This window comes from Eucyclogobius newberryi, unplaced genomic scaffold (genome assembly GCF_026437365.1).
Source record: "Eucyclogobius newberryi isolate DKJ021-1_F unplaced genomic scaffold, fEucNew1.0.hap1 SCAF_11, whole genome shotgun sequence".
NCBI lineage: Eukaryota > Metazoa > Chordata > Actinopteri > Gobiiformes > Gobiidae > Eucyclogobius > Eucyclogobius newberryi.
In genome coordinates this window covers 35,627,220-35,760,740 of record NW_027315735.1, presented here as the reverse complement: position 1 = coordinate 35,760,740, position 133,521 = coordinate 35,627,220, and the positions used below count along the sequence as shown (strand labels likewise).

General features: G+C 46.0%; 3 protein-coding genes and 1 non-coding gene across 4 annotated transcripts; 3 read left to right on the top strand and 1 right to left on the bottom strand.

Moving 5' to 3' along the window:
- Positions 1 to 28,091: 28,091 nt before the first annotated feature.
- Positions 28,092 to 48,921, bottom strand: ptcd3 (pentatricopeptide repeat domain 3). The gene is made up of 23 exons (XM_072440037.1): positions 48,810 to 48,921; positions 48,076 to 48,128; positions 47,953 to 47,992; positions 47,820 to 47,865; positions 47,109 to 47,177; positions 46,938 to 47,042; positions 45,721 to 45,844; positions 44,558 to 44,661; positions 43,309 to 43,473; positions 37,397 to 37,457; positions 36,920 to 37,002; positions 36,489 to 36,633; positions 36,339 to 36,389; positions 36,183 to 36,272; positions 36,005 to 36,033; positions 35,820 to 35,926; positions 35,671 to 35,749; positions 34,004 to 34,094; positions 33,839 to 33,924; positions 32,577 to 32,722; positions 32,095 to 32,136; positions 30,802 to 30,960; positions 28,092 to 28,236 (listed from the first exon to the last, which is right to left on the bottom strand). The coding sequence occupies exons 1-23, from the start codon at positions 48,896 to 48,898 to the stop codon at positions 28,191 to 28,193; spliced, it is 2,010 nt and encodes a 669-aa protein (XP_072296138.1). The 5' UTR covers positions 48,899 to 48,921; the 3' UTR covers positions 28,092 to 28,190.
- Positions 48,922 to 49,157: 236 nt separating this feature from the next.
- On the top strand, positions 49,158 to 89,449 carry polr1a (RNA polymerase I subunit A). Its single transcript, XM_072440033.1, has 37 exons — positions 49,158 to 49,324; positions 50,549 to 50,657; positions 51,735 to 51,830; positions 53,652 to 53,801; positions 54,202 to 54,303; positions 54,569 to 54,654; positions 57,501 to 57,574; positions 58,225 to 58,305; positions 59,243 to 59,348; positions 59,457 to 59,595; positions 60,096 to 60,356; positions 60,617 to 60,739; positions 61,706 to 61,933; positions 62,756 to 62,863; positions 63,584 to 63,730; positions 64,300 to 64,491; positions 66,835 to 66,984; positions 67,192 to 67,375; positions 68,353 to 68,435; positions 69,552 to 69,710; positions 70,047 to 70,145; positions 71,168 to 71,320; positions 71,693 to 71,775; positions 72,427 to 72,592; positions 73,533 to 73,656; positions 73,751 to 73,848; positions 75,437 to 75,633; positions 76,598 to 76,765; positions 77,900 to 78,035; positions 81,396 to 81,553; positions 81,625 to 81,754; positions 81,831 to 81,935; positions 82,924 to 83,184; positions 83,262 to 83,462; positions 83,720 to 83,837; positions 84,415 to 84,579; positions 89,207 to 89,449. The coding sequence occupies exons 1-37, from the start codon at positions 49,248 to 49,250 to the stop codon at positions 89,305 to 89,307; spliced, it is 5,118 nt and encodes a 1,705-aa protein (XP_072296134.1). The 5' UTR covers positions 49,158 to 49,247; the 3' UTR covers positions 89,308 to 89,449.
- Positions 72,688 to 72,821, top strand: LOC140354858 (small nucleolar RNA SNORA5). The gene has a single exon (XR_011926003.1). It is a non-coding gene; the product is annotated as a small nucleolar RNA SNORA5 (small nucleolar RNA).
- A 13,663-nt stretch (positions 89,450 to 103,112) lies between the features above and the next one.
- Positions 103,113 to 115,841, top strand: st3gal5 (ST3 beta-galactoside alpha-2,3-sialyltransferase 5; the record flags this gene model as incomplete). The annotated part of the gene is made up of 6 exons (XM_072432594.1): positions 103,113 to 103,235; positions 107,716 to 107,925; positions 108,866 to 108,990; positions 110,076 to 110,262; positions 113,488 to 113,646; positions 115,569 to 115,841. Coding segments are annotated over 6 exons (1,062 nt in total), but the record flags the coding sequence as incomplete, so codon positions are not given.
- Positions 115,842 to 133,521: the final 17,680 nt, after the last annotated feature.

The following is a 133,521-nucleotide window of genomic DNA, read 5'->3' as shown; positions in this document are numbered from 1 at the left end:
GCGACCACCAGAGCGACCGCCAGAGCGACCGCCTGAGCGAACACCAGAGCGACCGCCTGAGCGACCGCCTGAGCGACCACCAGAGCGACCGCCAGGGCGAACGCCAGGGCGAACACCAGAGCGACCGCCAGAGTGACCACGAGAGTGACCACCAGAGTGACCACCAGCGCCACCGCCAGAGCGACCGCCAGAGCCACCGCCAGAGCGACCGCCAGAGCCACCGCCAGAGCGACCGCCAGAGCCACCGCCAGAGCGACCGCCAGAGCCACCGCCAGAGCGACCGCCAGAGCCACCGCCTGAGCGAACACCAGAGCGACCGCCTGAGCGACCGCCTGAGCGACCACCAGGGCGACCGCCAGGGCGAACACCAGAGCGACCGCCAGAGTGACCACCAGAGTGACCATCAAAATGACCACCAGTGACCACCAGAGTGACCGCCAGAGCCATCGCCAGAGCCACCGCCAGAGCCACCGCCAGAGCGACCGCCAGAGCGACCGCCAGAGTGACCGCCAGAGTGACCGCCAGAGCGAACACCAGAGCCACCGCCAGAGCGACCGCCAGAGCGACCACCAGAGCGACCGCCAGAGCGACCACCAGAGCGACCGCCAGAGCGACCGCCAGAGCGACCGCCAGAGCGACCGCCAGAGCGACCGCCAGAGCGACCGCCAGAGCGACCGCCAGAGCCACCGCCAGAGCGACCGCCAGAGCGACCGCCAGAGCGACCGCCAGAGTAACCGCCAGAGCCACCGCCAGAGCCACCGCCAGAGCCACCGCCAGAGCCACCGCCAGAGCGACCGCCAGAGTGACCGCCAGAGCCACCGCCAGAGCGACCGCCTGAGCGAACACCAGAGCGACCGCCTGAGCGACCGCCTGAGCGACCGCCAGGGCGAACGCCAGGGCGAACACCAGAGCGATAACCAGAGTGACCATCAAAATGACCACCAGTGACCACCAGAGTGACCGCCAGAGGGACCACCAGAGCCACCGCCAGAGTGACCACCAGAGTGACCACCAGAGCGACCACCAGAGCGACAACCAGAGTGACCACCAGAGCGACCGCCAGAGCCATCGCCAGAGCCATCGCCAGAGCCATCGCCAGAGCCATCGCCAGAGCCACCACCAAAGTGACCACCAAAGTGACCGCCAGAGCCATCGCCAGAGCCATCGCCAGAGCCACCGCCAGAGTGACCGCCAGAGCGACCGCCAGAGCGACCGCCAGAGTGACCGCCAGAGCGACCACCAGAGTGACCGCCAGAGCGAACACCAGAGCCACCGCCCGAGCGACCGCCAGAGCGACCACCAGAGTAACCGCCAGAGCCACCGCCAGAGCGACCGCCAGAGCGACCGCCAGAGCGACCACCAGAGCGACCGCCAGAGCGACCGCCAGAGCGACCGCCAGAGTGACCGCCAGAGCCACCGCCAGAGCCACCGCCAGAGCGACCGCCAGAGCGACCGCCTGAGCGAACACCAGAGCGACCGCCTGAGCGACCGCCTGAGCGACCGCCAGAGCGACCGCCAGGGCGAACGCCAGGGCGAACACCAGAGCGACCGCCAGAGTGACCACGAGAGTGACCACCAGAGCCATCGCCAGAGCGACCGCCAGAGCGACCGCCAGAGCCATCGCCAGAGCCACCGCCAGAGCGACCGCCAGAGCGACCGCCAGAGTGACCGCCAGAGCGACCACCAGAGCGACCGCCAGAGCGACCGCCTGAGCGAACACCAGAGCGACCGCCTGAGCGACCGCCTGAGCGACCGCCAGAGCGACCGCCAGGGCGAACGCCAGGGCGAACGCCAGAGCGACCGCCAGAGTGACCACGAGAGTGACCACCAGAGTGACCACCAGCGCCACCGCCAGAGCGACCGCCAGAGCCACCGCCAGAGCGACCGCCAGAGCCACCGCCAGAGCGACCGCCAGAGCCACCGCCAGAGCGACCGCCAGAGCCACCGCCTGAGCGAACACCAGAGCGACCGCCTGAGCGACCGCCTGAGCGACCACCAGGGCGACCGCCAGGGCGAACGCCAGGGCGAACACCAGAGCGACCGCCAGAGTGACCACCAGAGTGACCATCAAAATGACCACCAGTGACCACCAGAGTGACCGCCAGAGCCATCGCCAGAGCCACCGCCAGAGCCACCGCCAGAGCGACCGCCAGAGCGACCGCCAGAGCGACCGCCAGAGTGACCGCCAGAGCGACCGCCAGAGTGACCGCCAGAGCGAACACCAGAGCCACCGCCAGAGTGACCGCCAGAGCGAACACCAGAGCCACCGCCAGAGCCACCGCCAGAGTGACCGCCAGAGCGACCACCAGAGCGACCGCCAGAGCGACCACCAGAGCGACCGCCAGAGCGACCACCAGAGTAACCGCCAGAGCGACCGCCAGAGCGACCGCCAGAGCGACCACCAGAGCGACCGCCAGAGCGACCGCCAGAGTAACCGCCAGAGCGACCGCCAGAGCCACCGCCAGAGCGACCGCCAGAGCGACCGCCAGAGCGACCGCCAGAGTAACCGCCAGAGCCACCGCCAGAGCCACCGCCAGAGCCACCGCCAGAGCGACCGCCAGAGTGACCGCCAGAGCCACCGCCAGAGCGACCGCCTGAGCGAACACCAGAGCGACCGCCTGAGCGACCGCCTGAGCGACCACCAGAGCGACCGCCAGGGCGAACGCCAGGGCGAACACCAGAGCGATAACCAGAGTGACCATCAAAATGACCACCAGTGACCACCAGAGTGACCGCCAGAGGGACCACCAGAGCCACCGCCAGAGTGACCACCAGAGTGACCACCAGAGCGACCACCAGAGCGACCACCAGAGCGACAACCAGAGTGACCACCAGAGCGACCGCCAGAGCCATCGCCAGAGCCATCGCCAGAGCCATCGCCAGAGCCACCACCAAAGTGACCACCAAAGTGACCGCCAGAGCCATCGCCAGAGCCATCGCCAGAGCCACCGCCAGAGTGACCGCCAGAGTGACCGCCAGAGCGACCGCCAGAGTGACCGCCAGAGCGACCACCAGAGTGACCGCCAGAGCGAACACCAGAGCCACCGCCCGAGCGACCGCCAGAGCGACCACCAGAGTAACCGCCAGAGCCACCGCCAGAGCGACCGCCAGAGCGACCGCCAGAGCGACCGCCAGAGCGACCGCCAGAGCGACCGCCAGAGCGACCGCCAGAGCGACCGCCAGAGCGACCGCCAGAGTGACCGCCAGAGCCACCGCCAGAGCCACCGCCAGAGCGACCGCCTGAGCGAACACCAGAGCGACCGCCTGAGCGACCGCCTGAGCGACCACCAGAGCGACCGCCAGGGCGAACGCCAGGGCGAACACCAGAGCGATAACCAGAGTGACCATCAAAATGACCACCAGTGACCACCAGAGTGACCGCCAAAGTGACCGCCAGAGCCACCGCCAGAGCCACCGCCAGAGCGGTGACCAGAGGGACCACCAGAGCCACCGCCAGAGTGACCACCAGAGTGACCACCAGAGCGACCACCAAAGTGACCGCCTGAGCGACCGCCAGAGCGACAACCAGAGTGACCATCAAAATGACCACCAGTGACCACCAAAGTGACCACCAGAGTGACCGCCAAAGTGACCACCAAAGTGACCGCCAGAGCGACCGCCAGAGCGACCGCGACCGCCAGAGCGACGGCCAGAGTGACCTCCAGAGTGACCGCCAGAGTGACCGCCAGAGTGACCTCCAGAGTGACCGCCAGAGTGACCGCCAGAGTGACCGCCAGAGTGACCGCCAGAGTGACCAGATCAACATATTTGACTTGTATGTAGGACATGCTTAAATTATTTAGTGTTCAATAAATAATCAAATTTTAGCCAAATTGGTGTTTAATTCAGCCGTTTTTGGTACAAATAATGTTAATATAAAGATTAAAAAGTGATAAGTCATTTCTTCATGTCTGAAATGAAACAAGCGCTAAAGCAAAAGGATCTTCTACAATATCATTATATTTGAGTTACAGTTTGACATGTTTCATAACGGCTGAAGGCAGCGCGTGTGGGCAGATATGCAAATGTGGCATTTGGGTTTTTTATGTACATATGTTTTAGTCAAATGCAGCTGGACCAATAAAAACACAGCCATTGTAATATTTTATAACCATTAAATTACATATTTGAATTTTCTAACTTAACGAGTACACGCATTGTGAATACAGAGTAAACGAGTACACGCACGTGAGAAAAACACAAACAATCCCACATTCACGTTAACTTGTGTCAGGCGTATAATTGTGTAGCATCTACATAAGTTGATGTTTAATAATTGTCATTCTTTTTCTGCCGTCCGCCAAAGTGAGAGGTCAAAGGTTACTTCATCTCGGGCACCAAAATGTTCCAGTTTTATATTAGAAATTATGACAAAATTCATGTGCAATTTCCCAGTGGTAAAGTGGAATTCACCGTGATTCACATGAAGGCAGCTCTGAGGGTCAAAATGAGACTACTGTGTGTGTTCTGCATCCAATTATAAGTAGGGCTGGGTAAAAAAATTGATTTAATCGATTTTGGATCAATATAATTAAAATTTTGCAATATCGATTCATAAGGCATGAGATCGATTTTTCCCCATGAAGTTAACCCCAGTCGTCTTGTGCAGGTGCAGCAGTGGTGCGTTTACGTGCGCCTGTCAAGCTGCAAGACGCAGGTAAATCTGATAGAAAGTTCTCCCGTGTGTGTGAAATACGCCATCCTAACGACAATGTCGAATCTGCAGAGAGAGTCGACATATCATGTGACACCTGGACATCACGGTCAACGCAGTCGTACCTGACAGTGACCTGACCAGCCACACCGCTAATAATATAGCTAATATGTTGACGGGGCCATACAGGAGGCTGACCAGCAAAAGCACTTAAAACCTGTCTATGGTGAAAAAACAAAGTACATCTGTATTTTATAACACAGCTGAGCGATTTTCATTATTTAAGAGCAGATTCAATTGAATCGAATCGTGATTAATCAATCAACGTTATGAATCGAAATCAAATCGATTTAGGAAATTGGCCATGAAACCCAGCCCTAATTATAAGGCCTTTTATTGGCCGTGAACCAGAAAGTAACGTTAATGCGCCGCTAGCATGCTAGTTATTGTTAGCACGAGGGCTAAGCACGGCTCTGAACACGGTGAAACGAGCTTATAAACTCATCACTGTGAATAATTAGGATGCTAGGAATTATTATTACGATTATTTTAGAAGTCAACGAGTCAAACTACTATATTTATTTGTACATTGAGGTTTTTAAATACATTACCAACCAAATAAAGGTTGAAATATGTTGACTGAAGCCTTCTAGACGGAGAATATTTACGAATAAAGTGTGTTATTGGTGAAAATTGATCAAATTACGCAGCTGTACATTTTTTTTTTTTTTTAATTATTACGTCACAATTAGTTAATAGTTTGGACCGTTGCTAAGAGTTTAGAATTGTAAAAATCATGTACAGCGCCTTTTTAAAAACATAGGGTTGAAGTAATTTGAACAAAGACGATGAATATACGTCTGAAGATTTGTCGGGAGCCAGAATTTAAGTAAATGTCCCTCGTACTGGAAATGAAAGACATATTATAAGATGAAACAGGGCCAAGTTTCATAAATCGAAAGTGCCGTCAAATGAACCCGCCTTAAATACGTTAGAGGGCTTTTTAGAGCGACGCAGAGCGGTTTTATAGATCCGAGATAGAAGACGGAGAGGAGTTTAGTCCCTAAAAGCTCCAGAGCAAGAACAGACTCAAGAAAGATGAGAAAACGTGAGCGACAAGGTTTCATGTTTTTTTTTAATTATGACGCTTTCGTTTGGTGGGATTTATCAAAGTCAAGTGAAGAAAAGTGGAAAGGAAGTTGACAATTACAGGCAGTAAAGCGTCCAAATTAAAACGGAGAACGCACAAGGAACACGGTTTACTGACAGTTTTAACGTAGAAAAGAAAGGAATTATCGTTATAGTTTAGTTTATGCTTTCCATCGGCAATAAACATTACATTACAGTTGCACTCCTTCTAGCCCTAACCATTATTAAAATCAATTTCTCAGTAAAAAACAAAATAAAAAGTCGCAATCTTAGATATATTATGTTTGCTAAAAGAGAACAGCGTTTAATAGAGATCACCAGGAAGTTGTCTTGTTGTTAGCAAAGCGTTAGCTAGTTGCTAGCTTGGCAAATGTCCTCTTTTTTACTTTAGCTAGCTAACGGTACAGCCTAGTCAAACAATAGAACCGACAGTGAACCTCTAAATAGGATTGTGTTCAAAATATTGATACGGCGATATATTGTCACGGACTCCGTGTCAATACACAGTATTTATTTATTTTTAAAGATTTGTGTGGCCCGTAGGCTTTAAACGAGGTGGAATAGTACTTTTGATATGTTTGTGCTGCTCCTCTGGGTCGAGGACCTGAAGCTGATCTGTGCAGAAGATGCTGCTGCAGCTGTTCAGACCATGAAACATGCAATACTTTACTAGAATGTGTTCCTTATATTTCTATTTGGATCAGTTGGTTGGATGTATGAAGTTATTAGAGCAGAATGGATTCATAAAGAAGTGCTTTGTGGATAAACATGAAATTTCATACATTTTATTATCCAGAGTAAAATCATTATCCATTTGGTACATTTTTAAGACCTTTTTTTCAAAAATATATCGGGATTCGTATCGTAATGAGGGAATTGTATCGGAATATACATGTATTGTGATAAGTATCGTATCGTGACCCCTGTATCGGGATATGTACCGTATCGCGAGGGTCTAGGCAATAGCCCAGCCCTCCCTCTAAATGTGGTAATGTTTGTTGAGGGACCCATAAATACCAGAGAAATATCAGGATAAATCTTGGATAAGCCACTACAGCCGTTAAACGTTTGATGATCTGCGAGTCCACAAAAGTCTAACACTACAAATCCCATCCTTCGTTATTAAAGCCACTGTTGCGTTGAGCCCATTATCTGCCGTGTTTACAGTACTGACCTGTTTGTGCGCCGGGCGAGCTCAGGTTTCAGGAAGCGTAGGCAAATGCGCCGCCTCCATGTAAATGCCTTTGTATAACATGTCAGGCGAGCAGACTCTTATACAAGTCAGAAGTACACTCTAAAGACCGTGACCATTTACGGTTTGGACAAGGCCCAAGCTTAAAGAGACTGCAGCTGTTTCAAGTGTCCAGGGCATCAGGTTTAATTATTTATGAAAAACAAAAGCAAGTGAAAGCAGCGATCTAGAGGAGAACATTAGGGACAAGTAGCTTTGTCCTGCACAATCCGGTGCTACAACGGCCATTATCTTTGTTGGCGATTACCTTATTTATACTCCAGAGCGACTTATGTGATATTATTCATTATTTTCACAACCACTAGAGGGCGCTCTAAGCGACGCAGAAGAAGAATCTGCACTTCCTCTTCCTCTGGAGTTTGTGGAGTTGTTTAGAAGTGACACAGAGGAAGAAGAATTCAGTGGATTTAGTGATTTGGGGTAAAACTGATGCTTTGCTAAACTTGTTAGCATGTTCTTGATGCTATAGTTATCTGAATAACTGTTCATATGTTACGTTAACATACCAGACACTTACCACAGTTCTGTCTGTGCCTCATGTAGCTGAAGGTGTTAGCGCTAGCATACGTCATGTAGCTGAAGGTGTTAGCGTTAGCATACGTCATGTAGCTGAAGGTGTTAGCGTTAGCATACGTCATGTAGCTGAAGGTGTTAGCGTTAGCATACGTCATGTAGCCGAAGGTGTTAGCGTTAGCATACGTCATGTAGCCGAAGGTGTTAGCGTTAGCATACGTCATGTAGCCGAAGGTGTTAGCGTTAGCATACGTCATGTAGCCGAAGGTGTTAGCGTTAGCATACGTCATGTAGCCGAAGGTGTTAGGGTTAGCATACGTCATGTAGCCGAAGGTGTTAGGGTTAGCATACGTCATGTAGCTGAAGGTGTTAGCGTTAGCATACGTCATGTAGCTGAAGGTGTTAGCGTTAACATACGTCATGTAGCTGAAGGTGTTAGCGTTAGCATACGTCATGTAGCTGAAGGTGTTAGCGTTAGCATACGTCATGTAGCTGAAGGTGTTAGCGTTAGCATACGTACATCTATTCACCATGTTCTCTCATCTGTTATTATTTTAAACTGTATTTCCAGATTAAATGTGTTCTTGGTCTTGGATTTGATCAAATAAATGTCCCCAAAAATGCGAATTATACTTCAGTGCGACTTATATATGATTTTTTCTTCTTTATTATAAATATTTTTGCTGGTGTGACTTGTTGTTTAAAATGTACCACAAACGATTATTGTCCACCCATTCATTGTTTATTGTCTCATCCGTACTATCCAAGTTGAAACAAAAACTGGCAGCATAAATAAGTAAAATTAGTTAATTAGTTAGTTAATTATTCACAGTAGCTTATTCAACGTTGTGATTGTACTTGATTTTTTGCGTTTTGAAATGAGAAAAACAGAACTAGTTCATGTAATAAAGTAAAAGTATCTCAAAAGTTTCTATTTGGCTGAAAATGAGACCTCGGCACTGTACTTTGCATCTAATGTAAAGCGTTTTATTCTCAGAGAAGCAGGACGCGCGCTGTTAGCATGCTAATGTTTTGCTCAGCAAAACTCTCTCTGCTTCGAGAGAAAGTGCTGATAAACTCATCACTGTGAATATTAAAGGAGCTGGTGATGATTAAAATGACGTTTATCTCATACAATGACGGCTTTGGTTTAGTGAGGCTTGTGGCGTCGCTGAAATGCTAATATTTCACGCTAATGTATGTGTCAAACTGGTCCAGAATCCGGTTTAAGAATAGAATTGTCATAGTACTAAAAGTTTGATTGATTAATAAATATACCAAACTCATAATTACCAATGGGTCTGTGTTTTGGGGTCTGTGTTTTAGACAAATAACCTTTGAATTTCAACGCAAAATAATAAACTTTCTTTATTAAAAACTGTGGTCTTACACGTGGTTCGGGTAATTTTAAAACATTTCACAATTTGTCTTTATAAATACTAGCTTACATTAATAACTAGAATATAGTATTAGATATAGATATAGATATAGTATTGCTCAGTATCTGATTTGCGATACTTTTCACAACCCTAAGTATGGACAGGGGGCCGTCAGGGGCCGAAGCAGAAGGCCCTGGACTCGCAGCAGTTTGAACAGTTCTGACCGAGCCGCCACATCTTTATTCACGTCTGGGACCTTTATGTCTCGTCTGTTTCACATCCAAATGTTGGATATTAAAAGGTTAAGATGGCAGAGAATTGTCAAACTTACAGCTAAAAGTACGATTGATGGTAATCTGGACCAATTAAACAGGATTGTTTGCCACATTTGGCCCAAAGCTTTGACATCGCTGTGTTAAACTTAAGGATAAGGCTAAGGATAAGGATAAGGATAAGGCTAAGGATAAGGCTAAGGATAAGGATAAGGATAAGGCTAAGGATAAGGCTAAGGATAAGGCTAAGGCTAAGGCTAAGGCTAAGGCTAAGGATAAGGATAAGGCTAAGGATAAGGCTAAGGCTAAGGATAAGGCTAAGGATAAGGCTAAGGATAAGGATAAGGCTAAGGAACATGCTGTGTTATAGTTCAGCGTTAGGAAACCGTTCAGGCTTTTTGACACAAAAACTTTGCTAAAACAAGAATAAAAAAAAAAAATTAGGTGCGTTTCATAACAACAAAAGTTCAGTTTGGATCATAAATTAGGAAATTTCTACAAAAACAGCGGATCTCCCATCGCGCTACAGTATACAAGCCCCGCCCTCCAGCTACAGTATACAAGCCCCGCCCTCCAGCTACAGTATACAAGCCCCGCCCTCCAGCTACAGTATACAAGCCCCGCCCTCCAGCTACAGTATACAAGCCCCGCCCTCCAGCTACAGTATACAAGCCCCGCCCTCCAGCTACAGTATACAAGCCCCGCCCTCCAGCTACAGTATACAAGCCCCGCCCTCCAGCTACAGTATACAAGCCCCGCCCTCCAGCTACAGTATACAAGCCCCGCCCTCCAGCTACTGTATACAAGCCCCGCCCTCCAGCTACTGTATACAAGCCCCGCCCTCCAGCTACTGTATACAAGCCCCGCCCTCCAGCTACTGTATACAAGCCCCGCCCTCCAGCTACTGTATACAAGCCCCGCCCTCCATTTGAAATTACGACAAGTCAACAACGTGAACGCAGCCAATAGAAACATTGAACAATAAATGTGGCCACAAAACGCCACTTATGAAAAAGTGTTGATTTGAGCTCGTTATTCATATTTAGAATGTAAATATCGTCTGTCCAGCACAATAGAGTTTATTATCATGTTGCAATTATGTTCATTCTGACTGTTATCTCTGCACTTTCCTTTAAAAATACAACCGTAATAGAGTATGTATATTTAATAAGAGGGCGCAAATCTCGACAAAGACTACAAAATATGCCCCCTCATTCATAATAATTGGCTTGCCTAACGCGAGGGACGATCCAAATTTGACATAAACACCAAACGCCTGTCGAAATATGCGCCCTTTATGATTTAATATAACATAATAATCTATTACCGTCAAGAGGCACATTCAAAGACACAGACAATTTCCTGTTTGCCAACGATCATAAACGAGTTTCAGTTGTACATTTGAGAAACTTTACCACGAGGGGAAAAGGCAGGATTAAAAACAGGATTCGTTTTACCTCGGGTCAATTGTAATCAGTGCGAACATCGCCGGCGTTTCTCGTCCCGCACGAATCGTCCACGTCTGGGAAACAGTCCGCAAAACCGTCGTCCGCAAAACCGTCGTCCGCAAAACCGTCGTCCGCAAAACCGTCGTCCGCAAAACCGGCGTCCGCAAAACCGGCGTCCGCAAAACCGTTTTTTTACCCAGTGTATTTCAGCAAACTCAGGTGATTCTAGTCCCGTGTGAGTCTGCGATTTAGGCCGTTTTAGTCCACGCCTTGAAGCTAAAGTCTATTTTACGCCCCAAATCTGAACTGGATTAATGTCATTCATTCGCCACAGGAAACTTAGCCGATCGCACAACAAACCGAGCAGCGCGGAGAAAGAATGGACGCTTTCGGAGGAAAGTTTGTATCGAGAGGCAGCGTCGGCGTGAACGGATTTACAAAAAAGCTAAAAACAAATGGAAAATAGATGAAAATAAAAAAAACACGGTCAACACGGATGAATTAAAAGGTTTAGCTTTGGGGCCATCACTTCATTTCCGAAATAAAGTCGCTTAAAATGAGTGAATTAGTGACGTCGCTGGTCCTGCGCGGATGCTCAGGCGTCGTGAGGTCGTTTACATTTTACAGTCGTCCCGAGGTCACATTAAACATTTACTTACTGGTAGCATATAATTAATTTACTGCGTGTTATACTCATTTGTTTGTTCCCGTATTATCTCAAGAGGAAATGCTTCATAAAATGAGTCATTGCTGATAACGAGAGATTTACATTTACGGCGCAATAAAAAGAACAGTAGCATAATCAGAGAAGAAAAACTATTAAATATATGTTATAGTGAATAATGACATTATTCAAGTCACAATATATTTATACTGTAAAACGGTAAAAGTGTGGTTTATGTCACATTAAGATTACGTCTTTGTGATCTGCGTAACTCTGCGTAACTCTGCGTAACTCTGCGTAACTCTGCGTAACTCTGCGTAATGCTGATAAAACTCTGCGTAACGCTGATAAAACTCTGCGTAACGCTGATAAAACTCTGCGTAACGCTGATAAAACTCTGCGTAACGCTGATAAAACTCTGCGTAACGCTGATAAAACTCTGCGTAACGCTGATAAAACTCTGCGTAACGCTGATAAAACTCTGCGTAACGCTGATAAAACTCTGCGTAACGCTGATAAAACTCTGCGTAACGCTGATAAAACTCTGCGTAACGCTGATAAAACTCTGCGTAACTCTAATAAAACTCAGCACTGGAATGGACAGAACAGCGTCTTGACTTAAAAACAGTTGGGTTGAAATTCTGATGCATTCTCAGACATTAGAACGATGAAAATAATATTTATTTTATTTATTTTTTTAAATCTTATTGTGACTTAGTGTAGACACAGTTTTACTTCCGTTAAGTCGCAGTTTGTGAAGACATGTTGAAAAATAAGAGTTTAAAATGACAGGAAGACGAGCTGAATCCCTCTGTGATGTCATCAGTGTGCGACACAGCGAAAGTATAAACCATGGTTGGACTAAATAAAGGTGGTTTATGGTGTTATTGTGTGTCAGACCAGAACTGTTGTCATTTATGTGGAGTTTGGCTCTTGTTTACAGTCTGGTTGCTATGGTAACAGCTGTGGAATCACCTCTGCCTGTGTCATATCTGTGCTCACGTCCAACCAGGAAGTGACATTATAAACTTTACACAAACGGTCAAACTGGGGACAAATGTTGAGTCAAATGTGAAATATAAGTGTTTTAGTGACATGTGCAGTTTAATCCGTCGTATGCACAGTTTTACTCTTGTACACCGTCTGCTGAGGCCGCGTTTAGCGTCGATCTGGAGGGACTTCCATCCCAAACACAACTCTCCACAGGCTTCACTCCGTCTGGTAAACGCCGTATCCGAGGCAACGGAAGGCAGGTCTCCAGACGTGGCAAAGATCGATGCAGAGACTGGACGACTCGGAGGTAATTGTGTTAGAAGAGGATTGTTGATAACGAGTCACTGCATTTATGCGACAGCGTGCAGGTCATAGAAAAGCATAATTATCTATAAATAACTATTTCTGCCGGACGGTTATCTGATTATGCCTGCACGATATTGGGAAAGATTGTGATACGGCTGTTAAGTGCGGCGATATCGATATTATTGCGATATCTGGGTGTACTTTTTGACACAATCATTTCATTTACCAGTCAGACCCTTTCAAAACAAAAGCTTAACATTCACAAAACTAACATTAAAGTAATTTAGGGAGAAAAAAATCAAACCTTTCGGGAAATAATATATCAAATCTGACTTTTTTTCATTTAATTTAAAAACACATTTTTACAAAAAATGAAAATAGAAAGTCTGTCAAATGGAGAACCTTGGTGTTGCTATGATACATGTAGTTTTGTTTGGGCGTTAAAGGGGAAATAATATGCAAATTCAACCTGGATTCCTCGACATTGGTTTACTAAAAGTTGTATTTAGATTGGTTCCTGCATGTTTGAGCTAATCCCGTTTTGTCCTGCAGCTGAGGCTCCAGTGTCTTCACCTACCCCCTAGCCCCGCCCACATCCCTGTACTTTGTTGCGATTGTTTTTATTCAAAATTAAGACTATAAAAAAAATTAAGATATAGTTTTAGAATGTTTTCAATTAATTGCTTTTTATGGTGAAGTGCCACTATGAAGAGGCGGGACTTATCACTACAAAGAGGCGGGGCTTATCACTATGAAGAGGCGGGGCTTATCAGTTCTGTAGTTTTGATAAAGGAACTCAATGAAACTCAATATTAATTTAAAAACGGCTCAAAACGCAATGAACAAACTAAAATGATCTCATGTCATCGTTCAACACGTGAAAGAAGCACCCTATGTCTCCTTTAATAACAGTTTATTTAAATTTATTTTAATATTAATTTTAATTTTATAATAACTTAAAATTTTTGTTGTTTTGAAGATGTGCGCAGTTTGAATATCAAGTACATTGTTCATCATAAAGGATTTGCTGCAAAAAGAGCTGATTACAAATAACAAAACAATGAAAAAAGTTGTTTGGAGCTTTCAAATAGTGGTACAAAGTGATTTTTAAGCATTTCTGTGGTTAATTTTACAGTAGTTTGGAATAATCTGACGCTTCATCAGCTAATGCATTTAAAGACATGTTTCAGTCGGATTTACACAATAAAGTCTGATTATTGTCATCAGGATACTCAAAAAAACATATGAAGAGACTGTTTTTACCTCATTTTACATTTTTAACCCTGAAAGTTAGAATCTAAAGATGTGTGTTATGTACAGAAATCAGAAATAATGTTTGAAATGTCAAATGTAGACGCGTTTCAAAAGTATTTACACATTTTAAAGCTTAAACAATGGAACATCTCTGTTTTTATGAGTTTAATGTCCCTTCAAATTTTCTTTACGATGAAATTCTCCCTAAATAAAGTTTGAGAAAATAATAATTAAAGTAAAGGTTGGGAAAAAGGAGGTTGTTTTGTTATGACAGATTATGACGAATGGGAACATATATTTATACAGGACGAGCCCAAAATCTAATGTTTGGAACAAATTCTGCTGTGAAAATGTATAAATATATGTGTTATATGTGTGTCGCTCTGTTTTGGGTATGTCTGATGTGTCTTGAATTCCGATTAATAAAGTGAGTTATTTCAAAATTTGTCTGGGAGACAAAGCTCCTAAAATGGAAACGAGCGATGGATACCTGCAGAATGTGCTTTTGGCAGCAGGGAGAAAGACTATCACAAAGAAAGGGATGAAACAGAACAAACTGTCAAAGATTGAGCTGCAACTCATGATTATTTCTGCTGTTCTTCTGATTAAAAAGTGCAAAAACATGAGATTTTCACATTTTGCCGCGTCAACAATCGTGAATAATCCTTATTTTTGAGACGTTTCTTCTCAAATTAATCGCAACGCAATATATTCCATTCCTATTCCCTGATGAAATAACTTATTGTTCAAAAGAATGCTTCAAAATGTTCTTGTGTTGGGCGTTTTTCAAGTTTAAATCGAAATAAAATGCACTTGATCTGCACTCTTGTCTTCTAAAGTACATTTCATAACAATGTTTTTGTGTGATTTAAAAGGCACATTTTCCTGTTCCGTAAAGCACTTTTAACGACTTTACGTTGCGAATCGCGGTCTACACATAACCGTGCCTCGCGTTACCGCTCGGTCTCTACAGATGGCGCCATTATTCGCTCCACAACGTCCTTATGAATGACAGATAACATCATTATTCTGGTACAATGCAGCAGCTTGTCCTTCCGTCACCTCAGCCGACTCCCTGACAACACTCCTGCCGACCCAAGCAAACTGCACCTCCACAAGCAATAAAACCAAGAAAAGAACAGAAAACTAGACATTTTTATGCACAAATTGGAGCCTAGAAGCTGATACGACCTTTTGCAGACTCATTTCAGCCAAATAACCAACAAATATCGATGACAGAAAGACATAAACAGTCTTTAGTGCGGCTGCAACTAACATTTATTATAGTAGTGGACAATTCAGATGATTATTTCTGTTGAATATTAAGATTTTTGTTGGTTTTGCCTACATTTTTAACCAAATAAAAGGTGTAACTATGGCAACTACAGCCTTCTAGATAGACAATATTTACGAATAAAGTGAATTATTGATGAATATTACAAATAATTGTTGTAGTTTTTTGCCATTTTGATTCAATTTTGCCACTGTCTTTGTTATAAAAAGGTCTTTCCGTGTGTTTTAGAGTCTGTAAAGTCCAGATAACAATTAAGACGATGACAATACGATTACGGTTATTTCATTAGTCGACTAGTCACAATTATTTAGATTAGTGGTTTGATTTGAGGTCATTTACAAATCAAGTACTCAATCTGACAATAAACTACTGACCTAAATGCAAATAATTCAATAATATGTGTCATTTGAGCAACAAAACTCACACAAATTGAACCACAAATAGCAAAATAATACTAGAATTCAGAGTTAAAATGGTAAATAAATGAAACACTGGGCTTGACACGGACTTTAAGACGCATGGGGTCATTCAAAAATCATGCAAAAATACAAAAAGCTGCTAAAACAGCCTCAAAATGACGCAGTCGCGCGTGATTGGCAGCGGTCTCCAGCTGCGGGGGCAGAAACATGTGCAAAGTGCGTTTCAGAAGCGCATTTGGACTCAAACAGACTCAAACAGACTCAAACAGACTCAAACAGACTCAAACAGACTCAAACAAACGCCCTTCTCACCTGGAGCTGCGGCGCGCGGTGCTGAGCTGAGTCTTCCCCGGGAGAAAGTGTCTCTGCGGCGGATGGAGCCGGAGTCTGCACCGCGCAGCGCTGACCGGAAGTCACCGCCCCCGTCTGCAGCGAAGCCCCGCCTCCCCGCCCCGCCTCCCCGCCCCGCCCCGCCCCTTTCTGTCAACAAACTCCTCACAAATGTATGTAGCCAATAGCTGTATACTTATGGTCAGTACTAGAGTATACAGCTATTGTACTTGAGTATACAGCTATTGTACTTAATTATATGGCTATTGTACTTGAGTATACAGCTATTGTACTTAATTATATGGCTATTGTACTTAAGTATACAGCTATTGTACTTGAGTATCCAGCTATTGTACTTAATTATACGCTATTGTACTTAATTATACGGCTATTGTACTTAAGTATGCGGCTATTGTACTTAATTATACGCTATTGTACTTAAGTATACCGCTATTGTACTTGAATATACAGCTATTGTACTTGAGTATACCGCTATTGTACTTAATTATACGCTATTGTACTTAATTATACGGCTATTGTACTTAAGTATGCGGCTATTGTACTTAATTATACGCTATTGTACTTAAGTATACCGCTATTGTACTTGAATATACAGCTATTGTACTTGAGTATACAGCTATTGTACTTAATTATACGCTATTGTACTTAATTATACGGCTATTGTACTTAAGTATGCGGCTATTGTACTTAATTATACGCTATTGTACTTAAGTATACCGCTATTGTACTTGAATATACAGCTATTGTACTTGAGTATACCGCTATTGTACTTAAAGGCGGTATGGACGATTTTTCGGCTATTTGAGAACGCAGGCGGAAGTGCTCATGCCCCTCCCCCGTGTGGACCGATACAACACACACGTGCGTTTGTTTATTAGCGCAACGGATCGCATCGCATCTCTCGTCTCCCGTAGATTTCTGTCCACTTCTGCGTCAGCTCGAACTGTCTTTCTCCGTCTTCATTTTGCCCCGTACACTGAAGGAACTATATTATGATAGATCCATGCGCTTAGGCACGCGGAAACGTGGGGAGGAACCTCACGAGGCTGCAGGTGAGCGGTAGGTGCGTTTTATGATTGATACGTGGCAGGACAAATGATTTATCCACGCCACGAGGAAATATGATAAAAAATTGCTGGAAAAAATCGTCCATACCACTCGTCTATACAGCTATTGTACTTGAGTATACAGCTATTGCACTTAAGTACACGGCTATTGTACTTGAGTATACAGCTATTGCACTTAAGTATACGGCTATTGTACTTGAGTATACGGCTATTGTACTTAAGTATACGGCTATTGTACTTAATTATACGGCTATTGTACTTAATTATACGGCTATTGTACTTAATTATACGCTATTGTACTTAAGTATACGGCTATTGTACTTAATTATACGGCTATTGTACTTAAGTATACGGCTATTGTACTTAATTATACGGCTATTGTACTTAAGTATGCGGCTATTGTACTTAATTATACGGCTATTGTACTTAAGTATACGGCTATTGTACTTAATTATACGGCTATTGTACTTAAGTATACGGCTATTGTACTTAATTATACGGCTATTGTACTTAATTATACGCTATTGTACTTAATTATACGGCTATTGTACTTAATTATACGGCTATTGTACTTAATTATACGGCTATTGTACTTAATTATTCTAGATCTATATTGCTGTTTTGCTGTTTACAAAGAGAAAACTTTCATCGTTATTTTGTTTTTCAGAAGGTGACGTGGTGATGGTCTCACGCTGACTCATGCGCTGCAGATAAAACATGTGTCGTTTCCATGGAGATGAGTCATCCACTGATCAGATCCTCACATAACTGTGTTTCCCAACCTCGGGTGCGCGGGCCCCTGGGGAAGGCTTTAGCTTTGGAAAAGACGGTTAAATTGTGAAGTATCGGAAGAGAAAATACTGTGGCAGCAGCATTTGGCTAATGCTAACTCTTTCTCACTGCTAATGCTAATGTTTATTAAAATGTGAAATATAAAATAAACAATCAATAACATTTTAAAGTAAATATTGTTTTTATGTGAAGATTATATCAGTTTGAGTTTTTTAAAGTATGCCTCAACAATAGCATTAGCATTAGCGTTAGCATCTAGACACAAACACGTCCCTTTATAAACCGTACTCAGTAAAGTCTTTAACATGAGACATGTTCACGGCCTGATTCACCCGATTCTGCCCCGCCCACTTTCACCTCTTTTTCCCATGGCACTTGTAACGTTGTAACGTTGTAACAGCACTTCCGTTGTCATGGCACTTCCGTTGTCATGGCACTTCCGTTGTCATGGCACTTTGTCACAGTCTATTATTTTGAGTGATATTTTACACATTTTATGGCAGTAATATTAACCATGTAACTATATGACTTTTACTGAAATACATGGCGTTTTTTGCCTGACCAGCCGTTCCCAACTCGTTTTGACAGACGACTTCACAAAACCTGAGGCTCTGGGGCTCGACCGCAGCATTTCAATTTCGAGGGCGGAGTTTAGAGAGAGACAGAACCAATCACATAAACCCAGAAGTGACGCAAAAGACGCCACAGGCTTAACCGGATATGACGTAGCCCGTGTCAACAAGGCGTGTTCCGCGTTATCCGTCCTGAACGCAGAAAATGTCTCCTGAATCGCGATGACGCCCTTCGTATAACCGCATCTAATGCACGTTCATCACGGCGAGTAGAGCGGATCACGGGTCACGGGCCGGGTCACGAGCCGGGTCACGGGCCGGGTCACGGGCCGCGTCACGGGCCGCGTCACGGGCCGGGTCACGGGCCGCGTGACGGGCCGGGTCACGGGGCGCGTCACGGGCCGGGTCACGGGGCGCGTCACGGGCCGGGTCACGGGCCGCGTGACGGGCCGGGTCACGGGGCGCGTCACGGGCCGGGTCACGGGGCGCGTCACGGGCCGCGTCACGGGCCGGGTCACGGGGCGCGTCACGGGCCGGGTCACGGGGCGCGTCACGGGCCGGGTCACGGGCCGCGTCACGGGCCGGGTCACGGGCCGCGTCACGGGCCGGGTCACGGACCGCGTCACGGGCCGCGTCACGGGCCGGGTCACGGGCCGCGTCACGGGCCGGGTCACGGGCCGCGTCACGGGCCGCGTCACGGGCCGGGTCACGGGCCGGGTCACGGGCCGGGTCACTTCCGTATCATCAGTGTGAGGCGTTAAAACCTCCGCCTGGGATTGGATCGGACGATTATGGTTACGATTATTATACGACTTCATTGGCTCTGACTCGGGTTCCAGACCCTTCCGCATTTGAACAGAATGTGGGCGGGGCTGGCGGGTCAGGCAATGGCTTTTTAACGTGACAAATGTTGATACCTGAGCTCGGGACAAAGCCCTTCTCTATCGCACAATCTGCACTTTCAGATTAGACATTTTTATCAGTGTTTCTCACGTTGTGTAAACTTAAACCTGAAGCCAGTTTCTACACGCCGCTGAATTCCTCTCTCACTCCTACTCTCAACGCCCCTCCGCGCGGGTCGACGCCCCTCCGCGCGGGTCGACGCCCCTCCGCGCGGGTCGACGCCCCTCCGCGCGGGGCGGAGCTTCTCGTGGTGTTCCTCACACTCTGATGCGCTGGGTCTTGTCACAGTGAATTCCTGAAAGCTGCAAATCTGAGAGTTTATTCAAAAAGAACGTTTCACAACAGTTTGAACACGAGAGGCTTTTGTGATTAATGAACTTTGATGCAGTGATATTCTCTGTTAAAACAAATGGGTTTAAAATACTCTTAAAGGTGCACGGTGTCACGTTTCCATGGAGATATAACTGCTTTGCCGTGAATGTTCCACAGTGAAGCATTTCAAGTATCTATGTCCATCAGAAGAGCAGGTCACACCAAAGGAACAGGTCCACCTGAAGACACGAGACAGACTTAAGAGCTTTTAAGAGCTTTTAAGAGCTTTTAAGAGCCGTGTTATCATTGTTTTCTTTCTTTTCACTCACTCAGTTTGTGTGCAGAGTCATTCTTGCCTGTTCGAGTCCTCTTCATTCTCCAGTACTATGAGAAACTGCAATACTGCAATACTTTCCCTGAATGAATTAAAATAGAAGTCCCAAAGTTAGTTATGTCACTGTAAAACTGCTGCCTCTTCATGACACTGTATGTCACAGGTGAGATCAGGGAAAGAGAAAAACCTGTAGAGAATTGTGACCCTTTTCCTACTTTGCCTGTTTTTTCATAAGTATTTAGGGAAATTTAAGAATCTGACAAAGAACCATTTCTTTGGATGCAAATGCACAAGAACGATTTGTTTATTACATTTAAAATAACATTATAAATGTGGTGTAGAAGCCCATTACCAGCAGGAGGCCAGTCCTGACTCTGGCACCAGCAGGAGGCCAGTCCTGACTCTGGCACCAGCAGGAGGCCAGTCCTGACTCTGGCACCAGCAGGAGGCCAGTCCTGACTCTGGCACCAGCAGGAGGCCAGTCCTGACTCTGGCACCAGCAGGAGGCCAGTCCTGACTCTGGCACCAGCAGGAGGCCAGTCCTGACTCTGGCACCAGCAGGAGGCCAGTCCTGACTCTGGCACCAGCAGGAGGCCGGTCCATGTTTAGTCCTGACTCTGGCACCAGCAGGAGGCCGGTCCATGTTTAGTCCTGACTCTGGCACCAGCAGGAGGCCGGTCCATGTTTAGTCCTGACTCTGGCACCAGCAGGAGGCCAGTCCATGTTTAGTCCTGACTCTGGCACCAGCAGGAGGCCGCTCCATGTTTAGTCCTTACTCTGGCACCAGCAGGAGGCCGGTCCATGTTTAGTCCTGACTCTGGCACCAGCAGGAGGCCAGTCCATGTTTAGTCCTGACTCTGGCACCAGCAGGAGGCCAGTCCATGTTTAGTCCCGACTGGCACCAGCAGGAGGCCAGTCCATGTTTAGTCCTGACTCTGGCACCAGCAGGAGGCCGGTCCATGTTTAGTCCTGACTCTGGCACCAGCAGGAGGCCAGTCCATGTTTAGTCCTGACTCTGGCACCAGCAGGAGGCCAGTCCATGTTTAGTCCCGACTGGCACCAGCAGGAGGCCAGTCCATGTTTAGTCCTGACTCTGGCACCAGCAGGAGGCCGCTCCATGTTTAGTCCTTACTCTGGCACCAGCAGGAGGCCGGTCCATGTTTAGTCCTGACTCTGGCACCAGCAGGAGGCCAGTCCATGTTTAGTCCTGACTCTGGCACCAGCAGGAGGCCAGTCCATGTTTAGTCCCGACTGGCACCAGCAGGAGGCCAGTCCATGTTTAGTCCTGACTCTGGCACCAGCAGGAGGCTGGTCCATGTTTAGTCCTGACTCTGGCACCAGCAGGAGGCCGGTCCATGTTTAGTCCTGACTCTGGCACCAGCAGGAGGCCGGTCCATGTTTAGTCCTGACTCTGGCACCAGCAGGAGGCCGGTCCATGTTTAGTCCTGACTCTGGCACCAGCAGGAGGCCGGTCCATGTTTAGTCCTGACTCTGGCACCAGCAGGAGGCCGGTCCATGTTCAGTCCTGACTCTGGCACCAGCAGGAGGCTGGTCCATGGTGCCCGTAGTGACCAGAGCACTTGGGGGAGTGACCCCCAAATTGGAGGAGGAGCTTGAGCAGATCCAGGAAAAACATCTCGGTCCAGAAAAGTGCAGGAAGAGCAAAGATACTGAAGAGCCCTCATGTTACTGAAGGGACCCGAGCTATAATATACATATATATGTATATATATATACGTATATATATATATATATATATATATATATATATATATATGTATATATATGTATATATATATATATACATACATATATATACATATGTATATGGACCGAGCTTGAAGGGGAGGAATAGAGACGACCCACGGAGGGTGTGTCCTGTGTCCTCTACAGGATCTACCGTCTGCGGGTGACATAATGTATGAAACACACATATAATTAATGGCCAATTGAGGGGGTGAGACATGAGGGGTGAGACATGAGGGGGTGAGACATGAGGGGTGAGACATGAGGGGGTGAGACATGAGGGGTGAGACATGAGGGGGTGAGACATGAGGGGTGAGACATGAGGGGGTGAGACATGAGGGGTGAGACATGAGGGGGTGAGACATGAGGGGTGAGACATGAGGGGGTGAGACATGAGGGGATGAGACATGAGGGGTGAGACATGAGGGGATGAGACATGAGGGAGTGAGACATGAGGGGTGAGACATGAGGGGTGAGACATGAGGGGGTGAGACATGAGGGAGTGAGACATGAGGGGTGAGACATGAGGGGGTGAGACATGAGGGGTGAGACATGAGGGGGTGAGACATGAGGGGGTGAGACATGAGGGGTGAGACATGAGGGGGTGAGACATGAGGGGTGAGACATGAGGGGGTGAGACATGAGGGGTGAGACATGAGGGGGTGAGACATGAGGGGATGAGACATGAGGGGTGAGACATGAGGGGATGAGACATGAGGGAGTGAGACATGAGGGGTGAGACATGAGGGGTGAGACATGAGGGGGTGAGACATGAGGAAGTGAGACATGAGGGGTGAGACATGAGAGGGTGAGACATGAGGGAGTGAGACATGAGGGGTGAGACATGAGGGGGTGAGACATGAGGGGTGAGACATGAGGGGGTGAGACATGAGGGGGTGAGACATGAGGGGGTGAGACATGAGTAGTGAGACATGAGGGGGTGAGACATGAGGGGGTGAGACATGAGGGAGTGAGACATGAGGGGTGAGACAAGAGGAGTGAGACATGAGGGGTGAGACATGAGGGAGTGAGACATGAGGGGTGAGACAAGAGGGGTGAGACATGAGGGGTGAGACATGAGGGGTGAGACATGAGGGGTGAGACAAGAGGGAGTGAGACATGAGGGAGTGAGACATGAGGGGTGAGACAAGAGGGGTGAGACATGAGGGAGTGAGACATGAGGGAGTGAGACATGAGGGGTGAGACAAGAGGGGTGAGACATGAGGGAGTGAGACATGAGGGAGTGAGACATGAGGGGTGAGACAAGAGGGAGTGAGATATGAGGGAGTGAGACATGAGGGAGTGAGACATGAGGGGTGAGACAAGAGGGGTGAGACATGAGGGGTGAGACATGAGGGGATGAGACATGAGGGAGTGAGACATGAGGGGTGAGACATGAGGGGATGAGACATGAGGGGATGAGACATGAGGGAGTGAGATATGAGGGAGTGAGACATGAGGGAGTGAGACATGAGGGGTGAGACAAGAGGGGTGAGACATGAGGGGTGAGACATGAGGGGATGAGACATGAGGGAGTGAGACATGAGGGGGTGAGACATGAGGGGTGAGACATGAGGGGGTGAGACATGAGGGGGTGAGACATGAGGGGATGAGACATGAGGGGTGAGACATGAGGGGTGAGACATGAGGGGATGAGACATGAGGGGTGAGACATGAGGGGATGAGACATGAGGGAGTGAGACATGAGGGGTGAGACAAGAGGGGTGAGACATGAGGGGTGAGACATGAGGGGATGAGACATGAGGGAGTGAGACATGAGGGGTGAGACAAGAGGGGTGAGACATGAGGGGTGAGACATGAGGGAGTGAGACATGAGGGGTGAGACATGAGGGGGTGAGACATGAGGGGGTGAGACATGAGGGAGTGAGACATGAGGGGTGAGACAAGAGGGGTGAGACATGAGGGGTGAGACATGAGGGGATGAGACATGAGGGAGTGAGACATGAGGGGTGAGACAAGAGGGGTGAGACATGAGGGGTGAGACATGAGGGAGTGAGACATGAGGGAGTGAGACATGAGGGGTGAGACATGAGGGAGTGAGACAGGGGAGACAAAAAATGTTGAGTGTAACGTTGTGCCGGGGATTCCTGTGCAGGCTTCACTGAAACAGAAGCAGGAAAAAGCAGAGAATCCATGGGTCAAATCAAAGCTCACGACATGGAACAAGCCAATTCAAACATATCAATTAAATAAAGATGATTCAATGTTGAACTGTCTGGCTCTGATAAGAACAACCAAAGGCAAGAGTTTATTACGACACTTGACTGTAAAACCAAGAGTCATCGGTCAGCGCCGAGGGCTGATCTCTGTAAACAAATGAGCAGAAGAGCATTTGGACATTTGACTTTTCAAATCAGGAACGTCTCCTGCACGGTCCAATTAGGACTGTCCCGCACACGGGTCAGAACCGGGACACATCGAAGATACAGGATCAACCCCCCACGCAGTACACAACCCCCCACGCAGTACACAACCCCACGCAGTACACAACCCCACGCAGTACACAACCCCCCACGCAGTACACAACCCCATGCAGTACACAACCCCCACGCAGTACACAACCCCCCACGCAGTACACAACCCCCCACGCAGTACACAACCCCACGCAGTACACAACCCCCCACAGTACGCAACCCCACGCAGTACGCAACCCCATGCAGTACACAACCCCCCATGCAGTACGCAACCCCCCATGCAGTACACAACCCCCCACAGTACGCAACCCCACGCAGTACGCAACCCCATGCAGTACGCAACCCCCCATGCAGTACACAACCCCCCACGCAGTACACAACCCCACGCAGTACGCAACCCCCCACAGTACGCAACCCCCCACAGTACGCAACCAACCAACGCAGTACACAACCCCCCACGCAGTACACAACCCCACGCAGTACACAACCCCACGCAGTACGCAACCCCCCACAGTACGCAACCCCACGCAGTACGCAACCCCCCACAGTACGCAACCCCACGCAGTACGCAACCCCCCACAGTACGCAACCCCACGCAGTACGCAACCCCCCACAGTACGCAACCCCACGCAGTACGCAACCCCATGCAGTACACAACCCCCCATGCAGTACGCAACCCCCCATGCAGTACACAACCCCCCACAGTACGCAACCCCACGCAGTACGCAACCCCATGCAGTACGCAACCCCCCATGCAGTACACAACCCCCCACGCAGTACACAACCCCACGCAGTACGCAACCCCCCACAGTACGCAACCCCCCACAGTACGCAACCAACCAACGCAGTACACAACCCCCCACGCAGTACACAACCCCACGCAGTACACAACCCCACGCAGTACGCAACCCCCCACAGTACGCAACCCCACGCAGTACGCAACCCCCCACAGTACGCAACCCCACGCAGTACACAACCCCCCACAGTACGCAACCCCACGCAGTACACAACCCCCCACAGTACGCAACCCCACGCAGTACGCAACCCCATGCAGTACACAACCCCCCATGCAGTACGCAACCCCCCACAGTACGCAACCCCACGCAGTACACAACCCCCCACAGTACGCAACCCCACGCAGTACACAACCCCCCACAGTACGCAACCCCACGCAGTACGCAACCCCATGCAGTACACAACCCCCCACGCAGTACACAACCCCCCCCCCGCTTTAAAAAGAGGTTTTGATCCCTTACCAGGATGAACTAAGGTAAGTAAGTGAGCAAGTACGCAAGTAAGTAAATACATAAGTAAGTAAATACGTACGTAAGTAAATACGTAAGTAAGTAAATACGTAAGTAAGTAAATACATAAGTAAGTAAATACGTAAGTAAGTAAATACGTACGTAAGTAAATACGTAAGTAAGTAAATACGTAAGTAAGTAAATACGTAAGTAAGTAAATACGTACGTAAGTAGAGATGTAAGTAAGTAAATACATAAGTAAGTAAATACGTAAGTAAGTAAATACGTAAGTAAGTAAATACGTAAGTAAGTAAATACGTACGTAAGTAAATACGTAAGTAAGTAAATACATAAGTAAGTAAATACATAAGTAAGTAAATACGTAAGTAAGTAAATACGTACGTAAGTAAATACGTAAGTAAGTAAATACATAAGTAAGTAAATACGTAAGTAAATACGTAAGTAAGTAAATACATAAGTAAGTAAATATTCAAGACCAAAGGTACTCTGGTGATCTGAAACACGTCCATGTGAGTGTGCGACGGCCTCTGGACATTCTGAGGATCTAAAGTTAAATACACAGAGCGAGACAGCCTCAGGCACACGTCTACTTCAAATACCTTCAGCACAAACACACTCACACACATGATTAAACATCACTCCAAATGCACTTTTCGTGTAAAAGTTCAAAGCGACAGCAGCGAGGACGAGAGCGACGAGCCACCGAGTCGTTTTCTGCCTCTGAACGACGAAACGATGAAACGTCTCGAATGATTGAACACAAAACGCTCTTGTATTTGAATAAACGCCACGTAGACGAGTTGAATTGCCACCGAAGAACATTATCGAGGACAAAAGAGAGTATCGTTCTAAACCGTCTGTGGCGTTGGTTTGCTTTGGTGAATCTTGCGTTCGCTCGTAAAGTGACGCCGTCGTTAATCGCCGTAAAAGCTTTAACTATCGACAAGTCTGGACGTTTGACCCAGGAACAAGCGCCGGCGTTTGCAAATCATTTTCTATCTTTTGCCACGCGTATATTTTGTATCCATCGAATCTGAATCCGAGCGTGTCCAGCAGTCGATCACGAACAAACAAAAATACTACTAGTACTACAAACTACGAATACTACTATAGTGCATCCTTAATTAGTGTTTCACCTCTGAACGTTATTTTGAGTTGTACAAGCTAAAATGCATAAAACATTATTTATCTTGTTTTGAGGCAATATCTGCAACATGTGTTAGATTTTTAGGCTTATTTCATTTTCTATATTTATTTAGGATGTTTTTAAAATGTAAAGATGTGAGAATTCATGCAAATAAAGTGTTAGTATAGGTTTTAAATTAAATTAAAAGAAGATTATTTTAGGCTATATTAAAAAATAAGTTATAATTATTATATTATTATTATTTGTATTTATTTACGTTTTTGTTTTTTGTGTTTTATGGTTAATTTTAGTTTTTTTGTCTTAAATTGTTGCTTTTTAATATGCGTTTTGAACTTATTTTGTTGCTTTTTAATATGTGTTTTGTGCTTATTTTGTTGCTTTTTAATATGTGTTTTGTGCTTATTTTAAGATGCATTAAGGCTTTGATGTTTATACATTTTAATCTTAAACAAACGCATAGTTTTATATTTCAGAAGATGTAGTTTGGCACTTTCTCTTTTTGGTTGTTTTGAGCTTCCGTTTCTCGCGGGGCTTGACTCCGCCCCTCACGTGCTCAACTCCGCCCCTCACGTGCTCAGGTAACATCGCCCGCAGGTGTCAGGTGAACAGAGCCACGCCCCCACACATTCCCGCTCTTCCTTATATGGTCCTGATCCCAGCTCGGCTCCCGATTGGTCCAGAGTGGCGGGGTTTGGACACGCCTTCCGCAGACCTGGTTTGTACTTTTAGCAGGTCTGAAGTGAGACAAGCGCCGACAGGAGAATGTGCAAAAAGTACTATTATTACTCATCAAAGCAGTAAATACCTTTGTAGAAGTAACTGTGCAAATATTACATGTACTACATCTACTGTCACTGTGATACTGCGATGGATACTTGTACTTAGTTTAGTCCTGGTTTAGTCCCGGTTTAGACCTGGTTTAGTCCTGGTTTAGTCCTGGTTTATTATCTTATTGAAGCAGTTTTTGTTGACATGTTTTAATTAAGTGAAACTTGATTGAGAAACACATTTCCGTCTGAGTTTTGATGAGATCTTGACTTTATTTGTTGTTCAAACCTGTTGTTCATAAACAATAGTTTTATCGAGCAGGTTTTAGTGAGAAAAGTGAGACTTCATTCTTCATGTGATATATTTATATTTGAGTCTTATCTGCAGCTCCAGTTTCCTGTGGATGAGAGCGACGACAGGAAGTGGCTCCTCCAGAATTCTAAAGTCTGCGTCTCGTCAAAGGGAAGGAAATACTAAGGTTTCATACAAGAGGATCTAAAATTCTTGGTTTATGAGACTTAAGGTATTAAAAAAGCTGTTAATAATGTTTGTTTAATCATGATTGTTTAAAAAATCTGTACATTCTAATATAAAGTACATTGAAAAAGAATTGAACTGCAAAACAAGGCAATATTTCTGCACTTATGGGAAATTTGACTGTGCATTATAATTGCACTTCAAATTACACCCTCTTATGTCATTATGTTAAGATATTAACACTTTGATTTGATTGGCTTAAATCCAAGAGCTCAAAATAAAAATTAAAACGAATAATTTATTGTAAAACAGTGTTTTATTATTAGATTTACAGGAGTTAAACTGTTTCAGATGGAGATGGCGCCCTCTGGTGGTTTCACGCTGTAGTGACAGTTTATTTAAATAAATGAACGTGAGTTTATCCTCAATCTGACGTCACTGCTGCAGCCTCCAGCTCACTTAAAACAGCTCTAAAAACACAGAAGAGACAAAAGTAGATTAGAAGAGAAGCTCTAACTGAGCGTGTGCAGAAGTGAAGCTCTAACTGAGCGTGTGCAGAAGAGAAGCAGCTCTAACTGAGCATGTGCAGAAGTGAAGCTCTAACTGAGCGTGTGCAGAAGAGAAGCTCTAACTGAGCGTGTGCAGAAGAGAAGCTCTAACTGAGCGTGTGCAGAAGAGAAGCTCTAACTGAGCGTGTGCAGAAGAGAAGCTCTAACTGAGCGTGTGCAGAAGAGAAGCTCTAACTGAGCGTGTGCAGAAGAGAAGCTCTAACTGAGCGTGTGCAGAAGAGAAGCTCTAACTGAGCGTGTGCAGAAGAGAAGCTCTAACTGAGCGTGTGCAGAAGAGAAGCTCTAACTGAGCGTGTGCAGAAGAGAAGCTCTAACTGAGCGTGTGCAGAAGTGAAGCTCTAACTGAGCGTGTGCAGAAGAGAAGCTCTAACTGAGCGTGTGCAGAAGAGAAGCTCTAACTGAGCGTGTGCAGAAGAGAAGCTCTAACTGAGCGTGTGCAGAAGAGAAGCTCTAACTGAGCGTGTGCAGAAGAGAAGCTCTAACTGAGCGTGTGCAGAAGAGAAGCTCTAACTGAGCATGTGCAGAAGAGAAGCTCTAACTGAGCGTGTGCAGAAGAGAAGCTCTAACTGAGCGTGTGCAGAAGAGAAGCTCTAACTGAGCGTGTGCAGAAGAGAAGCTCTAACTGAGCGTGTGCAGAAGTGAAGCTCTAACTGAGCATGTGCAGAAGTGAAGCTCTAACTGAGCATGTGCAGAAGAGAAGCTCTAACTGAGCGTGTGCAGAAGAGAAGCTCTAACTGAGCGTGTGCAGAAGAGAAGCTCTAACTGAGCGTGTGCAGAAGAGAAGCTCTAACTGAGCGTGTGCAGAAGAGAAGCTCTAACTGAGCGTGTGCAGAAGAGAAGCTCTAACTGAGCGTGTGCAGAAGAGAAGCTCTAACTGAGCGTGTGCAGAAGAGAAGCTCTAACTGAGCGTGTGCAGAAGAGAAGCTCTAACTGAGCGTGTGCAGAAGAGAAGCTCTACCTGAGCGTGTGCAGAAGAGAAGCTCTAACTGAGCGTGTGCAGAAGTGAAGCTCTAACTGAGCGTGTGCAGAAGAGAAGCTCTAACTGAGCGTGTGCAGAAGAGAAGCTCTAACTGAGCGTGTGCAGAAGAGAAGCTCTAACTGAGCGTGTGCAGAAGAGAAGCTCTAACTGAGCGTGTGCAGAAGTGAAGCTCTAACTGAGCATGTGCAGAAGAGAAGCTCTAACTGAGCGTGTGCAGAAGAGAAGCTCTAACTGAGCGTGTGCAGAAGAGAAGCTCTAACTGAGCGTGTGCAGAAGAGAAGCTCTAACTGAGCGTGTGCAGAAGTGAAGCTCTAACTGAGCGTGTGCAGAAGTGAAGCTCTAACTGAGCATGTGCAGAAGAGAAGCTCTAACTGAGCATGTGCAGAAGAGAAGCTCTAACTGAGCGTGTGCAGAAGAGAAGCTCTAACTGAGCGTGTGCAGAAGAGAAGCTCTAACTGAGCGTGTGCAGAAGAGAAGCTCTAACTGAGCGTGTGCAGAAGTGAAGCTCTAACTGAGCGTGTGCAGAAGAGAAGCTCTAACTGAGCATGTGCAGAAGAGAAGCTCTAACTGAGCATGTGCAGAAGAGAAGCTCTAACTGAGCATGTGCAGAAGAGAAGCTCTAACTGAGCGTGTGCAGAAGTGAAGCTCTAACTGAGCGTGTGCAGAAGAGAAGCTCTAACTGAGCATGTGCAGAAGAGAAGCTCTAACTGAGCATGTGCAGAAGAGAAGCTCTAACTGAGCGTGTGCAGAAGAGAAGCTCTAACTGAGCGTGTGCAGAAGAGAAGCTCTAACTGAGCGTGTGCAGAAGAGAAGCTCTAACTGAGCGTGTGCAGAAGCGAAGCTCTAACTGAGCGTGTGCAGAAGCGAAGCTCTAACTGAGCGTGTGCAGAAGCGAAGCTCTAACTGAGCGTGTGCAGAAGCGAAGCTCTAACTGAGCATGTGCAGAAGAGAAGCTCTAACTGAGCGTGTGCAGAAGAGAAGCTCTAACTGAGCATGTGCAGAAGAGAAGCTCTAACTGAGCATGTGCAGAAGAGAAGCTCTAACTGAGCATGTGCAGAAGAGAAGCTCTAACTGAGCATGTGCAGAAGAGAAGCTCTAACTGAGCATGTGCAGAAGAGAAGCTCTAACTGAGCATGTGCAGAAGAGAAGCTCTAACTGAGCATGTGCAGAAGAGAAGCTCTAACTGAGCGTGTGCAGGTTAGAAGCTCTAACTGAGCGTGTGCAGGTTAGAAGCTCTAACTGAGCGTGTGCAGGTTAGAAGCTCTAACTGAGCGTGTGCAGAGGTTAGAAGCTCTAACTGAGCGTGTGCAGAGGAGAAGAGAAGCTCTAACTGAGCGTGTGCAGGTTAGAAGCTCTAACTGAGCGTGTGCAGGTTAGAAGCTCTGAGCGTGTGCAGAGGTTAGAAGCTCTGAGCGTGTGCAGAGGTTAGAAGCTCTGAGCGTGTGCAGAGGTTAGAGGCTCTGAGCGCGTGCAGAGCTGAACTGCACCTCTGCTCTTCACTGAGCTGCAGGTCCTTCATGGCTCGCTCGGTCAGGTTGTTGGTGCCGGGCAGACAGAACGAGGCCGAGGTCTGAACCAGCTCCACGGCTTTGTCAGCGGCGCCGGACGCGATGCACGCCGACAGGAACTCCTCCATCAACGCCACTCTGAGCACCACAATCGCACACACACACACACAACAACACAAACAAACAAACAAACAAACAAACAAACAAACCGTTAAGACCAGAGCAGACGTTTTGAACTCTCCTCCAGGTACAAACTCACCAAATATCAAACACACAAAACCAAATGGAACTAAACATACTGTACAACCATGGAGAGCACCATGGACAGCACCATGGAGAGCACCATGGACAGCACCATGGACAGCACCATGGACAGCACCATGGACAGCACCATGGACAGCACCATGGACAGCGCCATGGACAGCACCATGAAGAGCACCATGAAGAGCACCATGGACAGCACCATGAAGAGCACCATGAAGAGCACCATGGAGAGCACCATGGAGAGCACCATGGAGAGCACCATGGACAGCACCATGGACAGCACCATGGACAGCACCATGGACAGCACCATGGACAGCACCATGGACAGCACCATGAAGAGCACCATGAAGAGCACCATGGACAGCACCATGAAGAGCACCATGGACAGCACCATGAAGAGCACCATGAAGAGCACCATGAAGAGCACCATGGACAGCACCATGGACCGCACCATGGACAGCACCATGGACAGCACCATGGACAGCACCATGGACAGCACCATGAAGAGCACCATGGACAGCACCATGGACAGCACCATGAACATGACCCATCAACACTTCCACACTATGAAATATGTAACAAACACACTTTAACCTGCACAAGAAATATTTATAGTGGGATATTTAAATATTAGTTTTCCCCCCTGATTTTTTTTAATTTTTTGTTCCAGTGTAAAAGTGTCATTTTATTAATTATGATTGTATTTGTTCATTAATATAATGATGTTTCAAAGATGAACAGTTTAATTGGATGACATAATTATATTAACGGATAATGAGGCAGTTTGACCTTTGAAATGAGCTCGTTTTAAGGTAAATTCATGTTTACAGAGCGATAGGTTTAAATCATCATTTTATATCAATTCAATTTAGTTTTTTTACACAAGGTTTAACTCTGCCACAGATTCTGTTCTGCTTCTGTTTAAATAAAGTTATGATGTTTGTCTGGATACAAAGCCTTGAATATTTGTCATTCATAACCGTGTCACACAGCGTTAAAAATACTTACGTTGGGATTCTGTTCTTCGATTTAAAGAGCTGAAGCATCTCCCTGAAACAAGACAACCGTCAGTCACTTGTTTACCGTATTCTCCACACTATAAAGCACACCGTCCATGAATGGTACATTTTGGATCATTTTTCATATATAAAGGTGCATTAAGCCAAACAAAACATGGAACACACAAAAACATATGTAAAGGGTCGTTTTTTGAGAAAATGAAAGGCTTTTAAATGCGCCTTATAGTGCTGAATATACGGTGTTTGTTTGTGTTGTGACGTGTGTAAATGTGTTACGATGAAATGTCAGCTCTTTTTGTAGTGTGTGTGTGTGTGCGTGTCTGTGTGTCTCTCTGTGTGTGTGTGTGTGTGCGTGTCTGTCTGTCTCTATGTCTCTGTGTGTGTGTGTCTGTCTCTATGTCTCTGTGTGTGTGTTTGTCTCTGTGTGTGTGTGTGTGTGTTTGTCTCTGTGTGTGTGTGTGTGTGTTGTACCAGGCCTGTGCGGTGCTGTTGTCGTCCCTCAGCAGCAGAGTGGTGACGTGGGTCAGCGCTGCAGAGCTCCACTCCAGACTTCGCACTCTGTCGCCATCGAACACCGTCTTGACCTCCAGAGCGCAACCAGCGAACTGCTGCTGCACCTGCCGGACACATGACGGGTCAGCAACGGCATGGCAACCCCTGCCACGTGGACACATGACGGGTCAGCAACGGCATCGACATGGCAACCCCTGCCACGTGGACACATGACGGGTCAGCAACGGCATCGACGTGGCAACCAACTGAAGTTATTGTGTCAAAAAGCTCATTAAAATACCACCACCAAGGTCTAAAATAAATACATTCTTATTCATGATTTTCCCTTTTCAGTCTAAAATTGCCTCAGGATACTATTCTGTTAGAAATGATATTGAATTATTGATATTGATGCACATTTAATATCGCAAAACACTCACTATTTGTGCCGTGTTTTTAAAGGACACATTATGCATTATTTGCCCTTTAAACCCGCCTTTGTTCCTTTGCTGTTTTTCTTTTCTTTTTTTTCATTTCTTTTCTCTTTTCTCTCTCTTTTTTCTTTTCTTTCTTCTTTTTCTGCTTTTCTTTTTCTTTTTTCTATTTCTTTTTTCTCTCTCTCTCTCTCTCTCTCTCTTCTCTCCATTATTCTTTCTTTTCTTTCTCCTTCTCTTTCTCTCTCTTCTTTTTTCTTTCCTATTTGTGATTGATTGCTGAGCCCTACAACATGCAATTCCTTGTTCCTTTGCTTTAGCGTCTCATGTTGTAGAACTTAAAATAATACTGGCTCCATCTACTGGCAGCAAAGGGAACTACCACAGGGAACTACACAGACCCTAGCTTCTCGACATGTTGACGTGAGCGCAGATATGAGTCAAACGTCGAGCACGAGTCTGTGATGATTTGTAGACTTGACGTCACAAATCTGGGAAACTTAAGTGTTTTTGTAAGGCTCAGAGAAGAGGAGCTCGTAAACAGGATTAAAGAAACGAGCGTGAACGAAGCTAAACGCACCTCCAGCTGTGTTTATGAGGAAGACACATGTTATATTAAGATGAAAACAGTAGATTTAGCACAAAACGTGTCCTTTAAGTGTCTCGAAACGACTTGGAATTTGAACAAACTTGGACAAATCTGAACCGAAAACCATTAAACCAGATGTGTAAGAATAAGTCCTGTTGTAGCCGTGGCTGGAGCTCGAGTAAACGTCACAGATGAAGAGAATTTGATGTTGCGGTGACCTCTGGACTGTGCCTGTCCCGGGACATGAGGCCGAGCAGCTCCTCCACCAGGTCCAGTTTGTTGTCGTGACCCAGCGAGCGAATATCTGCCAAACAGAGCGTCACGTGACCTCCAGAGCGCCATGACATCTGCACTTATGACGGCGGCGTTAGCTTTAGGCTGACCTCTCCAGATGGTGGGCAGCAGGTCCAGGCGGTTGTCCGTGTCCAAAGCCTGGAGCAGGTCCTTCAGGCCCTGAGGGTTCGGGTAATACAGCTGGACACGGGGAAAAGGAGTCAACAAACAAACAAACAAACAAACACGCTCTGTATGTGAACTCTTTGTGCACCGTCACTAAGAAATGCACCGACATCAGACAAAAATTGGAACAAATGACACTTGATTTGGAAAAGGACAAATTTGACATGTTTTTGTATTGGTTTAAATGTGTAGTTTAAGTCCGTTTGTGTTTTTGTTTTGTCACTTTTGTCTCTGGTTGTGTTCGGTTTGTTTTTTTAAAAATGTGAGCAAATTAGAGAAAATAATAATAATTTGCTTCCACTTATTGCTGAAATCACAAATTTAAACAACTGGTGACATTATCTGAGCTTTTCCCAGTGTTTGCTGGGTAATTTCCTACTGTGATGTCATCAATTACAAACAGGAAGTGACATTAACCTAAAAACGTGTTATTTTATGATAATTTTTTTGGGAATTTTTCGCAAAATTCTAAACATATTTATCTTAAAGGTTGAATGGACGATTTTTTTGGCATAAATCTGAGTCTTATTTCCTCGTGGCGTGGACTGCCGATTAGTGCTGCCACGCACCTACCGTTCACCTGCAGCCGCGTGCGGTTCGTCCCACGTTTCCGCGTGTCTAAGCGCATGGATCTATCATAATATAGTTCCCTCAGTGTACGGGACAAAATTAAGACGGAGAAAGACAGTTCGAGCTGACGCAGAAGTGGACAGAAATCTACGGGAGACGAGAGATGTGATGCGATCCGTTGCGCTAATAAACAAACGCACGTGTGTGTTGTATCAGTCCACACGGGGGAGTGGCATGAGCACGGGGGAGTGGCATGAGCACGGGGGAGTGGCATGAGCACGGGGGAGTGGCATGTGCCTGCGTTCTCAAATCACCGAAAAATCGTCCATATCGCCTTTAACTGTGTTTTAGTTCAGTAGTCGTCCGACCTGTAGGGGGCGCTTTAAACGACTTTCCTCGTGTCAAACTAGAATTGGTGATTAACGGTCTCGGGCTGAACACTTTGGGTCATTTGCTTTTATTCGTCGACCAGTTATTTTGTGTTAAAATGTTAAACACAAAATAACTTAAAGACATTTTCATCAAAAAAATTTTAAATAGTTTTTGGAGCGACCGATGCTTATTTTTTCAGCTTTATTGAAAAAAATATCATTTTTCTGTTTTTCACATTTTTAGAGCGTAAAAACACACTACTGTATCAGTTTTTCAAATTTTTAAAGAGTAAAAATCCGTTCCAGGTTGTTTTTCACGTGTTTAAAGGGTAAAAACACATTTCAAGTTCAGTTTTTCACTTTATAGAGTAAAAACACGTTCCAAAGAGTTAAAACATGTTCCTGAATCAGTTTTTCAATTTTTTAAAGAGTAAAAACACGTTCCTAGTTCAATTTTTCATTTTTTGGCCATTTTCCGCATGCAACGCTGCGATTTGAGCCAATTTACATTCTGGGTCAAATGTACGCCCAAATGCCATGAAATCCGTTCTCTCACAACCCTAATCATAAACAAGGACATTTCTTTACATTTCTTTGACATTTGACCCATTTCTGAATAAAAACGTGCGTAATATAGAGACGTTACTGACCGACGGTATGAGCTTCCTGTACCAGTCCAGCACCACATCCACGTGCTCCATGGAACACAGCAGGTTAAACAAGCGACCGCTGGAAGTCGAGACAAACGTTTAATGCAACAAGCGTTTAATGAGCCTTGAAATGGTCGTTTGAAACTCACTAGTAAATGCTCTGCTGATACGGATCTCCCAGAAGCCTCCAGTTCTCTCCAAACTCCACCAACGCGTGCACTTTGTAACCCAACTCCAGGTCTTTGTTGTCCAAACACTGCCGTAAAAAAACAACTTCAGATGAACAAACGCGTCGAGAAATGAGCAAAATAACGGAATAAATATGAAAACTCACAATTCTCATGGCGCTGCAGAAGAAGTAGACTGAAAGGAAGAGCACAAAAGTACAAACGTGTCTTTAAATCGTCACAAATATTGAGTTAAAAGTACAAATGTGTCTTTAAACCGTCACAAATTTTGGGTGAAAGTACAAACGTGTACTTTTATATTGGGTTGTATGTGTAGTTTTGTACCGTCGTCTGGGTCTTGACCGCTGAAGTCGATTCCCTCCATCGCCGACAAAAGCTCGTGTAAAATGTCGAGGTTGTTCGCTGTGGACGTTCCTGGAAAAAAAATGTGAATTTGTTGAATTAATATGTGGAAAAAGCAAAATGTTTAAAGAGTTTTACCTGATCTGAAGAAAGCAGCCAGGACGTGGTCATAAGAGGCCAGACTGGGAGCTGGAGGGAAGTTCAATTATTGTGTGAACATTGACAAGAATTCATATTTTAATCATTTGAAATCATTTTAAAGAGTGTGAAAACACGCAGCGCACTCACGGATCCCGAGGGCCTTCATCTCACTGAGCGTGTGCAGAGCGTGGGTCTTGGCCAAATACCCGCAGCGCCGCAGAGACTTGAGCACGGCGTTGAACGTGTGCAGCGTGGGACGCACTTTCTGCTGGTTCATCTGGTTCAGCAGCTCCTGAACAAAAGCCACATGGTTCAGGTCATTATTCGGAGATGGTTCTTATTATTTTATTATATGATATAGTATAGTATAATACATTATAATATAATAATATATATACACATATATGCATGTATATACAGTGTTCTCGCTGAGGGCTTTTGGCATGGTGTTGTTCACTCGCGCCGCCTGCCTCATCAATATATCTATATATATATATAAATATATCTATATATATATATATATATATCTATATATATATATATATATAGATATATATATATTTAAAAGTAGATCTCACCACAATGAGGTCCCATCGGTCGTTGTATTTCTCTCTGACTTCTGAAGCAGCAGAGATCAGCGCGTTGAAGATGTGGACGTCGCCTGGCAACCAAAACTACCATTAAACCTCAGTTAAAAGTACATTTGCACAAGAAAAGAATTACGCAGCTGAAAACAGTTTCATCCGTTCACTACATGTTATTAAAATGTGCTTTTAACGTGAACAATTCTATCTATACAAATAAACAAAAGCTAGCTTGCCCCGACATGCTAATGCAAACGCAGCTGTGATGAAGGTGATCCGAGTTGATTTATGGACTTAAAAACGGCACAGGAAACTTCAGATCTCTCACTTTGACGTCACAAATCTGAGAAACTTGAAACGGCGTGTTTTTGTGAGGCTCAGAGAGAGAAAGCGGAGAAGAGCAGCTCACAAACAATGTGAAAGAAGCTAAACGCGGCGGCATTTATGCTAGCGCTGGGTTAAACGTCTCACCTGTGACTCGGTTGTTGAGCATGTCTGTGTAGAAGCTGAAGGCCCTGGTGGACGCACCGTGCTGTGAACAAAGAAGAACAAGACGTCCCAGGAGGGATCGTATAACAACACGTTTTAAAGGACAAATATTAGGCATCATTTGTGTCGTTTTTGTCCTTTAAACATGCTCTTGAGGACCTTTAGTTTGGCAGCTCATGTTTTAGAACTAAATTTTTAAAAACTAAGGCTTCTCAGGCTTTAACCACGCGAAGGAACTGTGCTCTGGGCTCCATCTACTGGCAGCAGAGGGAAGAAAAGGTCACAGGTGGAGAAAAGGTCACAGGTCAAAGACGTCGAGAAAAGGTCAAAGATGTCGAGAAAAGGTCAGAGATCGAGAAAAGGAGAAAACGTCACAGATGGAGAAAAGGTCAGAGGTGGAGAAAAGGTCACAAATTGAGGATATTCAGAACAGAGTGTTTTTGACGCTTGGAGGGGAGAACATTTTCTAAACCACATTGATCAAACTGGTGTGAAGGAAGCTAAAGCTAAGTTAGCGCCGGGTTAAAGCTCACAAAAGTACATTCAGAGTACAATACGTGCCCTTTAAGCTCGGTCCTTCATACAATACGTGCCCTTTAACCTCGGTCCTTCATACAATACGTGCCCTTTAACCTCGGTCCTTCATACAATACGTGCCCTTTAACCTCGGTCCTTCATACAATACGTGCCCTTTAAGCTCGGTCCTTCATACAGTACGTGGCCTTTAAGCTCGGTCCTTCATACAATACGTGCCCTTTAACCTAGGGCCTTCATACAATACGTGCCCTTTAACCTTGGTCCTTCATAAAATACGTGCCCTTTAAGCTCGGTCCTTCATAAAATACGTGCCCTTTAAGCTCGATCCTTCATACAGTACGTGCCCTTTAAGCTCGGTCCTTCATACAATACGTGCCCTTTAAGCTCGGTCCGTCATACAGTACGTGCCCTTTAAGCTCGGTCCTTCATACAATACGTGCCCTTTAACCTCGGCCCTTCATACAATACGTGCCCTTTAAGCTCGGTCCTTCATACAATACGTGCCCTTTAACCTCGGTCCTTCATACAGTACGTGCCCTTTAACCTCGGTCCTTCATACAGTACGTGCCCTTTAACCTCGGTCCTTCATACAGTACGTGCCCTTTAACCTCGGTCCTTCATACAGTATGTGCCCTTTAACCTCGGTCCTTCATACAGTATGTGCCCTTTAACCTCGGTCCTTCATACAGTATGTGCCCTTTAAGCTCGGTCCTTCATACAGTACGTGCCCTTTAACCTCGGTCCTTCATACAGTACGTGCCCTTTAACCTCGGTCCTTCATACAGTACGTGCCCTTTAAGCTCGGTCCTTCATACAGTACGTGCCCTTTAACCTCGACCCTTCATACAATACGTGCCCTTTAAGCTCGGTCCTTCATACAGTACGTGCCCTTTAACCTCGGTCCTTCATACAGTACGTGCCCTTTAACCTCGACCCTTCATACAATACGTGCCCTTTAACCTCGGTCCTTCATACAGTACGTGCCCTTTAACCTCGGTCCTTCATACAGTACGTGCCCTTTAAGCTCGGTCCTTCATACAGTACGTGCCCTTTAAGCTCGGTCCTTCATACAGTACGTGCCCTTTAACCTCGGTCCTTCATACAGTACGTGCCCTTTAACCTCGGTCCTTCATACAGTACGTGCCCTTTAACCTCGGTCCTTCATACAGTACGTGCCCTTTAACCTCGGTCCTTCATACAGTACGTGCCCTTTAAGCTCGGTCCTTCATACAGTACGTGCCCTTTAACCTCGGTCCTTCATACAGTATGTGCCCTTTAAGCTCGGTCCTTCATACAGTACGTGCCCTTTAACCTCGGTCCTTCATACAGTACGTGCCCTTTAACCTCGGTCCTTCATACAGTACGTGCCCTTTAAGCTCGGTCCTTCATACAGTACGTGCCCTTTAACCTCGACCCTTCATACAATACGTGCCCTTTAAGCTCGGTCCTTCATACAGTACGTGCCCTTTAACCTCGGTCCTTCATACAATACGTGCCCTTTAAGCTCGGTCCTTCATACAGTACGTGCCCTTTAACCTCGGTCCTTCATACAGTACGTGCCCTTTAAGCTCGGTCCTTCATACAGTACGTGCCCTTTAAGCTCGACCCTTCATACAATACGTGCCCTTTAACCTCGGTCCTTCATACAGTACGTGCCCTTTAACCTCGGTCCTTCATACAGTACGTGCCCTTTAACCTCGGTCCTTCATACAGTACGTGCCCTTTAACCTCGGTCCTTCATACAGTACGTGCCCTTTAACCTCGACCCTTCATACAATACGTGCCCTTTAACCTCGGTCCTTCATACAGTACGTGCCCTTTAACCTCGGTCCTTCATACAGTACGTGCCCTTTAACCTCGGTCCTTCATACAATACGTGCCCTTTAAGCTCGGTCCTTCATACAGTACGTGGCCTTTAAGCTCGGTCCTTCATACAATACGTGCCCTTTAACCTAGGGCCTTCATACAATACGTGCCCTTTAACCTTGGTCCTTCATAAAATACGTGCCCTTTAAGCTCGGTCCTTCATAAAATACGTGCCCTTTAAGCTCGATCCTTCATAAAATACGTGCCCTTTAAGCTCGATCCTTCATACAGTACGTGCCCTTTAACCTCGGTCCTTCATACAGTACGTGCCCTTTAAGCTCGGTCCTTCATACAATACGTGCCCTTTAAGCTCGGTCCGTCATACAGTACGTGCCCTTTAACCTCGGTCCTTCATACAGTACGTGCCCTTTAACCTCGGCCCTTCATACAATACGTGCCCTTTAAGCTCGGTCCGTCATACAGTACGTGCCCTTTAAGCTCGGTCCTTCATACAATACGTGCCCTTTAACCTCGGCCCTTCATACAATACGTGCCCTTTAAGCTCGGTCCGTCATACAGTACGTGCCCTTTAAGCTCGGTCCTTCATACAATACGTGCCCTTTAACCTCGGCCCTTCATACAATACGTGCCCTTTAACCTCGGCCCTTCATACAATACGTGCCCTTTAACCTCGGTCCTTCATACAGTACGTGCCCTTTAACCTCGGTCCTTCATACAGTACGTGCCCTTTAACCTCGGTCCTTCATACAGTACGTGCCCTTTAAGCTCGGTCCTTCATACAGTACGTGCCCTTTAACCTCGGTCCTTCATACAGTACGTGCCCTTTAAGCTCGGTCCTTCATACAGTACGTGCCCTTTAACCTCGGTCCTTCATACAGTACGTGCCCTTTAACCTCGGTCCTTCATACAGTACGTGCCCTTTAAGCTCGGTCCTTCATACAGTACGTGCCCTTTAACCTCGACCCTTCATACAATACGTGCCCTTTAAGCTCGGTCCTTCATACAGTACGTGCCCTTTAACCTCGGTCCTTCATACAGTACGTGCCCTTTAACCTCGACCCTTCATACAATACGTGCCCTTTAACCTCGGTCCTTCATACAGTACGTGCCCTTTAACCTCGGTCCTTCATACAGTACGTGCCCTTTAAGCTCGGTCCTTCATACAGTACGTGCCCTTTAAGCTCGGTCCTTCATACAGTACGTGCCCTTTAAGCTCGGTCCTTCATACAGTACGTGCCCTTTAACCTCGGTCCTTCATACAGTACGTGCCCTTTAACCTCGGTCCTTCATACAGTACGTGCCCTTTAAGCTCGGTCCTTCATACAGTACGTGCCCTTTAACCTCGGTCCTTCATACAGTACGTGCCCTTTAACCTCGGTCCTTCATACAGTACGTGCCCTTTAACCTCGACCCTTCATACAGTACGTGCCCTTTAACCTCGGTCCTTCATACAGTACGTGCCCTTTAACCTCGGTCCTTCATACAGTACGTGCCCTTTAACCTCGGTCCTTCATACAGTACGTGCCCTTTAACCTCGGTCCTTCATACAGTACGTGCCCTTTAAGCTCGGTCCTTCATACAGTACGTGCCCTTTAACCTCGACCCTTCATACAATACGTGCCCTTTAAGCTCGGTCCTTCATACAGTACGTGCCCTTTAACCTCGGTCCTTCATACAGTACGTGCCCTTTAACCTCGACCCTTCATACAATACGTGCCCTTTAACCTCGGTCCTTCATACAGTACGTGCCCTTTAAGCTCGGTCCTTCATACAGTACGTGCCCTTTAACCTCGGTCCTTCATACAGTACGTGCCCTTTAACCTCGGTCCTTCATACAGTACGTGCCCTTTAACCTCGACCCTTCATACAATACGTGCCCTTTAACCTCGGTCCTTCATACAGTACGTGCCCTTTAACCTCGGTCCTTCATACAGTACGTGCCCTTTAACCTCGGTCCTTCATACAGTACGTGCCCTTTAACCTCGGTCCTTCATACAGTACGTGCCCTTTAAGCTCGGTCCGTCATACAGTACGTGCCCTTTAAGCTCGGTCCTTCATACAATACGTGCCCTTTAACCTCGGCCCTTCATACAATACGTGCCCTTTAAGCTCGGTCCTTCATACAATACGTGCCCTTTAACCTCGGTCCTTCATACAGTACGTGCCCTTTAACCTCGGTCCTTCATACAGTACGTGCCCTTTAACCTCGGTCCTTCATACAGTACGTGCCCTTTAAGCTCGGTCCTTCATACAGTACGTGCCCTTTAACCTCGGTCCTTCATACAGTATGTGCCCTTTAAGCTCGGTCCTTCATACAGTACGTGCCCTTTAACCTCGGTCCTTCATACAGTACGTGCCCTTTAACCTCGGTCCTTCATACAGTACGTGCCCTTTAAGCTCGGTCCTTCATACAGTACGTGCCCTTTAACCTCGACCCTTCATACAATACGTGCCCTTTAAGCTCGGTCCTTCATACAGTACGTGCCCTTTAACCTCGGTCCTTCATACAGTACGTGCCCTTTAACCTCGACCCTTCATACAATACGTGCCCTTTAACCTCGGTCCTTCATACAGTACGTGCCCTTTAACCTCGGTCCTTCATACAGTACGTGCCCTTTAAGCTCGGTCCTTCATACAGTACGTGCCCTTTAAGCTCGGTCCTTCATACAGTACGTGCCCTTTAACCTCGGTCCTTCATACAGTACGTGCCCTTTAACCTCGGTCCTTCATACAGTACGTGCCCTTTAACCTCGGTCCTTCATACAGTACGTGCCCTTTAACCTCGGTCCTTCATACAGTACGTGCCCTTTAAGCTCGGTCCTTCATACAGTACGTGCCCTTTAACCTCGGTCCTTCATACAGTATGTGCCCTTTAAGCTCGGTCCTTCATACAGTACGTGCCCTTTAACCTCGGTCCTTCATACAGTACGTGCCCTTTAACCTCGGTCCTTCATACAGTACGTGCCCTTTAAGCTCGGTCCTTCATACAGTACGTGCCCTTTAACCTCGACCCTTCATACAATACGTGCCCTTTAAGCTCGGTCCTTCATACAGTACGTGCCCTTTAACCTCGGTCCTTCATACAGTACGTGCCCTTTAACCTCGACCCTTCATACAATACGTGCCCTTTAACCTCGGTCCTTCATACAGTACGTGCCCTTTAACCTCGGTCCTTCATACAGTACGTGCCCTTTAAGCTCGGTCCTTCATACAGTACGTGCCCTTTAAGCTCGGTCCTTCATACAGTACGTGCCCTTTAACCTCGGTCCTTCATACAGTACGTGCCCTTTAACCTCGGTCCTTCATACAGTACGTGCCCTTTAACCTCGACCCTTCATACAATACGTGCCCTTTAACCTCGGTCCTTCATACAGTACGTGCCCTTTAACCTCGGTCCTTCATACAGTACGTGCCCTTTAACCTCGGTCCTTCATACAGTACGTGCCCTTTAACCTCGGTCCTTCATACAGTACGTGCCCTTTAACCTCGGTCCTTCATACAGTACGTGCCCTTTAAGCTCGGTCCTTCACCTTGACCATGCCTCGGATCAGGGCTGAGTAGCAGCGCGTGTCTCGCTCCGGGATCAGGTTGAAGATTCGCTCTGCGTTGTTGTCTTCTCTCCACGTGGACTTCAGGAGCTGAGACGCTTTGCGGAAGCGTCCTTTGCGGCGCCTGGCGTCCTCTCCGCCCTCGCCCTGCCCAGAAAAACCGTTCAGAAGGTTTAATGCGCTGGAGCGAGACATTCACGCCCCAGGTTCGGAAGTTATCGGACATGGAGTGAGTTTTGGGAGTAAATTGTGAGTTTAATCTGCGCTTTTCTGTGTCGTTTTGTTGCAAATGCAGTTTTTAGTCAACTTTGATTGGAACAGAACTTTAGTCAATTACAGCTCCATTCAAGAGTAACAAAACCCACTATTTTAGTAATTTGACAAATAAAAATATATGAGAGCGACTTTATTATGTTGTAAAAAAAGTTGTTTCTTTCTGTAAATTCTGCATAAACTTTGACTGGAATGAGTGTCCCTGGTGTGATGTCACTTCCTGTATGAGTGTCCCTGGTGTGATGTCACTTCCTGTATGAGTGTCCCTGGTGTGATGTCACTTCCTGTATGAGTGTCCCTGGTGTGATGTCACTTCCTGTATGAGTGTCCCTGGTGTGACGTCACTTCCTGTATGAGTGTCCCAGGTGTGATGTCACTTCCTGTATGAGTGTCCCTGGTGTGATGTCACTTCCTGTATGAGTGTCACTGGTGTGATGTCACTTCCTGTATGAGTGTCCCTGGTGTGATGTCACTTCCTGTATGAGTGTCCCAGGTGTGATGTCACTTCCTGTATGAGTGTCCCAGGTGTGATGTCACTTCCTGTATGAGTGTCCCTGATGTGATGTCACTTCCTGTATGAGTGTCCCTGGTGTGATGTCACTTCCTGTATGATTGTCCCTGGTGTGATGTCACTTCCTGTATGAGTGTCCCTGGTGTGATGTCACTTCCTGTATGAGTGTCCCTGGTGTGATGTCACTTCCTGTATGAGTGTCCCTGGTGTGATGTCACTTCCTGTCATTTTATACAGATTTTTCAACGTTTTCTCCACAAATACCTGCTTGATCAGTGTAAAACTATCATTAATATGTACAACAGGTATAAATACACCAAATAAAGTCAAAATTAAAACGTCATAAAAACTGGTCATATAATAATAATAATAATAATAATAATAATAGAAAAACTTAATAAAAAACTTGAATAAATGCGCCGCAATGTGGAAAGTTCCTTCACTCACGGCACCGTCTGTGTCGGGCGTTCCCTCAGCGACAGGATCTCGATCGCAGTACAGGCAAATCAGGTCCAGAAGGTCGTGTGTCGTTTCCATGGAGACGGTTTGACCTAACGAAGCAACAGGAAAACAATGTTGGATTAGAAACCATTTTAAATAGCAGTTTGTCAGAAAGAAAGACGCGCCGTGGAAGTCGGACGAACGAGCTCAACAGGTTCATTTTATACACGATTTTTCTGCATTTTTATTAAGATTTTAAATTACATTTAAGGCATATTTTACTGGAAAAAATGTCTAACTCAGCGTCAATTAAAAGACTTGGAATGGTGGAATGGACGATTTTTTTCAGCAATTTTTTTTCTCATATTTCCTTGTGGCGTGGATAAATCATTTGTCCTGCCACGTATCAATCATAAAACGCACCTATCGTTCACCTGCAGCCGCGTGTGGATCGTCCCCACGTTTCGCGTGCCTAAGCGCATGGATCTATCATAATATAGTTCCCTCAGTGTACGGGGCAAAATGAAGACGGAGAAAGACAGTTCGAGCTGACGCAGAAGTGGACGGAAATCTACGGGAGACGAGAGATGCGATGCGCTCCGTTGCGCTAATAAACAAACGCACGTGTGTGTTGTATCAGTCCACACGGGGGAGGGGCATGCGCACTTCCGCCTGCGTTCTCAAATCGCCGAAAAATCGTCCATCGCGCCTTTAATTTGGACGCGGAGAGTGAGGAAAAATTGCACCTAAATGTATGCATCTAAATACCGTATTTTCCAGACTATAAGTCGCACCTCTTTTCATAGTTTTGGCCGGGGTGCGACTTAAACTTAAAGTCGCTCTGGAGTATAAGTATATATGTGATATTATTTGTTATTTTCACACTTGCAACAACATTTCATACTCCAGTGCGACTTATGTTTTTTTCTTCTCTATTATACATTTTTTTGAAAACAGAACTAAACCAGGTCTAAACCAGGTCTAAACCAGGACTAAAACAGGTAAACCTGGTCTAAAACAGGTCTACACCAGGTCTAAAACAGGTCTAAATCAAACTGGTGCAAATTATACTCCGGTGCCACTTATAGTCCGGAAAATACGGTAATTGTCGTTTCCCTTGGCAGCCGTTTAACCGGTGACGCAGAGTGCGTTCGGCGCCGGCCCCTCACCGCTCTGCAGCAGCCGGTCGTACGCGTCCACGGCGGCGGACACTCTCCTCAGAGCGATCCTCTCCTTCAGCGCCGCCTCGCTCGCCTCGTCCAGGAGCGGCGACACCGAGTCCGGCATCAGACACTGGGCGGAGAAACGGGCCCATCAACCGCCAATCAAAATACAACCCGCCAATCAAAAAGGTGCAACGGCGTGAATGAAACTGTCTCGCGCAGTGCAGTTAGGACCAGTTTCAACCAATCAACAATGAACAAAATGTAGAATCATAACTGTAATATTAATAAAACGCACACAATAAAAGTATATGTTTTCATTAAAGGGCACGTATAATGCAGTATTTGTGGTGTTTTTGAGCTCTAAACATGCTCGAGTAACCTTGACATCTCATGTTTGAAAAGAATGTCCATGAATAGAGAATACAGATTCATTTCCACCTACTGGCAGCAGAGGGAATAACCGTACTGTGAAACAACAAAAGCTAGCCATTAAAGCGCCCCCTACAGGTCGGACAGCTCATTGAACTAAAGCGCAGTAAAGATAAATATATTTTGAATTTTGCACAATCTTTTTAAATAAAAATGTTATCACAGAATAACTCATTTTTTAGGTTTACAATGTCACTTCCTGTTTATAATTGATGACATCAAAGTAGGAAATTACCCAGCAAACACTGGGCCAAAACTCATCTAATGTCACAATTTTTTACATTTGACAAATAAAAATATATGAGAGCGACTTTATTTTGTTGAATTAATGTTTAAAGAGTCAAAAAAGTTGTTTCTTCGTGTAAATTCTGCATAATGAGTCTGGAATGAGTGTCCCTGGTGTGATGTCACTTCCTGTCATTTTCAACAGAACATTTTTTCTCCACCAATACCTGCTCGATTGGTGTACAACTATAATTTATATTTACAACATGTATAAATACACCAAAATAAAGTCAAAATTATTCATAGGCACTTTAAACAAAAGCTAGCCATTGGGCAATACAAGTATGCCACTGTAATGAACGTGATTTCAGTCAGAAAAGCTCAGAATGAGTCTGGTGGTGATTTATGGACTCAAAAACAGCTCAGGAGACCTCCAGATCGCTACATTTAACGCCACAAATCTGGGAAATGTGAGTGTTTATTGTGAAGCTCAGAGAAGACGAGTTCGTAAACGGGTTTCATGAAACGAGCGTGAACGAAGATTAAGTCTTGTTTAACCGACTTACCGGTATGTGCGGCTCTGCAAAGTCTTTGGTGAAGAACTTGGGGTTGTTGTTGATGAAATATTTGGCTGCAGCTCGACCCGACTCCTGCGAGAGCGAGTACAGGGACTGAGGAGAGAAAGAGGGTCAGACCTAGATATAAACCTCACAGAGAAAAGAGAGTTTAGAACGTACAAACTCTGAGGACGTTCTTGGAGAAAGGTAAGAGTCATCCTGGAACTGGTACGGATACGCAGCGGGATCCTGAAGAGATGCAAGTTATTTGAGAGAAAACGGACACATTTCATTTTTTTTTAATCAAAATTAAGTAAAAACCAACAAACGCAAAAACAGAGAAAAAAAATGCAAAAGAGGGAAAAATATATAATTAAAAACAAAACAAAAATTGAAAAAATAAATAACACATCCAACCATTCTAAAAATAAAAACACAAATAGGAGATTAAAGGCGCAATGGACGATTTTTCGGCGATTTGAGAACGCAGGCGGAAGTGCACATGCCACTCCCCCGTGCGGACTGATACAACACACACGTGCATTTGTTTAGTAGCGCAACGGAGCGCATCACATCTCTCGTCTCCTGTAGATTTCAGTCCACTTCTGCGTCAGCTAGAACTGTCTTTCTCCGTCTTCATTTTGCCCCGTACACTGAGGGAACTATATTATGATAGATCTTATCTTATCTTATCCATGCGCTTAGGCACGCGGAAACGTGGGACGAGCCGCACGTGGCTGCAGGTGAGCGGTAGGTGCGTTTTATGATTGATACGTGGCAGCACTAATCGGCAGTCCACGCCACGAGGAAATAAGGCTCAAATTTATGCCAAAAAAATCGTCCATTCAACCTTTAAATAATGTATATTTATTGAATATAAAATAGACGTACCCTCTTGATAGTTGCAGCCAAAGTCTCTAAAACTGCAGTTTTGCTCCTGCAGAATGTTAAATATATTGAGTAAATTTGTTTTAATGGCTTAAATGACATTGATAAAAGATGATGACTGGGGCTGCACACTTACCATGTTTTCTTTTTAGGGATGACAATGCTCTCTGAAGAGTCTATAAACATGGAATAAACATGTATTTAATCAGTCTTTTTTTTCCCAAATCACACATCATACTTAAATATGAATGATTGTGACCTGTGTTTGCCTCTGCAGCTTGTTGATGGAGGACAGGGCTCCAGTGAAAGCTCCTGAAAACAAAAGTGACAGAAGGTTGTTCAACTTTTCAGTAGTGCATGATAAAAATAGTGACTGGAACTGCAGTAGTGTGAACAAAAGACTACGAAAAATACAGTAAAATAAAATACATTTCAATGTTCTCCATTTGCTGGGTTTGGACTCAGAATGTGACAAAATTTTAAAATATAACGCAGCTTTGACAAATAAAAACAATCAGAAACATGTGAGTGACATCAGAGCCTGGTTTAAACACATTTGTTCACGTAATGGGAGTTTATGATAGACACTTGGCATATTTGACGAGTTATTTTTCGGTTATTCTGGACAAACACTTACAGAAACATTGAGCCCAGATAGTATTTACATACTTCATCACAGATTATACCTTATCCGACCCTTTATGCAACAGAAAAGCAAACTACGTGCCAATTTTGACCTGAAAAACGCGTTATGGCTGACTTAATTTGGCCTCCATTGCGTGATTGTGAACATACTGAATACATAGCGTTCTGAAATGTGTAAAATATAATTAACTGGCCGATAACATTCCCGTTTTTCATCTTTTTGCCTCCCGTGTGCGTGACCTCGTCCTGTCACAGTCGCGCCGCTGCCGTTTTCTCCACTAATCGCACCATATTTCCTCAAAACCTTTAACGCAACACGATGAAAACTGCACATTTGCACTTTCATACCTGCGACACGAAAATATATCGAAGTTCCGCAGCAGAAATCGTCCGTTTTTCTGAAAGCAAAGCCCTGCGTGTTTACAGGGCGCCGCCATTTTGACGCGTCGTCGTTACGTAGCGACTGATGCATTGTGGGGGAAGAGGAAGATACCAACGGCTACGACCCATTCATCCGCTTAGTTATGTCTTGTTTTACGCAGTTTAACACATAATACGTTAAAAGTTGTGTTATGTAACATTCGTAAACTATTTAGACGTGTTTACATTTATTTACGTTGTTGTTTGAGTGTTAAATGACGTATGTTTAAGTGCGTTTACGCCCCCTCTGTGACGCGGCGCAGTGGTACGGTCCCACGTGTGGCGCAGCAAGAGGCACGCGGCGTGGGTTTCAGCTAAAGTAATGAAATCGTGTAAATAAAGTGATTTAAAAGTGGATAATTAGCCATGATGTTCGAGAAGGATACGCCGTGGCGCCGTCTGGAGGGCATGTCGTTTGGCCTTTATTCGGCCGATGAACTTAGGTGAGAATCTACAAACAAACGCGTCAGAACAGCGTTAGCTACGTTTAAAAGTCGATTATAAACGTGTAACATTGATTTATGAGTTAATAATGGCGCCAGTGATGTTTATGTCATGGCCTTTCTATGTCATGTATTCAGAAAGATTCGTGATTCTGAATCTAAAGTGACTGGATTTGTCTTTGGCTGCAATAACGACTAACTCTTGATTACTTGGTCGATTAATAAACCAATTATTTCTATTGTACGTTGAGATTTTAGTTTTTGACCTATTAAAGGTTGATTTATGATAACTAAAAGCTTTTGCACGATGATATTTACAATACAAATACATTTTTCAAATGTATTTGTTTTATGTTTAGACATGGTGAACTGAACAAATTGAAAATACAGTGACTGAAGACTTCAGGATGGAACATTTTATTGTTCCTGAAAATATGAAATAGTTTACTTTTTTCTTGATTAAATAATATAAATGTCTCTGTTAAAAAAAGTTATTTGTCTATGTGTTTTACAGTCCGAATTGTCCAGATGACATTTATGAACATCAAAATACAATAATTACTTGTCACGATTATCTAGAGACGTTGTCGATTAAAGACAATGATTAATCGACTAAAAGGAGGCGTCTTCTGAAATAATGTCTCACTAAAATATCAACGTAAACAGGAGTTGTGTCGAGCTCCATCTTTATGAGCGAACGGCGATGTGATGTTAATGTGATTCTTTATTAATTTAAAAGCCATTGAACTTTTCACAGGTGATTATGGTTCATCAGTTCATTTGCTGTTTTGAAATGAACCAAATCTTATTATAACTAATGCTCCACTTGCTAATCGTTAAAGTTAAACAATTATTTTAGTATTGGACTTATCGGCGATTAGTCGAATACGATTATTTACACTGTGTATTTAGACTTTTTAAATATATTGTCGGCCAATTAAAGGTGTAAATATCTTGACAAAAGACGCTTGGAGAGAGAATATTTATGAATGAAATGTGTTATTGATGAAATATGGCAATCAATCCAAAAAAAGCAGAAGAAAGCCGTGGAAAAAAGAAGAAAATTGGCAAAAATGTATAATTTTTTTTGACATTTCAATGTGCCGTCTTTGGTCTTTTGACATGAGTTTTAGAGTTTGCCCCGTCAAGAACCACGACTATCATTAAAGTCGATTATTCAAGTCGTGTTTAGTCCAATAACGTGTCCTTGTGTTTCTTTCGCAGGCGCCTGAGCGTGAAGCTGATCACAAACTCCAGGTTCCTCGACAACGTGGGGAACATGGCGATGAACAGCCTCTACGACCTGGCGATGGGACCGGCCGACAACAAAGAGGTGCAGGAAGTGTTTCTGTGTGACATTTGTGTATTTGTCCTGTCTGCGCCAAAACGGACAAGAAAGAATCGTGTTTCTGCTGCAGTATTGCCCGTTATCGCAGAATGAACATATCGCAGCAACGCAAACAGTTTTTAAAGTGAAAAAGCTTGATTTTTATTCATAATTTCACGCGTCCTCTCGAAATGAGCCTGGATTTTGTCTCTGTCAAGTTTTTATTTCGAGTTTGACTAATGCATCAAAGGACAGACTTATTTGTTTTAAAGCAACTGAATTCATTGTACGAAAAAAGCAGATTGAAAAAAAAATGATACAGAGTTTATCCCAGAATAGCAGTTTTTTACAGTTTGTAATTTCACCTCCTGTTTGTAATTGATGACATCACACTAGGATATTACCCAGCAAACACTGGGCCAAAACTCTAATCTAATGTCACCATTTTTAAAAATTTGACAAATGAAAATATATGAGAGCGACGTTATTTTGTTGAATTCATGTTTAGTTGTTTCTTTTGTGTAAATTCTGCACAAACTTCAACTGGAGCGAGTCCCTGGTTTGATGTCACTTCTTGTCATTTTTGTTTTACAGCTTTTTCAACATTTCTCCACAAATAGCTTCTTGTGGCTGTAAAACTATATATTTATTATATTTGCAACAGATATGAAAAATTAGAAGATCATGAAAAAATAATAAATATTAATAAATATTTTTTTTCTTTCTTTTTATTTTATTGTAAGATTTTTTTTAATTTTTCAAAATGTTTAAAGAACATGGAAAAAAAACAAGACCAGATAGAGTACAGCAGAGACAAATTTAAAGACATCCCATAAAACAATAGAAAACCAAAAATAAATCCTTTTTTGCCCATAAAATGTCAAATTTGCTCATTTTCAATTTGAGTCCAAATGTGATTTTTCTCCATTTTTCTAATATCCAATAAAATGTTCGTCCAATTTTTGATTGTCGGTTCATTTTTCTGTGAGGGCTTTTTTTGCTGCTCCTTCAACAGATTTGACTTTATTACATTAAAAACATCCGTGTGTGTTTTTTGTTCATTGTTGGTGTTTTTGTTGCCAGGTTTGCGCGACGTGTTGTCAGGACTTTAACAATTGTCCCGGTCACTTCGGTCACGTGGAGCTGCCTCTGCCGGTGTACAACCCGCTGTTCTTCGACGTGAGCGCCTTCTACTTTTTTACTTTTACACATTTACACATTTACACACCGAGACTTGGTCATGAGTGGCATTATGAATGGAGCAAATGTAGGCGTGTTCCTAGTAAATTATTAAAGTATTTAAGAATAGTCCTCAGTTTTCACCAGAGCACAGGTTACTGAAAATAACATTCAGTTCAACATTTACATGGATAAGATGATAAGTTAACGAATTAAGTAGTATTTATATAGATTTTAGTATATTTTGACTTCCTTGAAATAATGTTTTCATATAGAACAAGTACGTTTTTTATTTCACAGGACGCATCATTGAGCTTTTGACCGTGTTCCCTTTGCCAAGGATGTAACAACATATTTTATATCTGAGCTGACCTTTCAATATGTTTCCATAATAGTTTTTTGAGACTTCATGTTTGACAATATTAATATAACTTTGCCAATATTACGATAGAAATACTTAGATAATTATTCCAACTCAATAATTGTTAATACAACAAACCTAATGTATCATCATGCATGTAGCTTCATTCATACTAAAGTCATCTCCCCTCCGAGCCTCAGAAACACTCCGTTCTGAATCTGCTCCTTACTGACCTTTTCTCCATCTGTGGCTCTGAGAATCTTCTGCTGTTTCTAAATCCACACATCAGCTCCAGACTTCACGATCAGTGCCACTGCGCAGCTTCATCAGGAAGTGCAGGCTGAGAAATAGATTTTCAAAGTTAGGGGCCTGGGGGGCCCCCAAGCAATTTCAGGGACCCACAAGCACGCGGCATCGTGGCGTCATAAGAATAAGATAAATGTGTTGTTTTAAACCTGGTTATTAGCATGTAAAACAATTTAAAGTACTTTTATCTGTTATTTGATATGAAGAGCACAAATACTGAATCATATAAACCAGAGATCATGATCTTTAAAACTGTTTAATTCAATATAATAATGTTTCTTAGATACAAAATAAATACTGTTTACAGCATTTGACACAAGGAGATCTTGTGGAATATATGAAATCACGTCCTACAAAATAAATTACTAACATGTATACATTGCCCCGAAAATTAGACCGGGCATTTCCGAGGACACGTGAACGCAACACGAACGCAGCGGCCAATCAGATTTCATCGATATTACATCACGGAGACCGCTCGGCCAATGAGAAGCATGTCTGTCAAAATGAAACTTAAGCGATGAAAATGCCCCGAATATGGCCAAATTACTAGTTAAATCTTGATTTTTTTCAAGGAGGGGCACGACGGGCCCCCTCCTATTTCAAACCGCGTGCCCGCCGGAGATTCAACTGCTTGCGGGCCCCCGTCTATTTCGCAGCCTGAAGTGAGAGGCGGGTCTGACACGCCTTGAAATGTTTCTTAAACTGTGTGTAATTCCTTCTGCTGCCAGTAGATGACCAGAAACACAGGTAGTCCCGAGGGAAACGGCAGAGATCCAATTGCAATTTTTTTCTAAAAAAGATGAGATCCCAAAGTAAAAGTACTGAAGAGCTGTTTAAGGATAATAACAACACAAATAATGCAGAATATCAGTCCTCTTACGTAAAACAAGATATTTTACACTTGTTCCATTGACAATCATATATTTTCTATATAAGACAGTCTGAGTATTATGAGTTATATTATTTAAAACGGTCATGTTTTCCCCGTCCTGTCAAGGCTAAAATATGAACAATCCCCTGTAAGAGTCTTGAGCATTGCCTTTTTGGACACATTTCTTCAGTGAAATTGTGTCTTCATCTCAACTTCATCTCGCCTTCATCTCGCCTCGTCTTTTACTTAACGCTCCTCTCCCTTTCGTTTGTCTCTCCAGAAACTGTACCTCCTGATCCGCGGCTCGTGTCTGAAGTGTCACTGTATGACGTATCCCCGAGCGGCCATTCACCTCCTCATCCAACAGCTCCACCTGCTGGACCACGGGGCGATGCAGGAGGTGCACGAGCTCGAACAAGTCCTCTCACAGGTACGACACACGGGTTATTTAAGAGTGTATCATAGGAAATCACAAACAACATGCTAATAAGTTTACCAAAGTATCAGTATTACCCCAAATCACCCAATCCATTGAAACTCTGTGTCACTTCTGAACAACTCCACAAACTCCAGAGGAAGAGGAAGTGCATATTCTTCTTCTGCGTCGCTTAGAGCCTAGAGCGCCCTCTTGTGGTTTCCAGTGTGAAAATAACAAATAATATCACATAAGTCGCTCTGGAGTATAAGTCGCACCCCGGCAAAAACGATGAAAAAAGGTGCGACTTCAGCAAAAGAAAGAAAGTGTCTGTGTTTTTATTTTCCCCGTCGGTGCAGAGAACCCGTTTTTCTCCTTTTTAACATACGTTTTTGTGGTTTTATTCCATTTTTAGGTCGTGGTTGACAAAGAGAAAGTCTCCGGCGACGACATCGAGCGAGCTTTGAAAGAGTTCACTGATCGCGTCGTCAAGGAGACACCGGTCACCTGCAAACCGGTCAGTCACGTTCATTTGTGCAGAGAAAACGAACAAAGCACACCAAATGTCAAACCGACTCATAACGGCTTAAAACGCTCACTTTGGTGGAGGTTCACGACTGCTCCTGCACGTTTTTAAAGTCAATCTCTGTCTTTGGACTTGTTTTGATCAAGTCTATCTTCCTTTTACACATTTAGTCTTTAAATTGTACTCTGTGAAAGAGGAATGTTGACAAAATATAATCTACATTTAAACTGTGATGATGATATTTTATGACTTTCAGACCAAACATCTCGTGCAAATGAAGAACAGTTTGATAAACGACTTCTGGAAAAACCACATGAAGACGAGGACATGTTCCAACTGCAGGCACGTTCTCTAATCCATCCTGTTGTTAGCCATAATCCATCGTGTTATTAGCCATAATCTATTGTGTTGTTAGCCATAATCTATTGTGTTATTAGCCATAATCCATCGTGTTATTAGCCATAATCTATTGTGTTATTAGCCATAATCCATCGTGTTGTTAGCCATAATCCATCGTGTTGTTAGCCATAATCCATCGTGTTGTTAGCCATAATCCATCGTGTTGTTAGCCATAGTCCATCGTGTTGTTAGCCATAATCCATCGTGTTAGCCATAATCCATCGTGTTGTTAGCCATAATCCATCGTGTTATTAGCCTTAATCTATTGTGTTGTTAGCCATAATCTATTGTGTTATTAGCCATAATCCATTGTGTTGTTAGCCATAATCCATCGTGTTGTTAGCCATATTCCATTGTGTTGTTAGCCATAATCCATCGTGTTGTTAGCCATAATCCATCGTGTTGTTAGCCATAATCCATCGTGTTGTTAGCCATAATCCATCGTGTTGTTAGCCATAATCTATTGTGTTATTAGCCATAATCCATCGTGTTATTAGCCATAATCCATCGTGTTGTTAGCCATAATCCATCGTGTTATTAGCCATAATCCATCGTGTTGTTAGCCATAATCCATCGTGTTGTTAGCCATAATCCATCGTGTTGTTAGCCATAATCCATCGTGTTGTTAGCCATAATCTATTGTGTTATTAGCCATAATCCATCGTGTTGTTAGCCATAATCCATCGTGTTGTTAGCCATAATCCATCGTGTTGTTAGCCATAATCCATCGTGTTGTTAGCCATAGTCCATCGTGTTGTTAGCCATAATCCATCGTGTTAGCCATAATCCATCGTGTTGTTAGCCATAATCCATCGTGTTATTAGCCTTAATCTATTGTGTTGTTAGCCATAATCTATTGTGTTATTAGCCATAATCCATTGTGTTGTTAGCCATAATCCATCGTGTTGTTAGCCATATTCCATCGTGTTGTTAGCCATAGTCCATCGTGTTGTTAGCCATAATCCATTGTGTTATTAGCCATAATCCATCGTGTTATTAGCCATAAGTTATTGTGTTGTTAGCCATAATCTATTGTGTTATTAGCCATAATCCATCGTGTTATTAGCCATAATCCATCGTGTTGTTAGCCATAATCCATCGTGTTGTTAGCCATAATCCATCGTGTTGTTAGCCATAATCCATCGTGTTGTTAGCCATAATCCATCGTGTTGTTAGCCATAATCCATCGTGTTGTTAGCCATAATCTATTGTGTTATTAGCCATAATCCATCGTGTTATTAGCCATAATCCATCGTGTTGTTAGCCATAATCCATCGTGTTATTAGCCATAATCCATCGTGTTGTTAGCCATAATCCATCGTGTTGTTAGCCATAATCCATCGTGTTGTTAGCCATAATCCATCGTGTTGTTAGCCATAATCCATTGTGTTATTAGCCATAGTCCATTGTGTTGTTAGCCATAATCCATCATATTATTCGTAACCCAGGGTTCAGAATAAGCGGTATCGCATCGCAAAATGCGACGCATTTCACAGAAAAAAGTGCTTTTGTTTCGCAGCTTTTGTGATACAAAAATGTGTGTTTAATTGTGTAACCAAAGCGCCTAAAAGTACTCATCACTGTCAATCAATCGTCATTAACGGCATGACACATGTAGGACACTGTGTGGACATGACACATGTAGGACACAGTGTGGACGTGACACATGTAGGACGCTGTGTGGACATGACACATGTAGGACACTGTGCCACGTGCGGTAAAGTTAGCGTCATATTCAGATTCAGACTTCCGAGGTCAATAACTCCTAAACGCAAAAGTCTTTGCAGATCATTCACATGTCAAAATATTCATAGTTACACTGCCAAGTGACGACAACCTCGTTTTTAAAAATCAGATACGTATTTTGGGCGCAGCGAATAACACGGATCCAAATGTGCAGCCGGAGCAGAGACGAGAGTACTTAGGGACCGTCATCAAATAGCAAAACGAAAAAATGGAATGGAACGTCAAATAGAGCGGTACAATTTCAATAACACATAAAATACACCATGATGGTCGCCACAGCAACCTTTATTTTTCCATCAGAAGCTTAAAACTCCTGCAATCTGATTGATGATGATATGGAAGAAATTTGTAAATAAGGCCATTTGTCTGTGTTGATTAATTTGTTCAACAACAAATTTTATTTGCAAGTTTTCTGTTTTATTAAAAAAAAAAAGTTTTTTTAAAGTGTTTAAAAGTTAATTTGTTTTTTAAAAATAGAATGTTCACAAATACGTTTTAAATAAATAATCGTGTTATATCAATGGAAAATATTGATTGTTAGTCACTTTCGTGTTTTGCTATGCAATTATCAAATTGCTATACAGATTTGAAAGAATTAGCGGATTGTTTAGCAGCTGCTGTATAAGTGAAAATCCTTAATCTGAGCCCTGTAACCCATCGTGTTATTAGCCGTAACCCATCGTGTTATTAGCCGTAACCCATCGTGTTGTTAGCCGTAACCCATCGTGTTGTTAGCCATAGTCCATCGTGTTGTTAGCCATAGTCCATCGTGTTGTTAGCCATAGTCCATCGTGTTGTTAGCCATAGTCCATCGTGTTATTAGCCATAGTCCATCATGTTATTAGCCATAATCCATCATGTTATTAGCCATAATCCATCATGTTATTAGCCATAATCCATCATGTTATTAGCCATAATCCATCATGTTATTAGCCATAATCCATCATGTTATTAGCCTTAATCCATTCATTTCCCTGAAACAATAAATCTGAGAAGAATGACTAAAACTGAATCTGAAACTCTGAAATCTGTTTGTTTTAAAGGCGTGCGAAGTGTTCAGTGCGTCGTGAGCACAACAGCAAACTCATCATCAGCATGTCTTCACAGGACCAGACCGGTAAAGACACGCCCCTTTTCATTTGAGACACGCCCCTTTTCACTCGAGACACGCCCCCATTGACTCAAGAGAACCGCCCCCATTGACTCAAGACACGCCCCCGTTGGCTCAAGACACGCCCCCGTTGGCTCAAGACACGCCCCCGTTGGCTCAAGACACGCCCCCGTTGACTCAAGACACGCCCCCGTTGACTCAAGACACGCCCCCGTTGACTCAAGACACGCGGGTGACTAGAGTCTAGCCCTGTGACTTTTGGCCTTATTTTACTTTATATTTGAGTTAATTTACATTTAATTAAATTCATTTAGGATGAATAATAAATTAAGATATAAAGATTTCTTTCATTTCTTTCGCATTAATTGAGTGAAAGAAAAGGAGCAGAAAGAAGTATAAACTTAAGAAGTATAATGATGTACATCGACTAACCAACTAAAGGCGACTGGCTCGAGGAATGTGTAAATAGTTTTTAAATAAGATAAGATATGCCTTTATTGTCCACACATGGGGAAATTTTGGTGTTACAACGCAGGTAGATACAGGGAGAAAGGACGGATAACTTTCCCCCTGTAAAAACCTGCGGTGCTGTTTATTAAACGTTTTTGTCCATATGTGGCTATAGTTTGAATAAAGTTAAATGTTTTGGTCCACAGATGACCTGCTGGCTGGACGGAGGTCGTACTTGACGGCGAGCACAGCCCAAGAACACGTGGTGCAGCTGTGGAAAAAAGAAGGTATTCATGTTTTAATAAATACATCACTTTGAATCACTTTACAGTATTATTTAATTTGGCTTTGAACAATGTTGAACGATATAGGGCTGAACAGTCTTTGAGAAACATCTGTTTTCCATTTTTGCCATTATTGTGAGGAAAAACGTCACGATTTACTGATTATTGACCAAACAAAGGCAAAATACTTCCTCTAAAACGTGGCCAACTTTCTGATGTCACACTTTCTGAACGATGAAGTGAATAAGAAACAGACAGATATAAACACTTTTTACATTAAATGACTGATTTTTGCTTCTAAAATTGTCCCGATTATTAACTTTTTAGTCACTGAATGTGAGTCATTTGATGTATTTTTGATCTATCGCTTATGGACATGTTTTTACACGTTTGAAGAAAAATAGCGTTTAAAAAAAAATGTGGCAGAGACTAAACTGACAGAGAAAATGTTAAAGATTCAAATTAATTGTACTTTGTCCTCCGAATAGTAACAGTTACTCTTAAAAATTAACTTACTGATTTATGTAAACACAGCAAAAATCACATCTAATTATTGGGTTTTTTTGATTTTATAAAGCCGTGTAAATGTGTTTAGATAGGAAGTTCTCATTTTAATAATATTAATAATACAAATAATAATTCTAATAATGATAACGATTATAATAATATCCAATGTTTTAAATAGAAAATTAATCTAATTTTGATAATAATAATAATAATGGTGATGATAATAATGATAATAATAGAAATAATATATAATTATCATTATTATTTTAATTATTACTATTATTCTGTGTTGAAATATGAAGGTAATCCAATTTTAATAATAATTCAAATAATAACAATACTAATAATAATAAGTTTAATTATCTCTGTCCTGTTGAATATGCCTTGATCATTTTATGGTCGTTAAATATACAATTATTATTCGCTTACGTAGGGTTTTTCCTGAACCGCCTGTTCTCCGGGATGGACTTTGACTCAAAAGAGAACAACTTTAACCCCGACCTGTTCTTCCTGGACCTGCTCCTCGTCCCCCCCTGCAGGTCGAACCTTGTAGCACGTTTTTGTGCAGAATAATACTAATAATAATACAGTTCATTTAAAACAAAAAACGGTGCATAATTGTGACAAAACTGTTCTCGTTTGTCCAGATATCGCCCCATTAACCGTATGGGGGAACAGATGTTCACGAATGGACAGACGGTGAACATGCAGGCGGTGATGAAGGACTGCGAGGGCATCAGGAAACTGCTCGCTCTGATCGCCGGGAAGAAAATGCAGGAGGAAGTGGTACGACAACATTTAAACAGCAATCGGACATAGACATGACACTAAACGAATATAAAAGGGATTAAAGCTGGAGAACCTGATTTTCAAACCACGTTTTCTCCATCTGTGACGAGTCTTCTGTTTTAAGTACATAAATCATCTCCAGACTCGTTCTGAGCATTTCTCTGTTTAATCATGATCACTACAACTGCGTGGGTTCCTAGTATCCCGGATAAGACTGTGTAATTCTCTCAGCAGCCAGTAGATGGCTCAAAAACTCAGTCAGTGCCATGGAAAACAGCAGTGGTACAGATGTAATGTAATAAAAAAAAAAGAATGTTACAGGTGTTTTTTTATGGGGGGGGGGGGACACTGACCGGGCTCGTCTTCACAGATCTGACCTGTAACTTGGCCTGGTGGCTCTTTGGGGGTTAGCTATGTTTATTCCAGGCAAGACAATGACATCAGTGGTGGTGGACCCTTCACCAGGAAAGTTACACAGCACCTTGTCTCGTCCCCAGACTCCTGAGCAGGTGGAGCAGATGGAGCAGATGGAGCAGGTGCAGCAGATGGAGCAGGTGCAGCAGATGGAGCAGGTGCAGCAGATGGAGCAGGTGCAGCAGATGGAGCCGGCAGATCAGTCCTTCGTTATGTCACTTCCTGGTCAGACTCTCACCGATAAACTCTACAACTTGTGGAGCCGACTCCAGAGTCACGTCAACATCGTGTTCGACAGCGACATGGACAAGCTCATGTCCGAGAAGTACCCAGGAATCAAACAGGTCCTGAACCGGGGCTAAAGGAGGACTGGGGCGGGGACTGCTACAGACAGGGTGGGGACTACTATTGGCGGGGACTACTACAGACGGGGCGGGGACTACTACAAGAATCAAACCAGGACTAGAGAGTGGGCTAGAGTGGGACAAAAAATTGGCCAAAGTGGGACTAAGACGGGGACGAGATCATGACTGAGAAGCCTCCATAACGAGAGCAGGACATACTATGACCAAAATCTAAATTCGGCTCCACATGTTTCCCCCAGATCCTGGAGAAAAAGGACGGTCTGTTCAGGAAGCACATGATGGGGAAACGCGTGGACTTCGCTGCCCGATCGGTCATCTGCCCCGACATGTACATCGGCACCAACGAGATCGGAATCCCAATGGTACTGAAGCTATCCAATCCATTCCTACGTATTATATTATTATATTATTTGTACATATACAAATACAAAACAAATATTATTAATAACTGTAAAGTTGAGGTGATTTCCTCAAGAAGGTAAGGAATAATATTTTTATAGCACTAAAATGGATTCAGCTTTTGAAAACGGTGAGTAGACAACATGACACATTCTGGTTTAACTATAATTACTGATGATCTTGATGATGAGATTTTGATCAGCGACCCAGGGCATTCATGGGGCGGGTCGTGCTCGCGCGGGGCGGGGCGTGCTCGCGCGGGGGGTGCTCGCGCGGGGGGTGCTCGCGCGGGTCGTGCTCGCGCGGGTCGTGCTCGGGCGGGTCGTGCTCGGGCGGGTCGTGCTCGGGCGGGTCGTGTTCACGCGGGGCGGGTCTTGCTCACGCGGGTCGTGCTCACGCGGGTCGTGCTCACGCGGGGCTTGCTCACGCGGGGCGTGCTCACGCGGGGCGTGCTCGGGCGGGGCGTGCTCGGGCGGGGCGTGCTCGGGCGGGTCGTGCTCGGGCGGGTCGTGTTCACGCGGGGCGGGTCGTGTTCACGCGGGGCGGGTCGTGTTCACGCGGGGCGGGTCGTGTTCACGCGGGGCGGGTCGTGCTCACGCGGGTCGTGCTCACGCGGGTCGTGCTCACGCGGGGCGTGCTCACGCGGGGCGTGCTCGGGCGGGTCGTGCTCGGGCGGGGCGTGCTCGTTTGTGTCCCTTGTGTTTCTCTGTCATTCTTTGGCTAAATCCTGATACAGCGCCTCTAGAGACGATGTGGAGATAAATCTTTCTTCACATTCGATTAAATTTATAAAGATGTATCGTGAACATAAACCGGACCAGCTCAGAGGAAGAGAAACAGTGAATGCCACCTACATCTCAAGTCTTTGACACTTCTTTCAAATGTCACTCATCTCACATTGAACCTGCCTCTCTGTGGTTTTGTCGTAGGTGTTCGCTACTAAGCTGACCTACCCTCAGACCGTGACCCCGTGGAACGTGAAAGAGCTTCGCCAGGCGGTTCTGAACGGTCCAAACAAACACCCGGGCGCCACCATGATCATCTACGAGGACGGCCGTAAAGTCAGACTGTCTCCGACTGACGTTAGCCAGAGAGAAGCCGAGGCCAAACAGCTCCTGACGCCGTCTCCCAGAACGCACAAAATGCCCATGAAGATCGTGAGTGACTTTAGCACAATGTGAATTAGAAGTATAACGTAACATTCAATATCAATATTTTTCCTTCGCGATCCGCTTCATCGATCGGCGCTCACATAGTTTTCCTCAAACCGATAGCGATGGGACCATAACGCTTTGTCACATTGGTCACGGTTTCAGCATCATTTTGATTTTGTTGGGCTCAAAGAAAATGTTTTCTGTTAATTTGAACAAAACAAAGCTGATATTAAATTAACAATTTTGTGTTTTGCGGGGATAATGATGAGACTAAGACCCTGAAATTTGAATAATTGAAAAACAAAGTCGCCCCAGCCAAAAATGCATAATAGAGAAGAAAAAAACATGTATAAGTTGCACTGAAGTAAGTGTGAAAATAAGTCGCACCCTGGCCAAAACTATGAAAAAAGATGCAACTTATAGTCCGGAAAATACGGTATATACATTTTTTAATTGCGTCCCATAGGGGGAACATGTGTTGTACTTACAGGTTATATACAATCACCATCAGACTTTTATATTGTGCTTTATAAACTGCCGGTCCAAAAAAAGGATTGGACTAAGCAAATCCAGTAGGTGGCGCCTCCTTCTGGATAACTGCTGCCGGTGACTTTCAGTATGTAACAGTGCAGTGAGCGGTTACTCATTTCGAAACAAGCGCGTGGAAAGACGAATCCCGTGGTCATGGAGAAGATGTCGGTGTGTTTGACTAAAGCCACAGCAAATATTTTGTGTTATTTAGAGATGTTTTCATTTTAGAACATATAAAAGTCTTTCATGTTGTATAGAAAGTGTTCTTGTGTGTTCTTCTGTGTTTTTGTGTAGGTGAATCGCCACATCAAGAACGGAGATGTGCTGTTACTGAACCGACAGCCCACCCTCCACAGACCCTCCATACAGGCCCACTGCGCCCGCATCCTGCCCGGAGAGAAGGTGTGTCCCGCTACAGCGCCAACACGATAACACGCCAACACAATAACACACCAACACAATAACACGCCAACGCTATAACGCCAACGCTATAACGCCGAGACAATAACACGCCAACACAATAGCACGCCAACGCGATAACACGCCAACACGATAACACGATAACACACAAACACAATAGCACGCCAACACGATAACACACAAACACGATAACACGCCAACACGATAACACACAAACACAATAGCACGTAAACACAATAGCACGCCAACGCGATAACACGATAACACACAAACACAATAGCACGATAACACACAAACACAATAGCACGCCAACACGATAACACACAAACACAATAGCACGCCAACACGATAACACGATAACACACAAACACAATAGCACGCCAACACAATAGCACGCCAACACGATAACACGCCAACACGATAACACGATAACACACAAACACAATAGCACGTAAACACAATAGCACGCCAACGCGATAACACGCCAACGCTATAACACCAACATGATAACACGCCAACGCTATAAGGCCAACACGATATGGCCAACACAATAACACGATAACACACCAAGACGATAACACACCAACGCTATATGGCCAACATGATAACACACCAACACGATAACACGCCAACACGATAACACGCCAACACGCTAACACCCAACATGCCAACAGTTCGAGCTTCACTGTGGTTTTCCCGCAGGTTTTGAGGCTGCACTACGCGAACTGCAAAGCCTACAATGCGGACTTCGACGGCGACGAGATGAACGCTCACTTCCCCCAGAGCGAGCTGGCCCGAGCCGAGGCCTACACGCTGGTCAGCACCAACCAGCAGTACCTCGTCCCAAAGGTGTGTGCCCGTCACGGTCTGTGCCCGTCACGGTCTGTGCCCGTCACGGTCTGTGCCCGCTGCTCCTGCTGCTGTGCTCTGACCTAAACCTGCTGCTCTTTGACCTAAACACGCTGCTCTCTGACCTAAACCTGTTGCCCTCTGACCTAAACCCGCGGCTCTCTGCGCTGCTCTCTGACCTAAACCTGCTGCCCTCTGACCTAAACCTGCTGCCCTCTGACCTAAACCTGCTGCCCTCTGACCTAAACCTGCTGCTCTCTGACCTAAACCCGCTGCTCTCTGACTCAAACCCGCTGCTCTCTGACCTAAACCTGCTGCTCTCTGACCTAAACCTTCCTAAACCTGCTGCTCTCTGACCTAAACCTGCTGCCCTCTGACCTAAACCTGCTGCCCTCTGACCTAAACCTGCTGCCCTCTGACCTAAACCTGATGCCCTCTGACCTAAACCTGCTGCCCTCTGACCTAAACCTACTGCCCTCTGACCTAAACCTGCTGCCCTCTGACCTAAACCTGCTGCCCTCTGACCTAAACCTGCTGCCCTCTGACCTAAACCTGCTGCCCTTCCTCAGGACGGGAAGCCTCTGGCCGGTCTGATCCAGGACCACATGGTGTCCGGGACCCAGATGACCATCCGAGGCTGTTTCTTCAGCAGAGACCAGTACACGGAGCTGGTCTACAGAGGCCTCACGGACAAGCAGGGCAGAGTGACGCTCCTCCCGCCGGCCATTCTCAAGCCACACCCGCTCTGGACCGGGAAACAGGTCGGCGACACCCCCCCTGCTGCCGCACACTGCGCTTGTACACAGGGGTTTGGGGCGCGGGGGGGTTTCCAGACTAATCTAACCTAATTTGCAGTATCTGTTCAATATGTTCAGTATATTGTACAGCCCGATCTCATTATCCAAGATACTAATTGTTAGAAACTATTTGGACCAATATTTATACAGAAAAAACCCTGCATAAATAGGACAAATTCATCTTTCCTGAATAGTTGAATGTTCTTGATCTTGATCTGCATCAGAACTTGTATTTTTCCTGAAGTTATCCGATTTCGAGATATTTTCAAGTAAACAAAGTTTTCTTCTCTGACGATAGTCAGAGAATGCGCTCGTCCGGCGCATTTCTCCGTCCATAACAAATGACCTGTTTGACTTATAAGATGGTGTTTGAGACAGAATGAGACCATCCATTTTTTCTGTCCACGGGTTTGTTTGCTACAGCCTCCGGAGGAAAAAATGCGCTGCTTCTGAAGCGCGCATCCATCTTTGTTTTTAACCCTTAGCTACTGCTAACAGTCAAGTAGGAGACTTTGATTGACATATTATTCTAGCCAATAAGAATAGCTTTCGAATGGTGGGCGGGACAAAAGCCTTATTCACACAGAATTCTCCCTGTTCTCGTGCGCAAGGCTGCCTAGATTTTTCTGCATTTTGCGACTAGATTTTACGCATCACGTTTTCTGATTTTATTCGCCTTTTGGACGCGCATTTTGTTATATGTATTTTTATACCAATACTTTTTTTTTTTTTTTTTTTTTTTTTTTTTTTTTTAAAAGGTCTAACCTAACCCTAACCCAAGGAAACACGGCTCAAAGAGGCCCAAAACTTCATCAATGATATCGCACTCTTTACTATTATCACAATGGTGAAGGTTTATGTGGCACTTGATGCAGCAACCGGGAAAATAAACGGAGAGAAGTTCTATCCGATACCGAAAAACCAGGAAATAAGAGCGCGATGGACATAAGACTTTTATATATCTGTCTATCTCTATCTATCTATCTATCTCTATCCATCTCTATCTCTATATATATCTCTATCTCTATATATATCTCTATATATATCTCTATATATATATCTCTATATATATCTCTCTATATATATCTCTCTATTTCTCTATCTCTCTATCTCATAGACAGACAATATATATATATTGTGTGAGATCTGTTCTGCGCACGCTGTAGAATAAACACCAGATTTATTTCGGCTCAAAGTAGTGTTTATCTGAAGTTCTATCGTTTCTCACTCACTCGCGCAGCAGGAGCGGCGCAGCGCGGAGCAGACAGCTGTGGGGCTACGTCACGGGTGGGCGGGGCACACGCGCGCTCTGAGACTACGTCACGGGTTGGGCGGGGGAGCCAGATCGCTCTTCACAAGGGTGGGGGCGAATATCAAACCAAGCCATCTGCATTTCCGGGTTGGTGAGGGGGTCCAAGGTCTGGGTGATATTTCTTAACTATTATGTTAAGAGTGTTGCACAATCCTTATTATTATCAATTATACACTTAGGATAGACTACGAAACGTGAAAAAAGCATGTTATGGCACCTTTAACCTCCTATATGGGAAATTCATGGGTAAACTCATATTTACACATTTTCACATACATGGTTTTTAGCAGTTATAATAGGTATCAGTGGCCTACAAAACATCAAAATGTATGTTTTATGATTATAGAGGAGCTAAAATTGTAATAAAGCAGTTTGGCACAGTTGGCACATAGATACAAAAAGGTCAACAGCACCAAAATGCCTGTTCCCAGAGATCTGAAACTTTACACAGTTGTTTTCAACAAGATAAACAGCATGTACAGTGAACAGCATAAGCACACAAAATAGGCCAAATAGGTGGATGGTAACAGGTTAAAGAAACTGCTATTTTGTGTTTTTTATTTTATTTTTTTTGGATATTGAGTATCAAAAATCCAGTGTTAACTTTTAGCGTGGACCATTCTCCGTGACATTGCATTCGTTTTGACTGAGCGGGTGGCAAAAAGTTAGCATCGCAGCTAGCCTAGCGCCACAGCTCTCTGTTTTGGTTGGAACGTGGTCACATGACTCTCTTTAACCAATGAAAAGTCAGGCAACACGGCCCCAGGACTTGAATGTGTTTGCTCTCGACAGTCGAGCGTTGAGATTGGTCTGTAAAGTCACTCAATGTATGTCTTAATAAAATACAGTATAGTATCAAAAAGAAACCTCACTTCAGACATTTTTGTATTGATATTGACTTGTCACTTTGCAAGAAATACGAGGTACAAAGGCATATATTTTGTTCAGTTTGTTGATTTCTGAACGACTCTTGTGCCGCGTCGTCTCTCCTGTAGGTGGTGTCCACGCTGCTCCTGAACGTCATCCCGAAGGCAGCGGTCCCTCTGAACCTGGTGGGAAGGTCCAAGATCCCGAGTAAAGCCTGGATCCAGGAGCCGCCCAGAGCGTGTCCCCGGTACAAGCCGGAGACGATGTGCGACTCGCAGGTGAGTCCAGGGGAAAGAACGACCGGACAGCAAAAAAAGCCAGAGAGACTGGCTGGACTCTCTCAGGCCTAACCTAGAGCAAAACCAGATCTAAAATGAGATTGTTCCGCTAAAATACGATTATTCTTTATAAGAATACATTTAAGCGTGTTAAGCATGTTTCAGGTGGTAAATGGCCCAGTGTTGAGCGTGTTAAGCGTGTTTCAGGTGGTGATCTGTGACGGCGAGCTACTGGTCGGGGTCCTGGATAAGGCTCATTACGGCTCCTCGGCGTACGGCCTGGTGCACTGCTGCTACGAGCTTTACGGAGGAGAAACCAGCGGGAAGCTGCTCAGCTGTTTGGCCCGACTCTTCACCGCATACCTCCAGCTCTACAGAGGCTTCACCATGGGTACGGCACGTCTGGGGTTGGGTTCGGCACGTTTGGGTTTGGGTTCGGCACGTCCTGGTTTGGGTACGGCAGGTCTGGGTTTGGGTTCGGCACGTCCTGGTTTGAGTACGGCAGGTCTGGGTTTGGGTTCGGCACGTCCTGGTTTGAGTACGGCAGGTCTGGGTTTCGGTTCGGCAGGTCCTGGTTTGGGTACGGCAGGTCCGGGTTTGGGTTCGGCACGTCCTGGTTTGAGTACGGCAGGTCCTGATTTGGGTACGGCAGGTCCTGATTGGGGTTCGTCACGTCCTGGTTTGGGTACGGCAGGTCTGGGTTTGGGTACGGCAGGTCATGATTTGAGTACGGCAGGTCCTGATTTGGGTACGGCAGGTCCTGATTGGGGTTCGTCACGTCCTGGTTTGGGTACGGCAGGTCTGGGTTTGGGTACGGCAGGTCTGGGGTTGGGTTCGGCACGTTTGGGTTTGGGTTCGGCACGTCCTGGTTTGGGTACGGCAGGTCTGGGTTTGGGTTCGGCACGTCCTGGTTTGAGTACGGCAGGTCTGGGTTTGGGTTCGGCACGTCCTGGTTTGAGTACGGCAGGTCTGGGTTTCGGTTCGGCAGGTCCTGGTTTGGGTACGGCAGGTCCGGGTTTGGGTTCGGCACGTCCTGGTTTGAGTACGGCAGGTCCTGATTTGGGTACGGCAGGTCCTGATTGGGGTTCGTCACGTCCTGGTTTGGGTACGGCAGGTCTGGGTTTGGGTACGGCAGGTCATGATTTGAGTACGGCAGGTCCTGATTTGGGTACGGCAGGTCCTGATTGGGGTTCGTCACGTCCTGGTTTGGGTACGGCAGGTCTGGGTTTGGGTATGGCAGGTCTGGGTTTGGGTTCGGCACGTTTGGGTTAGGGTTCGGCACATCCTGGTTTGGGTTGTAGATTTTGTCGAATAAAACGGCGTGAAACTCTTGACCAAACGTCTCTTCAAACTTGTCTTTGGCTTCAGGCGTGGAGGACATTTTGGTGAGACCGGGCGCCAACAAGCAGCGGAGGAAGATCATCAAGCAGTCGCTCAAGATTGGAACCAAAGTAAGTCGGGACTAAACACGGACCGGCCTCCTGCTGGTGCCAGAGTCGGGACTAAACATGAACCGGCCTCCTGCTGGTGCCAGAGTCAGGACTAAACATGAACCGGCCTCCTGCTGGTGCCAGAGTCAGGACTAAACATGGACCGGCCTCCTGCTGGTGCCAGAGTCAGGACTAAACATGGACCGGCCTCCTGCTGGTGCCCAGAGTCAGGACTAAACATGGACCGGCCTCCTGCTTGTGCCAGAGTCAGGACTAAACCTCCTGCTGGTTCCAGAGTCTGGTCTAAACCTCCTGCTGGTTCCAGAGTCGGGTCTAAACCTCCTGCTGGTTCCAGAGTCGGGTCTAAACCTCCTGCTGGTTCCAGAGTCAGGTCTAAACCTCCTGCTGGTTCCAGAGTCAGGACTAAACCTCCTGCTGGTTCCAGAGTCAGGTCTAAACCTCCTGCTGGTTCCAGAGTCTGGTCTAAACCTCCTGCTGGTTCCAGAGTCGGGTCTAAACCTCCTGCTGGTTCCAGAGTCAGGTCTAAACCTCCTGCTGGTTCCAGAGTCAGGTCTAAACCTCCTGCTGGTTCCAGAGTCTGGTCTAAACCTCCTGCTGGTTCCAGAGTCTGGTCTAAACCTCCTGCTGGTTCCAGAGTCGGGTCTAAACCTCCTGCTGGTTCCAGAGTCGGGTCTAAACCTCCTGCTGGTTCCAGAGTCAGGTCTAAACCTCCTGCTGGTTCCAGAGTCAGGTCTAAACCTCCTGCTGGTTCCAGAGTCAGGTCTAAACCTCCTGCTGGTTCCAGAGTCAGGTCTAAACCTCCTGCTGGTTCCAGAGTCAGGTCTAAACCTCCTGCTGGTTCCAGAGTCTGGTCTAAACCTCCTGCTGGTTCCAGAGTCTGGTCTAAACCTGCTGGTGCCAGAGTCTGGTCTAAACCTCCTGCTGGTGCCAGAGTCAGGCCTAAACCTCCTGCTGGTGCCAGAGTCAGGCCTAAACCTCCTGCTGGTGCCAGAGTCATGACTAAACCTCCTGCTGGTGCCAGAGTCATGACTAAACCTCCTGCTGGTGCCAGAGTCAGGACTAAACCTCCTGCTGGTGCCAGAGTCAGGACTAAACCTCTTGCTGGTGCTTCCTCAGGCGCTGAAGGCGGCCTTTAACCTTGCGTCTGACGTGGACGCGGCGGAGGCTCGGAGCCGGTGGCAGGACGCTCACCTGAACCCGGACCAGAAGGACTTCAGTTTGGCCGATCACAAGTTTAAAGAAGTGGCCAACCAGATCAACAACGACATCAACAAGGTTTAACTCTACTGTTTGTGTACATACTAAGTCTATTTTTACTATATTTAAATATTTTTTATTTAACGCCTTTATTGATTCTTTAGCGTATCTTTAGCATATCTTTAGCGTATCTTTAGCATGTCTTCAGCGTGTCTTCAGCGTGTCTGTAGCGTGTCTGTAGCGTGTCTGTAGCCTGTCTTTAGCCTGTCTTTAGCCTGTCTTTAGCCTGTCTTTAGCCTGTCTTTAGCCTGTCTTTAGCCTGTCTTTAGCCTGTCTTTAGCCTGTCTTTAGCCTGTCTTTTGCCTGTCTTTTGCCTGTCTTTAGCCTGTCTTTAGCGTGTCTTTTGTCTCTCAGGTCTGCATGCCGGTCGGTCTCCATCGCTCTTTCCCCGACAACAACCTCCAGCTCATGGTCCAGTCGGGAGCCAAAGGTTCCACGGTCAACACCATGCAGGTAACAACACCGCACCATGCAGGTAACAACACCGCACCATGCAGGTGACAACACCGCACCATGCAGGTGACAACACCGCACCATGCAGGTGACACAACACCGCACCATGCAGGTGACACAACACCGCACCATGCAGGTGACACAACACCGCACCATGCAGGTGACACTTTGTTCTAAGCACTATATTTAGATTTGTTAAAGTGCGAGGTCGAAGGTCAAAACTCGGCGGTCGGCGTCACTGGCCCAAACGGTTGCTACGGTGAAGTTTCATTCGTGGGCCACAAACGTGATCTCTGAGGACAATTATGTTTGTACAGTTTAGTCTGTTACTTTATAGTTTGTTGTAATGTGTTCAAGTTGAAAATCATAGGATAACTCTTCTTTCTGATCCTTTTCTTTCATTGTGTAATTCTATATCACTGATGATGTATTGTATATGTTATGAATGAATGAAATAAAATGTGTTAAAAAAGAGAATAATTAATAATAAATAATTAAAAAGAAGATAATCTTAAATAAAAAAAAATAATCTGCTACTACTACTAAAATAAAAATAAAAAAGGTAATAATAATATTAAAAATCATGATAATGATCATAATAACAACAAAAATAATAAAATAGAAATAAATCACAAAATACTCTATGCGGAACGTTGGTGACTATCTTGTGATATTTCATAAAACCGGGCATTTTCAAACTGTTAACTGGTCCCTCTCAACCCTTTGACCCCCGCACGGTTTCAAAACAGCGGACCGCCGAAGTGCTGACAATCAGAACGCTGCATTTCAGTTCTTACTTCCGGGTTTACGAGAGATGAAGTGCTTTGTTAGCAAGCAAATGAAAAATCTGAAGGAAATTGATGTTTTCATGATCAAAATCTCCAAAACAGGGTAAAAAACAAACAGATAAACCTCATGAAATTGTGCAGTGTCATGTCATTTTCTACAACAGTTCAGGATTTATGATTGAAGGTCTTTTGTATCATGGAGTGAGTGGAGGCTCATGTCCTTTTTGTGTCCAGATCTCGTGTCTTTTGGGTCAGATCGAGCTGGAGGGGCGGCGGCCTCCCCTGATGCCCTCTGGGAAATCCCTGCCTTGTTATCAGCCGTACGACCCTTCGCCCGGCGCCGGGGGCTTCGTGTCTGGGCGCTTCCTCACGGGCATCAAACCACAGGTGACGGTTAAGTCTTCCGCGGTTACGGGCGATCCGCGGTTACGGGCGATCCGCGGTTACGGGCGATCCGCGGTGACGGGCCATCCGCGGTGACGGGCCATCCGCGGTGACGGGCCATCCGCGGTTACGGGCCATCCGCGGTTACGGGCCATCCGTACGGGCAATCTGCGGTTATGGGCGATCCGCGGTTACGAGATCGGTTTTGGTCTGGAGCGGCCTGAAGAGTCGCAGACACGGACTGGAATTACAGGACGTTTAAGTCGTGAAATGGCACTAAAACGGTCTCATTTTGTGTGTTTTGTCAGGATGTCTTTGTCACATTGTGTTTGTTCAGTTATATCTAAACTGACACTGTTGTTTCTTGCGTTGAAGGAGTTCTTCTTCCATTGTATGGCCGGGAGAGAAGGCCTCGTCGACACCGCCGTGAAAACCTCCAGATCTGGATATTTACAAAGGTAACGCTTAATCTTTTCTTTTTTTAAATTTCTTTTAATCTTTCTTTTTATTTTTTTAATATATTTAATATATTTTATTTATTTTGAAAAATATATGTTTATTTCATCGTAATTTAATTTTAAATAACATTCAATTTTAAATTTTAAATTCCAATTTTAAAATGTAATTAAAATGTATTTATTGTTCCTGAGCATTATTGATTGAATATTAAGTCAATTTAATAATCAATGCATTATTTTTTTATTTAGGTTTTTATTTATTATTTAAATGTTTATATATTTTTTAAATTTAAGTAGACATAAAAAACCTGCCTCCGCAACACTCAGATCACATGACGCTGTTTGACATTGTTGATTCATTTCTCCCTGTGGCCCTCTGAGGCCACTGTTGTTGTGATTTTGGGCCTTACAAAAATAAGTTGATTTGATTTGATTTAACCAATACAAAGTCAGGAAAAATGGACTACACCAGACTCATTCGCACGTCACAGAGGCAGAGAAGATGAGTTTCAGGAGGGACAGCGACCTGTAGCAGCCGAGCTAATGCTGTTGTCGCTGCGCACGCTCAATGCTTTTGCCACCAGAGTGCGAGCATGGTCCACAAGCGCTTCTTCTCAAACGTTCTTCCTCTCTTTCCTCCGTGTTCTGCAGATGTGTGATCAAACACCTGGAGGGTCTGGTGGTGCAGTACGACCTCACGGTTCGGGACAGCGACGGCTCCGTGGTGCAGTTCCTGTACGGAGAGGACGGACTCGACATCCCCAAGACACAGTTCCTGCAGCCCAGACAGTTCCCCTTTGTCGAGGAGAACTACGAGGTACGAGGAGCCAACAGTATTGGAATCACGCTCGCAAATATAGTACGAAATGTGTATAAAGGCTCTTAAACAAAATCATACTGCGAGAATAATTGCGCAGCCTCGTCAAATTCAGTGCCCCGCCCTCAGTCGGCGTCACTGGCCCAAACGGCTGCCACAGTGAACTGTAGGTCATGGGCCTCGTGGGTCAAACGTGATCTCTGAGGATGAATATGTTCTACACACAAAGCACATGGTTTTCATTTGAACTCAAATTTGATAAGATAAGGTAAGGTAAGCCTTTATTAGTCCACACAATGGGGACCTTTTTTATTGTCCTTAGTCCAGGATCAGCTCTTGGTTTTAGTGCTGTTATAGTCCTGGTTTTAGTGCTGTTTTACTCGTGTTTTCTTCCTTGTGTGGACCCTGTTTAGTCCGGGTTTTAGTGCTGTTTTACTCGTGTTTTCTTCCTTGTGTGGACCCTGTTTAGTCCGGGTTTTAGTGCTGGATTTAGTTCTGTTTAGTCTTGTTAAAGTCCTATTTTTTTTAATGTTGGTTATAACTCTCCGTGGTTTGGTCCTGGTTTGGTCCTGGTTTGGCCCTGGTTTGGCCCTGGTTTGGCCCTGGTTTGGCCCTGGTTTAGCCCTGGTTTAGCCCTGGTTTAGCCCTGGATTAGCCCTGGATTAGTCCTGGATAAATCCTGGTTTGGCCCTGCTTTGGCCCTGGTTTAGTCCTGGTTTGGCCCTGCTTTGGCCCTGGTTTAGCCCTGGTTTGGCCCTGGTTTGGCCCTGCTTTGGCCCTGGTTTAGTCCTGGTTTAGTCTTGGTTTGGTCCTCGTTTAGTCCTGATATAGCCCTGGTTTAGTTCTGGTTTCTTCATTTACATCTCGTTCAAACATGTTCTCACGTCGATGTAAAACGGCATGTACAGATTAAAGGTCATTTGCGTCGTACGTGTCGCAGGTCATAAAGAAATCCCAGCGTCTGGACCATGTCTTGTCTCGATTGGATCCTGACGCCGCCCGACGACACTTCACAGCCATTCAGCGATGGAAAAGCAAACGGGAAACGGCCAATCCCAGACAAGGTGAGCGCAAAGCATCTTGGTCTACGTAGTTCCGCGTTTAGCCGCCGCTCCGTGTATTTCACTGGCATTTCTTCTTCTTCTTGTTTTTTTTCAGGCGCGTTCTTGGTTTTCTCGCAGAAGAAACTGGCCAAACTCAAAGCAGCGACGGCGAGGGGCGAAAACGTCAACGGCCGAGACCTCCCCACTTTACAGGTGAAGCGACCGCACGTTTCCGCACGCTAAACACGTCCGTTCTCCTTATTAAAGGGGCTGTACGCCATGTTCGTCAGGTGATGGCGTGAAAACCTGTTTTGCCCCGGTCCTGACATGTCATGGAAGGTTCTGAACGGGTGAAAGATGAGAGCGGCGTCTGCGTCACATGACACAGCGTTTTATTCTCGGCGAAGTGTCGACATGCTAAGCAGGGCTCTGATTAAGGATTTTCACTTGTATAGCGGTGCTTAGAGCTGGGTTGAAAAAAATCGATTTTCCGATTTTTAATCGATTCGCATATTAATGACCGATTATCGATTTGTACGTCCAAAGATCGTTTTTTTTTTTTTTTTTTAATTAAAATTATTTTCTACATTTCCCTCGGTGAACTTCAATCTACCTTCAAGAAAGATAATTCAGGACTCCTGGATTATCTTTCTTGAAGGTAGATTGACCCATAACCTTTTCATCAGTTTTCCATCAGTAACTACCAATACTTGTAAGATTTGCTGTTTAATATTGTTATAATACTAGTTTTAATATGTTGCTTCTCTACAGAGTCATGAATTGAAGGAAACGGTTCAAATACATTTTTCATTTTTAATAACATTAACCCCCGGATCGAAATCGGATGGAATCTGAGAAATCGGAAAAAAACGATTTTGAAACGTAAAAATCGGAATCGAATCGATCCTTGAAATTTGAAGCCCAATTAAACTTAGTATTCAAAATGTTCAGGCAATCCCCGCTTTGTCCCACATACACCCTGATAATCAAAGTGAAATAATGTGTCGACCAATCACTGATAAATCTACTAATTCTATGATTTTAACTCTTCTGCACAGGGCCACGCCTTAATTAGAAACTACAATTAGAACACGATTAAATGAGAGTTAATCTGGAGTTGTGTCTCGTTTCCGTCATTACCGTATTTTCATGACTAAATTGCACCAGCCAAAAAATGCATAATAGAGAAGAAAAAAACATATATAACTTGCACTGGAGTATGAAACTGTGAAAATAAATAATATCACATATAAGTCGCTCCAGAGTATAAATATAAGTGTAAATATAAGTAAGTATAAATCGCACTCCGTCCAAAACTATAAAAAAAAAAAGGTGCAACTAATAGTCTGGAAAATACGGTAATCCTTAATTTTCAAGCCGCTTCCCTCCCGACTCGCACTTCAAACGTCCGTCTTGTCTCTGGCGGGGACTCGCTGGCGTTCTCCGTTGCAGCGGCGACACGTGGCGTTCTCCGTTGCAGCGGCGACACGTGGCGTTCTCCGTTGCAGCGGCGACACGTGGCGTTCTCCGTTGCAGCGGCGACACGTGGCGTTCTCCGTTGCAGCGGCGACACGTGGCGTTCTCCGTTGCCGCGGCGACACGTGGCGTTCTCCGTTGCAGCGGCGACACGTGGCATTCTCCGTTGCAGCGGCGACACGTGGCGTTCTCCGTTGCCGCGGCGACACGTGGCGTTCTCCGTTGCCGCGGCGACACGTGGCGTTCTCCGTTGCAGCGGCGACACGTGGCATTCTCCGTTGCCGCGGCGACACGTGTTGTACTCACCCTCTCCCCCCTCCCGCAGCTGTTGGAGCAGTGGCGCGCCCTGGACCCTCGGAGCCGGGCCAAGTTCGGCAGGAAAGGCACGCGCTGTCCCGAGCCGGCGCTGGGCGTGCTCCGCCCCGACGTGAGCTTCGGCTCGGTGTCCGAGACCTTCAACGACGTGACGGAGAAATACCTGAGCGGCCGCGGCGGCGCCCTGGACGAGCCGCTCAAGGACAGGTCTGTGCCACGAGGAAGCTTCTAGAAACGACTCGAGGGTGGGATTTGTGACGGGTTTAGTCTAGCTTCAGAATCTGGTGCCACTGTTTGACCGCCAAGTTAAACAAACACGTCAAAACTCTTTGTGGTCAATCGTTTGTTGACTGATATTGTTAGCGCAGTGTGTTGTTGTTGTCATTGTTGTCGTCTTTCCTCGCTGGGCGGTTGTTTCTAGACCGCAGAGCGAGCGTAAACGCAGAGTGGACGGCGAGCGCTCTTTGAACTGTCAAACGTCCAGTTTTACTTCAATGATCCCGTGTTTGAAAGTGTTAGAATGAGACTGAAGGTCTGGATACAGAGAGACTGATGGAGACCTCTATTTCCTCCTTTCTTTACTTCCTTTCCTCCTCCTTCCTTCCTTTCCTCCTCCTTCCTTCCTTTCCTCCTCCTTCCGTCCTTTCCTCCTCCTTCAACTTCCTTCTTTGCTTCCTCCTTTCCTTCCTTCTTTGCTTCCTTCCTTCTTCCTCTTTGCTTCCTCCTTTCCTTCCTTCTTTGCTTCCTTCCTTCTCCTTCCTCCTTTGCTTCCTTCTCCTTCCTTCTATCTTTCCTCCTTCCTTCTTGCTTTCTCCCCCTTTCCTTCCTTCTTTTCCTCCTCCTTCCTTCTTGCTTTCCTCCTTTAGTTCCACCATTCCTTTCTTTTTTTCCTCCTTTCTTTCTCTTTCCACTTCCCTCTTTGCTTCCTCCTTTCTTTCCTCCTTTCTTTCTTTCTTTCCTTCTCCTTCTTTCCTCCTTTCTTTCCTCCTCTCTTACTCCTGGAGGCACGTTCAAAGTGTCCAGCTGCGAACACAGTGTAAAATCTCTTAGCTTCACTTTCCCATGTAACAGATCTGTCGTTTCCCTTGTGACCCCCGTGTGATCCCCGTGTGATCCCCCTTGTGATCCCCGTGTGATCCCCTTGTGACCCCCGGGTGGTTGTGCCCCTCAGCCTGCGCCAGCTGCTGCAGTACAAATGGCAGCGTGCCCTGTGTGACCCGGGCGAGGCCGTGGGTCTGCTCGCCGCCCAGTCCATCGGGGAACCGTCCACTCAGATGACCCTCAACACCTTCCACTTCGCCGGCCGCGGAGAGATGAACGTCACGCTGGGAATACCGCGGTAATCTAGAGCTAAACCAGGTCTAAAGATGTGGTCAGAAGAGACTAAACCAGGCCTAATCTAGACTAAAACACCAGGTCTAAAGATATTGTCAGAAGAGACTAAACCAGGCCTAATCTAGACTAAAACACCAGGTTTAAATATATTGTCAGAAGAGACTAAACCAGGCCTAATCTAGACTAAAACACCAGGTCTAAAGATATTGTCAGAAGAGACTAAACCAGGCCTAATCTAGACTAAAACACCAGGTCTAAAGATATTGTCAGAAGAGACTAAACCAGGCCTAATCTAGACTAAAACACCAGGTCTAAAGATATTGTCAGAAGAGACTAAACCAGGCCTAATCTAGACTAATCCTGAAGTCGCACTTTGGCGATAGAACGTTTTCTGATTGGACACGGACGGCACACAGCGGCTGTTCTGGAGAGAAATGTGATCAAACCAGCACTAAACGGGGGCTTTGTCGACTCAATACATGTTCTGTTTAGTTGTCATAAAAGGGGGTGGGGCAAAATCTAGCTAAACTATTGCATATTTCTATGCATGTGACCTAAAACTGTGTGGGATTTCATGCTAAGAAACACAATTTATGTAGAAAAACGATGAGGAAACTGTACCGTATTTTCCGGAGTATAAGTCGAACCAGACAAAAAATGCATAATAGAGAAGAAAAAAATCATATATAAGTATGAAATGTGGTTTCAAGTGTGAAAATGACAAATAATATCACACAAGTCACTCCGGAGTATAAGTATATAAGTATAAGTTGCACCCGGGCCAAAACTATGAAAAAAGGTGCAATTTATAGTCTTAAATACGCTATTTATGTTTTTAAATCTGCGTAAACTCTAGCATCATGAGTTTAATCTTTCTTTTTACATTTAAACATGATAAAACCCAACATTTTCTGCAAACACACTTCATATCGTGTCCCGTCTGCTCCATCTACTTAATTAACCTCTGTCAGCAGATTAATTGCCTGAACGAGCAAAGGTAAACAGACTAAATTATTGTTTGATTAATTTTTCACTGTGGCCCTCAGAGGCAACTGTTGCTGTGATTTTGGGCGTTACAAAAATAAATTGAATTGAATTGAACTAAACCAGATCTCTCTCTCTCTGCCGTTTCTTCCAGACTGAGGGAGATCTTGTTGGTCGCCAGCTCCAACATTAAGACCCCCATGATGAGCGTCCCGGTCCTGGGCACCAAAAAGGCCCAGAAGAAGGCCAAGATTCTGAGGAAAATGCTCACGCGCGTCTGTCTGTCCGAGGTATATATAAGTTAATATAAGTATAAGTCGCACCGTGGCCAAATTATAGTCAGGAATATACGGTAAGGCGACAAAAAAGGTTGCAGATGAAGACAAAAATACTGTATTTTCCGGAGTATAAGTCGCACCAGCCAAAAAATGCATAATAGAAAAGAAAAAAACACATATAAGTCGCACTGGAGTATAAGTCGCATTTTTGGGGGGAATTTATTTGATAAAATCCAAAACCAAGAGTTAACGCTAACACCTTCAGCTACATGACATATGCTAACGCTAACACCTTCAGCTACATGACGTATGCTAACGCTAACACCTTCAGCTACATGACGTATGCTAACGCTAACACCTTCAGCTACATGACGTATGCTAACGCTAACACCTTCAACAACATGACGTATGCTAACGCTAACACCTTCAGCTACATGACATATGCTAACGCTAACACCTTCAGCTACATGACGTATGCTAACGCTAACACCTTCAGCTACATGACGTATGCTAACGCTAACACCTTCAACAACATGACGTATGCTAACGCTAACACCTTCAGCTACATGAGGCACAGACAGAACTGTGGTAAGTGTCTGGTATGTTCACGTAACATATGAACAGTTATTCAGATAACTATAGCATAAAGAACATGCTAACAAGTTTAGCAAAGCATCAGTTTTACCCCAAATCACTAAATCCACTGAATTCTTCTTCCTCTGTGTCACTTCTAAACAACTCCAGAGGAAGAGGAAGTGCAGATTCTTCTTCTGCGTCGCTTAGAGCCTAGAGCGCCCTCTTGTGATTGTCAGTGTGAAAATAACGACTAATATCACACACAAGTCGCTCTGGAGGATAACCGGCCTAAACTATGAAAAAAACGGTGACAGAGTGATAAGGCAGAATGTAACCAAGCTTTTCAAATGTGGATCTTTATTTTAGCCGTGCACAGGCCACAATACTTCCCTTACAGTCTTTTTTCCCTCCCTGGTCTGACTGACTCTGACAGAAGCGAGTGCAGTTTATAAAGGCACAACAGTCAGAACATGATGTCAGAATGTAATGATTGTTAGAGGCCTTTGTTTCGCCTTGAGTCGAGGGTTAAGTCCACACGCCCCACCATAAAAACGCCCCCTAATCCTCTACACACACATTACATCTTTATAGCCAGTGTCAACTGATCAGGCGCAGGACAAAGGTCACTAAGCTGACGTAGCTCATTACTTGGCATCGCATCAACCTAAAGACGCCACATTTTTCCATGGCAGACGGCAGCATTTTTATATCAAAACGATCCACTTCCTGGTTTTCATCAATAATACACTCTGTCCAGAAGCTTTCAGTCACCGTATTTCAACCTTTTATTTACGTTGTCAGTGTTTTTAGTGTCATCCGTTTGTTTGTTTGTTTGTTTGTTTGTATGTTTGATTGCATTTTTTGGTACGTTCCAAAGGTATCCATCAGTCGCAGGAGTTTTACGTCCCAGATGCACGTTTTTGAAGTGAAATGTGATGTTATTAACGCTGTAAATAATCCGCGGTGCTTTGTTCATCAACATCGGGCTGGAATTTATAGTTGGATTGCATTGGACTGTGCGTTAGAGCGCCACTTACAGGCCGACGCATGTTTTACGGTGGCTTCGGACTGTGAAGAATGTTCTGCGTCTTTTGAGTGTATGACCCGTCTGAAAAGTGTTGAAATTAAAAAATATATATTAGGGCTGGGCAACAATTACATTTTTAATCGCGATTAATTGCATTATTTCCCTGATTAATCACGATTAATTGCATTTTTACGTGCAAAATTCAAAATTAATTCAAAAGAAGTGTAAAGTGCTTCAGCATTTTTATTCAGTAGCAGTTAAATAAAATATGTAGTATTCACCACAATCATTAAAGATGAACAGGCCACTTCAGAGGTAACGTCTCATTAAACATTAGACACTCAAAACACATTTTAGAAGCAGCAGAACCAGTCTAGTACAAAATGTCCCTAAACCAGAAAACGCTTCAGTACAGTTTGTACATTCTTAGAACTTGACACTAAAGCGCCATAACATTAGTTGTGCAAACAAACACTTAAAGGCGCAATGGACGATTTTTCGGCGATTTGAGAACTCAGGTGGAAGTGCGCATGCCACTCCCCCGTGCGGACCGATACAACACACACGTGCGTTTGTTTATTAGCACAATGGATCGCATCTCTCGTCTCCCGTAGATTTCTGTCCACTTCTGCGTCAGCTCGAACTGTCTTTCTCCGTCTTCATTTTGCCCCGTACACTGAGGGAACTATATTATGATAGATCCATGCGCTTAGGCAAGCGGAAACGTGGGGACGAGCCTGACGCGGCTGCAGGTGAGCGGTAGGTGCGTTTTATGATTGATACGTGGCAGGACAAATGATTTATCCACGCCACGAGGAAATATGATAAAAAAATTTGCTGGAAAAAATCGGCCATACCACTTTTAAACCAGCTAAATAAAAATAAATACATTGTGTATATTTTAACTTAAACAATGTTATCAAACACAAAACTAAAGCTTATTGCCACTGCCAGGGCATTGAAAAGAACCAGAAAAGTTTGTAGATTCCTAAAACTGGGTGTTTTTTTACTCCTCTGCACTGAGCCAGTTGCTAAGGCACCAGATTATTCACGTTTTCAGATGATAAAGGCGCGCACCGGGCCCTTCTCGCTGATCTCCCCAGCTACGGCGCCTGGCGGGACCTGCTCACGCGGGCCCCCGGCGGGACCTGCTCACGCGGGCCCCCGGCGGGACCTGCTCACGCGGGCCCCCGGCGGGTTGCCTCGGCTGGCGCCTAGCAGCTGACTTTGTAAAGTTAATAAACCAAAGCCATGGTCCAACATTAAACTCCATTTACACCACGAGAAAAGCAACACAGCAAAACTCGACTCCACCGAGCATGTGCAGGACGACTCGGACGCACGTCTGCTGCTGAGTGTATTTTACGGACATGAGTCCGGCGCGTCGAGAACGCGCGTCTGGTGCGTTTGTCTTTCTATGGTACACGCGCTCAAATTCTGCGTCGGGCGCGAATCGGCTGCAGCGGTTTGTACGAGGCTTTAGAACTGGTGTGGACCAGGGGAATCCGACCTGCGTTAATGCGCGTTAAAATAATTGATCGCGTTAATAAGTGATGAGTTAACGCGATAATAACGCGTTAACTTGCCCAGCCCTAATATATACATATATATATATTAGTGATGTGCTATGTTTATATAACATCCTAACTTGGGGTGATGATGACTATATCGACTTACATAAATAAATAATTGTGCTTTTTGGTCTCGATATTATTTTCTTTGCAGCTTTTCATGTTATTTCCGTTGTGTATCTGTTTTTTTCTTCACAGCTTCTGCATAGAGTGGACGTGGTGGAGTCGCTGCGGCTCGCCGGCGTTCGCGACAAAATGCGGACGTACAAAGTCACCTTCCACTTCCTGTCGCCCGAGCGTTACCGCGACGACAAGCTTTTGACCCCGCACCAGATCCTGCAGTACATGGAGTCCAAGTGAGCGGATTAAAATATAAATCAAACCCAATCAGAGCCACAAGAATGCACACGCTCCATTCTGTTTCCAGGTTTTTCCGTCTCCTCACAGACGCCGTCAAGAAGCACAGCGCTAAACTGGCCTTGATCTCCGTGGAAACGAGGAAAGCGAAGCTCCGGGACAAGGACAACGACGGAGAAGGGCCGAGCGCCTCTCCGGCGGTGAGACTCGTTCCTGTCAGACCCGACTCCATGTTTTTTTTGTTTTCCTCCCAATAATCTCCGATGTCGTGAACAGTTGGACGAGGCCGATGACGAGCAGCAGGAGATCGTGGACGACAGAGAAAATGAAGGCGACACGGACGCCACGGACGCCAAGCGCAAAGACAAGCAGGAGGAGGAGGTGACGCGGCGTTTACCAATCACCTCAGAATGTTTTAGCAGTAACTCGGGTCTTAAATATTAGTCTGGTTCAGAATTATATCTCAGTATTTTTTAAGCTGAGGGAGATCGGTCTGGAGCCAAACTCTGACAGAAGCGTGCAATCAGATTTGTAGCTTTCTTTTTCCTTTTTTTTTTAATACACACAAAGAGAACACAGAACAAGATACAGAGGGATAACAAACAAATGATACAAGTACTTTAAAAAAAAAAAAAAAACTTTCAAATTTAGTCAAAGTGAGATTTGTTTATATCAGTGACAAAGTTTATTTCTTGGAATGATTTACAAAAGGACTTGTAACTGAAAGACCTGATTTCAATAGTTCAGTTTAAATCTATGAAAGGGTTTGCAGCTGTTTTTAGGGATCATTTTTTACTGTACGCAAGTCTCTAAATGTGTGTTGAGGAATTTGACTTTCCTGAATAAATAAAGGTTAAAAAAACCTAATGTTTAAAAGGTTTAATTGTCAATAAACAATCGTCAGACACTAGGAACTTGCTTTGGCATTAATGAGGAAGAATAGCAAAATTTGGCATACAGAAAATATTAAATGTACGAATAAAAAGTGATGAAAATGTAACCATGGTTCTTTGAATCCCGGGTGAGTGGTGGTCACTATGGAACTTCACCTCATGTTACGTTTCATACTTCCATCGTTGATTCTGTGGAAATTTGCAATGCTGTTGAAATTTTATTCCTTTTTCTTTCTTTTTAAAAAAACAAAATTCTGTAAAAACCAGTGTGAGAACGATATTGTACAGTGTATGTATTCATAATAACACCCGATTTTTATATTTATTTAAAAATCGGGTGTTATTAAAAAATTAGTTTATTATTATTGTGATTGCAGAATCAAATACAGGCCCATGTCACATTTATCATCTTTATCTCCTCTAATGGACTCACTCCGGGTCAAAGTTCAGCGGTTGACACAATGGTTCTCTTCCAGGTCGACTACGACAGCGACGAGGAGGCTGTGGAGGACGCAGAAGACGCCGACGACGAGGATGAGACTCAATCGATGGACGAGGCGGCGGACGAAGACGAGACCCCCGCGGCGCCGGTCGTGACCAGACTGAAGAAGCGCAGTAAAGAGCGGCGAGGGCCGGCGCCGGAGGTCATGGACGACATGCGGGTGAACATGGTGCTGGCGTCGTGTCCCTCCATAGAAGGTTACAGATACGACCACGCCCACGAGCTCTGGTGTGAGGTGAAGAGGACGCGCTGCTGCTTTTGTCCCACATGAAGTCTGTCGTCCATTAATACATACGTGTGGTTCCTCCGTAGGTGGACCTGGCGTTGCCGGTGACCAAGGTGCACTTTGACCTCACCAGCGTCCTGTCATCGCTGGCCAAAAGCGCCGTCATCATGGAGACAAAGGGCCTGACCCGCTGCCTCCTGAGCGAGGTCACCAGGAAGAACGGAGAGAAGGAGACGGTGCTGAACACGGAGGGAATCAACATGCACGAGCTGTTCAAGTACTGCGACGTGAGTACTACTACTACTGCTGCTACCACCACCACCACCACCACCACCACCACCAAGCCCCATAGTTTACAAACAACCTGGATATTGGCATAAATACTGTATATAATTTGAATATACATATTTAATGGCAACTATTCAGGGACAAACTAATATCTTAAATATCTACAATAAGCAACATTTTCTCCACAAATTATAATTTAAAAAAAATAAATCAGTTTTTTAATCTTTTATTTCATTTGATGATTTCTTTTGTCCAGATTCTGGACCTGAAGCGTCTTTACTGTAACGAGGTCCATTCGATGTCCGCCACGTACGGCATCGAGGTGGGTCTGAAGGTCGTCGAGAAGGAGATCAAGGACGTGTTCGCCGTCTACGGTAACGACTCACACGACCAGCAGGACATACGGTCAGAGCAGGACAAAAGGACGTACGGTCAGAGCAGGACGTACGGTCAGAGCAGGACGTACGGTCAGAGCAGGACGTACGGTCAGAGCAGGACGTACGTCAGAGCAGCAGGACGAACGGTCAGAGCAGCAGGACGAACGGTCAGAGCAGCAGGACGTACGGTCAGAGCAGCAGGACGTACGGTCAGAGCAGCAGGACGAACGGTCAGAGCAGCAGGACGAACGGTCAGAGCAGCAGGACGTACGGTCAGAGCAGCAGGACGTACGGTCAGAGCAGCAGGACGTACGGTCAGAGCAGCAGGACGAACGGTCAGAGCAGCAGGACGAACGGTCAGAGCAGCAGGACGTACGGTCAGAGCAGCAGGACGAACGGTCAGAGCAGCAGGACGGACGGTCAGAGCAGCAGGACGAACGGTCAGAGCAGCAGGACGTACGGTCAGAGCAGCAGGACGTACGGTCAGAGCAGCAGGACGTACGGTCAGAGCAGCAGGACGTACGGTCAGAGCAGTAGGGTCAGATCTTCTGTGCTAACGCCTCTCTGACCGCAGGCATCGAGGTTGACCCGCGGCACCTGTCGCTGGTGGCAGACTACATGTGCTTCGAGGGCGTTTACAAACCTCTGAACAGACACTCCATGCTGTCCAACCCGTCTCCGCTGCAGCAGATGACCTTCGAGACCAGCTTCAAGTTCCTTCGACAGGCCTCCATGCTCGGTAAGACCTGAGGGACGCCTGGTGTCCATGGTGTTCTGGTGTCCATGCTCGGTAAGACGTGAGGGAGCTCCTTTGCAGCCGGAGCTCCTGTGCAGCCGGAGCTCCTGTGCAGCCGGAGCTCCTGTGCAGCCGGAGCTCCTGTGCAGCTGTTTTTTTTTTCATATGGGTTTAAACTTCTCCTGGAGTCGTGTAAATGGGGGATGAGAGAAGGGAGGACATGCAGTAAATGGTGCCTTAACCACCACAGGCAGGACATGAGGATGCAAACCCCAGAATGCAAAGGCTCAAAATGAGCTGGCATCTGGTCGTCGTGGAGACGGAAGCGAGCCTTTTGCAGCTGTGGCTTTGACAGTCCCTCTTCAGAACTCTGTCCATGAGGTGAACTCTAAAGAGCTCCAAACACTTATGGTAGTGTCAAGTCTGAGGCCTTTACTACATTTATTTATTTACTACATTTATTCAGCTCTTAATGTGAATCTAGGCCGTCGCGACACACTTTGACTTCTACTTGAATCATGTGGTCAAAGAGTTTCTTCTTCTCACTGTGAAGCTTCGTCTTGTCACTGTGAAGCTTCGTCTTGTCACTGTGAAGCTTCGTCTTGTCACTGTGAAGCTTCGTCTTGTCACTGTGAAGCTTCGTCTTGTCACTGTGAAGCTTCGTCTTGTCACTGTGAAGCTTCGTCTTGTCACTGTGAAGCTTCGTCTTGTCACTGTGAAGCTTCGTCTTCTCACTGTGAAGCTTCGTCTTCTCACTGTGAAGCTTCGAGATGAAGCTTCATCTTCTCGCTGCGAAGCTTCATCTTCTCCTTCGTCTTCTCGCTGCGAAGCTTCGTCTTCTCGCTGCGAAACTTCGTCTTCTCCTTCGTCTTCTCGCTGCGTAGCTTCGTCTTCTCGCTGCGTAGCTTCGTCTTCTCGCTGCGTAGCTTCGTCTTCTCGCTGTGAAGCTTCGTCTTGTCGATATGAAGCTTCGTCTTGTCGATATGGAAACTTCAGATATGATTTGTTTTTTCTCATTCTTGTGTCCGTCCTTTGAAATGAGCTGATTCTGTGCATTGTATCTGCATTAACTCCATGACCTCCTCCAGCCACAGGACAAAAGCCGACTTTAGACACGCATTTCAGGAGCTAAAACTGTACTAAAACACTTTGGCACATATTTGGATCACTTGTTCCGAATATACTTTTTGACACAAAAAGGTCAACAGCACCAAAATGCCTGTTCCCAGAGATCTGAAACTGTACACAGTTGTTGTTCCACGATAAACATCATGTACAGAGTCAGTATCCTGCTTCCGAAGAGTGCACACACTTTTTTGCTCGCTCTGCTTGCTATCGCTGCTTTCCTTATTTATTTTGCTTTTTAATCAGTTTTTGTCTTCCAAACATTTTTGCTTTAGACTTTTTCAAGTAAACCAAGGATTTTAAGAACATTTTTCCAGTTTTAACGACATATCTGACGCCAGCGACATGTCCGTGAGAAGAAGGGAGAAAGACTGTGAACGCTGTCGGAAATATCAACAAGAAATTAATGAGCTGAAAACACGGATATTTGTTTTGGAATCTGAAAAAGTTCTTCACGATACCATTCCTGTGTCAACCGATGGTAAGAAGAGCACACTTTTTACAAGAAAAACTGCTACTTTCAACCTAAACCGCAGTGACTCTGTGTTGTTTCCAAAACTGTCTAAAAACCAGAAAGACCAGGCTGTTTCTTGGAACAAACTTGGAGCAAAGCCTAAACGATACAAAGATAACGTGAAGTCACCTAAAATACAGCTCACAAACAGATTTTTACCACTTTCAGAGATGGAATTAAATGAAAAAAGGAAAGATGACATGGCCAAAATACAGCGAGGAGGATCTGCCAAGGTCACGCAGATTGTTTTAGTTGGGGACGGCGCGATAAGTCACGTGACGCATGAAAATATAAACACACATTCTTTTCCAAGCGCCACTGTTTCTGAGATAACGTCACTCCTTCCAAATATTATGGCTAAGCATGGAGGAGCTAAACAGCTGATTGTGCACGTGGGTGCAGTGGACATGCGGCGGGAACAGACTGAAGTCAGGGTCCTGAGCAGATAGTTGGAGCAGGAATTGTTCTCTCATTCCTCTCTTCTCTATCAGCCAGAGACCGAGCCAATGTTTCAACATCAAAAGCACCACAACCTCAGCCTCCACCAAAGGATTCATCAGCAGCTGCTCCACCACCACCAGCAAAGGATTCAGCTCCAGCTGCTCCACATTCACCCCCACCGCCTCCAGCAAAGGAACAATCTTCAAAGGCCTTGGACCCATCTTTGACAAGCCCAACAACATCCCTGTCATCGCCCTTGCCTTCACACCAGCCCTGGGTTCCCCCTGCAACATCTACTCCCACTAAAGATTCATCATTCTCCTTCTCATCTCCACTCTCACCCATGGGCCTTCCCAGCCATTTTGAAAGTCTGATCAAATCAGGCATTAAGATGGCTCCACTCACGCCCAATATAGTATAATATTTTATCGCGTCCGTTTATCGCGTCCGTTTATCGCGTCCGTTTATCGCGTCCGTTTATCGCGTCCGTTTATCGCGTCCTTTTATCGCGTCCGTTTATCGCGTCCTTTTATCGCGTCCGTTTATCGCGTCCGTTTATCGCGTCCGTTTATCGCGTCCGTTTATCGCGTCCTTTTATCGCGTCCTTTTATCGCGTCCTTTTATCGCGTCCGTTTATCGCGTCCTTTTATCGCGTCCGTTTATCGCGTCCTTTTATCGCGTCCGTTTATCGCGTCCTTTTATCGCGTCCGTTTATCGCGTCCGTTTATCGCGTCCGTTTATCGCGTCCGTTTATCGCGTCCTTTTATCGCGTCCGTTTATCGCGTCCGTTTATCGCGTCCGTTTATCGCGTCCGTTTATCGCGTCCTTTTATCGCGTCCGTTTATCGCGTCCTTTTATCGCGTCCGTTTATCGCGTCCGTTTATCGCGTCCTTTTATCGCGTCCGTTTATCGCGTCCGTTTATCGCGTCCGTTTATCGCGTCCGTTTATCGCGTCCTTTTATCGCGTCCTTTTATCGCGTCCTTTTATCGCGTCCGTTTATCGCGTCCTTTTATCGCGTCCGTTTATCGCCTCCGTTTATCGCGTCCGTTTATCGCGTCCGTTTATCGCGTCCGTTTATCGCGTCCGTTTATCGCGTCCGTTTATCGCGTCCTTTTATCGCGTCCGTTTATCGCGTCCTTTTATCGCGTCCGTTTATCGCGTCCGTTTATCGCGTCCGTTTATCGCGTCCGTTTATCGCGTCCTTTTATCGCGTCCTTTTATCGCGTCCGTTTATCGCGTCCTTTTATCGCGTCCGTTTATCGCGTCCGTTTATCGCGTCCGTTTATCGCGTCCTTTTATCGCGTCCGTTTATCGCGTCCGTTTATCGCGTCCGTTTATCGCGTCCGTTTATCGCGTCCTTTTATCGCGTCCGTTTATCGCGTCCGTTTATCGCGTCCTTTTATCGCGTCCGTTTATCGCGTCCGTTTATCGCGTCCTTTTATCGCGTCCGTTTATCGCGTCCGTTTATCGCGTCCGTTTATCGCGTCCTTTTATCGCGTCCGTTTATCGCGTCCGTTTATCGCGTCCGTTTATCGCGTCCGTTTATCGCGTCCGTTTATCGCGTCCGTTTATCGCGTCCGTTTATCGCGTCCGTTTATCGCGTCCGTTTATCGCGTCCGTTTATCGCGTCCTTTTATCGCGTCCGTTTATCGCGTCCGTTTATCGCGTCCGTTTATCGCGTCCTTTTATCGCGTCCTTTTATCGCGTCCGTTTATCGCGTCCTTTTATCGCGTCCTTTTATCGCGTCCGTTTATCGCGTCCGTTTATCGCGTCCGTTTATCGCGTCCGTTTATCGCGTCCTTTTATCGCGTCCGTTTATCGCGTCCTTTTATCGCGTCCTTTTATCGCGTCCTTTTATCGCGTCCTTTTATCGCGTCCGTTTATCGCGTCCTTTTATCGCGTCCGTTTATCGCGTCCGTTTATCGCGTCCGTTTATCGCGTCCGTTTATCGCGTCCGTTTATCGCGTCCGTTTATCGCGTCCGTTTATCGCGTCCGTTTATCGCGTCCGTTTATCGCGTCCGTTTATCGCGTCCTTTTATCATGTCCTTTTATTCACCCAGAGACACATTTCTCCAACAAAATTCCTTACAAACGTGTGATTTGTGCTGGACATACATTTCCCGTTCTTCATCCGTCGCAACAAAAATCACCTAATCATTTATTTTGTCTGTATTTGGTAGAAAGGCCGTCCACATTACTAATAAATGTATATAATTGAGCTCTTATTCCCCTTTAAACGTTCAGATTGACACGCTTTTATAGAGATTTCAGAGGGTTATAACGGTCGTTGCTTTGTTTAATTTTCTCCCCTAATCCCGAGTCGTTAAAACCCTTCACCTTGTTGAGAATTGATGAGTATTTTGGCTTCCTTAAATTATAAAAGTAAGTCAAACGTGACACTCGATATTCTGTCTGTTAATGCTGTTGTTGTTTGTGCTGTTGTTGTTTATGTTGTTGTTGTTCATGCTGCTGTTTATGATGTTTGTGCTGTTTATGTTGTTGTTGTTTATGTTATTGTTTATGTTGTTGTTTATGTTGTTGTTTCCAGGCGCTCGCGATCAGCTGGAGTCGCCGTCCGCCTGCATCGTCACGGGGAAAGTGGTGAAAGGAGGAACCGGGATCTTTGAACTCAAACAGCCTCTTCAGTGATGAAACGCTCGGTGGAATCTGTTCCTATGGTGATATTTAGACTCTTTCCGACGCAAAACGTGAACATTTAACCTTTGAAAAACGTGGTGTAAATACGTTCAGAAGCTGTTATTGGATTCAAAGTCGTTCCGTTAGTGTGAATAAAGCATCTGGTGCTTTTAAATGTCTGAATGTTTTATTATTAAACCAAAAAGAGAATGTAAAGAATTTTTGAGAATATTACATTTTACATTTTCAAACACTTTTCTCCTCGTTTGGATTCTTACTTTATTTTCCATTCCTGACTTTTTACCTCATGAAAAGCAGAAAATAAAATGCGAAGATTGATATCATTTTTGTAAATATCGCCCCAACACTTATTTAAATGTATCGTACAAAAAGGCCCCCGCGGCCCCTGGGTTTCTTTGCTCTTGTAGTTGTTGTTGTTGTTGTTTTATGGCGGTTGGCATCCAAGTGTTGCATTACCGCCAGACTTTATTCCTCAGACTTTGTCGTAGTCCTTTGTCGCTTGGTGGCACTATGTAGCGGCGACAGGGACCTCACCTGTCGCCACGGCTACCAAGCAACGACATCAGTGGACGTATCAAAGCCTAAAGAATCAAGCCTAAAGGAAGATGAAGAGTCGGCTCTGGAATGAAGACTACGACAAAGTCTGAGTCCCCATGTGGGACAATAAAGGAATATCTTATCTTATCTTATCTTAAAGTCTGGCAGTAATGCAACACTTGGATGCCAACCGCCATAAAACAACAACAACAACAACAACAACATGAAGCCGCCCGGATTCTGTAAAATGAAGTCTGAAGAATAAAGTCTGGTGGTGATGCAACACTTGGACGCCAACTGCCATAAAACAACAACAACAACATGTCTGTGTACTTGTGAGCGTTAATAAAGCTACCAAAAAGCCCATCGTGGGTTCGCATCTTCTCCGATCATCCATCCTGGACTTCTACAAACCAGAATCTGAAATCAAGCCTATCATCAAGAGTCACGTGTTCGGCCTTTGGCAGGAATTTTGGAGTCGTGATACTGGACGGCATCTTTCACGCACAGGGTGGTGTCGGTCCTTGCAGATCCATGGAAAGGAACGTGGGGGAGGAAAGGGCCTTTGCTGGGCCATAATTGGTCACGGAGTAGGAGAAGAAAACATCCGACCGGTCTGTGTGGTCACTGTCGAGAGCCAGAGACTGTGAAGCACGTGCTGATTCGCTGTGCGGCTTATGAAAAAGGTGCGGCTTATGAAAAGTAGGAATACTTCTGGCGCCGGTGAAGCTGGCTGCTGCGTTACGACGCCCCCCTCTCTTTCCGAACTTTTCCTAACTTTCTATGCCCTTTTCATTTTATTTTTTGTAAATATTTTACATACATCCACTTGCTGGATGTGTACAAACCGACACGTGCTGGACATGCGTTGATTTGGATTTATTCGGCTGGATTATTGTGTTTTTTCTTCTCGTCGCGGCATGTGTGTGGGACCCGCGCCCCTCCTCCCCCGGCGTGTCTACTCTATGGAGCGGCGCCGGAGCTGTGTTTCTTTTTCCCGGGAGAAAGCACACCATCCCGGGAGAGATTTTGAGAAAGACACGGAGGGGCAGGCGCACGGGTGCCAAACTAAGGGAGAAGAAGAGCAGAGCTGGCGACTCTCACACGCTACGAACGGGATTACAGAGACTGTAGCATCATTTTGCTCACAGAGACCTGGCTAACCCCAGAAATCCCGGATCATACTGTTGCTTTGGACAATTTTCATCTCCTGCGCGCAGAGAGACCAAGGGAGAGCGGTAAGAGAAGAGGAGGAGGCCTCGCGATGTTCGTTCATGAAAGGTGGTGTCGATCAAACCATGTCACAGTCAGAGAACAACTGTGTAACAGAGACGTTGAACTGTTAGCCATTAGCATGAGGCCATATTATCTGCCCCGGGAGTTCTCACATGTTATTGTAATAGCAGTGTACGTAGCCCCTCACAAGCAGACTGCAAAACAAGCACCCTCAGGCTCTCTTCCTCATCTCCGGTGACTAACCACGCTTCTCCCTCTTCTGTCCTGCCAACATACACCCAGTATGTTACCTGTCCCACCAGGACAGGTAACATACTGGGTGCCGCTTCTCCTCCGCTGCACTGGCGTTTCCGTGTCCGATCACCGGCTCCACCACGAGCGGCACGCACCGCCACGAGCCGCACGCGGCTCCGCTTCTCCTCCGCTGCACCGGCGTTTCCACGCCCGAACACCGGCTCCGCGCTCCCGCACCCGCCGCCCCGGAGGTCTGTACCTGGGCGAAGGCGTGGCCCCAGCCCGCCACAGGAGCAGACACGGAGAGCGGGGCACCGGCTCCACCCGGAGAAAAGCGGCCCCATACAACCAAGGTACAGCCCCGTTTCTCTGCTTTCCCGCTCCACAGACGGGGGCGATCTGGTCACAAAACTGGACTCAAATGCGTCTTGACTGGGCTAGAGCAACGCAGGCGTCTGGTATGTGGACTGCCGCTTCTGTCCCAACGTCTTTGTTTTGTTAGTCGTTTCCATTGTTTTGTTTTGTTCCCGCGTCTCTGTGTTGTCTTCTGTCTACATCCCTGTTCCTTAACTTCATCGGACATTACTGCACCGTCCATCGCTCATCTCCTCCCTCACTCCTGGACTATCTACTGCCCTAGCCGCCAGCTAACAGCTGGCTTAACACCTGCTGAGGTCCGTCATGGTATCGCGGGGCCTCCCTGCCGTGCAGACAAGGTTTGGGGCAACAAACGCCACTCACTCCACCAGCTTCAACACCTGGTCCACTGCTGCTTTTTCACAACTCTCTGCCCACCAGCTTCTAGTTAACCAGCCTCTAGCCACCGCCAACATTCTAACTGGATTACTCTCATCTGCTGCTACGTTCCATCTCCTCCTCGGACTATCACTCCCGCGCCTCCAGGCTACCGCTCCACCAACTTCTCGCCTACTCACCTACACCGCTGCTGACCTTCACCTCCTCAACCATAACCACCGTCTCCCAGCTGCTGCTGCCTCTGCAGCTAGCTCAGCTGGGATCCTTCGCCGGCCCCGCTACATCCACAGGGGCTCTGGTCTCTCCCATAACCAACACTCCAACGACGGCTCACCTATCCCCTCACTCTGGACTAGTTTTCGCCCCCCTGTCACCCCCACCTGCCGCACTGCCAACCTCAGCAACCTCCGCCCCCCCACCCCTGCGCCCCCATCCATCTCCGCGCCCCCACCCATCTCCCTTGCACTGCTGAACTGCCGCTCCCTCGCCAACAAATCACCTGTTATATCTGAACTGCTACTGGACAATAACATTGATCTGCTTCTCCTCTGTGAAACATGGCAACAGCCCCTGGACTTCTATGCTCTCAACCAAGCCACTCCCTCCAACTACACTTACACTGCCAAACCCCGCCTCTCCGGGCGTGGGGGAGGTCTTGCTGTTATTCATAAAAAATCTACATCCATCACTGAACTGAACCTCAACCTTCCATCCATCTCATCATTTGAATACCTCGCCTTCTCCCTCCCCAACTCTATCACCGCTATCCTGATCTATCGTCCCCCAAAGCCCCACCCCTCTTTCCTCACTGAATTGTCTGAACTCCTCACCATCGCATCCTCTCTCTCTGCCCGCCTCCTACTCACTGGTGACTTCAACATCCACATTGACTGCCCCAACGCCCCACTGACATCCGACTTCCTCTCTCTCCTGGACTGCTTCCATCTCACCCAACATATTGACTTCCCCACCCATACCAAAGGCCACACTCTGGACTTAGTCTGTTCCTCTCTCCTACCCATATCTAAGCCCCACCCCCTCCCCTTCCCACTCTCTGATCATCTCTGCATCCTTTTCTCTGCCCCCCTACCCTCGCCCCACAACCCCAAAAAACGCACCATCACCTACCGCAATATCAAGTCAGTCAACCCCCTCACGCTCTCCCAGCTCATATCCTCTGCTTTCCCCCCTGACTCCCCCCCCTCTTCCCCCGACGACTATGCTGTCATGCTCAACACCACCCTCTCCGACTCCCTTGACTCCCTAGCCCCCTGGAAAACCTCCTCCGTCTCATACATCAACCCCGCCCCCTGGTACACCCCTGAACTCCGCACCATGAAGCAGACTGGCCGCCAACTCGAACGACTCCTCAAAAGAACCCGCCTCACCGTCCACGCCGAAGCTTTCAAATTACACATCTCCTCCTAACGTGACGCTCTCCAAGCCGCCAAATCTGCCCACCTCTCCACCCTCATCAACAGCTCCCACCGGAGCCCTCGCACCCTGTTCTCCACCGTCAACAAGCTGCTCCAGCCACCGGACATCACTCCACCCTCCTCCCCTGACCTCTGCAACTCTTTCCTCCTTGCCTTCAATGACAAAATTTCCAAAATCAACAGCTCCATGACTGCCGTCTCCATTAACTCCATCACCACCCCCCCCCCCTCTCCCTGACCACCCACCCTTCCCTCCCCTCACCACCTTCTCCTCTGTTAACTCCTCTCATATCATAGACCTCATCACCGCTTCCAAAACCACCACCTGCTCTCTCGACCCCCTCCCAACGACTCTAACCAAGGCCTGCCTCCCTGCTCTCATCCCCCATCTCACCACCCTCTTCAACCAGTCTTTATCCCTCGGCCATGTTCCTTCCATCTACAAACTGGCCTCCATCACCCCCATCCTCAAAAAACCCACCCTAGACTCCGCCAACCTCTCCAACTACCGCCCCATCTCCAACCTGCCGTTCCTCTCAAAAACGCTGGAACGCATCGTCGCCGCCCAACTTCACACCCACCTCCAGTCAAACAACCTCTATGAACCCCTCCAATCTGGCTTCCGCCCACTTCACAGCACTGAAACAGCCCTGGTCAAAGTACTCAACGATCTCCTCACCTCTGCAGACTCCGGGGCCCTCAACATCCTGTTACTACTAGACCTCAGCGCAGCCTTTGACACTATAAACCATTCCATCCTCCTACAAAGGCTGCGCCAACTGGGTGTTGAGGGCTCTGCACTTGACTGGCTCACATCCTACCTCACCAACAGGCAAGAGTTCATTTCCCTCTCCGGTCACTCATCCACCCTCTCCCCAGTAACGCAGGGGTCCCCCAGGGCTCAGTCCTCGGCCCCCTCCTCTTCATCTGCTACATCTTCCCCCTTGGTCACATCCTCCGCCAACTCAACCTGGACTTTCACTGCTACGCTGACGACACCCAGATATACCTCACCACCAAATCCACCCAAAACCCTCCCCTCAGCCACATCCAAACCTGCATCTCTACAATAAAATCATGGCTCACTCTCAACTTCCTCAAACTGAACAGTGACAAAACAGAGCTCCTCCTCATTGGCACCAAATCCACTCTCAATAAAACTGGTCCCTTTTCACTCAGCATTGACACCTCGACCATCACCCCCTCTACCCTGGTACGCAATCTCGGTGTCATCATGGACCCCACCCTCTCCTTCACTCCCCGTGTCAGCCACATCGTCAAGACCTCATACTTCCACCTCCGCCGCATCGCCAAAATCCGACACTGCCTCATCCTCCCCGCTGCTGAATCCCTCATCCATGCCTTCATCTCCTCCCGCCTTGACTACTGCAACTCCCTCCTCACTGGCATCTCCTCCCATTCCCTCCATAGACTCCAAATGGTCCAAAACTCTGCTGCCCGCCTCCTCACCCACACCCGGTCCCGTGATCACATCACTCCCGTTCTCCGCTCTCTCCACTCTCTCCCCATCAAGCAGCGCATAAACTTTAAAATACTCCTCCTCACCTTCAAAGCTCTTCACCACCTTGCCCCCCCCTACCTGTCTGACCTCCTCATCCCCCACCGCCCCACCCGAGCTCTCCGATCCTCCTCCTCTCTCACCCTGACTGCACCAACATCCCGACTCAAAACTTTTGGCGACAGAGCATTCTCCCGAACAGCACCCCGACTCTGGAACTCCCTCCCCCAACCTGTCCGCCACTCTCCCTCACTCACAACATTCAAATCCCGCCTAAAAACATACCTCTTCACCCAAGCCTATGACCTCCCCTACCCCTAGCCTCCTCTACCCCATTGCCTACTCTTCTACCCCCTGTTACATCCCCATCTTTTTCTCTCTACTTCTTCTGTCTTGTTCATTTTATCTGTATATTAATGTGTATTGTACGTGTTGTCCCCCCTGTCTGTAAATACCCCCCCTTTTTTATTATGTTCAGCGTCTTTGGGTCACTGAAAAGCGCTATATAAATAAAAGTTATTATTATTATTATTAGAGACAATAAAACATTGGATTTATTCTTTGCCAACACCAAAGAGGCTTATTCCTCTTCCCCCCTCCCTCCCCTGGGCAGCTCGGACCACAACCTTGTACATCTGAGGCCTGTGTATGAACCCATCGTGCGCAGGCAGCCTGTGGTGTCCCGTGAGGTGAGGATGTGGTCTGCTGAGAGCGAGGAGGCTCTGAGGGACTGCTTCAGCACCACTTTCTGGACTGAGCTCTATGGCCCACACGGGGAGGACATCAGCACCATCACAGAGTGCATCACAGACTACATCAACTTCTGTTTTGAGAACATTGTTCCCTCCCGGACGGTGCGGTGTTTTCCAAACAACAAGCCATGGATTAACCGTGAACTGAAAGCTCTGGTGAAGGAGAAGAAGAGAGCCTTCAAATCAGGGAACAAGGAGGAGCTGAGGACTGTGCAGAAGGAGCTGAGGAGGACGATCAGGCAGGCTGAGGCCGGCTACAAGAGGAGGATGGAGGAGCAGCTGCAGCAGAAGAACATTCAGGGAGTGTGGAGGAGCATGAAAAACATTTCAGGCTTCAAACCCCCCCTGCCCAGACAGAGGGGGATCTACAGTGGGTGAACAATTTAAATACTCACTCGAGATTTGATCAGTCACCCACCCCTCCCCCTGCACAGCTGCATGCTCCCTCTTCCACAGCTGGACAATGCCCTGCATCTGTTCCTCTTCGCTTATCTGCCCCGGACCATCATCTCCCCACTTCACCTGGACTCACCCATCCCCCCAGCACACGGTCCCCCTGCCAACCACTGACTGTCACAGCAGCACAGGTGAGGAGTGAGCTGAAGAGGATTAAAGTGAGGAAGGCAGCAGGACCTGATGGCATCAGCCCCAGGCTCCTTAAGTCCTGTGCAGATGAACTGTGTGGAGTTATGGAGCATGTCTTCAACATGAGCCTGAAGCTGAGGGTGGTACCACAGGTCTGGAAGACCTCCTGTCTGGTACCTGTGCCTAAGACACCGCGCCCCAAAGACCTCAACAGCTTCAGGCCGGTGGCTCTCACATCCCACCTGATGAAGACACTGGAGCGGCTAGTCCTGGACCACCTCCGCTCCACCGTGAGCTCAGCCATGGACCCGTTGCAGTTTGCCTACCGGCCTGGCATCGGAGTGGAGGACGCCGTCATCTCTCTGCTGCACCGCTCTCTCTCTCACCTGGAAAAGCCTGGCAGCTCTGTGAGGATTCTGTTCTTCGATCTTTCCAGCGCCTTCAACACCATCCAGCCGCTGCTCCTGAGGGACAAGCTGGAGACGGCTGGTGTGGAGTATGACCTGGCAGAGTGGATCCTGGACTACCTCACAGACCGACCCCAGTTTGTGAGAGCCCGGAACTGTGTGTCTGACACTCGGACCTGCAGTGTGGGGGCGCCCCAGGGCACTGTCCTCGCGCCCTTTCTCTTCACCCTTTACACTGCAGACTTCAGAAATGACACGGACAGCTGTGTCCTGCAGAAGTTCTCTGACGACTCTGCCATCATCGGACTCATCACGGACGACGATGATGCGGAGTACAGAGGACTGGCGCAGGACTTTGTGGACTGGTGTCAGCGGAACCACCTCCTCATCAACGTGGGGACGACCAAGGAGATGATGGTGGATTTCCGCAGACGCCACCCCACTGCCCCCTCACCAGTGAACATCCAGGGACGGGACATTGAGAGAGTGACTCATACAAGTACCTGGGTGTTCATCTGAACCACAAACTGGACTGGACTCATAACACAGACGCACTGTACAGGAAGAGCCAGAATCGGCTCTACCTCCTGAGGAGACTCGGGTCTTTTGGAGTAACAGAGCCACTCCTGAAGACCTTCTACGACTCTGTGGTGGCATCAGCTCCTGTAGGTGTGGCCTGCTGGAGCAGCAGCATCACAGAGAGGGAGAGGAAGAAGCTGGACAGAGTCATCAAGAAGTCCAGCTCCGTCCTGGGCTGTGCTCTGGACTCGGTGCAGGAGGTGGGGGACAGAAGGGTCCTGGCTAGATTCACATCTATGCTGGACCATGAGTGTCGCCCCCTGCAGGACACTCTCTCTGCTCTGGAGAGCAGCTTCAGTGAGAGACTGATCCACCCTCGATGTGTGAAGGAAAGGTTCCGTAGGTCTTTCCTTCCTGCTGCTGTCAGACTCTTATGAAAAAGAAAAGGAAAGCCTTGTGGTTTCAGAATAGTGGGAGTTCAATCTGTGGAATATTCTTACATTCCAGTGACGGGGTTTGTGTGAGGCTGTAGTTACATAGCACAGGGTTGTGTAAACGTTCATAGAGTTGGGGTGTGTCTTTGAAACGCCAAAGTAATGGAAGAAGACCTTCTAAAGAATACGACAAAGTCTGAAGAATAAAGTCTGGAGGTAATGCAACACTTGGATGCCAACCGCCATAAAACAACAACAACAACAACAACAACAACAACACCTTACAGTCCATTTCGGAGTCGTCTCTCCAACATTTTCTATTTTAATTAATTTGATCCGTTTAAGGTGATTGGCTGCAGCTGAACGGGAAACAATTCTAAATTTTAATGTGTCAATTGTAAAACTTCTGTTGTTTACTCACGTTTATGTAAGAAAAAAAATGTGTTGAATGTTTTAATCATGTCATTTATACAGAAATGTGGAATGTTGTGTGTCAAATCGGCCCAAATTCGCACACGTTTGTGACATTTAAATCTGAAAAATCCGAGTTCATTAAATACAAAAACAATTACAGAGCATATGTCGGTGTAATCCCTCATTCGTCCAGGCGTGTTCCATAGTAGAAAAAGCTTCAGTTGTAGTCGGAGTCCAGATGACTACAACTGAAGCTTTTTCTACTATAATTACAGAGCAATTTTTGGATTTATTATTTGGTTTATGAGTGAAATCGAAAATGTACGTAAACATTTTGTGTCGTTTTTTTAATTTAAAACTTAAATAAATCGGGCTTAGATATTTAGATATTTTACAATATTTAGATATTTTACAATTTTTACATGTCGTAAAATCGTGTTCATTTCGAGACTTTGAACTGACCTGGACCGTGATCAGATATGAACTATAAAACATGTCATAAAGTTTGCGCTGCACAAACCTTTATCATTTTACATTGTTCATTGTTTGACTTTTGATGAACTTTATTGATCCACAAGAGACACAGCGGCTTCAAAAAAGTCAAGTTTGTACTCGACAAAAATTCTGTATAAACGTGAATAATTGTGTCGTTTGTTTAAAATAACTGTCATTTGTTTTCCTGACCTCACTTAAGATGCATTGACCTGGTTTATGGTTCATATCCGTGTTATTACTGGGCCTTTTTGTTGAATTATTGTTTACAGAGTCAAAAAAAGTTTTTTGTGTGATTTAAATTAGGCAGACTTGTCCACTTTTCTCCACAATTATCTACTTTTAATGGTGTGAAACGATCATTAATATGTACCAAAGTTATAAATACACAAAGTCATCATTTAAAAATAATTAAAACCAGTCACGCGCGCTGCAATATGGCGGGTTTTGTGTGTGTGAATGTGGATTATTTATTGTGGTTTACTTGTCGTGGTTTTGACGCTTCCCGTGGGCTTTTATTATGAAAGCCGGAAGTTGCGATGTCCTTCTCGCGCTCTGATTGGCCGCTGAGGCGCTACCTTGGCTATAAGAAAACGACGCAGTTTTATCCCAATGACAAAGGGATCTCATGACCTCTTGGGCTTTGTCAAAGCACTGGAAGAACAACTTTTAGGACTACGACAAAGTCTGGGGAATAAAGTCTGGCGGTAATGCAACACTCGGATGCCAACCGCCATAAAACAACAACAACAACAATCTCAACAATCGCGCGGTTCCGTGTCAAAAGCGCCGCGTCGTGATTTTCGTCGACACGCGGGAAGGTAAGACACTTTATCACGTTTAATAATCCAACGAATGTGACGTTTAAAAGGTCCAAAATGTGCGAGAAATGTCCGCGCATCGCCCGGTTACGTCGACCTGCCCCGGCGGCGACATCACGGAGTCTGATACGTCTCCAAAAACACCACAAATAATGGGAAATAAAAACGAATTTAATTGTATTTCAGGCTTTGATAAAACTGTAGTTAGTGAAGAGAATCTAGAAAAAGAATAAAAAACAGCCACTCTAGAAATTTTTGTTTTATGCGTCGCAAAAATGTCACGTTCAGAATCTTTTGTTTTATTTTTGTATTTAATATCCTCAATTTCAGTCGTGTTTTTGTTCTTCTTGATTAAAAACCAGTTATAACAATCAGAATGTTAAAAATACTGGACTTTCAGCACAAATCTGACTGAATTGTTCGTGTTTGTAACAAAAAATAAGCAACGATTTTGACTTTCCAGCTTGAAAAAGTCAAGTTAGTTTAGTTTTCTTCCTCAAAAGAGTGAAAAACACTTTTGTTTCCTCTAAATGTGTTGGGGAAGTAAAACAATAATGAATTACACATTAGTTACTTCATACAAACGTCATCTATTACGTTACACTGAGAAATTCACGTAAACAAACTAACTAATTAACTTGATTAAATGTGTGTTTTTTAGGTGTTATTCATGGTGTCTAAACTGTGGTAAATAATAAATGTACAATTGAAATGCTGCAGATCTGACTCTGAGCTGTTTGATCACAGGAACTTCAGTATTTGTACCAAAGTTATGCCCGACACTGCTCGAAACTATTTCAACTTTTACAACAAACTATTATATTTGTGACGAACGGCCCAAAGTCATGAACGGTAAAGACACATTTTCCTCTGCAAACCCCAAACATTATGTCTAATCGTGTGTGAACTCTGCTAATCCTGTCGTTTGTCATCTTCCTTTTTGAAATATGAAAAAAAACAACATCAAAGGCAAATCTGACCACGGATCTTCTCATAAAGGGCATTTGTGTAAGTTATTCTCTAAAACATGTGGCCTCCTGCCTGAGGGGAGTGGCCTCCTGCCTGAGGGGAGTGGCCTCCTGCCTGAGGGGAGTGGCCTCCTGCCTGAGGGGAGTGGCCTCCTGCCTGAGGGGAGTGGCTCAAAGGGTGATCTGACCTGCTCGTCCCAGAGTCCTGAAGACGTACTTACCCAACAGAGATGAAGTGTGCAGCCAATTACCACCTCAGCAAAGAGGTCTGTAGTCTCTGTTTGTCCCTGTCTGTGACTCCAGCGTACCACACGATGATGGAGGAGGTGAGGATGGACTCAATGATGATCGTGTAGATCTGCACCATCATCTCCGCTGGCAGCTTCACTTTCCTCAGCTGCTGCAGGAAGTACATCCTCTGCTGGGCCTTCTTGATGAGGAGCTGATGGTGGCTCACACTTGAGGTCCTGGTGATGGTGCTGCAGAGAAAGCGGAGGGAGTCCACAGTGGTTATGCATAACCACAGACTCACCCCTGTCCGAGATGAGCCCAATGAGGGTGGTGTCGTCCACAAACTTGATCAGTTTTACGGAGTCGTGGCTGGAGGTGCAGCAGTTTGTGTACAGGAAGAAGAGCAGGGGAGAAAGGATACAGCCCTGTGTGTCTGAGAGTCGGCGCTCCCCCTGCGGGTGGAGTCGGCGCTCCCCCTGCGGGTGGAGTCGGCGCTCCCCCTGCGGGTGGAGTCGGAGCTCCCCCTGCGGGTGGAGTCGGCGCTCCCCCTGCGGGTGGAGTCAGCGCTCCCCCTGCGGTTGGAGTCAGCACTCCACCTACGGGTGGAGTCAGCGCTCCCTCTGCAGGTGGAGTCAAGCTCATTGAGCTGGGAGAGCTTGTCCTGGAGCAGAGCAGGAGGATGGTGTTGATGCAGAGCTGAAGTCCACAAACAGGATCCTGGTGTAGGTTCCTGGGAGTCCAGGTGCTGCAGGTGAAGTGGAGAGCCAGGTTAATGGCGTCGTCCACAGACTTGTTGGCTCTGTAGGCGAACTGCAGGGGGTCCAGCAGGAGGGTTCAGCAGGGGGGAGGGACTTGAGGTGGGGGAGGACCAGGCGCTCAAATGACTTCATGACTACAGATGTCAGCGCCACAGGTCTGTAGTCATTAAGTCCAGTCATCCGGGGCTTCTTGGGGACAGGGACGATGATGGACGACTTGAAGCTGGGACATGGCATGACTCCAGGAGGTGTTAAAAATGCCAGTGACGACAGGAGTCAGCTCGCCTGCGCAGTGTCTTAAGATGGCCGGGGTGACACGACTGGTCCAGCAGCTTTTCTTTATATTTTGAAGCAAAAACAAGTGCATTCACCTTTACGCAATCAACAACGTTTCAGGCGTCAGTTTGTCGTCCGTTGTAAATAAATATATTGATAATGCTCTTTATTTTGAGTTGATGCAATGTTTCTATGATGTGTCGCACTTGATCTTAACAGTTTTATTCTGGTAATTAAAGGTTAATAAATTAATACATGTCTTGCTTTGTCAGTCCTACAATTTGTATTGCTTGTGACGTAGGACGTTGTGATAAGTGAGTAAACCTTAAAAACGACCATAAGCATGCTGTTAAGCATAAACAGGAAAACATTTAAATCTAATTTTCAAACCCTACAGAGCTTTTTCTTTTTTTTAATTTATCGTTATATTTTTTATGTATAATTTATTTACAAAGGGAAAACCAAACTCCTTTTCATTGGTACAAATACAAATAAAGGTGAGTTTATTTGCACGGTTCAATTCAAAGTGCTTCACTAACCTGAAAAACTGCATTAAAATCACAATAAAATAATGATTAATGCAAATAAAACATCCAATAAAACAAAGAATTAAATTAACAAATGCCTGAAAAGACTCGTATAACAAAACAAATAATTAAATGAACAAATGCCAAAAAGACTCTAATGAATGCTGGTTCTGTGGCTTTGAATTAATTCAACTAGATGAAATCGTTTGATTTAAAAAGTCTTTGTTTGGTTCCATTCTTTGTATTTCAGCCTCATGTCGACTGAAAATGTAAAAGAAACATAAATATGTTTGTTTGTTCAGTAAACGTGTTAAACAGACAAAACCGTATCGAGAGCTCTATAATTAAACTCTCATCTTCTTGTTAGCCTCCACGTCGCACTCTTCCTCCTGCTTTTATTCATCTCCTCCACGTTTGAGTTTGTTTTCCATCTCGGGCTCGTCCCGGCGTCGTTCATCACAGCAAACACATGACGGCGACTCGTTTATATCGATTAACCCGTAAGCAAAGGGTAGCCACGCCCCTCAGACGCCGCCGCACCTTTGTGTCGCGGCCCATCAATACACCCACCTTTTGTGCAGGTCAGGAGGCCCGCTGAGGGGACGAGGAGCGACGCGCGCGACCCAGCCCACCCAGCGCCGCCCGGAGCGCCCCGGGCCGCGGCCCGGAGCGGAGTGCCGACATGAGGCTGGCCAAACGCTGGTGAGTGGGATTATCCGCCTGAGACGCCACGTTTGAGAGTTTTTGTGTGTCTTTGTGCAGGAGGCTGCTGCTTCTTCCCTGTGCGCTCCTGTGTTTGTTGTTGTTGTTGTTGTGGTTGTTGTTGTTGTTGTTGTTGCTGCGTGGTCAGAGTGTGTCGGGCCTCACACCCCGCCGTGTGTGTCTTTGTGCAGGAGGCTGCTGCTTCCCTGTGCGCTCCTGAGTTTGGTGGCGTTGCTGTTTGCTTCTCTGCCGCTGCTGTTGGACCCCCGACCCCCTCGGCCCCTGGAGTGGCACGTGGACCCCGCACACAGACAGGTGACCACATGTCCTGCATCAAATCTCACTTTAATTAGATTCTGTAATCGTTTAGGAGGTGGTGCGCAAAATATTTACAACCAAAAAGTGTGCTAGCTATTTATAGATGTATGCATTTACCTTACTTTACTTACTTACTTATTTACTTACTTACTTACCACACTTATTTACTTACTTACCCAGGGTTCAGAATAAGCGGTATCGCAAAATGCGACGCAATTTCTCTCAAATGCGACGCATTCGTCAGAAAAAAGTGCTTTTGTTTCGCAGCTTTTGTGATACAAAAATGTGTGTTTAATTGTATCACCAAAGCGCCTAAAAGTACTGATCACTGTCAATCGATCGTCTATAACGGCATGACACATGTAGGACACTGTGTGGACATGACACATGTAGGACGCTGTGTGGACATGACACATGTAGGACGCTGTGTGGACATGACACATGTAGGACACTGTGTGGACATGACACATGTAGGACGCTGTGTGGACATGAAGGACGCTGTGTGGACATGACACATGTAGGACGCTGTGTGGACATGACACATGTAGGACGCTGTGTGGACATGACACATGTAGGACACTGTGTGGACATGACACATGTAGGACGCTGTAGGACACTGTGGACATGACACATGTAGGACGCTGTGTGGACATGACACATGTAGGACGCTGTGTGGACATGACACATGTAGGACACTGTGTGGACATGACACATGTAGGACGCTGTAGGACACTGTGTGGACATGACACATGTAGGACGCTGTGTGGACATGACGCATGTAGGACACTGTGTGGACATGACACATGTAGGACGCTGTGTGGACATGACACATGTAGGACACTGTGTGGACATGACACACGTAGGACGCTGTGTGGACATGACACATGTAGGACGCTGTGTGGACATGACACATGTAGGACGCTGTGTGGACATGACACATGTATGACGCTGTAGGACACTGTGTGGACATGACACATGTAGGACGCTGTGTGGACATGAAGGACGCTGTGTGGACATGACACATGTAGGACGCTGTGTGGACATGACACATGTAGGACACTGTGTGGACATGACACATGTAGGACGCTGTAGGACACTGTGGACATGACACATGTAGGACGCTGTGTGGACATGACACATGTAGGACGCTGTGTGGACATGACACATGTAGGACACTGTGTGGACATGACACATGTAGGACGCTGTAGGACACTGTGTGGACATGACACATGTAGGACGCTGTGTGGACATGACACATGTAGGACGCTGTGTGGACATGACACATGTAGGACACTGTGTGGACATGACACATGTAGGACGCTGTGTGGACATGACACATGTAGGACGCTGTGTGGACATGACACATGTAGGACACTGTGTGGACATGACACACGTAGGACGCTGTGTGGACATGACACATGTAGGACGCTGTGTGGACATGACACATGTAGGACGCTGTGTGGACATGACACATGTATGACGCTGTAGGACACTGTGTGGACATGACACATGTAGGACGCTGTGTGGACATGAAGGACGCTGTGTGGACATGACACATGTAGGACGCTGTGTGGACATGACACATGTAGGACACTGTGTGGACATGACACATGTAGGACGCTGTGTGGACATGACACATGTAGGACGCTGTGTGGACATGACACATGTAGGACGCTGTGTGGACATGACACATGTAGGACGCTGTGTGGACATGACACATGTATGACGCTGTAGGACACTGTGTGGACATGACACATGTAGGACGCTGTGTGGACATGAAGGACGCTGTGTGGACATGACACATGTAGGACGCTGTGTGGACATGACACATGTAGGACACTGTGTGGACATGACACATGTAGGACGCTGTGTGGACATGACACATGTAGGACGCTGTGTGGATATAACACATGTAGGACGCTGTAGGACACTGTGTGGACATGACACATGTAGGACGCTGTGTGGACATGACACATGTAGGACGCTGTGTGGACATGACACATGTAGGACGCCGTGTGGACATGACACATGTAGGACACTGTGTGGACATGACACATGTAGGACGCTGTGTGGACATGACACATGTAGGACGCCGTGTGGACATGACACATGTAGGACACTGTGTGGACATGACACATGTAGGACGCTGTGTGGACATGACACATGTAGGACGCTGTGTGGACATGACACATGTAGGACACTGTGTGGACATGACACACGTAGGACGCTGTGTGGACATGACACATGTAGGACGCTGTGTGGACATGACACATGTAGGACGCTGTGTGGACATGACACATGTAGGACGCTGTGTGGACATGACACATGTAGGACGCTGTGTGGACATGACACATGTAGGACGCTGTGTGGACATGACACATGTAGGACGCTGTGTGGACATGACACATGTAGGACGCCGTGTGGACATGACACATGTAGGACGCCGTGTGGACATGACACATGTAGGACACTGTGTGGACATGACACATGTAGGACGCTGTGTGGACATGACACATGTAGGACGCTGTGTGGACATGACACATGTAGGACGCCGTGTGGACATGACACATGTAGGACACTGTGTGGACATGACACATGTAGGACGCTGTGTGGACATGACACATGTAGGACACTGTGTGGACATGACACATGTAGGACGCTGTGTGGACATAACACATGTAGGACACTGTGCCACGTGCGGTAAAGTTAGCGTCATATTCAGATTCAGACTTCCGAGGTCAATAACTCCTAAACACAAAAGTCTTTGCAGATCATTCACATGTCAAAATATTCATAGTTACACTGCCAAGTGACGACAACCTCGTTTTTAAAAATCAGATACGTATTTTGGGCGCAGCGAATTACACGGATCCAAATGTGCAGCCGGAGCAGAGACGAGAGTACTTAGGGACCGTCATCAAATGTGTAGTCGGAGCCGAGACGAAGTACTTAGAGACCGTCATCAAATAGCAAAACGAAAAATGGTAAAGTTTTATTGCTGGAATAAATAAATAGAGTGGTACAATTTGAATAACACAATAAATACACCACGATGGACACCAGTTTCCATCAGAATCTTAACACATAATTTTGTGAGTGTAAAGAGAATTAATATGTAAATGAGACTCCTGCAAATAGTCGTCTGATTGATGATGATGATATGGAAGAAAGTTGTAAATAAGTTAATCTAACTTGGTGTTAATTAATTTGTTCAACAACTAATTTTATTTGCAAGTTTTCTGGGTTTAAAAAAAGTGTTCATTTGTTTGGAGGTTTTTTTTTAAATATAATGTTTACAAACACATTTGAAATAAATAATCTTGTTACATCAATGGAAAATATTGATTGTTAGTCACTTTCGTGTTTTGCTATGCAATTATCAAATTGCTATACAAATTTGAAAAAATTAACGGATTGTTTAGCAGCTGCTGTATAAGTGAAAATCCTTAATCAGAGCCCTGCTACCGTACTTACTTACTTATTTACTTACTTACTTATTTACTTACGTACTTATTTACTTACTTACTTATTTACTTACTTACTTATTTACTTACTTACCATACTTACTTACTTATTTAATTACTTACTTACTTATTTACTTACTTACTTACCATACTTACCGTAATTACTTATTTACTTACTTATTTAATTACTTACTTACTTATTTACTTACTTATTTAATTACTTACTTACTTATTTATTTACTTACTTATTTACTTACTTACCATACTTACCGTACTTACTTATTTACTTACTTATTTACTTACTTACTTATTTAATTACTTACTTACTTATTTATTTACTTACTTATTTACTTACTTACCATACTTACCGTACTTACTTATTTACTTACTTATTTAATTACTTACTTACTTATTTACTTACGTATTTACTTACTTACTTATTTACTTACTTACTTAGGTACTTACTTATTTACTTACGTATTTACTTACTTACCGTACTTACTTACTTACGTATTTACTTACTTACTTATTTACTTACGTATTTACTTACTTACCGTACTTACTTAGGTATTTACCTACCTTAAGTACTCTTTGAAGTACACAGTATTAAATGATGACAAATACATTTATTATACAGTTTCACAGGTTTAAAAGTTTTTTTTTTTTTTACTTATTGCAAAAATAATCTGACTTGCCGGCTAAAATAATGGTAACACTTTATAATAACTACACGTATTCCTAGTAAATCATGAACAAATACTTAATTCAGGCAGAGTTAAACTAATCCTCTAATCCTAACCTTAACCTTAATTAAGTAGTTACTAAATCCTAAATCATGCTTAATAAACCATATGCTCATTATGAACAGGGTCTTTGCTCATGCTTAGTTAAGGCACATTAAGGTGTAGTTATCATATTATAAGTGGTATTAGAACAATCGTTAGTCGCACTGACATAGTATGAGCTGCAGATGGCGACGTAAATACAGATAAAGTGTCTTTGTGTCTCCTCAGCTGGTCCACGCCCACGTCCGGAGCGTTCTGGGCGGAGCCTGTCGTCGACGTCGCACGCGGCAGGATTTGCTGGCGCTTCTCCCTGACGCCAGCAAAAACACGCGGCCTTTACTTTGGCGGGACGACCCTCTGCCCGAGGAGCTCTTCCTGTACCCGCCCCCGTTCGGATTCAAGGGGCTCCGAGGCCGCGTCGCGGACCTGCTGCGCCTGGTAAATGTCCCCGGGAGTGTCCGCTGCGGGCCCCGCTCTCGCGCCGTCGCCGTGGTTACTGCTGCGTTTGTTTTTACCCGACGTTCGTGACGGCGACGGTGTGTAAAGCAGCACGTCACGAAGCAGCTCTGGGTCACGGCGCGCTGACGAACGGACCACGTCTTGTTATCGTTTCTCTTTCTTTCTATCTTTCCTTTCTATCCTTTCTTTCTTTCCTTCTTTCTGTTCTATCCTTTCCTTCCTTCTTTCTTTCTTTCCTTCTTTCCTTTCTATCCTTTCCTTTTTTCTTTCTTTCCTTCTTTCTGTTCTATCTTTTCCTTTTTTCTTTCTTTCCTTCTTTCTGTTCTATCTTTTCCTTCTTTCTTCCTTTCTTTCCTTCTTTCCTTTCAATCCTTCCTTTCTATCCTTGTTTGTTTATATATATATATATATATATATATATATATATATATAATCTCAGCACAGAAGGCACTCGCTGCTCGGAGTCGTTCCTTTCATATTTCAGCTCTTGTCGTTGACCTTCTGCTCCGCTGTCGTCCGCTCGTTTCCGCGGCAACAGATGTCATCGCTCCTTTTTCCCGGTGTCTCGTTTTCCCATTTAAACGAGAAAGACTGCGAGATAAACGACCTGGACCTGAAAAAGTAGCTGCGCGTGTCTCTTTGCTTCAGGTTTAGCTGTTTGAAACAGTAGGGTTTGTAGTTCTTTTCTGCAGTGATGAAAAACACTCTGCGGTTCAGAGCTGAAGTAGATCAGTTTCTGCTTCTCCTTAGACGTTTCCTCTGCTCGATTACCCACGATTTGACCCTTCTTGTTTCCTCCATGACCGCGGGATTCGTCTTTCCCACGCGGCCGTTTCAGAAATGCGTTGGTCGTTGGGGTTTGAACTTGGTTTGAGCCGTCCCCCGGCCGTAAGACCTTCTCGTTTGTCGTTTCTCGCAGTTGCCGGAGTCGAGCTCTCGGGCGTCGCCGGGGGAGTGCTCTCGCTGCGTCGTCGTGGGAAACGGAGGGATCCTCAGAGGCCTGGAGCTCGGGCCGCTCATCGACCAGTTCGACACCGTCATCAGGTCAAACGCGCTCGCTGAACTTCATGTGGAGACGGTGGTAGAAGTAGTGGTAGAAGTAATAGAAGTAGTAGAAGTTTGTACAGTGAGATAATAATCGAATGTACTGTAAAAGTATGAAGTGATTTTCATCGATAATACACTTTTTGTCGATCTTTTCTACCCATAATCCTTCATTCATCATATTTAAACCTTTTATGTGCGGTTAGTCCTATCGTTAGTGACACTCGCTGATGAGGGAGTCTTATTTTGAAATTAAAACTGAGATTCTGTCGTCTTTAATCGTCATTTTACTGTTTTTATAGGTTTAAATGGCAATAATTATGAGTATAAATGTTAAGAAGTCAAAATAGAACACAAAACATGTTATTGATCCATAGAAAGGGAAAATGTTTAATTGTCACGACCAGTCGACGAGGCGTCACTGCGTGGCTTTGTCTCCCTCTACAGGCCGTCAGTGGCATTACATTTTACAATTATTATTTATTATATTTGATCTATTAAGGGGAATATCCAGATTTTTGTTTGTTGAATATAAAATAATTTTAGTAAATCTTCAAACTGAAACCAGGATAAAGGTTTAGTCCTGATTTAGTCCTGATTTAGTCCTAGCTTAGTCCTGGTTTAGTCCTGGTTTAATCCTGCTTTAGTCCTGGTTTAGTCTTGATTTAGTCCTGATTTAGTCCTGGCTTAGTCCTGGTTTAGCCTTGACTTAGTCCTGGCTTAGTCCTGGCTTAGTCCTGGCTTAATCCTGGTTTAGTCCTGGCTTAGTCCTGGTTTAGACCTGGTTTAGTCCTGGTTCAATCCTGGTTCAGTCCTGGTTTAGTCATGGTTTAGTCCTACTTTAGCCCTGGTTTAGTTCTTCTTCAGCCCTGGTTTAGTCCTGGTTTAGCCCTTTTGTTTGTTCAATATATAATAATTTCAGTAAATCTCCAGACTGAAATGATAAAGTAATGATATTCTGTAATGAAAGTATAAATTAATATAAACAATCAAATATGTCCAATGTGGTTGTTCTGATGACAAATTGGGCGATTCTGTTGTTGTCGATCACCATAGCGACTGATCGATGAGTCGTCTCTGCGCAGGCTAAACAGCGGTCCTCTGGACGATTTCGTCCTGGACGTGGGGAACAGGACCGGCGTGCGCCTCAGTTACCCCGAGAGCACGCCGTCGCCGTGGGCCGACTCAGACCCCAGCACCGTCTTCGTGGCCGTGGTCTTCAAAGGCGTGGACCTGAGCTGGATCTCGGCCATGATCCAGAAGGTCGCCGTGGTGAGTCCATGCCGCTTCCTCCACGATGTGCCACAGATCAGAGCAAATGTACATGTAGCGAGTCAATGAGACGCAAACGAAGCAAAGACCTGGTTTAGTCCTGGTTTAGTCTTTATTTAGTCCTGGTTTAATCCTGGTTTAGTCCTGGTTTAGTCTTGATCGTCCTGGCTTAGTCCTGGTTTAGCCCTGTTTTAGTCCTGGTTTAGCCCTGGTCTAGTCCTGGTTTAGTCCTGGTTTAGCCCTGGTTTAGCCCTGTTTTAGCCCTGTTTTAGTCCTGGTTTAGCCCTGGTTTAGACCTGGTTTAGTCCTAGTTTAGTCCTGGTTTAGTCCTGGTTTAGCCCTGGTTTAGCCCTGTTTTAGCCCTGTTTTAGTCCTGGTTTAGCCCTGGTTTAGACCTGGTTTAGTCCTAGTTTAGTCCTGGTTTAGTCCTGGTTTAGTCCTGGTTTAGTCTTGATTTAGTCCTGGTTTAGTCCTGGTTTAATCCTGGTTTAGTCCTTGTTTAGTCTTGATCGTCCTGGCTTAGTCCTGGTTTAGCCCTGGTTTAGCCCTGTTTTAGCCCTGTTTTAGCCCTGTTTTAGTCCTGGTTTAGCCCTGGTTTAGACCTGGTTTAGTCCTGGTTTAGCCCTGGTTTAGACCTGGTTTAGCCCTGGTCTAGTCCTGGTCTAGTCCTGGTTTAGCCCTGGTTTAGCCCTGTTTTAGCCCTGTTTTAGTCCTGGTTTACCCCTGGTTTAGACCTGGTTTAGTCCTGGTTTAGTCCTGGTTTAGCCCTGGTTTAGACCTGGTTTAGACCTGGTTTAGCCCTGGTTTAGCCCTGGTCTAGTCCTGGTCTAGTCCTGGTTTAGTCCTGGTTTAGCCCTGTTTTAGTCCTGGTTTAGCCCTGGTTTAGCCCTGGAATAGTCCTAGTTTAGACCTGGTTTAGACCTGGTTTAGCCCTGGTTTAGCCTTAGTTTTGTCCTGGTTTAGCCCTGGTTTAGCCCTGGTTTAGCCCTGGTTTAGACCTGGTTTAGCCCTGGTTTAGTCCTGGTTTAGTCCTGGTTTAGACCTGGTTTAGTCCTGGTTTAGTCCTGGTTTAGTCCTGGTTTAGTCCTGGTTTTGTGCTGGTTTAGCCCTGGTTTAGTCCTGGTTTAGACCTGGTTTAGCCCTGCTTTAGCCCTGGTTTAGTCCTGGTTTAGTCCTGGTTTAGTCCTGGTTTAGTCCTGGTTTAGTCCTGGTTTAGACCTGGTTTAGACCTGGTTTAGTCCTGCTTTAGTCCTGGTTTAGTCCTGGTTTAGTCCTGCTTTAGCCCTGGTTTAGCCCTGGTTTAGTCCTGGTTTAGACCTGGTTTAGCCCTGTTTTAGTCCTGGTTTAGCCCTGGTTTAGACCTGGTTTAGTCCTAGTTTAGTCCTGGTTTAGTCCTGGTTTAGCCCTGGTTTAGCCCTGTTTTAGCCCTGTTTTAGTCCTGGTTTAGCCCTGGTTTAGACCTGGTTTAGTCCTAGTTTAGTCCTGGTTTAGTCCTGGTTTAGTCCTGGTTTAGTCTTGATTTAGTCCTGGTTTAGTCCTGGTTTAATCCTGGTTTAGTCCTTGTTTAGTCTTGATCGTCCTGGCTTAGTCCTGGTTTAGACCTGGTTTAGTCCTGGTTTAGTCCTGGTTTAGCCCTGGTTTAGACCTGGTTTAGACCTGGTTTAGCCCTGGTTTAGCCCTGGTCTAGTCCTGGTCTAGTCCTGGTTTAGTCCTGGTTTAGCCCTGTTTTAGTCCTGGTTTAGCCCTGGTTTAGCCCTGGAATAGTCCTAGTTTAGACCTGGTTTAGACCTGGTTTAGCCCTGGTTTAGCCTTAGTTTTGTCCTGGTTTAGCCCTGGTTTAGCCCTGGTTTAGCCCTGGTTTAGACCTGGTTTAGCCCTGGTTTAGTCCTGGTTTAGTCCTGGTTTAGACCTGGTTTAGTCCTGGTTTAGTCCTGGTTTAGTCCTGGTTTTGTGCTGGTTTAGCCCTGGTTTAGTCCTGGTTTAGCCCTGGTTTAGACCTGGTTTAGTCCTGGTTTAGCCCTGGTTTAGACCTGGTTTAGCCCTGGTCTAGTCCTGGTCTAGTCCTGGTTTAGCCCTGGTTTAGCCCTGTTTTAGCCCTGTTTTAGTCCTGGTTTACCCCTGGTTTAGACCTGGTTTAGTCCTGGTTTAGTCCTGGTTTAGCCCTGGTTTAGACCTGGTTTAGACCTGGTTTAGCCCTGGTTTAGCCCTGGTCTAGTCCTGGTCTAGTCCTGGTTTAGTCCTGGTTTAGCCCTGTTTTAGTCCTGGTTTAGCCCTGGTTTAGCCCTGGAATAGTCCTAGTTTAGACCTGGTTTAGACCTGGTTTAGCCCTGGTTTAGCCTTAGTTTTGTCCTGGTTTAGCCCTGGTTTAGCCCTGGTTTAGCCCTGGTTTAGACCTGGTTTAGCCCTGGTTTAGTCCTGGTTTAGTCCTGGTTTAGACCTGGTTTAGTCCTGGTTTAGTCCTGGTTTAGTCCTGGTTTAGTCCTGGTTTTGTGCTGGTTTAGCCCTGGTTTAGTCCTGGTTTAGACCTGGTTTAGCCCTGCTTTAGTCCTGGTTTAGTCCTGGTTTAGTCCTGGTTTAGACCTGGTTTAGACCTGGTTTAGTCCTGCTTTAGTCCTGGTTTAGTCCTGGTTTAGTCCTGCTTTAGCCCTGGTTTAGCCCTGGTTTAGTCCTGGTTTAGACCTGGTTTAGACCTGGTTTAGCCCTGGTTTAGCCCTGGTTTAGACCTGGTTTAGACCTGGTTTAGTCCTGGTTTTGTGCTGGTTTAGCCCTGGTTTAGTCCTGGTTTAGACCTGGTTTAGCCCTGCTTTAGCCCTGGTTTAGTCCTGGTTTAGTCCTGGTTTAGTCCTGGTTTAGACCTGGTTTAGACCTGGTTTAGTCCTGCTTTAGTCCTGGTTTAGTCCTGGTTTAGTCCTGCTTTAGCCCTGGTTTAGCCCTGGTTTAGTCCTGGTTTAGACCTGGTTTAGCCCTGGTTTAGCCCTGGTTTAGTCCTGGTTTAGACCTGGTTTAGACCTGGTTTAGTCCTGGTTTTGTGCTGGTTTAGTCCTGGTTTAGTCCTGGCTTAGACCTGGTTTAGCCCTGGTTTAGTCCTGGTTTTGTGCTGGTTTAGTCCTGGTTTAGTCCTGGCTTAGACCTGGTTTAGCCCTGGTGTAAATCATGCTCTGAAAAGATGATTCTAGCGTCTAACCCTGTTGTTGTCGTTGTTGTCGTCGTTGTCGTTTGTTGCAGCCTCTTTGGGATCGTCTGTTCTTTTGGCAGAAGGTTCCGGCTCACGTCGCGATCGAGTCCGGCAGATTCAGACTCTTGAATCCGGACGTGATCCGTGAGACCGCCCTGGAGCTGCTGAAGTACCCGCCCCCGAGACCTCGGCTCTGGGGCTGGGACCCGGTAAGACCACGCCCCCGAACCACGCCCCCGAACCACGCCTCCAGAACTGTTTAGTCCTGGTTTAGTCCTGGTTTAGACTAAACCTAGACTAAAGCAGGACTAAACCAGGTCTAAACCAGGACAAAACTAAGGCTAAACCAGGGCTAAACCAGGACTAAACCAGGACTAAACCAGGGCTAAACCAGGACTAAACCAGGGCTAAACCAGGACTAAACCAGGACTAAACCAGGGCTAAACCAGGACTAAACCAGGGCTAAAGCAGGACTAAACCAGGACTAAACCAGGACTAAACCAGGACTAAACCAGGACTAAAGCAGGACTAAACCAGGGCTAAAGCAGGGCTAAACCAGGACTAAAGCAGGGCTAAACCAGGACTAAACCAGGACTAAACCAGGACCAAAGCAGGACTAAAGCAGGACTAAAGCAGGACTAAAGCAGGACTAAAGCAGGGCTAAAGCAGGACTAAAGCAGGACTAAAGCAGGACTAAACCAGGTCCAAACCAGGACTAAACCAGGACTAAACCAGGACTAAACCAGGACTAAACCAGGACTAAAGCAGGACTAAAGCAGGACTAAACCAGGGCTAAACCAGGACTAAACCAGGACTAAACCAGGACTAAAGCAGGACTAAAGCAGGACTAAAGCAGGACTAAAGCAGGACTAAAGCAGGACTAAACCAGGACTAAACCAGGTCTAAAGCAGGACTAAAGCAGGACTAAACCAGGACTAAACCAGTTCTAAACCAGGGCTAAACCAGGTCTAAACCAGGTCTAAACCAGGACTAAACCAGGACTAAACCAGGACTAAAGCAGGTCTAAAGCAGGTCTAAAGCAGGTCTAAAGCAGGTCTAAAGCAGGTCTAAAGCAGGTCTAAAGCATGTCTAAAGCAGGTCTAAACCAGGTCTAAACCAGGACTAAACCAGGTCTAAACCAGGACTAAACCAGGACTAAACCAGGACTAAAGCAGGACTAAAGCAAGGCTAAACCTTTAGACAGATTTCCACTCAAACGCGTGACTTAAATCCAGTTCAAGCTGAAGCTGGTGAATAAACAAAAGTCTCTTTGTGAAGCTGAGACTTTCTTCGTTTTTCTCTGTTTTTCCTCTAAAAACACTCAGTGTTTTTTTCAAATGTCACACGTTTGTTTTATTGTAAAACAGAACAATAACTCAGAAGAAACAAAGCAGATGAAACACTCGAGTCATGATTTACTCTCTCCAATTTGTCACATAAAAGTCACTTTGCACAAGTTCAGAGAAAATGTGCAGTAAATATTGAGCCCAAAAATACTGTTCTTGCTATTTATGATTATGACTTATACTGGACTTATACCACGCTCGTCATGGAGTTCAGACTAAAACAGAGTCACCGTTTCCCTGATCTTCACATTTTGATCTTCATGGGTAGACCTGGTTTAGACCCGCTTTGGACCCGGTTTAGACCTGGTTTAGACCCAGTTCAGACCCAGTTTAGACCTGATTTAGACCCGGTTTAGTCCTGGTTTAGACCTGCTTTAGACCCGGTTTGGTCCTGGTTTAATCCTGGTTTAGACCCAGTTTAGACCTGCTTTAGACCCGGTTTAGACCTGGTTTAGACCCAATTTAGACCCGGTTTAGAGCTGGTTTAGAGCTGGTTTAGGTCCGGTTTAGACCCAATTTAGACCTGGTTTAGACTTGGTTTAGACCTGGTTTAGACCCGGCTGGTTTAGACCTGGTTTAGACCCGGTTTAGACCCAATTTAGACCCAATTTAGACCTGGTTTAGACCTGGCGGCCTGAGAGTGTTTGACTGACATACGGGACATTTGTCGTGCTCATTAATATTCTGACGTCATTTTCATCTTCACATTTTGCTCAGACGGTGACACTTAAAGAAAATGTCCCGTCATGCTTCTTTACCATCTTCCCTCCCTCTCTCTCCCGCAGAACGTGCCGACTCTGGGCGTCACGGCGATCACCCTGGCCAGCCTCCTCTGCGACCAGGTGAGCGTGGCGGGCTTCGGCTACGCCCTGTCCCAGCAGGGGGCGCCGTTGCACTACTACGACAACCTGGCCATGGACTCCATCCTCCGGGAGACGATGCACGACGTCGGGCGGGAGACGGAGCTGCTGCGGCGCCTGGTGAGAGCCGGCACCATCGCCGACCTGACCGGGGGCATCGTGAGCGCCGGGCGGGACACGTAGCGCTCCAGGGGTCACGCCCGGGAGGTTTGGGGTTCGACTCCCGCCTTCGCCGAAAGACATTCCACGACACCTTAAGTTTTACTCTGATTATGTTGTTTTTAATATAATGTTTCACCGTGGTGTTATCCACGTGGGCGCGGCGGGTCTGTGCTCCAGTTTGTATTGGTTTGTTTGGAATAGACCAACGTGACGTCGCCGCGGTAACAGCGAGTACCCGGATATTAATGAACACTGCTCGACCATCAGTTCCCATAGAAAACACGGCATCAAACGAGGCTCAAAACGGATAATTACGACCCAGAATGGACTTATTTGATACAGAAAGTGAGCGATAAACGCTGCTGCTGTGGAACGTGCCGGAGGGATTCTCGCCGCGCCGAGGGACGCGAAAGGGCGTTTAGGGAGAAATGTGAGTTGTGGATACGGGCGTGTGGCAGACCAAAAGAACAGTTTCACGTCAGACTCGGTTTAGACCTGGTTTAGACCTGCTTTAGACCCGGTTTAGACCTGCTTTAGACCCGGTTTAGACCTGCTTTAGACCCGGTTTAGACCTCGTTTAGACCCGGTTTAGACCTCGTTTAGACCCGGTTTAGACCTGCTTTAGACCCGGTTTAGACCTGCTTTAGACCCGGTTTAGACCTGCTTTAGACCCGGTTTAGACCTGCTTTAGACCTGCTTTAGACCCGGTTTAGACCTGCTTTAGACCCGGTTTAGACCTGCTTTAGACCCGGTTTAGACCTGCTTTAGACCCGGTTTAGACCTGCTTTAGACCCGGTTTAGACCTCGTTTAGACCCGGTTTAGACCTCGTTTAGACCCGGTTTAGACCTGCTTTAGACCCGGTTTAGACCTGCTTTAGACCCGGTTTAGACCTGCTTTAGACCCGGTTTAGACCTGCTTTAGACCCGGTTTAGACCTCGTTTAGACCCGGTTTAGACCTGCTTTAGACCCGGTTTAGACCTGCTTTAGACCCGGTTTAGACCTGCTTTAGACCCGGTTTAGACCTGCTTTAGACCCGGTTTAGACCTGCTTTAGACCCGGTTTAGACCTGCTTTAGACCCGGTTTAGACCTGCTTTAGACCCGGTTTAGACCTGCTTTAGACCCGCACTGGAGCGGTCTATGTCGAGGCACAGTCTGTCACGGTTTCACTCATGCTATTTCTTCATTTTAGTTGCAATTTCTTAAGAAAACTAAACATAAACCACAGCACAGAACACGATCAGGACAAAGAAACCACGAAACCAAGAAAAGAGGAGTTCCACCGGGTCCAGAGCGGGTCAAATGTTTGCACAAATTAACTCAAATCGAGCTGAAAATGTGTCTGAGAATCCTCCAGTCAGCAGAAGGATAAAAGCCTAATTTAGACCTCAAATCCTGCCGTTGTAGACTCTGTTTGATCTGATATTCTGATACGTAAAACCACTACTACTGCGTAAAACCACTGTTTCAAACCTCTAATGTGAGTTTTACACTTTTGATTATTACAAAAACTAGGAAAACTTGGCAAGATTGTTGTGTGCGTGAAATCTGTTATAATTATTTTCAATATTCTTGAGTAGTTACAATGTTTGTTTTTTTAAATAAACTTTTTTTTATTTTATTTTTTACACATTACACGTCTTTTCATGCATTTTGATCATGTTTGTATTCGAATCACAAGCATCATTTTCAGTTTTAACCACGCGAGAAACCCACGCTATCGCCGACGCTATCGCCGACGCTATCGCCGACGCTATCGCCGACGCTATCGCCGACGCTATCGCCGACGCTATCGCCGACGCTATCGCCGACGCTAACACAAATCCTTTAGTGTCCACTGTTTATTTTAACAGCATTTCAAACAGACTTAAGCTGCAGACAATGCTACCGTCGCACAAAACCATGAAATATATTGTCGTATCATTCGTTTGACGGTGTCGTTTAAGGTGCAAATGAACTACTGACTGTTTTAACGGTAAACGTGACAAAAATGTGAAAACTCATCTCCAGAACGCGAGCTGTGAAGGCGACGTTTTTTTGTGGTTTTCTGTTCTTGATGTGAACCAAAAAAAGAGCCTATGCAATGTAGTTTCAACATTGTAAAATGAAAAAAAAGTGACGTATTTATTTGTCTTTATTTTAAATCAAACTTTTAAAAAATTGAGCCGGAGCCTTGTTGTTTGGAGCCGGCTCCGATCGTCTTTATTCACTCACGATAAACGACAAACACGCAATAAACGAGTTATTTTAAAGGTACCATATCATGCTTTTTTCCCTTTTTGTAGTCTATCCTAAGTGTATATTTGATAATATTGATAATAATAAGGGTTGTGCAACACCCATAACATAAAAGTTATGAAATATCACCCATAACTTGGACCCCCTCACCAACCCGGATTTGATATTCGCCCCCACCCTTGCGAAGAGCAATCTGGCTCCCCCGCCCAACCCTGACGTAGTCTCAGCGAGAGCATGTGTCCCCCGCCCAACCCTGACGTAGTCTCAGCGAGAGCATGTGTCCCCCGCCCAACCCTGACGTAGTCTCAGCGAGAGCATGTGTCCCCCGCCCAACCCTGACGTAGTCTCAGCGAGAGCATGTGTCCCCCGCCCAACCCTGACGTAGTCTCAGCGAGAGCATGTGTCCCCCGCCCAACCCTGACGTAGTCTCAGCGAGAGCATGTGTCCCCCGCCCAACCCGTGACGTAGTCTCAGCGAGAGCATGTGTCCCCCGCCCAACCCTGACGTAGTCTCAGCGAGAGTATGTGTCCCCCGCCCACCCCGTGACGTAGTCTCAGCGAGAGCATGTGTCCCCCGCCCACCCCGTGACGTAGTCTCAGCGAGAGCATGTGTCCCCCGCCCAACCCGTGACGTAGTCTCAGCGAGAGCATGTGTCCCCCGCCCAACCCGTGACGTAGTCTCAGCGAGAGCATGTGTCCCCCGCCCAACCCTGACGTAGTCTCAGCGAGAGCATGTGTCCCTCGCCCACCTGTGACGTAGTCTCAGCGAGAGCATGTGTCCCCCGCCCAACCCTGACGTAGTCTCAGCGAGAGCATGTGTCCCCCGCCCACCCCGTGACGTAGTCTCAGCGAGAGCATGTGTCCCCCGCCCACCTGTGACGTAGTCTCAGCGAGAGCATGTGTCCCCCGCCCACCCGTGACGTAGTCTCAGCGAGAGCATGTGTCCCCCGCCCACCTGTGACGTAGTCTCAGCGAGAGCATGTGTCCCCCGCCCACCCGTGACGTAGTCTCAGCGAGAGCGTGTGTCCCCCGCCCACCTGTGACGTAGTCTCAGCGAGAGCATGTGTCCCCCGCCCACCTGTGACGTAGTCTCAGCGAGAGCATGTGTCCCCCGCCCACCTGTGACGTAGTCTCAGCGAGAGCATGTGTCCCCCGCCCACCTGTGACGTAGTCTCAGCGAGAGCATGTGTCCCCCGCCCACCTGTGACGTAGTCTCAGCGAGAGCATGTGTCCCCCGCCCACCTGTGACGTAGTCTCAGCGAGAGCATGTGTCCCCCGCCCACCTGTGACGTAGTCTCAGCGAGAGCGTGTGTCCCCGCCCACCCCGTGACGTAGTCTCAGCGAGAGCGTGTGTCCCCGCCTAACCCGTGACGTAGTCTCAGCGAGAGCGTGTGTCCCCCGCCCACCTGTGACGTAGTCTCAGCGAGAGCATGTGTCCCCGCCCACCCCGTGACGTAGTCTCAGCGAGAGCATGTGTCCCCGCCCACCCCGTGACGTAGTCTCAGCGAGAGCGTGTGTCCCCCGCCCAACCCTGACGTAGTCTCAGCGAGAGCATGTGTCCCCCGCCCAACCCTGACGTAGTCTCAGCGAGAGCATGTGTCCCCCGCCCAACCCGTGACGTAGTCTCAGCGAGAGCATGTGTCCCCCGCCCAACCCTGACGTAGTCTCAGCGAGAGCATGTGTCCCTCGCCCACCTGTGACGTAGTCTCAGCGAGAGCATGTGTCCCCCGCCCAACCCTGACGTAGTCTCAGCGAGAGCATGTGTCCCCCGCCCACCCCGTGACGTAGTCTCAGCGAGAGCATGTGTCCCCCGCCCACCTGTGACGTAGTCTCAGCGAGAGCATGTGTCCCCTGCCCACCTGTGACGTAGTCTCAGCAAGAGCATGTGTCCCCCGCCCACCTGTGACGTAGTCTCAGCGAGAGCATGTGTCCCCCGCCCACCTGTGACGTAGTCTCAGCGAGAGCATGTGTCCCCCGCCCACCCGTGACGTAGTCTCAGCGAGAGCATGTGTCCCCCGCCCACCTGTGACGTAGTCTCAGCGAGAGCATGTGTCCCCCGCCCACCCGTGACGTAGTCTCAGCGAGAGCGTGTGTCCCCCGCCCACCTGTGACGTAGTCTCAGCGAGAGCATGTGTCCCCCGCCCACCTGTGACGTAGTCTCAGCGAGAGCATGTGTCCCCCGCCCACCTGTGACGTAGTCTCAGCGAGAGCATGTGTCCCCCGCCCACCTGTGACGTAGTCTCAGCGAGAGCATGTGTCCCCCGCCCACCTGTGACGTAGTCTCAGCGAGAGCATGTGTCCCCCGCCCACCTGTGACGTAGTCTCAGCGAGAGCATGTGTCCCCCGCCCACCTGTGACGTAGTCTCAGCGAGAGCGTGTGTCCCCGCCCACCCCGTGACGTAGTCTCAGCGAGAGCGTGTGTCCCCGCCTAACCCGTGACGTAGTCTCAGCGAGAGCGTGTGTCCCCCGCCCACCTGTGACGTAGTCTCAGCGAGAGCATGTGTCCCCGCCCACCCCGTGACGTAGTCTCAGCGAGAGCATGTGTCCCCGCCCACCCCGTGACGTAGTCTCAGCGAGAGCGTGTGTCCCCCGCCCAACCCTGACGTAGTCTCAGCGAGAGCATGTGTCCCCCGCCCAACCCTGACGTAGTCTCAGCGAGAGCATGTGTCCCCCGCCCACCTGTGACGTAGTCTCAGCGAGAGCGTGTGTCCCCGCCCACCCCGTGACGTATAGTCTCAGCGAGAGCATGTGTCCCCGCCTAACCCGTGACGTAGTCTCAGCGAGAGCGTGTGTCCCCCGCCCACCTGTGACGTAGTCTCAGCGAGAGCATGTGTCCCCGCCCACCCCGTGACGTAGTCTCAGCGTGGAGACGGTGTATGTACAGCTCTTGCGCTCCATCGTCTTTGCCAGCACTCAAATGTAACTTTGTTGTAAGTTCCACAACACAAGTCCGAAGATTCCCATCGCAGCAGGTTCTCTCCTGTGCAACATGAAACTAACCGCGGTGGCTCCTCCGCATTCACGCGGAGCAACAGAGAGGAGGAAAGGAGAGGAGGAAAGGAGAGGAGGGAATGGTGACGCAGGTCCGTGATTATGACGCGCCGCTGTGAGTAGCCTCCGTCAATTTGCAGATCCGAGGAAAGGAAATGGTCAGTTCTCGCTAAAAACTGCGGGAATCATTCAAAAAACCACGTTGGGCTCATATGAGGCACAAATAGCACTGTAAGAAGGTTAAAAGCTCTGAAAAGTCGATTTTGCATGATATGGGACCTGTAAACGAGGTTTTTGTTATGCAGATTATTCAAAGGCAGCAATACAATATTTCTAATGTATCTTCTGTGAATTATTGTTTTATACTTGCATTTTACCCGTCACACGCCTTCATCACCTGTGTTCGGTTAAAGGTGCAGTCCGGAAGTCATTTCGATGTGTTCTTCAGCAATAAAAACGGGATAAACACGAGCAGCTGGATGGGTTAGAGGTCTGTCGCCATGGAGACGAGATGCACTTTCGTTTTGGCTCTTGTGTGTGGAAATGCCATGAATGCCATGTTGTTTTTCAATAAACACATAACACTAAAGATCCCGAAGTGTCAAATTATTCACATTAAGACTCTTTAATTAGCATTTAAACCGTTAAATTAACAACATTTTGAATAAAAGAAAAAAAAGATCTAATATACTACTAAAATTGCATTAAAAAAGCAACCAGGCCCAGTCTTGTGTACTTTTTGCTTTTGCTAAATGTTGGCAACAGTACTTGTTTTACTCGTGTAACTGTACTTTTACTTTACAGTACATATATTTTCTTCTAGGCTGTTTATCTTATGTTAACAAAGTATTAAATGGCCCTTTGTTAACATTGTGGTTGCTAGGTAACAGTTTTGCGCATATCAGTAATTTATACATGACCAACCAGAAAGTAAAATTATAAACTTCACCTAAAGGCAAACAAAAACTAGGAAACCTTAGCAAGATTGTTGTGTGCTTGAAATCTCTGTTATAATTATTTTCAATATTCTTGAGTAGTTAAGTTTTTTTTTTAAATAAACTTGGATTTTTTTATTTTATTTTTTACACATTACACGTCTTTTATTATTTTTATTATTTTTGTTTTTATCATTTCTCATATTTTTTGTATATGTATATATATATATATATATATATATATATAATTTTTTATTTTTATTATCTCCCGAATTATTATTTTTTATATATTTTTTTTAATAATTTCTTGAACGATTGCGCATTTTTTAATTTGAAGTGACGTTCTCGTACGTGGGTGACTTCCGCCGCCTGCCGGAAGTGTCGTGTGTGCTCCTTTGAGGCGCGTGGTGGGAACAGAAGCCGCTACAAACAGGTGCGAAAAGTTTAAATGCCGCTTTTTTTGCACGATTTTCTGCTTTGTCCTCCACCAGATCTTTACTTTAGTCAACTTCCTGTCTTAAAACTGCACATTCAGCGCAATAACTCAGTTTGTACAACGTGTATCGGGCTAAACTGTCAAAACCGGTTTTTGACAGAAATTCACACTGATTTGAAGCGTGAATCTAGGAAATAATCATGTTTTTACTATATTTTATGAACTGTAATTCATACTATTCGCTTTGCAAGCCTCCAGATGTGAATAACCCTCTGAAAGGCGCTCTTTGTTGTTTGACCTTCTTGTGTTGAAGCCTCATAAACTAGATAACGCTTCTTGTCGGCGCATTTGTCGCTTGGAAACAACTTCATCGCGCAACTTTAGCATTTATTTGTCCACATTTCCGTTATTTTTGGCATTTTGTGATCGTCTCAGTCACTTGTAGTTAAAAAGAGCATTTTAAAGGTCGGTTTGACCTGGAAACGTGACACAAATGTGCCAATAGTTCTGCTGCTTTGTCAATATAACGTGATTTCATTTAGCTGTTAGCATTATATAGCATCATATAGCATTGCATTGACTTCTTAGTTTCATGCTGCTTTTTTACCACTATTTTCACTTAATTTCAGTTTTCTCATCTAACTTTATTGCTTTGGTATTTTTTAATGTCTTAATTTGATTGCCAATGATCGTTTACATCGCTGTTGCTTGTTTAAAATGTGCATAAATCCAGTTTTAATTATTTTGTGGCGTTTGCGTTGTTTATCGATGCGGTTTGCTATATTTAGTCATCTGCAGGTGGTGAAGTGTTTAAACATGTTGAATGACACGTCAAGGAGACCGTACACACACTGACCAGGTTTTGAGGTGAAAGGTCACTGAGCTCTGATCGGTCACCGCGCTCTGATTGGTCCAGAGCGCTCACCCGTCTCCCCCTGACTCCTCCCCCTCACAGAACATGTGTGTCATGTGTGTTTAGGATGTTCAGGACAAGGAGCCGGGATCAGGAGCCCTAAAACACAGTTACTATAAATGCATTTAGAATTATGCTCATAAATGATAAAAAAAAAAATGTTATCCCAGAAGAGCACATTTTTTAGAATTTCACTTCCTGTTTGTAATTGACATCACAGTAGGAAATTATCCAGAAAACACTGGGGCAAAACTCATCTAATGTCACTTTGACAAATAAAAATATATGAGAGCGACTTTATTTTGTTGAATCAATTTTTAAAGTCAAAAAAGTTGTTTGTGTAAATTCTGCATAAACTCTGATTGGAATGAGTGTCCCTGGTGTGATGTCACTTCCTGTATGAGTGTCCCTGGTGTGTCGGGGTCAGAGAGATGCAGGTATCAGGGTCAGAGAGATCCGGGTATCGGGGTCAGAGATGCGGGTATCGGTCAGAGATGCGGGTATCAGGGTCAGAGATGCGGGTATCGGGGTCAGAGAGATGCGGGTATCGGGGTCAGAGAGATGCGGGTATCAGGGTCAGAGAGATCCGGGTATCGGGGTCAGAGATGCGGGTATCGGTCAGAGATGCGGGTATCGGGGTCAGAGAGATGCGGGTATCGGGGTCAGAGAGATGCAGGTATCGGGGTCAGAGAGATGCGGGTATCGGGGTCAGAGAGATGCGGGTATCGGGGTCAGAGAGATGCGGGTATCGGGGTCAGAGAGATGCGGGTATCGGGGTCAGAGAGATGCGGGTATCGGGGTCAGAGAGATGCGGGTATCGGGGTCAGAGAGATGCGGGTATCGGGGTCAGAGAGATGCGGGTATCCAGGAAACTCTAAATACTGTTGTACAAAATAAGCACCAGAGGCTTGACACGCCCGTGCTCTGGAGAGTGAAGACTAAAGAATGATTGACCAGGAGCTGCACTAATGAAATAAGTTAAAAAGTGATCGAATTACCTCGTCTTCATCTGGACTTTAGAATGGTTTGACTTTCTTAAACTAACATTTACAATAGAACAAGTTTCAAGTGAGAAAAAGCTTCTGTTTTTATTATTTTCAGTTTGTTCCATTGGCAGTCTTACTTTCAGTTGGTCAAAATATACTGAAAATAACATAAATGTTTCTAGCACTTTTTGACAAATCTTATTTCAGATCATTTTCCATTTGAGTAGTGGTTCTCAAACTGTGGCTCCTGCAAGAAAAAGTACATTTATTCTGCATTTTTATTTTCCTCATAAAGCGTTGTGTTTTCAGAAATATTTTTTCTGGTTTTAGACCCGGTTTAGACCTGGTTTAGACCTGGTGCCACTCGCTGTGACAGTTTGAAGCTCTGTGTTGGATGTTTTAGTTTCTTATAATGAGCACGTCCAGTTTGTCTCTGGAACTGAGCCACAAACAGATAAACGAGCCGTTTATGACTCCATTAAACAAAGATCCGCATTATCCTTATCACCACGGCAACGGCAATTATAGTGAGCAAACCAACAGGTGGTTTCAACATGTGACTGAGGAACTGTGAGGAAATGGAACTGTGAGGATGTGGAACTGTGAGGACTGAGGAACCGTGAGGATGTGGAACTGTGAGGATGTGGAACTGTGAGGATGTGGAACTGTGAGGATGTGGAACTGTGAGGATGTGGAACTGTGAGGATGTGGAACTGTGAGGATGTGGAACTGTGAGGATGTGGAACTGTGAGGATGTGGAACTGTGAGGACTGAGGAACCGTGAGGACTGAGGAACCGTGAGGATGTGGAACCGTGAGGATGTGGAACCGTGAGGATGTGGAACCGTGAGGATGTGGAACCGTGAGGATGTGGGACTGTGAGGATGTGGGACTGTGAGGATGTGGGACTGTGAGGATGTGGGACTGTGAGGATGTGGAACTGTGAGGATGTGGAACTGTGAGGATGTGGAACTGTGAGGATGTGGAACTGTGAGGATGTGGAACCGTGAGGATGTGGAACCGTGAGGATGTGGAACCGTGAGGATGTGGAACCGTGAGGATGTGGAACCGTGAGGATGTGGAACCGTGAGGATGTGGAGCCGTGAGGATGTGGAACTGTGAGGATGTGGAACTGTGAGGATGTGGAACTGTGAGGATGTGGAACTGTGAGGATGTGGAACTGTGAGGATGTGGAACTGTGAGGATGTGGAACTGTGAGGACTGAGGAACCGTGAGGATGTGGAACTGTGAGGACGGAGGAACTGTGAGGACGGAGGAACCGTGAGGACTGATGAACCGTGAGGACTGAGGAACCGTGAGGACGGGGGAACCGTGAGGACGGGGGAACCGTGAGGACGGGGGAACCGTGAGGACGGGGGAACCGTGAGGACTGCGAGGACGTGTGACCCAAACTGAGCATGTGCAGGTGAACAACGTATGGAGTTAAAAACAATCTGTGTTTGTAGCTCAGGCTCTGTTCACGATTGGCTGCCCCACCTGTCAGCCCCGCCCCACCTGTCAGCCCCGCCCCACCTGTCAGCCCCGCCCCACCTGTCAGCCCCGCCCCTCTAAGTTGGAGGATGGACACCAGAGACAGAGAGACATTCTGGACTTTCTGAGCGAACTCCTGCTCCGTCGTTTCTTTCAAACGTAAAACCGTTCATCGCTACATCCGGGCAGCGCTCCCGTCCGCGTACCTCTGGTTGGGAAGCGTGTCCGGCCGATGTCGTCCCAGTCATGATTGGTGTTCAGCTGATAAGGTCATGATTGGTGTTCAGCTGATAAGGTCCAGACACAGTTACATCACAGATGGGTCAATGGAACGTCTGTCCTCGAGCTGCAGACGCATGTTTATCTCTTTTAAACCGTTTTATGACACGATTCTTTGGACGACGTACATTTTTGTCTGTGGAATGTTTTTTTGGCCGAGTAACTTTATTCCAATGAGTCAAATTTAAATGGTAATATGTTCTTGATTATGGATGTAAAGATGACTTGTTTGTGATTATCCGGGTGATATAAAACCACATTTTACACGTTTGACTCTCATAAACTGCTCAAATAAACACTTAAGTTTGATTTCATAAACATGGCAAAGAATTAGACTTGTTCACGATTATTCTGGTCATAATTTAATAAAAAAAATAATCATTTTGACCGTTTTTGAAGCGAAATGATGTATTGTTAATTAAATCTATAGCTGACTAACAAGTCTTAATCGTCTCAATGTAAAGTACTGTTTATCTGGCTGTTTTTTGTCACATTTACATCATTTTATCCTTTACAACTGTCTCGGCAATCATGACTAATTGTTTAACACTTACCGTATTTTCCGGACTATAAGTCGCACCAGCCAAAAAATGCATAATAGAGAAGAAAAAAAAATATAAGTCTCACTGGAGTATGAAATGCGTTTACAAGTGTGAAAATAACACATAATACCACATACAAGTCGCTCCGGAGTATAAATATAAGTATAAATATAAGTATAAGTCGCACCCCGGCCAAAACTATGAAAAAAGGTGCGACTTATAGTCCGGAAAATACGGTACTTTAGTAGTTACTTTACAATTTTAATCATTAATGTTTGATGATAAATTATTCATATTTAATGAGTTGATCGATGCAGTTTCATACGTGTAAAAGAAAAACTCCGAAATACAATCGTTTACGGCCGATAAAGTCGCCAAAAATTAATAAAATGCTATTGAAGCGATTCACATTCTTTACAATTCATGCGTTTTTTGTCTTTTTGTGCGTCTTTAGTTTGAATATTTTTGCTGAAGTCTCGTAAACTCTGCCATTTACTCCCGTTTTATTTTGGCGGTGTTGGAGCTAAATATACATCGCTCGTATGTTTAGCCGAAGGTCGCCCGGGCACTGTGCACAAAGGCGACTCGTTGGGACTCTTTCTGCTCGCGCCGCTCTTTGTCTGAGTCGATCGCGAGGCTCAGTTTATCTGAGCCACGGCGGGGTCAAAGGTCACCGGGCCAAAGGGAACGACCCGCCGCGAACTGCAGTGACCGAACAAACCACGTGACAAAACCACGAGCCGTCATCCTGGACCGGGAACGTGGGCTCAATCGATGAGAAGGAGGTCACAGTGTAATCAAGAGAAAAACGAATAATCCTGAGCTAAATTTTGTCTTTTTAGCTCAATCTATCCTCCCGAAAACAGACCTGCCGTATTTTCCGGACTATAAGTCGTATAAGTGAGTGGAGTATAAGTCGCACCAGTCAAAAAATGCACAATAGAGAAGACAATAAGAGAAGAAAAAACATATATAAGTCGCATTTTTGGGGGGAAATGTATGATAAAGTCATCTTGAAATGCAGTTTAAAATAATAACAGATGAGAGAACATGGTGAATAGGTGTACGTATGCTAACGCTAACACCTTCAGCTACATGACGTATGCTAACCCTAACACCTTCAGCTACATGACGTATGCTAACGCTAACACCTTCAGCTACATGACGTATGCTAACCCTAACACCTTCAGCTACATGACGTATGCTAACGCTAACACCTTCAGCTACATGACGTATGCTAACCCTAACACCTTCAGCTACATGACGTATGCTAACGCTAACACCTTCAGCTACATGACGTATGCTAACGCTAACACCTTCAGCTACATGACGTATGCTAACGCTAACACCTTCAGCTACATGACGTATGCTAACGCTAACACCTTCAGCTACATGACGTATGCTAACGCTAACACCTTCAGCTACATGACGTATGCTAACGCTAACACCTTCAGCTACATGACGTATGCTAACGCTAACACCTTCAGCTACATGAGGCACAGACAGAACTGTGGTAAGTGTCTGGTATGTTAACGTAACATATGAACAGTTATTCAGATAACTATAGCATAAAGAACATGCTAACAAGTTTAGCAAAGCATCAGTTTTACCCCAAATCACTAAATCCATTGAATTCTTCTTCCTCTGTGTCACTTCTAAACAACTCCACAAACTCCAGAGGAAGAGGAAGTGCAGATTCTTCTTCTGCGTCGCTTGGAGCCTAGTGCGCCCTCTTGTGGTTGTCAATGTGAAAATAACGAATAATATCACATATTATAAGTAGTTCAAAACTATGAAAAAAGAAGATTTATAGTCTGGAAAATACGGTAATTGAACTTTCTGAAAGACGAACGAAAGAGCTCGCTGTGGTGTCGTCGACAATCGCAAATACTCGTTAATCGTCCCTATATGTGACGCAACGACCGTGACGTGAATTCCTCGTTTTGGCGTGATTTTTGGACAGAAATGGAAGTGCAAAGTATGAACTGAAAAACCTTTTTCTAAAGATCAGAGTGTGTGACGTGTCGGCGCAGTACCACGACGGCGCCAGAGGTGGCAGTGTCCCAACAATACTCCGAAATAATATTACTCGAGTAAAAGTACAAAGTAGTGGTCCGAGAAATGACTCAAAAAGAGTATCAAAGTATCTGGGGAAACTTGTTCAAGTAAGAATCATTTTTAGAGGAACTGTCTGGACGTTACTCTACCTTAAAACTTAAAGTGAAAGTAACTGGTACTACCACCTCAGGACAGCGCCCTCTGCTGTATCTCAGGAGAGGGACAGGTTCAGTCTGGTGTGTGCAGGGCCGGTGCCAGGCATTTGGTGGCCCTGAACAAGATGACAAATACTCTTGTCAAATATATGGAACATAACAATGGAACATAATAAAGACTTGAGGGATTTTAAAATAATTTCCTGTATTCTAGTGCGTTTTAGATGTAATGTTATTAATTGATTAGTTTATGGTATGTCCCTGCGTGTCCCTGCGTGTCCCTGCATGTCCCTGCTCCAGCTCTAACTATGTCTAAACTGACCCTTTCTGTCATATTTCTAAAAACATAAGAGATTTAAGAGTCTTTCATTTGATCTTTTGCTGTTTCTAAAGGGAGTGTCTACAGAGCGGTCGAAACTGCCATGTTATTTTGTGCCGCGGCTCCTGAAACTGCTGCTCTTTTTGACCGCGTTAGGGTTAAGGTTAGGGTTAAGGTTAAGGGCAGGGTTAGGGTTAAGGTTAGGGTTAAGTTTAAGGGCAGGGTTAGGGTTAAGGTTAGGGTTAAGGTTAAGGGCAGGGTTAGGGTTAAGGTTAGGGTTAAGAGCAGGGTTAAGGGCAGGGTTAGGGTTAGGGTAAAGGGCAGGGTTAGGGTTAAGGGCAGGGTTAAGGGCAGGGTTAGGGTTAGGGTAAAGGGCAGGGTTAGGGTTAGGGTAAAGGGCAGGGTTAGGGTTAGGGTAAAGGGCAGGGTTAGGTTTAAGGTTAGGGTTAAGGGCAGGGTTAAGGGCAGGGTTAGGGTTAGGGTTAAGGTTAAGGTTAGGGTTAAGGTTAGCCATGAGGCTATATGGCACTGCAGCGGCTCCTGAAACTGCTCGGCCATTTGACCGCGCCGCGGCTCGGCCGTTTCTAAATGAATATGATGCAGATTTTCATCAACTGAAGATGGTTTTGTTCCTTTTGGACTGTAGTATGTTTGTATTTCCTCCAGCAGCTGCTTCCCTGATCCGTCTGTTATAACTGAGGCTTGTACAGTAAAGTACTAGTAGTACTAGTATCGCAATAATCTATATCGCAATAACAAAACAGCTCTGCATCTTTCAAATAAAAATGTGTGTTTTTAAATTAAAAAGGGCACATTTATTAATTTGTTCTAAATGAGCCTCGATTTAATCTTGGTTTATTAATGTTGAGCTTTTCTTTGAGTCTGACGAGTAAATAATTAAAACGTGCTCATTTAAATGTTTATTTTTCTTTTTTTTCATATTACAAAAAATAAGTGAGTGAGGCTTTTGTTCCATGAATCTGTCTCATCTGAAATTGTGTCAAAGTACATTAAAATATTGCAATTATAGCAATTTTGCAGTAAGTTGTGTCACAGATTGTTGTCTTTTCTAATATCGTGCAGCGTTCCATCTTGTTTATCGTTCTCAAACGCATGAAACAAGCCTTTTTATTTATATTTTCACTTGTTTGTGCCATTGAATATTTGCATCGTCGTACTTTTAGTTTTTTGGTCGCGGTGAGTAAACGCTCGTAGCTCTGCGTCGCTGATGAGGTCATTGATTTAGCTGAGTCTTGAGCGCGTTACGTCACATCGCTGACCCCTGTCCTCTGACCTCTGCCCTCTGACCCCTGCCCTCTGCCCGATAGAGTGGCCCCAGGTCAAACCGCTCGTGTCGGCTGCGCGGCGTTCACTTCTGCTGCCGAAGAACGACCGGTGAGTGACCACTTCAGAGCGTTTGCAACACCTTTTACTCAGCTATTTTTCCTGTGTCTTTAGCCCGATTCGCACGTCTGTCAAATGTAAATTACCGCACGACTGCTGAGTTGTTGTTTTTTTTGAGAATATTTGAACAGGATAAACACATGGATTTACATGTTTTACGGATAATCCACCGACTGATGACGCCCACAAAAAATGACTAAGCTTTTAATTCATTCATGACGTTAGCATTTCTTCTGTTTTAGTGTTGTTTTTAGGCTTATGTTCCCTTTGCTGTAGCGTAAACGTTGTTTTTTTTATCACGTTATTTCGATCAGAACGACATCCAGACGATTTGTTATGAAACAGCCAGAGCTTATCTTTTATCCAAATCCACTTTATTTATACATCAGTGGCGTGTGGTCAGGGCAATCAAGGCGAGCAGTGATTGACCAATAAAATCTAAATTTACTGTAACTCACAACTATATTTAAATTGGTCAGAAAAATATTTTTAAAAGCCCGTTTTCCCCTCACGGTGTTTCTAGTGTCCTCTACAGGCCGCTGAGCAGTACTGCAGGAAGCTCAGGTCTTCTTCTCCTGCAGCTGCTCAGTCTATGGGCGTGTTCAGAGGCCCTCTTCATGCTTAACCCTCAGTTCTGGCCTTCTCAATTCGACTGGACGCTTCACTCCCCTTTTTCAATCTAGTTTTTGAACTTGCTCCGCTGCTGCTTCTTCTTCTTTGGTGTTTTATGGCGGCTGGTATCCAAGTGTTACATTACCGCCAGACTTTATTCTTCCGACTTTATTCTTCCGACTTTATTCTTTTGACTTTATTCTTTAAAATGGCAGATCCTTGCTCCACTTCTGACCGCTCATGTGACCATATCAAGCATATGTGAAAAGAATGTGTGTGCATTCCATTCCTTTCGCTTTGGAGACACAGAAACATGACCACAACCACCATAAAACACCAAAGAAGAAGATTAAAGTCTAAAGAATAAAGTCTAAAGTCTAAGACATACAACTGCAGTAGGTGGCAGTAAATACACCTTTGCAGTTCTCTGCCAACCGCCATTAAAAGCAACACCAGTAACCGCAGAGGTACAAGTCAGCTCTGTGCAGAAAGCAGCCTGTGTGTGACGGTCGTGGACCTGCAGTGGTACGAGTCAGCTCTGTGCAGAAAGCAGCCTGTGTGTGACGGTCGTGGACCTGCAGTGGTACGAGTCAGCTCTGTGCAGAAAGCAGCCTGTGTGTGACGGTCGTGGACCTGCAGTGGTACGAGTCAGCTCTGTGCAGAAAGCAGCCTGTGTGTGACGGTCGTGGACCTGCAGTGGTAAAAGTGATCCACAGCGACAGAAGTAACGTGAGTGCGTCTTTTCCTTGGAACGTTTTTGTTGTTGTTGTTTTATGGCGGTTGGCATCCAAGTGTTGCATTACCACCAGACTTTATTCTTTAGACTTCATTTTTCCCTTGAAACATTGTATTTACGGCAGTGAAACTTCAACTCTGCCCTGTCCCAGAGGCTGTGGGGGGTGTGGACACCTTTATCTCCCAAGAGTGGCGCCAGAGAAAGTTTGCCTTTGCATGTTATTTTTTTTTCTCACTTTTGCATGTAATTGTTCTCCACTAAATATTAACTACCCCCCCGAGTCCATAAAAGTCACCGCACACTACAGTTGGATAGTAAATGATCTATAAACGGAACTGTTTTCAAAGTGCTGCTCTGACAACATAAGTGCTCAATTTTATGGCTAGTCCCAAAACCATAAAATGGCAATAAAGAAGTAAGATTAATTTAATAACATTAACAATTCAGACCTCATAGTGTGTTCAGGAGTGTACATGAGGTCTGAGCTGTAACGTGGGCCCGTTCCATTCAAAGCTTTGAAAATGAACAATACAATCTTTAAAACGACTCTAAAATGTGTTACAAGCCGGTGCAAAGATGGTAAAACCAGAAATGCAGAAGTTTGAAAGCCCAGAGGAGACGAGGGGAGAGCCCAGAGGAAGCCCAGAGGAGACGAGGGGAGAGCCCAGAGGAAGCCCAGAGGAGACGAGGGGAAAGACCAGAGGAAGCCCAGAGGAGACGATGGGAAAGCCCAGAGGAAGCCCAGAGGAGACGACGGGAGAGCCCAGAGGAGACGATGGGAAAGCCCAGAGGAAGCCCAGAGGAGACGAGGGGAGAGCCCAGAGGAGACGAGGGGAAAGCCCAGAGGAAGCCCAGAGGAGACGATGGGAAAGCCCAGAGGAAGCCCAGAGGAGACGAGGGGAGAGCCCAGAGGAAGCCCAGAGGAGACGAGGGTAAAGCCCAGAGGAAGCCCAGAGGAGACGAGGGGAAAGCCCAGAGGAAGCCCAGAGGAGACGAGGGGAAAGCCCAGAGGAAGCCCAGAGGAAGCCCAGAGGGGAGAACCCAGAGGAAGCCCAGAGGGGAGAGCCCAGAGGAAGCCCAGAGGAGACGAGGAGAAAGCCCAGAGGAAGCCCAGAGGAGACGAGGGGAAAGACCAGAGGAAGCCCAGAGGAGACGAGGGGAGAGCCCAGAGGAAGCCCAGAGGAGACGAGGAGAAAGCCCAGAGGAAGCCCAGAGGAGACGAGGGGAAAGCCCAGAGGAAGCCCAGAGGAGACGAGGGGAAAGCCCAGAGGAAGCCCAGAGGAGACGAGGGGAAAGCCCAGAGGAAGCCCAGAGGAGACGAGGGGAAAGCCCAGAGGAGACGAGGGGAAAGCCCAGAGGAGACGAGGGGAAAGCCCAGAGGAGACGAGGGGAAAGCCCAGAGGAGACCCAGAGGAGACGAGGGGAAAGCCCAGAGGAAGCCCAGAGGAGACGAGGGGAAAGCCCAGAGGAGACGAGGGGAAAGCCCAGAGGAAGCCCAGAGGAGACGAGGGGGAAGAGGGGAAAGCCCAGAGGAGAAGAGGGGAAAGCCCAGAGGAGAAGAGGGGAAAGCCCAGAGGAGAAGAGGGGAAAGCCCAGAGGAGAAGAGGGGAAAGCCCAGAGGAGA

What these genes read in the sequence shown, in the direction of transcription:
- ptcd3 (XM_072440037.1), bottom strand. Translation starts at nt 48,898, where the DNA reads ATGGCGGCGCCCTGTAAACACGCAGGGCTTTGCTTTCAGAAAAACGGA. An exon ending in GCTCAACAACCGAGTCACAG is followed by an intron (nt 37,003 to 37,396) that starts GTGAGACGTTTA and finishes TTTGGTTGCCAG; the next exon opens with GCGACGTCCACATCTTCAAC. An exon ending in CAGCTCAGTGAAGAGCAGAG is followed by an intron (nt 28,237 to 30,801) that starts GTGCAGTTCAGC and finishes CTGTGTTTTTAG; the next exon opens with AGCTGTTTTAAGTGAGCTGG.
- polr1a (XM_072440033.1), top strand. Translation starts at nt 49,248, where the DNA reads ATGATGTTCGAGAAGGATACGCCGTGGCGCCGTCTGGAGGGCATGTCG. An exon ending in GCATCCTGCCCGGAGAGAAG is followed by an intron (nt 62,864 to 63,583) that starts GTGTGTCCCGCT and finishes GTTTTCCCGCAG; the next exon opens with GTTTTGAGGCTGCACTACGC. An exon ending in GGACGTGTTCGCCGTCTACG is followed by an intron (nt 83,838 to 84,414) that starts GTAACGACTCAC and finishes CTCTGACCGCAG; the next exon opens with GCATCGAGGTTGACCCGCGG.